The sequence below is a fragment of the Vitis vinifera genome, chromosome 16 (assembly GCF_030704535.1).
Source record: "Vitis vinifera cultivar Pinot Noir 40024 chromosome 16, ASM3070453v1".
Taxonomy (NCBI): Eukaryota; Viridiplantae; Streptophyta; class Magnoliopsida; order Vitales; family Vitaceae; genus Vitis; species Vitis vinifera.
Window position 1 is genome coordinate 24,970,768 of NC_081820.1, and position 144,179 is coordinate 25,114,946.

At 34.4% G+C, this 144,179-nt stretch overlaps 9 protein-coding genes, 1 long non-coding RNA gene and 1 pseudogene across 12 annotated transcripts; 4 read left to right on the plus strand and 7 right to left on the minus strand.

The window, feature by feature from the left end:
- Positions 1–13,824: 13,824 nt before the first annotated feature.
- LOC100855258 (pentatricopeptide repeat-containing protein At3g49170, chloroplastic) lies at positions 13,825–16,980 on the minus strand. Its single transcript, XM_003635589.3, has one exon. It carries the CDS (start codon positions 16,917–16,919, stop codon positions 14,343–14,345), a length of 2,577 nt encoding a protein of 858 aa, XP_003635637.2. The 5' UTR covers positions 16,920–16,980; the 3' UTR covers positions 13,825–14,342.
- An 11,377-nt stretch (positions 16,981–28,357) lies between these two features.
- LOC100264416 (rust resistance kinase Lr10-like) lies at positions 28,358–31,716 on the minus strand. Its single transcript, XM_019226099.2, has 3 exons — positions 31,199–31,716; positions 29,629–29,655; positions 28,358–29,456 (listed from the first exon to the last, which is right to left on the minus strand). Exons 1-3 carry the CDS (start codon positions 31,671–31,673, stop codon positions 28,639–28,641), a joined length of 1,320 nt encoding a protein of 439 aa, XP_019081644.1. The 5' UTR covers positions 31,674–31,716; the 3' UTR covers positions 28,358–28,638.
- A 5,972-nt stretch (positions 31,717–37,688) lies between these two features.
- On the plus strand, positions 37,689–41,458 carry LOC100854552 (LEAF RUST 10 DISEASE-RESISTANCE LOCUS RECEPTOR-LIKE PROTEIN KINASE-like 2.4). Its single transcript, XM_010664527.2, has 6 exons — positions 37,689–38,646; positions 38,929–38,958; positions 39,604–39,639; positions 39,794–39,856; positions 39,964–39,987; positions 40,131–41,458. Exons 1-6 carry the CDS (start codon positions 37,806–37,808, stop codon positions 41,252–41,254), a joined length of 2,118 nt encoding a protein of 705 aa, XP_010662829.1. The 5' UTR covers positions 37,689–37,805; the 3' UTR covers positions 41,255–41,458.
- On the minus strand, positions 40,837–47,867 carry LOC104882237 (pentatricopeptide repeat-containing protein At3g49170, chloroplastic-like; annotated as a pseudogene).
- A 7,610-nt stretch (positions 47,868–55,477) lies between these two features.
- LOC104878671 (LEAF RUST 10 DISEASE-RESISTANCE LOCUS RECEPTOR-LIKE PROTEIN KINASE-like 2.3) lies at positions 55,478–58,906 on the minus strand. The gene is made up of 6 exons (XM_059743459.1): positions 57,944–58,906; positions 57,702–57,758; positions 57,571–57,606; positions 57,338–57,397; positions 57,213–57,236; positions 55,478–56,724 (listed from the first exon to the last, which is right to left on the minus strand). Exons 1-6 carry the CDS (start codon positions 58,797–58,799, stop codon positions 55,598–55,600), a joined length of 2,160 nt encoding a protein of 719 aa, XP_059599442.1. The 5' UTR covers positions 58,800–58,906; the 3' UTR covers positions 55,478–55,597.
- A 415-nt stretch (positions 58,907–59,321) lies between these two features.
- LOC132252567 (rust resistance kinase Lr10-like) lies at positions 59,322–61,854 on the plus strand. The gene is made up of 3 exons (XM_059743460.1): positions 59,322–60,080; positions 60,459–60,488; positions 60,612–61,854. The coding sequence occupies exons 1-3, from the start codon at positions 59,387–59,389 to the stop codon at positions 61,724–61,726; spliced, it is 1,839 nt and encodes a 612-aa protein (XP_059599443.1). The 5' UTR covers positions 59,322–59,386; the 3' UTR covers positions 61,727–61,854.
- Positions 61,855–85,027: 23,173 nt separating this feature from the next.
- Positions 85,028–88,170, minus strand: LOC100250243 (rust resistance kinase Lr10-like). Of its 2 annotated transcripts, XM_010664523.3 has the most exons (6): positions 88,068–88,170; positions 87,906–87,953; positions 87,758–87,781; positions 87,344–87,397; positions 86,831–86,851; positions 85,028–86,328 (listed from the first exon to the last, which is right to left on the minus strand). In XM_010664523.3, exon 6 carries the CDS (start codon positions 86,324–86,326, stop codon positions 85,244–85,246), a length of 1,083 nt encoding a protein of 360 aa, XP_010662825.1. In that variant the 5' UTR covers positions 86,327–86,328; positions 86,831–86,851; positions 87,344–87,397; positions 87,758–87,781; positions 87,906–87,953; positions 88,068–88,170; the 3' UTR covers positions 85,028–85,243. The 2 variants fall into 2 exon arrangements, with proteins under 2 accessions (XP_010662825.1, XP_059599444.1); XM_059743461.1 differs by having other exon boundaries at positions 85,028–86,851.
- Positions 87,960–88,800, minus strand: LOC104882236 (uncharacterized). Its single transcript, XM_010664537.2, has one exon. The coding sequence runs from the start codon at positions 88,798–88,800 to the stop codon at positions 87,985–87,987; it is 816 nt and encodes a 271-aa protein (XP_010662839.2). The 3' UTR covers positions 87,960–87,984.
- A 2,076-nt stretch (positions 88,801–90,876) lies between these two features.
- On the plus strand, positions 90,877–93,879 carry LOC100267425 (rust resistance kinase Lr10-like). Its single transcript, XM_059743462.1, has 3 exons — positions 90,877–90,959; positions 92,402–92,428; positions 92,541–93,879. Exons 2-3 carry the CDS (start codon positions 92,419–92,421, stop codon positions 93,365–93,367), a joined length of 837 nt encoding a protein of 278 aa, XP_059599445.1. The 5' UTR covers positions 90,877–90,959; positions 92,402–92,418; the 3' UTR covers positions 93,368–93,879.
- A 6,381-nt stretch (positions 93,880–100,260) lies between these two features.
- LOC132252726 (uncharacterized) lies at positions 100,261–100,695 on the plus strand. 2 transcript variants are annotated; one of them, XR_009464503.1, is made up of 2 exons: positions 100,261–100,388; positions 100,535–100,695. It is a non-coding gene; the product is annotated as an uncharacterized LOC132252726 (long non-coding RNA). The 2 variants fall into 2 exon arrangements; XR_009464502.1 differs by having other exon boundaries at positions 100,261–100,352.
- A 5,998-nt stretch (positions 100,696–106,693) lies between these two features.
- Positions 106,694–108,539, minus strand: LOC104882235 (uncharacterized). The gene is made up of 2 exons (XM_010664536.1): positions 108,515–108,539; positions 106,694–107,322 (listed from the first exon to the last, which is right to left on the minus strand). Exons 1-2 carry the CDS (start codon positions 108,537–108,539, stop codon positions 106,694–106,696), a joined length of 654 nt encoding a protein of 217 aa, XP_010662838.1.
- Positions 108,540–144,179: the final 35,640 nt, after the last annotated feature.

Genomic DNA, 144,179 nt, shown 5'->3' on the forward strand with positions numbered 1-144,179 from the left:
AACCCAGCTAAGTTTCAATCCTATCCAACATTCAAGGATGAAGCATATCCAAATAGACATTCACTTTGTGCGAGATTTGGTTGAAAAAAAATTTCTTAATGTTTGGCATGTTCACACTAATGACTAGCTCGCTGATTTACTCACCAAGCCACTTTCCAAACAAAGGACAGACTATCTACGAGACAAGATCAGACTATCTGATGGTAGCCCGTTCTTGCGGGGCGTATCAAGGAAACTGATAATTTCAAACAAGTGCCAACTCAAGTCTAGCTGTCACCATGAACATTACCAAATTTTGTGCCTTCCTATCTTTGTAAATATTGCTTTTAATTGTGATTGTAAATTTACTTTTCCTTTACATATTTTTGAATGCCTAAAATTAGGCCTCTCGGGTTGTATAAAGATATAGAACATGAATAGAAAAAAATACAGTGAATTCTCTTTTAGAGAAAGACAGTAAGAGAAATAGGTTAATGGGTATAAAAAAAATGATTATATGCATGGGGGCATGAGGGGCGAATATGGAAATAAGTGTGAGAAGGTGGGCAGTGGGTATGATGGAATATGGGAGATGGAATAGATTCTCACAGCTACTACCAAGGACCTGATCACTTTTCTTCATGATTTCAGCAATTCTAACCTGTGCAAGGCTAACTGCAGCAGCCCGTACATCCTACAAATCAATATCGGCCTCAGTTTTGGTCCTTGAGAGAGTGGGAGGTAGAGATGGATTATTTTGCCTTGCTGAAAATGATGCAGAAGCCAATATCTGGCGAGAAATGAATGGCACAAACTATTTATCTTCCATAGCTTTGACTGAAATATCAGGCGAATTGTTTCGGTCAGCCAAATCCACCTCTTCAGCGTAAAGAGGACAGCACAAAGAAGGCAAGCTTCAATCTCTTCTTCCCTGTACGTGCATTTGTCACCCCTGTTTAACTCCACGCCCAACACACTGCCCGTTTTAGATGATAAATTTCTTGCATGTAAGTTTCTCTGTGTTGATCGCAGGCCTTGAAGGCTGAAATTTCTTTGTTGGTGAGGCATAGTTGCATAAAAGCTCCAAAATCCGACATGTGGAAACCAGTCAGTAGGAGCAAGATTGACAGCTTCGACACAATTTAAACCAAAATTGAAACAACCATGATGAGATCTAGGAAAGATGATGACTAAGTCTCTAGGTTCCTGAAGTACACTATAGACAGAGACTCCTTTTTCTTACAACATAGGTGGGTTCAGCATGGCCACAAGCTGAAAGAGCAGATCCGGTTAGGCATCAAATGGATCAGGAGGACAGTTCCATATAACCTTCAGGGAAAGCATGAAGTACTGCCCTGGCTTGAACGCGAACTCATTTTTAGACCTTGATGAATACTGTTTTCAAACAACTCTAATAAAATACCCTGATGAGGCTACTGCATTTATCGTAGTGTTTCTGGTGCACATAGTTCATCAAAACCCGATGAAGCTTTTGCCAAGTCTGAACACGTTTGCCAACAGAATCAAAGACAGTTTTACATTTCTCACCATATAGGACATCGAGAAGAGCATTCTTCCTATTTCTTTTACATGAAGGTCCAGGCAAAGAGTCCGTCATTTACTGTACAGAGTCCTTCTGTTATGAGTCTATTTCATTCTCACCCATGCTTATCCCAATCCCAAGTAAGGACCTCTTGAATCCCAAAAGCTGTTGATACCTCATACGGACGTTGTCAGATTCAGATTCTATAGTTGCCAATCTTCCTCTTCATATCACCATCATTCTCCATCAATCAACCTCTCCAGATTCCCAGTCTTAAAGCCTGACGGTCTCTTTCAGGGGAAAACAGAGGAGCAAGGGAATAGAAAGGGGAACAGAGCATGGAACATTTAACAAATATGCTAAACCCATTTCACTATTTCATCCATGAATCTAACAATCAGTGGGCTAAGATAGGAAGCGTTTGCCAGAATAGAGCATAAGATGCAACAAACTCTTCAAATATTGAATAAAAAATCACCAAACCACAGCAACTCAACAAACAAGATTAAAATCACAGAGACTGAGCAGGAGAAATATGAAGGATGAGAATATATGGGAAAACCATAAATGGCCATACCTGAAAGTCTCTTTCTCGCTCTGGTAGCTACTAGGCTCCTTTCACAAAGAAAATCCAATTGATTTCCCACACTTCTCTTGCCCACAACCTCATCAAGCTTCACTCTCTGGCTCTTTTTCAAGCTAAGCTCTCAAAATCTCTCTGTAACTTACTGAAAGATATCCCTACTCCCTCACTCAAAACGTCTCCTATCATTCCCTCTGTTTTTTTCTCTCTAGCAGCTTGCTTCCCCCAAGAGAAAATCCTCTCTAGCCCATATCTCTTGCCGGCTACCCCCCAAAAAACCCCCTTTCCCCAGACAACAGCCTGCTGCCTATAACGGAAAACACGCTCCCTCTCATTCTCCTTGACAGGTGTCACATTCTTATTGCATCCTAAAACCACTATTGTGATTCCCTGAAGACCAATCCCGAGGCAACACGTGGCTCTCAAGGAGCCCTCCACCCGGCAAAACAAGCTGCATGAAAATGAGCCCCCCAAATGGGGGTCTACAGGTATATACTGTTTAACCTAAACAACAAAAAGCCCAGTGGCTGAGGACCTTGATGCAAACAAGCTTGTCTTGGCCGAGAGGTTTGAGGGTTCCTCCATGTGTTTAAGATTAACTGCATTTAGGCCAAAACATCATATCAATGGAACAATCTACTCTGTTTCACTGGGCCAAGCCCAATGGTAGGTCCATAGGCAGAGCTTGGATCATGTGCTAGTCAGGCTGGGTTAGGCCTGATACAGACCTAATTTGATCATGGCAGCCCAATAAGATAATTATTTTCCTTATTTTGTGTTTTTCTAATTTTTTTTGTTTATAGTAATTGATTATATTATAATCATAGCAATCATTATAACTATTTTTGTTATTAAATTTTTTTATTCCATTATTTCATAATTTCTAATTTTATTTGATAAATTAATTCTTCTTTATCATCTATTAAATCTTTACTTAAACTTATTTTATTATAAGTTTATTTATCTATTTTTCTTCCATTTTGTTCTTACAACTTTCGTGTCCTTATTTATGTTTTCCATAAATATAACAATAATTTAAACAAAAATAATAATTACTTGGAGATATACCAAACAAAACATACACTTCTTCAATGAAAAAAGTGACACAAAATTAAAATATAAATTCTAAAGAATTAAGACTAAATTAAAACAAATTTAGAATTGTAGGATTTTTAAAAAAATTATTTGATAAATTTTAGCTTTTTAAGCTATTAAAGTAAAATGAGGGTTTATCCCTTATTCTTTAATAATATATGAAAAATTATTTATATAATAATGAAAAAAACTTTGGAACGTTTTCTTAGTTCTTTTAAAAAATTTCTAGTTGAAAATTATTAAGGTAGTAATGAAAACTATAAATTATCATTCTTTCTTCTTCTTCTTCTTCTTCTTCTTCTTCTTTACCCTACTGCAAATTCTTTATCTCCATATCCAGTAAGTCAATTCTTTTGAAGGTTTTTCCTTGCATTTGAAGGACATTAATTCTTTTACAATGAGCAATGTGGAATAGGCTAGACGAGGGAAAAGGTCATGACCTTCTCAACTCAGCTTCATCTTTATGGAAAAGTAGGTAGTGTATTTCTAGAAAGGGAGAAGGAAATTTTTTTTGCTTTTGTCTTGCTTAACTGACCATAAAGGCCACCAAATTGAAAAATGAAGCACTACGTTTGATGATGGATGTAATGCCGATAGTTTGCAGGAAAAGGATAGCAGAGAATTAAGCTAAATTTATCAAAAATGATATTCAAAGGTTAAATCTTGAATATCATGTCTTTATCTTCGTGTAGGAAAGGGAAAAAAAATGTGTAAAATGAGTTTAAAATAACATATAAATATAATTTATTAATTTTAAATTTATTATTTAATTTCTTTCTCTATTTTCTTTTCATCGTATTCTCTCAAATTTTCTAAGAACTAAATATAGCTTTAGTTTTAGGAGTTTCTAACTTCAGTTTTTATCCAAAAACCTCAGAAGAAATTGAGCACATGAAATAATGTTTTTCTTAAAAATTCCTCATATATACTAAGTGGTCATCATAGAAAATAAACTATGACTTGTAACTGAAGCATAAGCATTCCAACAATAGAAATGAGCAAAAGAAGGGGACGGAAATTCCCAACCCCATCCTCCCCACAAAAAAAGAAACAATAACAATTGTCCAATTGTTTCTTGTTTTCTTACTTTTAGGGTCTGCCTTTCCTAAAAGGGCTCCATTTGCAGACTAGATTTTCAGTTTTTAAAGACAGGGTCTCTAGAATTAATATGCAGTATTTGGTCCTTAAAGGCCCAGCAGACCCATGGGCTAGCTGGCAGGGCAGGGCTAGCTAGCTTGGATTTGGGCTAGCCTAGCACGTTTGAGGCTTAGCATCATCATAGCCCAATTTGGTCGAGGAGGCAACTTTATGGTCAACACAAACTATTTGGGCTAGAGCTTTTTGTTTATATGAATTGCTATTATTACTATGTCTATTTGTGCAATTAGAAATCTTGTACGTGAGATTGATGAAGACTTGACCATTGTTGATATTGGAATATTAATTGAATTTATAGATAAAATAGAAATTTAATGTTGGGGATAATCACGTAGACCACTTGTTCATTCTTTTCTAGGTAGTTCCATATATTAAGTAAGGATTAAAATATCTGAAATTAGATAAATATTGGTTGTTGAAATCTATGTACAAAAATAAAAAGTATTTGTAGTAATTTTGTTAAAATTTAGATAAATTTTGATAATTAATTTTTTTATATTTAAATGATATTTATATTAACTCAAGAAAAAAGAATTAAATACAATACCAATGGCTATGAATGTTAATTTCTTATTTTAAACTTAAAAATAATTAAAAAGACAACTTAACTCTACAACATTAAGTGATTGGAGAAATACTCAATTTAAAAAAATAGCTTTCAAACAAATCTTTCATTTTCTTGTTTTATAAAAAGCAAAATAGGGTAGTAGAGCATATCAATGGAACTTTGTCAGAAAAAGTTACATGTTGTCAAATGGTAAATTGAGCAAAAAAAAAAAACATTATAAATTCCCGCATCATTATGGCTGAAGGAGGAATGGATCGCTACTATAAAAGCTCATATAGCTGGGGAAGGAATGGGTTGTTGCTATAAAAGCTCTTATAGGAATATAAGGGCCAATAGGCACAACCACATGGGCTGGGTTGCTGCTATAAAAGCTCTAATAGCAATATATGGCCCAATAGGCACAACCACATGGACTTGTCCGCGACCATAGAGCCACGATATAAGCACTATCTCTCCTGCTCACTTTAGACTGCTGAACCCATTGAGAGCCATGTCTTTTATCATTCACTCTTCTTAGCCACCATTACAGACCATCGAACTCTTCTCCCATCCTCATCACTGTATGTTTCTCCGACTAGATTGTTGTCGTCACTGACATCCTCATCACTGAGGGGGCTTAGATCAATGACCAACTCGCTCAACGACCAATTTCTTTAGCCACTTCATCGCCCACATCTTCCAGGTATTCTTTCGATTCCTTCCACGGCTTCACACTCTGTTATTCCTTTCTTTCTTTCTTTGATTTCAAATTAGGTTTCTTTTCATCACTTCTATTTCCTCCCACCTCTCTTTTTCTGGTTAGGGTTAAGGTTAGGGTTTGTGTTTGGATTCCCTGGTATATATTTACTAATTATTATGAGCATCAATCCCTCACCATACTTTCACATACCTCATCTCTGCACTCTTATTCTTCTTTCCATTTTCATGTGCATCAAAGCTTAGCTTGGAAGCAATGATTGCTCGTGTTCCTTCTCTTTTGTGTTTTTTTTTGTCTTCCGTGCATAAGATGAAGTTGAAAATTTTAGTGACATGAAGAAATTCAATGCAGTCTACTATTATTATAGTGCCTTGTCTGTACCTAATAAAATCAAAGACTATGGAAGCTTCGGATAGAGCAAAGCTCTTCATTTTGCACCCTAATTAGGATGCTACACTTTTGACTCATCTTGATCTTGTTTCCTTTTTTTTTTTTTCATTTTATTTATCTATTTATTTATTTTTTATTTTGAATCCATCAAAGTAACCCCCTTAGACTATTTTTGTTCTTCATGTAAACACTAAGAAGAAGGGGGAAAATGAATATTAAGTTTATCGAAATTAATGGGTATGGACTAGAAGCATTTTGTCAAAAATCTAAAAATTCAGATGTTGAAATTCATGTCATTTAACTATATTTATCTCATGTATAATTGCTATTCAGGAGAAAATTTTGATAGGTTTTGGGGTTTATGCAATTTTGAAGGAGGGAAAAGGCTTCCTAATTTACCTCCCTCAATTTTCATTTCTTAGGATTCAAGTGGTAATCTTAAATGGACTTCAACATTTGTTTTTCACCAACCATTCTTTTACTTCTATACAAATCCTGTTATCTCATGTATGGGGCAAATGCAATTTTGTGATTTTCTAACTTCTCAAAATTAGGAATTGATTTTTTAGGCTCATTTTTTCATTTTTAATTCAGCTGATTGACATAAGCTTGATATTTTTTCTTTGAGTGGAAATTTTGATGCTTACAGGAGAGACATTTTACTAATTTGATCTACTAGGTTGAAGGCATTTGCTTTTTCTTCCCGACAATTTACTAATTATCAAATTCCTTTTCTTTCTGGTTGGTTTTTCCCTTTCCTTTCTTTTTTCATTTGAGGCCACCATATCTCAGGCAATTCACATCCTGAGAGAGTTAGCTACAAATCAAGGTATAATAGCCAAGATTGGCTTATAAATATCTGAGAATGATAATCTTACCATTCTTTCATTCTCTTTTATTGAGCACCTCTTTTCCTTAATGTAGAATATTTGAAACTCAATGGTATAAAGAGATACAAAATTCAAAAGCAATTTTATATTTCACATATGTCATAGAGGTCTAATTGAAAGACCAATTGAAAGAATCAAACTTTGAATCTTAGGTGTTCAGTTATATGTTATAACATGTCTGACAGGTCTAATCCGCCTAATTTGGCAAATCAGATGTTAGCAAGATGAGGGTTAGCTTAGGAGGTCCCACAGCAAAAGGCAAGCCACTTGTGAGATTAAGCAGTCTGATTTGGAATACATTGTTTGGCTTCACAAGTCAATACAAGGCAAAATTAAAACATTAATAATTTGATTTTAACCAAAATTGATGTCTTAACCACCATGTTTCCTTTCTAAATGAATTAAGATGGTTCAATTTGAATGGATCCTAATTAATTGGGAGATTCAAATAAGGTCACTTGTTGTTAGAAATCGTTGCGAAGAGGAACTAACACAAACTTTTGATCAAACTTTGCCCTGCATCATGTTTGGTCCTCGAACCCATATTTCACCTAATTGATTTGGTGGAAGAGGCTTCAATGTATCTATGCTAACTATTTGGGGTTCATCTTTTTTTCTTTTGGTAGATCATTCTCTTTTTTGCATTTTTTTTTTCTTTGTTCCTTTTTGGTTTTCAAGTTACAAATCATTTAATCAAAGAAATGATAGCCAAAAAATTTTCCCACAAGTGTAAGATTGTGCGATTATTCTCACAAGCCAGTTCATACTTCCTGTCTCCACACCTGGGTCGGTCATCTTTCAGTCGGAAAGGGTAGCTTATATCCGGAATATTCCCACAAGAAGAGTGACAGAGATGATGATTCAGCTTGGCTTTGCAAGTTGTTGGGAGTAACAGAAGTAGAAAAATGGCTGCAAAACCGGCAAATAAGAGCCTCCTCAACATAGCTGGAGATGGTCTCTTTCCTCTCCGTCTCGCTCTTTTATTAGACTATAGATTAAGAACAATCAGTTCTGCTTTTCGTTATAAATGTTCGGTTTGGGTCCAAAAAATGGTTTAGGTATAGTATCACCTCTTACCCACTGGGAGAAAGTGCTAAAAAACATTGACTGGACACATCAACCGCCCCACAATGTTGGCGTCTTTGCAGTCAACTAATAGAACGGGATTTCTCCACTTACATTATCTAGTTCTTCCATACAGGATTTCTCCACTTCCTCAGATAATTTGCTTGCATCCTTTGCCTCTAAAGCATGTAGCTTTACCTTAAAGAAAGGCCCCATAAAAGTGGATAAACTTTCTAAATGATTATTTATAAAATTTTAATTTTCTATAATGCTGACTTTTCAACTTTGTGACCTTTGTAGTCAGTCAGGCAAGATAGAACCAGAACAATTAAGTTGTGCTCTTCCAAAAATACGTACCTTGTCAACTTTTCTGCATAATTCATAGTTGAGAAATTCATGGTGTCATGCTCTATCACATCTAACTACTTCATTGCATTTTTGTAATTGCAAAATAATCAATTGTTGTCAAGAAAATTAACTCAGTGGTTCCTTATTTTAAAAGTCACATCTAGTCATTAAAAATTAAGTAAAAAGGAAGTGAAATATAACTTAGGGAGTTTATTGATCCTACAAATTTTCAAAGAATGTATGCAAGTGATTTTCAAAAAGTCTATGCAAGTGAATAACTTAGATGACTTTATAGATCCTACAAATTTTCAAAGAATGGTTGGCAGTTTACATTGTTTGACTAATATAAAACTAGATATTAAATATGAAGTTGGGCTTATAAGTAGATCTAGGGATTCTCAATGTTAGTCGCACTTACAATTAGGAAAATAGATCTTATGATACATTAAAGGTTATGTATTTAATCTTAGTTTAGAAGTTTTCTCTTGATCATCAAGGAAACAATAGATGATTAATATTTTGTCAATAGCAAAAACGAAATATATTGTAGCTACTAATGGTGCTAATTAAGTAGTATAGTTGCATTCAATGCTTTTTGATTTAAAGTATACTCAAGAAGTATCTATAAAGATTTCGTGGGATGATAAATCAACATTAATAACATTGACCAAAAAATCCAGTTTTTTATGAAAGAAGTAAACACATTGACATTACATCATGTACTAATTCATGAATTGATGAAAGACAAATTATGTTTGAGGTTTGTTCTTTTCAAAATTAAATTGCAGATGTCTTTACAAAATCAATCAAAGTGAAAGCAACATAAGAGTCCTAATGAAATCAAGATTTATTTTATTAATATTTGAGTTGTTTTTGTTGTTTAGGATTTGTAATCCTAGTTCTATTAGAAGTTGAGTTTCTATTAGAATTAGATTTTTTATGATTGTTCATATATATATGTATGAAATTAAGTGGTATAAGGTAATATTTTCATATAATCATTTGTTTTCTTTTTATATTTTTTATCCCTTGTGTGTGATAAATCGTTCATGTGCTAGAAGCTTTTTTTTTGCTTATAATTTATAGTGACTTAATCAATATGAATTTTCAAGTAAGGACCCTTTGTGTCAATGTTAACATTAAATGGAGGTTTGCCCTTGCATTTGGAGAACTTGATTCTTTTATCTTTAGAAATGTGCTATAAGCTAGATGTGAAAGAGGAATCAAGGTGTGAACTTAATGGTGGATTTTTGTGGAAAAGTTTTATATAAGAGGAAAGGAACAAACCGATTTCTTTTCTTTTTTATTTTCTTTTATGTTTTACTTGATTGACTATAAAGGTGGTCAATGTTGAAAAATGAAGCATTGTGGAGGAAAAATAGATCATGTATGAGAGGACGGACATGTCAAGTTTTTTTTTGTCTTGTTTGACTTACTACAAAGGTAACCAATTTTGAAAAATGAAGCATTGTGAGACAATATATGTATCTAGACAGGTCATGCCATAATTAATGGACATTTCAGGATGTTTGAAAGATCAATGAACATTGGAATCTACCAAGCAATGTAGAAAAAAATTTGACTAGGCCTTTTCCTCTTGTACATAATACACTTTTCCACAAAAATCCACAGTTGAGAAGTCCACACCTTCCCTTTATCACATCAAGCTCATTGCACATTTCTAAGGAGAGAGGAATGAAGTCCTCCAAAGGCAAAGAAAATCTTCCATTTAGTGCTAAGGAAATTAACTCAATGGGTTCTTATTTTAAAATTCAGTCAATAGAAATTAACATTGGACTACATATGAATTATTGAAGGAGTATGATCCTTGCAACATACCATTTGAAAATTCTGAATTTTTATGTACTTTTAAAAATTTTATACTAAGAATGAATTATTGAGAGATACTTGGGGGTGTATTATCCTAGGCTAAAAGAGCTCAATGATATATTTTGTAAATCTACTTACGGAGATTTAGAAGCCATACTAACGATTTGTACCTTGCATCTAGAATATCCCATCTGTCAATACAAGAGGAGCAAAATCTATTAAATTATCCAAAAGTCAAGGCAACATCTTCATATCTTCATAGTAATATGGTGTTGTTTATTATTTCTCTATTCCTTAGAAAAAATATTATGACATTTTTTATATTATATTTTCATTTACCAAAACTTCTTCATGTGGATAGATAAAGATCACAATAAATTTAAAATAAAATATATAAATTATACTCTAGGAGACCAGAAGAGACTAGGGATATAGATTAAAAGCAAGATTAACATAGCTTCAATTGAAATTGGAAGTTTTATATTTTTACATATGAAAAATAAACTTTATATATTGATCTCAACTTGGTAATTTTTTCTTTATTTTTCAAGATAATTTATTTTTTTTACAAGAAAATACCAATATGAGATATTTTGTGCAATATTTTTACCTAAACAAATAGAAATTAAATAAAATAAGAATCTTATTCTTTTCAAGAATATAAACTATAGATTGAATATCTTAATTAAATAATACTTGTCAAGTTATCGAGAGTTCATAGAACAAATTAACTAGTTAAGGATTTTCAGTTGGTTTTATTAGATGTAATTGAATAAATGTAATGGTCAGACTTAAGAGTTTCTTTCATACGTTGTTTTATCAACTTAATAAGGTGGTGTTTGTTTTTTGGCTGAATAGAAAATATTTGGCTTTTTCTATTCAGCTAAAAGCAACACTGCTCATCTCCAGAGTTTTTCCACTGTTTCTCAGCCACTTTATATACACTAGATTTGAAATTTTGAAAATTATCCAATAAATGATGAAATGCTATTGAATCTATAACGGAAAATCTTATTAAAAACAGATTTTTTCCCCCCCAAAGATAGACTGCTAGACTTCTTGCTGAAATTTGGTAAAATAAGCTGCCCTTTTGCTAGTCAAAGGTGATCCACAAAGCTTTGGGGAGCTGAACTGAACTAGGTTGAGACTAATCATATATTTTTGCTTATACCACAGAAAACATTATGAAGAAGAAATCAATTATGTGGGAGAGACCTTTTTAAACATATTGTAAGTTGAGCCTCAAAATGAATATTGTAGTAAAAATACTGGTACATGATAATAATAAAATTGTGAGCCTACATTGATGGAGGATTACTACATCATATTTAAATTACACACTTCTAAAAATTGAAAAAGACATGATAACATCTTTCATTCAATTTATGAGATAACTGTTAACTCTTGTTGAAGGTATCTTTTAGAATACACCAAAGTCCAATAATTGTCAATTTTTTTACTATTTGAGTATCTCTTTCTTCATCAATTCGAATTTGTAGCTCTTCACCTTGATCTAGATGATTATAAATCCATTCTGAGAAGTAAACTTGGCTAGTATTATCCACAGTAACATCAATATTCTTCCTTCCTCCTACCATTTCAAGTAATAACATTCCATAACTAAAAATATCTAACTTGTAAGACACATTCCCTAAATTCCTGGATAACATCTCTGGAGCGATATAGCCCATGGCTCCCCTAGCTGTAGTCATAGAAACTGCACTTTGTTCCTTGGAACATAATTTGGCTAGGCCAAAATCAGCTATTTTTGGATTAAAATTGTGATCAAGTAAAATATTATGAGGTTTGATATCAAAATGGAGGATTCTTTGATCACAACCTTGGTGAAGATATTCAATTCCTTTGGCAATACCTAAAGCAATATCTTGATGCTTTTTCCAACCAAGTGAATGGTTTTTAATTATAAATTCATGTTTGGTGTTTCATGAAAATGTTGTAGTAATAACCCGATTTCAATGTTTTTGAGAATGTCTATCTTATTAATAAATTGATAAAGAGAGTTGTATCTAATTGTATATAATTTCCAAAATACATTAACGTGTCAATTGCATTAAGATATGATATTTTTGGATTAATTATTTCTCCATTACTTTTTATAAGACTAGATGTAGTTCAAGGTTTTTTCGAAGGTAATCAATCCAATTTTTCTGAAGTTTATAAAAATAATTTATCAAGTTCAAATCTATTTTTTATTTTCCTTCATTTTTTCTTTTCATCTACTTTTTTTTTCTATTTTCTTTCCCTTACATTTTCCTTAAATTTTATATGAACCAAACATAGCCTTTCTGGATATCTTTTAATAAGATAAAACATAAAATAAAATTAATCATTTCTTCATAGTTTCTTTTCATAAAATGTTTAGAAATTATAAAATATTTCATTTCCTTTTATAAGGTTTTTACCTATGAGAAATTATAGAATAATTTTACTATTTTTCTTCGTAATTTCTACATATGAAAAATTATGATTTACGTTGTAAGGTCAGATAATAAAAAAAATTATAAAAATGGTAAGAGAATACAAATAAGAATTTTGTCATTCACCTTCCTTGAAATTATGGAAATGGTGACTAAGTAGTTAAGGTAACAAAAACGTTTAGTCCACGGCTAAAAGGATTCTCCACAAGTAAGAGCAGAACAACATGGAGTCTTCCACGAATTTTCCTTACTTTTTCACTTGGAATAAGGGAGAAGATTGAAGGAAGATTACGTCTCATTGACCTTAAATTTCAAGGTTTTGTATAGGCTTAGGGTAATTAAATTTTAGTAAATGTTTTTGTGGATAAACCAAAAGTAAATTATATATGTAGTCACCCACAATTTCCTGTATGTTCCCTTCCATTAGTTATAATTTTGAAGATTTAAAAACTGTTTTTAAGAAATATTGTATGAAAATATATATGCTATTTTGAAAAAAATAATCAAAATCCTTTCTTAATTTTTTGTGTTCTAAAAATTATGAGTGCTTTATTCATAGGAAAGAGTTACAAAATAATAAGGCTTTTATTTGGGAAGTGTTTTAAAAAATAGTTTTGAAAAATATTTTGATATTTTGTAACAAAAAAAAAAGTTATGTCTGAAACCGAAAATGTATTTAATTTATTTTATATGTTTTTAAAAAGAAGTTTTATATATAATACTTTATTTTTAATCATTATTTGTATTTGTATAATTATTTTTTAAAATAGTTTTTTAAAAAAAAGTGAAAATAATTAAAAGATATTATAAAAAAAAATCATATTCTCTAATTTTTAAGAACATAAATATGTTTTATATTTTTTGGTTGGTGAAACAATAGATCGTATTTGACAACTATTTTTTAAAATACTTTTTATTTTCTAAAACAAAAAAAAGAAAAAAAAATTAGATTCTATTTTAATAGCTATTTTTAAAAACTTCAATAAAAAAAAAGAAAGAAAGTAATAGACAACCAAGAAATAGAAAACAGTTTTCTATTATTAAAAATATTTAGTTATTTTAAGTTGTTTTGAAATACTATTTTAAAAAATAATTATATAAATATGAAAAATGATTAAAAATAAAATATTATATATAAAAATTATTTTAAAACATATTTAAAAATATAGAAAACAGATTAAGAATATTTTGATTCTCAAATAGATTTCAACGTAATTCCAAAACAAATCAATCACAAATGTTCCCAAATCAACCACAATGGTTCAATTTATTATACATAATAGGGTTTTGCAGATGAAGGCAAACATCCTACTTTTACAAGGATGCAGCAGATATCAACTATACAGATCACTTACATTCATATATAAGCACTTTTATTCTGTTTATATGATATCAAAACAATAAAAAATGTCTTAGGCTCTGGGCTGAAAGCAAGTTTGCCTAAATCCAACCAGAGAGGCTCCTTTTTGAAGAGAATTTTCATAGAATCTGAGAGAACCCTTTTGAGCTTTAAGCTTGAAAGAAATCAATCCATGCATTGCTTCTGAGTTTGTGAAAGAAGATTCCTTCATATTGAATCTACCGTACCCCAAGCAACCTCTTCAGATTCGTCAATGTTCAACTCAATCATTCCCAGTGCCAACAAGTTCGTGAGACTGGCGTTTAGGCAATGGCCCTGCCTTGAACATAGAACTTGTGTTCGGTAGATTTCATCGTCTGTACTCGGTTCCATGTAGATTATCATTTCCATGTAGGTTATCACCAGTAATCGTTACAAGAGCACACCCCATTCTTTATATGATGAAACCGATTAGAGTCCCTTACTACTATTTCTCTCCCTGTTGCCATTGAAATGTACTTTATTGCAGTATGGCAATCACCACAGACGCGAAGATTCTTAAATATCCTGATGGGTTTCGACTGGCTTGTGCTTATAAGCCCAAATGCCACTGCTATTTTCTCACTGTGTTGGAACAAGAATTGCTCCTTTTGTTCTTCTTCTATGTCGTGAAGAACAAAGTCTGTGTCAGGGATGTAACCCATCTCCTTTATTTTGGAAGCCAGTTGGTCCAGTTCTTGATAAATCTGCCAGGCTTGAGGGTGGGAAGTCTCCCCTACATGGAACCTGTGCACCCTATTTTCTACCTCAATCCAACTACAGCCAGCTTCTTTGATCAAATTACGCTCTTTCATACTTTTTCTGATCTTCACTACGTCTTTCCACTGACCTGCTGAAGCATGCAAGTTTGACAGTAAGATATATGCTGCTGGGTCATCTGGTTCCTGCTCAAGAATCATCTCTGCAGCATGTCTTCCAAGCTCTGTATTACCATGAACACGGCAGGCTCCAAGCAGTGTTCGCCAAACCAGAGCATCAGCCATGAGGGGCATTGAGTTAATGAACTCCATGGCTTCTACAAGAAGTCCAGACCGGCCTAGTAAATCAACCATACATGCATAATGCTCCATTCTTGGGACAATTCCATGTTCTTTGTACATTGAATTGAAGTGTTTCTGTCCCTCAGAGATCATACCAACATGGCTACAAGCTGATAATACGGCAACATAGGTGATCTCATTCGGCTTTGTCCCTGTCTCAAGCATTTTATGGAACATTTCCAAAGCTCTGGTTGCAAATCCATGTTTTGCAAAACCTGTGATCATTGAAGTCCAAGATATCACATTCCGATCTTCCATCTCATTAAAAACTTGAAAAGCAGCTTCAATGTTACCACACCTAGAATACATAGAGATCAAAGCATTACAAATGCATTGGTTTGACTTGTAGCCTCCCTTCAATAACCGACCATGAATCTGCTCACCTTTGCCCATTGCACCTATACTTGCAGCCCCACTCAACAAGCTAGCAAATGTAAAAGCACTGATACCAATACCAGTATCTGCGATCTCATTAAAGAGTAGAAAAGCTTCTTCAGACTTCAAGTTCTTGGCATACCCATCAACAATTGCATTGTAAGAAACCAAATTCTTCTCAAAGAGAATATCAAAAGCTTTTCGGGCATCTTCCATTCTTCCACTCCTAGCATACATGCTAATAAGAGAATTCCCCACACAATTCACTGATGCTATGCCCAGTTTCACTGCATAGCTGTACACCTGCTCACCTGTATATGGATCAGAAAGGTTTCCACATGCCTTGAGAACACTTGAAAATGAGAAATGATTAGGCCGTATATGACCGGATATCATCTTGCAGAAAAGTTCAATAGCTTCCTTATCACACTCTCCACTTTGCGCATACGCTGTGATAATTGCAGTCCAAGACATAACATTATGCTCAGGCATCTGCTCAAATACCTTCCTCGAATCATCCACTGACCCATCTGCTGCACACTTTGCATACATGTCCACCAAGCTACAACCAACACAAACATCCAATGCCAATCCTAAACGTATTACTCGTGAATGCAATTGCTTTCCTAGTGCTAACAATCCTAATTCTGTACAAGCAGAAAGGACACTACTATATGTAAAACGGTCCGGTACATAACCACTCAATTCCATATCTAAAAACAAATCAATTGCATCTCTTGCACAACCTAATTGCGCAAATCTAGTTATCATTAAAGTCCAAGTAACCAAATTTCTCTCAGGCATTTTGTCAAACACCTTATAAGCTGAGCCCAAATCACCACTACCCTTCACAAACATATCAATCAATTCGCACCCAACACAGACATCAGCCTCAAGGTACCCGGTTTTCACCACAAACCCATAAATTATCTCCCCAACCCAGGCGTGATTGGCGTTTGAACAAGCCCGAATCACGGCCGCAAAGCAATACTCATTCGGGTAAAACCCCAATTCAAGCATATCAAGAAATGTCCAAATTGCTTGCAACTCCATACTGTTATTCGCAAAACATGAGACCATCGCACTCCATGAAACCAAGTCTCTCTTATTTCCCATTCCCTCAAAAATCAACCTAGCGGTTTCGGTGTCGCCACATTTTGAGTACAAGCTGATCAGAGTGTTCAACACAACCGAGTCGAGCTCGAGTCCAGACTGCATTAGCTTCCGGTGGACGAGTTTCCCGAGTTGGAAGTTGCGGAATCGGATGCAGGACTTGAGGAGGATGGAGTAGGTGGTGAGATCTGGTGGGGCGTTTTGCTGGGTCATGAGATCAAGGGTGGAGAATGCATGGTGGAGGCGGCCCACGTCGAGTTGGCGGATCAGACGGTTCTTGAGGGGCTCGAAGTTGGGGTTTTTGAGAGAGAGGGAGGAGGGGATAATGTTTTGGCGGGAAGGGTTTAGGGTTTTGGAGGAAGGTGGGAGGAGGGGTTGGGCGGGAGAGGGAAGAGAGAGAGTTATCATGATCTTCCCCTAACGGCTAGTTTGAGAGAAATGAAGTTGTTCAACGCTTCAAGCTCATAAAGGAGGGAGTGTTTGGTTTTGTACGTGAAGTTTCATACAAAAAGGATTTTTGAGTAACTGTTGGATTAATTTTTGGGCAGGGGTGGAAAATTTTATTTCGATTATCTTCTATTAATTACTATATTAAACCTCGAGGTAACATATTTATTTGCTGTGGTATAAAAAAAGTTAAAAGGGTTTTTTTTTTAAATTTTTTTTTATCAAATATAAAATATAAAATTTCAAATTTATGGTAATTTATAAGAAATTAAGAGTGTATTTGAGAATATTTTTAAAATTAGTTTTTCAAATTCAAAAAGATGTTTCGTAATTATTATTATTATTTTTTGTTAAAAAATAGTTTTTGAGAAATAATAATAAAATTAAATTTATTTTTTGAAAGTTATGGACAACTTTTATTTTAATAATGAATTAAATTACCTATATTTTATACTATTTGAATGAGAAATGAATTTATGATAAATTAGCAAATATGTCATCAAGAAATAAATTTTTTTCATGTTTCTTAAGAAAATTTAAAATTTTTATTTTTATGAATTGTTACTTAAGAATCAAATGTAAAAATTATTTAATTTGAATAAGAAATTAATCTAAAATAAATCCAAAAACTTCAAAATTGAAACTATAATTTTGTCACATAAGGTTATTATTTTTGTCTCATAATTATCCAATTTTTAACAAAATTAAATTTCATAAATTGTAATTATTCATATTTAAAATTTTAGACAAAAAAAAACCTTAATATTATATTATAATGTGATTGCCTTCTAATGAATTTTCATTTTCTTGTTTATTGCTCACTTGCTTTCCCATGATAAACTACATTTCTTTTTGCCTTGTCTTAATAAATAAAGAAGTGTTCTAGTTATTTGTTTTAATCTTGAAATAAAATTATTTAGATTTTATGTATTAAGAATCAATGTTTCTGAAATTGATTGATTATACTATTGCTAAAGGACTTAATTTTAATTGTTTTCAAAAGAATTAATGAGAAAGACCTTTAAGAGGTGTCAATTTTCAAATTTAGAAATATATAACATTGTGAGTAGCAAATGTCGTCAACTAGGATTTGTTTTTGGATAAAAGGAGATTACGAAGCATAATGCTTACAAAGTCGATTGAAAGATGAATCATAATAATCTTTAAAATTAAATTTTGTAACATTTTTAAGTTACATTCCATGAAACACTAGGGAAGGAATAATATTTAAGGTGTCAATTAGAAACATTAGGCATTGTGGGACAATTTCTTCTAACAAGCCCTTCAGAAAAATCTTCAAATCCTTTGAATTTAATGATTCTTGTTTTCAATGGAAAATGGTGTTATTGTTTTCATAAGAATAAGGGGAAGGGCTCAGGAGGTGTCAACATAGAAAAATTAAAATGCTATGGGATCCTTGATGGAAATTAAATAAGGGTAGACAAGCTTGAGTAGTTTCTTTGGTTGTTTCCTACCATGGGAATCATAACCAATGATTTCTTGTTTTCCATGAGAAATGGAACTGGTTGGGAAGGTGTCAAAATAGAAACATTTGAGTATTTAATAAGGATAGAAACAAGGGTAGAAAATCTTGACTGATTCCTTTTGTGAGTTTTTTTTCCATGGAAAACTAGGCAGGAGAAAATTTTCGACAAAATTAATGGGGTAGGAATAATGTCTAGAATGTGCTGACTAGAAAAACTAAACACGATGGGGATAAGATAAGTGGTACTATTTTCAAAAGAATTATTTAGAATAACCTTTTAGGAAGGTATCAACAAAGAAACAATAAACATTGTGGGGTAGTTGATGTATGTAACTAAAATAGAAAAAGGGTAGAAAAGCTTGACTCATTCCTTTGGTAATTTCTTATTTTCCATGGAAAAACAAGCATCGAAAACCAATGTCTTTTGTTTTCCATGAGAAGATGAGTGCTATTATTTTCAAAAGAATTATTGAGAAGGACTTTTAGGAAGGTGTCAATATAGAAACATTAAGCATTGTGGGGTATTTGACTTATTGTGCAAGAATTGAAAGAAAGGAGGGTACATGGGAAAGCTTGATCGATGGTTACACGGTTTCTTATTTTCCTTGGAAAAATTGGCTTTGAAATTTCTCCACAAAATTTATGAGAAGGATATGTCTAGGAAGGTCTTAATTAGAAACATTAAACCTTGTAAGGTAATTTCTATTGACAAGCTCTTAATCAAATTCATATAAAACTTGACTAATTTTGTAATGGATGATTTCTTATTTTTCATGAAAAATGGGACTTATTGTTTTCAAAAGAATTAAGGGGAAGGCCCAAATTAATTAATGGGAAGACCATAAAACTATCAAACATATAGGGGACTGTTTTTTAACTATAGTTAATGAGGAAATCATAGAAAAGCTTTTAAAGCACTATCTCTCGTGTGGTTCACAACTATGCTTTTTACTCTAAAAATGGGTGTTTATCCCAAAGAACACAGGTTGTCTTTTAAAGGCCAACTCAAAGCAGGATTTTACTTTGAAGCTAACTAGCTAAAAAGAGACAATTCCTAATGGAGTTGGTTGAACATGTCGTTTGCATCCTATTGGTGAGATCAATCAAATAGGAAATGTTCAAAAAGTATCATTGTTTCCCTTTTACCTTATAGTGGTTTTTGGAAGTTCTTCATAGTCATGACTTGTTAGCTATTATTTATGAATTTGAAATATACCTATATAAGTTCGTCCAAGACTCTTAGGAAGAAGAAACAACAATCCACAATTTATAATCTAGAACAAATGGACTTAGTACATTAATTCTTTGTTATCGTAAGAGCACATGAGATTCACTTCTTCCTAAAGATATCCTATAGTTATCTATCTATTGGGATGGACTCTACTCTTCTTATATCTTCTCACTTGGGGCTGCAAAGTAACAATCCCTAGTTGGAGCTTACAGGCTAAGTATTGATTTATGGCAATACTCTATCTGAATTATATTGGATTGGAATGCTTCTGAACAATCTATATATTCTATCCTCTTAATTTCCTTTAATTATATGGTGAGACAATGTTGGTACCCTAGCTCAAGTGCAGCACATTCAGGTATTGATTACCTCTTTTTGATCATTACATTTTTCTTGGATTGGCTTCATCCACATCTTTCAACAAGGAAATCATTCACTTAGTCTCTTCAGCAATAATTAAGCTGAGAAAAGTAACCATGACTTGGGATATTTTGTGAGGAGAAGCTACTAGCTGTTCTCTTATCCTGTTTTTTCCTTGTCTGAATGCCAAGGCACCAATATGAAAAAAGAGAAAAGAGAAGCAGATGTATTCAGTGATTTCTCTTTGGCACCTTCTCCGAGCGGGCAAGAATTGATGTGTGACCTAACCCATGAATGTTAGACCCAGGGTGAGGAATTATGAAGTGTTATAGATTCCATCTTTTCTAGTTTATAGTCCACTAATGCTACGTTTGGTTTGGGAAAGTATTAAAGGAAGAAAAAATGGTAAAAAGAATAATTATCTCATGTTTGATTATATTATGAAAAATATAAAAAAAAATATAATTAAATTTAGTTAAAAGTTTATGCATTTTCAAATTATTTAATCTTTATTTAAAAAGTTAAAATAAATGAAATGAGTTTAAAAATATATATAAAAATAATTTATTAACTTTCAATCAAATAGAGATTGAATTTTTTTTGGAAGACTGCATGACTCTCAAGCCTTCAAGATATTCTTATGTTGATATTAAGAGGATTATGAATCAATTTAAGGACAAATTGGGTGAAGGATGTTATGGAACTGTATCTAAAGGAAAGTTTTTTGATGAAGTTCTTGTTGTCAAGATCCTTTAACAATTTCAAGGGAAATGGGGAAGAATTCATTAATGAAATGAGAGAAATGAACAAAGTTCACTATATTAATATTGTTTGCTTAGTTGGTTTTAGTGCTGATGGATTTTGCCGTGTCCTTGTTTATGAGTTCTTACCTAATGGATCTTTAGAGAATTTTATATTTTCAACAACTATTAAAAAATGCTCACTTGGTTGGGAGAAACTTTAAGATATTGCTCTAGGCATGACCAAAGGTATTGAGTATTTCCACCAAGGTTGTGATCAAAGAAGCATCCATTTTGATATCAAGTCTCATCATATTTTAGTGGATTATAACTTCAATCTAAAGATATCCAATTTTGGCCTAGCAAAATTATATTCTAAGGGGGAAATTGCAGTTTTTAGGAATGCAGCTAGAGGGATTGTGGGTTATATTGCACCGGAAGTATCATCTAGAAATTTGGAGAATGTTTCCTACAAGTTAGATGTTTATAGTTTTGGAATGTTGTTGCTTGAAATTGTAGGAGGAAAAAAAAAATGTTGATGTGACAATGAAAAACACTAGCCAAGTATACTTTCCAGAATGGATCTAAAATCGTTTGAATAAAGGAGAAGAGTTGTAGATTTGGGTTGAGGAAGATGAAGATGCTAAAATAGCAAAGAAATTAACAATTGTGGGACTTTGGTGTATTCAATGGTATCTAGTGAATCTTCCTACTATGAAACTTGTGGTTCAAATGTTAGAATAGGAAGGTAGGAGACAATTTAGCCATGTTGCCTAATCTTTTCACCTACATGAATCCAATGAGAACAAATGCAAGCTAGCCTAGAAAATCTCTTCGACAAGAACTAACAATGATCTTAGAACTAGAGTGAAAAAAACCTAGTATTTTTTATTTTGTATAGTGTAGGATACGATGGAACAACACAATCTTTTAAGTTTCTTCATTTCTTTTTTATATTTTCTAGCCCATTTCTCCATTTTGTGCTAATTTATATTCTCCTTGTTTCTTTTTTGGACTACTTCCTATTCTAAATTTTTTCCCCTTTCATTTTCTATTTCCCAAATTTGGATGGCAAAAACAATGTAATTTTGTATCTCAAATTTTCACCACTTTCTGGTTTTACCTTTGAGAAGGTCCCTTCATTAAAGACGAGTGCCAGATTGAAATACTTTGTGTCTTGTCTCTTTGAAAAAAATGATTAAGGAGTCTTGACATACATACAATATGAAATAACATTGAGACATGTGTTAGGACAAGGAGTCTACATTGTAAGTTAATAATTTTGTTTCATTTGGCTTATGAAATTTTTTTAGTAGTGACTTACTCTTTATTGAAGATTCAAGATTGTTATTCGCTTAATTGAAAAGTCACATGCAAGTTTAAAAAGATAGGTGTTTAAAGATTTAAATTTGATTGATATATTTTTTGTGAATTAAAATGCTTAATTTATTATTTTGGAAAAATAGGAGACACTCGAGTGTTGGAAACAACACTCAAGCATTGAAACTACTTAAGCGCTTATCCAACACTCAAGTGCCCGAGTCACTTGAGCGGTGGGTAAGTACACTAGCTCGATCGTCCCGAATTTGCCAGAATATGATAAAATATTTTTTTGGAAATTCACAAATATTGCATTTGAAAAACTTGGGATATTGATCTCCTAAGGCCTAGAGGCCTATATAAACCCTTTTAGGGTTGGACACTTACAAAAGAATTAAACCTAACTTGCCTAACCTGTAACGACCCACACCCAACCATGTAGATATTGTCCGTTTTGGGCCCAAGGGGGCCCTCACGGTTTTAAAACGCATCTACTTGGTTAAGAGGAGTCTCTACATATATAGCGCTAGGAACTTTCTCCCCTATCCGATGTGGGACATCACAAACACCCACCAATTACATGATTCCTTAGTTTTAAGTTAGTAAAAAGACTAAATATCTATGTAATAATTAGTTTTATATTATGTTCATATATATACCTCTCGGGAGCCTGTTCTCAGGGAGGAGTTCTTTCTGTAAACGTTTGGGTAAGCAAGTAAAGTCTATTTTCTTAATTTCTACTGCCTTACCTTCTCACTTTGTATTTTCATTTTATTTCTAAGTTATGAATTCTCTGAGGAGTTTTCCCCAGAGAATGAGTAACTAAACCTCTAATTCCTTGGAGCTAAGGTTGCCGGGGAAGGTTCCAAGTGCAAGAATGCAAAGCTTTGTGGTTTTAGCTAGTAATGAAGAGGAAGTGAAATCCTTTAGTGATTTCTATGTTTTTAGTTAACTTAAAACACCTTAGAGTCACCTAGGCCAACACTTGGTAAGGCAAGTGATTTCCAACCATGGAAATGCACTAGTTTACCCCTTGCGAGCCTCTGGTAGGTGACTTCAGGGTAGGATTTTCTAGAATAGCCAACACTTGATAAGCTTTTGGACTCCAAGGAGACATCCATTAGTTATCTCTTGCGAGCTTTTGACGGGTAATCCAAGGTTAAAGATCACCTTGAATGGTTAAGGCTTAGTGAGAGGCTTAAACCATTGCAAGTTGCATCAGTGAGAGAATTAAAGTGAAATCTAATTGAAGGAGTCTCTGTACAACACCGGTTAGAGAATTGACTATATGTTGAATCTCTAACGCGAGGAAATGAACCATCTGACCGGAGCTATGTCTTTTGCATGAGGAACCACCCCAGTGAACCTAAATCTCCAGGGAATGCTTTTCTTCCTAAATTATTCCAAACTTCTGTTATGTTAGTTAGTTTAAGTCTAAACCTTTACCAATCAAAGTTTGTGTTTTACTTCTTAAGCTAACCTTGAAATGAAACAAGACCAATTCACTTGGAATTGGTATCATTGATTGCTTGTTAATCATTCCCAGTGAACGATCCTAGAGCCACTATACTATAGTAGCTTTTTCTTTGCTACCCTAGTGTATGGTGTTATAGGTAATAAATTTTGTTGATTACTCCCTCAATCAAGGAGCACCAGCTGAACACAAATCAGCTGAGACACCAATTGGGCACGAATCAATACCATTTGTAACGACCCGCTCCCAACCGTGTAGATATTGTCCGCTTTGGACCTAAAGGGGCCCTCACGACTTTAAAACGCGTCTACTTGGTTAAGAGGAGCCTCTACATATATAGCGCCAGGAACACTCTCCCCTATCCGATGTGGGACATCACAAACACCCCTCCCCATGTAGACACAACGTCCTCGTTGTGTCCCATGGGATTGCGGGGCTAAACAAACAAACACCCCTTACGAGGCCAAACAAACCCCCACACCGAGGTCGGGGATCAACTCTGATACCATTTGTAACGACCCGCTCCTAACCGTGTAGATATTGTCCACTTTGGACCTAAAGGGGCCTTCACGGCTTTAAAACGCGTCTACTTGGTTAAGAGGAGCCTCTACATATATAGCGCTAGGAACACTCTCCCCTATCCGATGTGGGACATCACAAACACTCCCCCCCATGCAGACACAACGTTCTTGTTGTGTCCCATGGGATTGCGGGGCTAAACAAACAAACACCCCTTACGAGGCCAAACAAACCCCCACACTAGGGTCGGGGATCAGCTTTGATACCATTTGTAACGACCCGCTTCCAACCGTGTAGATATTGTCCGCTTTGGACCTAAAGGGGCCCTCACGGTTTTAAAACACGTCTACTTGGTTAAGAGGAGCCTCTACATATATAGCTCCAGGAACACTCTCCCCTATCCGATGTGGGACATCACAAACACCCCCCCTCCCCCATGTAGACACAACGTCCTCGTTGTGTCCCATGGGATTGCGGGGCCAAACAAACCCCCACACCGGGGTCGGGGATCAGCTCTGATACCATTTTTTAACGACCCACTCCCAACCGTGTAGATATTGTCCGCTTTGGACCTAAAGGGGCCCTTACGGCTTTAAAACACGTCTACTTGGTTAAGAGGAGCCTCTACATATATAGCGCCAGGAACACTCTCCCCTATCCGATGTGGGACATCACAAACACCCCCATGTAGACATAACGTCCTCGTTGTGTCTCATGGGATTACGGGGCCAAATAGACAAACACCCCTTATGGGGCCAAACAAATCCCCACACCGGGGTCGGGGATCGGCTTTGATAGTAACGACCCGGTCCCAACAGTGTAGATATTGTCTGCTTTTGACCTAAAGGGGCCCTCACGCCTTTAAAACGCGTCTACTTGGTTAAGAGGAGTCTCTACATATATAGCGCCAGGAACTTTCTCCCCTATCCGATGTGGGACATCACAAACACCCCCCCCCCCCATGCAGACACAACGTCCTCGTTGTGTCCCATGGGATTGCGGGGCCAAACAAACAAACACCCCTTACGAGGCCAAACAAACCCCCACACCGGGGTCGGGGATCAGCTCTGATACCATTTGTAACGACCCGCACCCAACCATGTAGATATTGTCCGCTTTGGGCCCAAGGGGGCCCTCACGGTTTTAAAACGCGTTTTCTTGGTTAAGAGGAGCCTCTACATATATAGCGCCAGGAACATTCTCCCCTATCCGATGTGGGATATCACATAACCATTTCCAATCACTCATGGAAGATTCAAAGTATTGAATTTAGAGTTGTTAGAAGACCTGCATCATTTCAATGAGGTTGAGAAGAATTCACAAGAGCAATTGGAGATTGTTGCGTCGCAGACGTGGATAAAGTTGTAGGTTTTGGAGAGTAAATCTTTAGAGTAAACTAGTTAGATAATTTCGTATGACTTGATCTCATATAGTGGATTTAGATTTAAGGTTTTAAACCCCGTGGTTTTTATTTTCATAGTTAGTGTGGGGGTTTTCCATGCAAAAAATTCATATGTCCCTTACATATTGATTTGATTTTGGATATTTTGTTTATATAAAAGTTTATACTTTTTTTTCCCCACAAAAATTTATTACTTTCCTGGATTACATCAACAACCATATCTAGCTAAATGTAGATCTTGACAACAAAGGAATTAAGTCATTAAGGAATTGTTTAGATATGCTTACTATTTTTTTTTTTTTGAAACAAAAAATGATAGTAGTTGATGATTTTAAAAAATTAAGATATTAAAAAAATTTTAGTATCTCAAATTTTAAAAATTCTAAAAATAATTTTTAAAGATATAAGGTAAGTTTATACTTTTTATATAAAAGTTACTACATTTATTCCTATTTTTAAAAGTAGATTATGGAAAATGTTTCCAAATAAGCACTAAGTTATTAATTTAATCCAACATGAACTCTCATCCTTCTAAAAAATAAGGCCTTATAAATTTTATTCAAAATCTTAAACTGCTAAGTAATGAATTAGTAATATAAATTATGTAGACTGAATTGAGTTTTCAACACATCCTCTAATTTGGATTCTTAACACAAATCCTTCAAATAGGACAACTTTGTTGAACCTTGTCCTGATATTTAGTCCTTGAAGAATGATAAGGTAACTAGTACTTTTCATGAACTTTGCCATTAGTCAAGAACCCATTTTCCTTCACAATGGTTACATTATTTTCATTGTTTTCTCTTGAAAATTTTATCTATTTATGAGCGCAAGTCATATCATGACAAATCCTCATTAGCTAAAGGAAATGGAAAAAGAAATAGAGGCATTGAACAAGAGTTAAACATATGAGGGATCTTTCCATGTTACCTTCTAGAAAATTTATAGTGGGTTGTAAATGAGATTACAAAGGACGAACTCAATTAGATGGGTCCATTGAGAGGTATAAGGCCAACCTAGTGATAAAGGGATTTACGTAGAAATATGGAGTGGATTACGATGAAACTGTTGGAATCTCTAGGTTGCTCCATACCAAACCCTAGACTATTGAAGTGCACGCAAAACTAATCCTTCGACTCAACTGATGTTTCTTTGATATGTCTCAAGAGGACCCCAAGACTATCCTTATTTATAAAAGTAGTTTTAAACATAAAAAAAACTAGAAGAAAAAGTGAGAAAGCCGAGCATATACAAGGTAGCATATAATTGACTAGTTGGGGAGCACTTTTAATGCTAATATCAAGTTTAAGATTTGTGATATTTACATTTATTATCATGCAATATATAACCAATGTTTTCAGAATCAGATTGGTCATTGAATCGGAAAAGTTACCGATTCACGGTTCATTGGTTGGACTGACGGTCGAGCCGAAGACGTCATAAATAATTAAATATATAATTTATAAATGATTAAAATTTAAAATAATTATAAAAATAAAAATAATAATTTATATATTATTTAAAAATAAAAATTTTATTTGAAAATCAGAAAATTGGTTTCAAATTAGAAATAAATCAAATTATAATAAAAAAACACATTAAATATAAAACATAAAAAATTTCACCTTCCAGCTATTGCCGCTGCTCAGAGTGGGTATTACACGGGGGAAATTTATGGTGGGTTGGGAGAAGGGGAGGATGGGTGTTTTTGATAGTTGGGGGAGGGTGGGTGAGGGGGCCTTACATAGGGGGTGGTCATGGTGGGAGGAAGGAGATTTACAGCTACCGACCAAAGGAGGAGCTTCCAACCGGTATTGCCGGGGGGAGCTAGTGTCACAGCGGGGGAGGCTCACAGTCGGTGTCGAGGCATGAGGGGCGTGACGATGGCTTCACACTGAAAGAGGGATGGATTGAAGGTTGAAGATGGGAGAAGCATCAAAAAGACGTCGTTTTAACATTGAAAAAAATAATAATTGAACAGTCCGATTTGTCTGGTTAGCTGGTTGGACCACCGGTTTAACTAGTCCTATTCTAGTTTAACATCTTTTCGAGCTAATTGACCAAATTGGATAGGAATCGTAACTGGCCGACGGTCGGACCGGCAGGCTCGGTCTGGTTTTTAAAACCATGTATATAACATTAATCATCAACTGAAACAGTAGATGAGTTTAATTATTACATATTTTACTTACAATGAAAGTATATATATTTTGTGATAAAAAATGACTTTCATCATTAAAAAAAGAAGATATTTTCCATGATAATAATTTCTTATCGCAGAAGATTAATGTTGTGATCAAATTATTTCATCATTAAATTATCACAAAAATATCATAATAGGAAAAAAAAAATTTGAACATCATGCCTAACAAGCAAAGCAATGAAGAAAAATCAAACATTATCAAGTAGTTGATGTATTTAGACATCCATATGTTTTAGTACAAATTATAGCAACATTGTTTGGATGTGTCAAGAAAACTCTCCAAAAAGTAATGAGTTGCATGCATAATACTTGGAATTAAATGATTTTGATTTTGATTTTTATTGGCTTCTCCATAAGGCATGATTGCTTTTTCTTGTTGAGTTTATTTAAGCACAAGGAATTAATAAGCTTCTTTCAGCAGCTTATTACTAACAATTAAGGAAAGTACTTGTGTAAGAATAAAGAAAGTTGGTGATGTGAACCTCAGCAACCCTTCAAACATAATTAATGTAAATTTAGCCTCAAAATACCTTATTGTACAAATATGAGAATGAAGGACAATAGTAAATAAAAGTATACATTAATGAAGTATTGATTATGACATGATTGACAACCAAAATACAATAATAGCAATAAAGGAAGTAGACAATTTTTTATTTTATTTTACTCTAACTCCGAAATAACTATCAACTCTTGTTGGAGAGATGTTCTTCGTCGTCTAACATTTGTTCTAGTTGGACCTGAAGAGGCAAAAGGATTGGGAGGCAAGGTTATATTGTCTTCTCTTTCCAACATTTTTAGCACAATTTTCATGGAAGGGCGATCTATTGGGTGCCATTGAATGCACCAAAGACCCACAATGCTTAGCCTTTTTGCTATTTTAGTGTCTTCCTCTTTCTCAATTCGGATATGTATCTCTCCATTCTGTTCTAAATGATTATAGAGTCATTCTGGAAAATACATTTGGCTAGTGTTCTCCATTATAGCATCACTATTCTTCCTTCCTCCTACCATTTCAAGTAACAACATTCCAAAACTATAAACATCTGATTTATAGGATACATTTCCAAAATTCCTAGACAACACTTCTGGTGCAATATAGCCCATGGTCCCCCTTGCTGCTGTCATAGAAACAACACTTTGTTCCTTAGAACATAATTTTGCTAAACCAAAATCAGAGATTTTGGGGTTAAAATTTTGGTCTAGCAAAATATTATGAGGTTTAATATCAAAATGAAGGATTCGTTGATCACAACCTTGGTGAAGATATTCAATTCCTTTAGCTATACCTAGAGCGATATCATGAAGCTTTTGCCAACCAAGTGATTGGTTCTTAAATATAAACTTCTCGAGAGACTCATTTGGTAAGAATTCATAAATCAAAGCTCGTTTATAACCATCAGCACAAAATCCAACTAAGCGAACCACATTAATGTGATGGATTCTACCCATTGTTCTTACTTCATTAATAAACTCTTCACCATTTTTTTTGGAATCGTTAAGGATTTTTACTGCAACAAAAACTTCATTTGAAAGTTTTCCTTTATAAATGGTTCCATAACCTCCTTCACCCAATTTGTCCTTGAACAGATTTGTTATCTTCTTAATATCGGCATAGGAGTACCTTGATGGGTTGAGAGCTCTATAATCTTCCAAAAACTTTTGAAGCTTTTTGCTGTGCTCTTTTTTTGATTTATCAGTGGTATAGACATTATAGCAAATAATGACTACTAGCAAGAGAAGAAAGAAACCAAGAATTACTCCTGCGTAGAGGGGAAAAAAAAGGGTTTTTGAGTAAATATATTAAAAAAATATAAAGGTAGAAATCCAGAAAAGGTTTTAGAGCAAATGAAGAAATTAAAAAAAGGAATTTGAGAATCCTCATGTCTTCCTCATAGTTGATTAAAAAAAAAGTATGCGTGAATAGAAAATTACCTGTAATCGTCCACTCTTTTGATACATCTGAAAGAGATATATAATAAATTTATCAGCTTCTTGTACTTTTGAAATTAATAAAATCATAATATGTTATAAGAAGATTTTGATGTTGGCTTAATTTTAGTCAGTGCTATTGGTTTTCAAATGAACTTAGGCCTATTGTTCCTTCAGTTTCCATAGGTTAATATTTTTTTAGCTAAACCTAAGTGTGTGGGTACGTCCACTTGTAGCCAGCTTTTAGTAAAGAAATAACATTGCCCTTCTCATTCCTATCATGTGGAAATACTATAGTAGTTTTGGTTAAGAGATAACTTATGAATTAAGTTACATTCACCATAGAGTCATCGTAATGATTCAATCCAATTTGGTGATAAAGAATACAAAAATATAAGTTTGAGTGGAAAAATATTCTTGCTAGCTTGATTTAATTTTTCCTCAATTTTGAACACTTTTGAAACATAAAAAAAAAAAAAAAGAATTTAAAGATGTATAATTTTCATTAGTTTCTAATTATATTTTGTTTCCATTTTCTTTTATTTGTTTTTTTTTCTCTTGCCTTGATATTTCTAATGTACAAAGAGAGGATGCCTCAATCTATTACTTGCATATGATATACTTATAAGAGACATATATATAAAACCCTAAAACAAATAATTTGATCAGGGTCTGGGTTATTAGAAAGGAATATCCTTTGCAGTATATCGAGTTATATATTCTTTTCAAAATAAAACAACCAGTTATAAAGATCATGTTTGGTTCCTAAAAAGTATTAAGGAAAGAAAAAATTGTTAAGAAAAATGATTTTTTTTTTTTTTTTTTGTGTTTGATTATACCATGGAATATATTAAAGAAAATCAAATATGATTAAAATGATTCAAAGTCATATATTTTTAAATTATTTAATTTTTTAAGAGTTAAAATAAGTGAAGTTTTGAGTAATATATATAAAACTAATTTATTAACTTTAAATTTATTTTTTATTTTCCTTTTATTTTTTTCCTAATATTTTCCCACAAATTTTTGGGCAATCAATTAAATATAGCCTAAAATTAAATAACCATAGTAGAAGTTATGTAAACCCCTAGAATAAATAATTTGATCAAGATCTAGGTTAGCAAAAAGGAATATCCCTAATAGTATACCAAGTTATATATTCTTTTCAAAATAAAATAACTAGTTATTGAGGTCATCTTTGGTTCATAAAAAGTATTAAAGAAAGAAAAAAAGTTAAAAAAAATGATTTTTTTTCATATTTGGTTATACCATAAAAAAATATTTTTTAAAAATCAAATATGATTAAAATTATTCAAAGTATTATGTGTTTTTGAATTATTTAATCTTTATATCTAAGAGATAGAATAAGTGAAATGAGTTTAAAAAATAACATATAAAAATAATTTATTAACTTTAAATTTAATTTTTATTTCTTTTATTTTGGGTGTCTTTATATTTTTTCTCATTTTTTTTTATATATATTTTCCCTCAATTTTTTTGATAACCAAACATAGCTTAAAATTAAGTAACCATAATAGAAGTTATGTAACGAGTGTTGCATAGAACTACGTACCTTTTGGTGGTTGATCCACACATTCGATTTCAGGTTCCTTGATATTACTCTCCTGCAATCTGCATCTCTTTCCTTTTGCTTCGCAGTCTCCACACGATGGTCTTGACCAATTCATGACAACATTATATTCACTATAGTCCCCAAGGTCTACAGACCAAGATGGGATTGAAAAATAGTAGATCATGGAGCACGAGGATAAGTCCAAGTGACTGAGACTAGCCTCGGGACTCACACCGTAAACTAGGTTATTGGGAAGAAAACCGCAATGGGTGGGATTAAGATTTTTATATGGATCTGCTTTGCTCTCTGAACAACTGAAGATTATGTAGTCAGATCGGTACGCACTCATGAACTGGAATGGAGAGGCAGATAAATTAAAGTTTTTGCAAAAATCCCGTCCAGAGACCCAAATTTCCTGAGAAGTGTAATTTATTTTCTGCACCGAGAGTTTTACTGAATAGGGCAGCTCTAGCATGGTCCGCTTCTCTTCTGAGCAAGATATCTCGAACCCAGGATATCCACACACTACAAGGAAAAAGATATATGGTGACATTTATAATAAGTCACTATAAACATAGGGTGTCATTACAACATAGCGTCACCTTATCCACTGACACCATAGAGGATATCAATTGGTGACGTATTTGGAAGTGACACCAAAGCAGATAAATGGTGACACATTTAGAAGAGACACCATATATTTTTAGTGATGCTTAATTTGATATAGAGTTGTATGAGATATATAAGGTGTCATATTAAATGCATCATCTTTGAGTTATGGTGTCACGTTAAATGTATCACCTTTAATTTATGGTGTCACATCATTGTAAATGATTATGGAAGATATGGTTGTTTTTTGTTGATTAGTTTGTAGATTTTTGTAATGCTTATTAATAAATAAGACTAACCTATGTAAATTGTCCATAAATATAATAATCATATTACATTTAACTTATATTTTCATAATGCTTATGAATTAATTTGTAACATATTACATCATCCAATAATATTTGTATATCAAATGTTCACAAAATGATAGTACATCAAACACATCAAACCCACCAAAACTAAAAAAGAAAAGTGAATACACATTAAAACATGATTTAGAAATGTTAAGCTTCCCAACATTCATGTATACTTGCATTTCATATGCATAAAACCGGCTAACCATAACATGACACAAGAGTTACATCCAAAAACCCAAAATTCTCAATTCCAAATAAAGTAACATTTATGTCCTATAATGTATGACATAAGAGTCATATCTAAAAACCTAAATCTTGTTGCCTCTTTCTCCTTTCTTTTTATTCTTCATATTGTCATCCCAAGAGTGTATACCTGCATTTCATAGTTTAATGAGTTTTAGAGTACTTATTGAAAATAAAAATGTGATGTTATAAACAATAAACAAATCTAAGTACTAATGTTTTCTTTTTCTTTTTTCTTTTTCTCATTTTGGTATAAAAATAATTCGTAAAGAATAAGTAATGTTATACAATATCAATGGAAAATTCAATCATATAACAACTAAGGGACTTACCATGAATGATCACGATACATCAATATGATTCATGATTAGTTATAACACAAAAGTAATCTATTTTTCTCTAATTTCATCAAATTCTACTTGAGAATATGTTTTATTTGTCATCAAACTGAAATCAAATGAGAATAACATTAATATCACTATAATTGAAAGTATGAAATTATGTACAATTCATTAAACGAGTAAAATCTTTGATGCAATAACTGTAAAATCAACAATTATTTCTTTAATGAATCTCATAACAAAGTAGTCATATTTGAACTCAGTATTATTTTTTTACTATTAAATTATTTTTAAACAAAATAACAATTATTAATATATTGGTTCATTTTTAAATACTTTCATAAGAATATATTTTAACTACAAGTTATTTTAATTTATCAAAAGATTTTTAGGAAATGAGCTATTATCCATTTATTATTTTCTTATTTTTCAAAAAATATTTTCAGTCATTTTATACACGTTTTCAACTACTAAAATTATTGTTTTTATAGAATAAACAAAGAAGCATACACTTCTCCACTCACTAAGTCAACTATTACAATCACCATAATATTTTATTCACCTACCAATATCTCATTCCATTTAGATAACTCTCTCAACAAAATCATTTCTACAATACTTTTTACTCTCCTATGATATTGAATATTTTATTCCATTTAGGTGACTCTCAACACAAAGAAAAGTAGGAATGTCTTTTTAGGTTAACTAAACAAAGACTTTTTTTTTTACTTTACAATATGTATAAAAAAAAACAATTATTTATTACAAGAAATGTGGTAGAAAGGTCATTTCATTTTTAAAGAATTTTTTAGAATTTCTTAAACATTTACAAAAAATAGAATCTAACAGTTTTATTTCTAAAAAAATTGATCATTTCAAAAAAGAAAGAAGAATGTTATTTTTTAAGAAAAGTTAATAAACCACTTTATTCTTGAATTATCTAAACAAAACTTACTAAAAAATATTTTATCCCAAATTTATTTTCAAAACTTTCTTATTGAAAACTATCTCATATATAAATTATTTTATTATATAGAGAAATTCTTATTTTATTCTTTTTTTAGAGAAAAATTCACTTGTTTATTAAATATCAAAGAAGTCTATTTTTATGTCTATTATATATATATAAATTCTCTTATTTTCATACAAGAAATTTCCATTTATGCCTAAAATACTTTTAGAAAAATCATTGCCAACAAAATTTTATTTTTAAAATTATTTTCAACATTCTTATTTAAAAAAATTATCATTGGATTATTTTCAAAAAGGACAGTCCTAAAAAAATTAACCATTTATAACCCAATTTAAACTCAAAAATTATCCCCAATATTATTTTATATTCCTAAATTATTTTCAAACAAAATAACAATTATTAATATTTTGATTCATTTTTAAATACTTTCACAAAAATATATTTTAACCACATATTATTTTAATTTATCAAAATATTTTTAGGAAATGAGTTATTTTCCATTTATTACTATCCTATTTTTCAAAACATATTTTCAGGCATTTCATTCACATTTTAAAATTTCAAATACTAAAATTATTGTTTTTATAAAACAACAAAGCATGTAAATTTCAACTACTAAAATTATTGTTTTTATAGAATAAACAAAGCAACATACACTTATCTTCCATTTACTAATTCAACTATTACAATCACCCCAATATTTTGTTCACCTACCAATAATTCATTCCATGTAGGTGACTCTAAAAAAAAAAAGTCATATTTATAATACCCTTTACGATTCTGATACTCAATATTCTATTCTATTTAGGTGACTCAATACAAAGAAGGTGGGAATGTTTTCTTAGGTTAACCGAAGAAAACCCTAAATAACTTAAGTGCTTTTGGATTAATTGAGTATCATCTTGTAGTAGATGTCAATCTCTATTGTTAGACTTCACCAAAAAGCTCCTAGCACGGTGGAAAAAAGTATCAAATATAGTCAAGTCTTCAATAAAATACTATTTTATGCGAAAAATTACTACAAACTAGTGTAGCTCTCATTCTCAATTAGACAAAATTTTTAAAAATAATTCATTTTTCTTGTTTTCATTTGTTTTGGGGCTTATTAGCAATGAAACAAAAAATATGTTAGAATGTTAAACCTAGTTTTTACTTCCCTGGAACTCGATAAAAAACACCATTTACAAAACCCACATCATAGATATACTAAATCAAGAGATATAAAACAATTATACTAACAAAGTTTTTTGCATTAATAAAAAAAATGAAGATGGTAGATAAGAGATTTTGACTTACCCGAGATTTTACGAAGCAAAGAATATCAATTATGGGTGTGCCGACCATGGGTGTGAGAAGAAGGAGAAGAAAACGATGGTTAGGGTTAAGTAATAAGATCTTTTATATTAGTTAATGTATATATGGAAACAATGAACTTTTCATAAATTGTTCCTACTCACTATTTTTAAAAAGGGCCCATTAAGTAATAAAATTTAAAACTTTTTATTTCATATGGTGTCACTTCCAAAAAATGACACCGTAAATCTGAAATTAGCATCATCTAACTATCCTAATTGAAGATTTTTTATATGATGTGTCACCTTTATAAATTTTAAGTTCAATGGTGTCATTATTTTAAATGCGACACCATAAATAGTGACATCATATATTATTTTTGTAGTAGTGACACTGGTTTGGCTGGTGTTTTAGCCGGAAAGGAAATCGGATGACTGGGCCATGGGCACTGCACCTCGACTCCTTGCACCCATCTTGCCTCCCTCCAATTTCTGCAAACAATCTCATAAAAAAGAAGAGGAATAAAGTCACGACCATTTTTAACCAACTGCTCGTGGATCGATCCCTATAGTTTTTGCAATCAAGTCAGAAACAATTTTGTTGGTTTCAAAGCAGCTGCGTTTGACAAAAAAAGATGGACTGGCTGCTATCAAAATCAAGTAGTAAGTTTCTTCTAAGGCGACTATGAGAAGGATTGACAAGAAAGCAAATCAAGCCTAAGAACCTCATCTTCAATGGAATAAGTACTAAAATTTTTCAACAACATTTATTGAAAGGATTATCTAGCTCTTTTTCCAAGAAAAAAGGTCAAGTAGTGGGTTTTTCCAAATTTGTGAGACGGAATCTAAAAAGAAGACTAGATTTTTCTATGCCTAAAAGTTGAAAATGGTTGCAATGTGACTAATGAAAACTCTATGAATGACTCCAAATATTTATATGCAATTCCTTAACCCTATCATCTATTAGATTAGATTAGCTAAATTTTCTAATAGGTGAATGACCAGCTGCTTTATTTGACTCTAATAAATTAAGGTACCATTGACCAGCCACTTTAATCAAGGGATCATGTTCCATGAAAAATATAATACTAAATTTTTCCAAGACTTTTATGGGAAGGATTATGGAGTAATTAATTAATTAATGTATTCAAGTATTAGTGTTCGACCTATATATCCATACAAGTTATAAAATAAAAATGATGATTTTTCATCGGAGGGAAGACTAGACTTTTCTAGCAACCCAAAAACATTCATACAAGTTATAAAATAAAAATGATGATTTTTCATCGAAGAAAGACTAGACTTTTCTAGCAACCCAAAAACATTCATACAAGTTATACAAGTTATAAAATAAAAATGATGATTTTTGGTCTGAAAGAAGACTAGACTTTTCTTGCAAACCAAAAACATCAATACAAGTTATAAAATAAAAATGATGATTTTTCATTGGAAGGAAGACTAGACTTTTCTAGCAACCTAAAAACATCCGTACAAGTTATAAAATAAAAATGATGATTTTTCATCAGAAGGAAGACTAGACTTTTCTAGCAACCCAAAAACATTCATATAAGTTATAAAATAAAAATGATGATTTTTGGTATGAAAGAAGACTAGACTTTTCTAGCAACCCAAAAACATCCATACAAGTTATAAAATAAAAATGACAATTTTTCATCGAAAGGAAGACTAGACTTTTCTAGTAACCCAAAAACATCCATACAAGTTATAAAATAAAAATGATGATTTTTTATCCGAAGGAAAACTAGACTTTTCTAGCAACCCAAAAACATCCATACAAGTTATAAAATAAAAATGATGATTTTTGGTATGAAAGAAGACTAGACTTTTCTAGCCCAAAAACATCCATACAAGTTATAAAATAAAAATGATAATTTTTCATCGAAAGGAAGACTAGACTTTTCTAGCAACCCAAAAACATTCATACAAGTTATAAAATAAAAATGATGATTTTTTATCCGAAGGAAGACTAGACTTTTCTAGCAACCCAAAAACATCCATACAAGTTATACAAGTTATAAAATAAAAATGATGATTTTTCATCAGAAGGAAGACTAGACTTTTCTAGAAACCCAAAAACATTCATACAAGTTATAAAATAAAAATGATGATTTTTCATCGGAAGGAAGACTAAACTTGTCTAGCAACCCAAAAACATTTATACAAGTTATAAAATAAAAATGATGATTTTTCATTGGAAGGAAGACTAGACTTTTCTAGCAACCCAAAAACATCCATACAAGTTATAAAATAAAAATGATGATTTTTGGTTTGAAAGAAGACTTGACTTTTCTAGCAACCCAAAAACATCCATACAAGTTATAAAATAAAAATGATGATTTTTCATCGGAAGGAAGACTAGGCTTTTCTAGCAACCCTAAAACATTCATACAAGTTATAAAATAAACATGATGATTTTTCATCGGAAGGAAGACTAGACTTTTCAAGAAACCCAAAAACATTCATACAAGTTATAAAATAAAAATGATGATTTTTCATCGAAAGAAAGACTAGACTTTTCTAGCAACCCAAAAACATCCATACAAGTTATAAAATAAAATGATGATTTTTGGTCTGAAAGAAGATTAGACTTTTCTTGCAACCCAACAACATCTGTAAATAAAAATGATGATTTTTGGTCAGAAAGAAGACTAGACTTTTCTTGCAACCCAAAAACATAGAAACTTACAACCCCAAACACAGAATCCCTCGTAACTTTAATAACTCTCAACGAAACTTACAACCCCAAAATACAGCATCTCTCTTTCAAAGTCGATGATGTTGAGGGAGGCGCAAGTTTTGGAAATAGGCCTGCTAACACTACTCTGCGCCTGCTTCCTTTCTATTTGTGTTGCTAATGATCAACAGCAGCACCAGACATGCAAGCCATCTTCATGCGGAGGTATTCGGAACATCACCTACCCTTTCCGATTGCAAGGTGACCCGTCAGGCTGTGGTGACCCAAAGTATGAATTGATTTGTGAGAACAATCTGACCGTGTTCAAGCAGGGCGGTAAGAAATACTTTGTGGCTGAGATCAACTACCACAACTATACCATTCGGATGCTGGATCCTGGCCAAAAGAAGGGAGACTGTTTCTCCACTCCTCTCTATTCCTCCTTCTCCATGCCGTCCTGTTGGTCCTTCTCGAATATGCTACATAATTTCGATCCATATCCAGATTATAAAGATCCATATTATTGCCCTGATGAATGGGAACACAATACAATAGTTTTGTTGAGCTGTGAAAGGCCAATCAGTGATCAAAACTACATTCCCATTATTCTTTGCAACAGATCCGAAGACAACATTTCCTCTTCCTCACGGACATATGCTTATGTGCTAGCAGGAAAGTCTCTGGAGGCGGGACTTATTCGGGAATCATGCACCATCGCCTTGACTTTTGTTGCTCAATCAGAACTCAGCAGTTATTCAATCTCAGATTTGCAAGAAAAGCTACTTATGGGGATGGAGCTTTCATTTTTGCATCGCCTCTGCATTACAGAATGCAGTGTGAAAGGGCTAGCCTGCGATGTAGACTTCAATAATAATTCCATACGATGCTACAGATCAGGGAAATGCCTCTACTGGGGCACTTGGTGCTCGGACACAAACTGTGAGTATGAATTTATACGATGAGAGCTTTAATTCCAATTTGAGTTCTCTATTAAGAGTCCTTTTAACAATTTTAGAAAGCCTCTTCAACTTTTCTAATACTTTGAAAATTTTATTTTCAAGTAAAAAACTTCTTAAAATCATTGTCAAATACACTTTAATTCTTTCTTTCATCATCAAATAGATATTTTTGGAAAAAATCACTTGAAAATCCAATTATGTTGTACTTCATTTCATAGGTCCTGAACTCAATTAATTTGACTCTTTTGGTTTATTCATGCAGGGTTTAAGAAGTATTTGTATCCTTTTTTTGGTAAGACTTTGGGAATTTCTGTTATCATATATATTTTTTTTATGTGGTGTTTGTTTTTTTGACTTAATTCAAAATAAAACTTAAGATTAAATAGTATTTAATAGTGTTAAGTATTAAATTATTTATTTTTTAATATTTTATTTTTATTAAGTATTAAAAAATAAAAAAATAAATGACATTTGTTTTATGAGTACATGTTATTTTTAACATTCATAAAATGTTAAATATTTTGATATTTTTTTATTTAGTAAAAAAATTTAAGAAATAAGTAATAAGTTAATATAAAATAAAAAAACAAATCGTCTGAAAGATGAAAACAAGTTGCAATTAAAACCACCATTTTGTTTAATTTTTTTAATATAAATTACAAAAACTACTACTTTCACTTTTAATTTATCACAATTTAGCACTTAAAACCAATTTTTTTTTTTTTTTGGGAGTGTGAACCCTATGCCATGCACAAATGTTTAATAACCTCTTCTACTAGGATTTTTCTTCAAAAATGGATGGGGAAGACCACATGAAGCTTTGTAAGATGATTTTTATTAGTTAATTTTCTAGAATACCTGCATGTAATGTCCAAGTGCTTGCTTATCATTTCATTTACTTTTAAGAAATACTATTCATGTCCTTTCCTGTTAACAGGTTTTCTACTCAATCCGACTACTCTTCCATTTAAAGGTAATTAAAATTACAAATTTCAACTGTTAATTTCTTTTAAGAATAACTACATCCTCCAATCCTAGTTCAGTTAATAACTAGGATAGAGTAAACTCTTCAAATTTTCTTCCTTCCAAGATTTATGATGACTAAAATTTCTTTAATACATGTACAGCATTGAAAGAAGAACTTGGCAATTATTGCGCTTACAACTATTATTGCAACATCAGCATGATTGGTAAGGCTCTCTTCACTCAAATCTGTCTGTTTTTTAATTGTGTTTATGTCGCTCACTTATGTCGGTCCACATTTTTTTTGATCCAATTTATATTCCTTTCTTATTAGGAGCATGGATATTGCGAATTATCGGTAAGACTTTCAAATTCCTACTATCAATTTTGTGGAAGAATAATATAATGAGAATTTCATATGAAAATTCATGAAAAGTATTTACAATGATCGTATTCCTTTTTCTAAAACCTTTATTCATTTCACTTTTGATTTATATTCAGTCATAGGAAGATTTGTGCCGGGGATATTGTGCCTATTTGCCTATTTAGTCTACAAGTTTCGACGAAGACATTTATCGTTCGATGATGATGTTGAAGAATTTTTACAGAGCCATAAAAATCTTCAGCTAGTCAAGTACTCATATTCAGATATAAAGAAGATGACTAACAAATTTAGTAATAAATTAGGACAAGGAGGCTTTGGCTTTGTATATAAAGGAAAACTTCAAAGCGGTCAAATTGTAGCGGTAAAAGTTTTGGTTATGCATAAAGCTAATGGACAAGATTTTATCAATGAAGTAGCCACCATTGGAAGGATTCACCATGTTAATATAGTGCGACTTGTTGGATTTTGTGCAGAAGGATTAAAATGGGCTCTGGTATATGAATATATGCCTAATGGGTCCCTTGATAAGTTTCTTTTTTCTAAACTTGAAAACAACATTCTTTTGAGTTGGGAAAGATTATATAAGATTGCACTTGGTGTGGGTCGTGGGATTGAATACTTACATCAAGGTTGTGACATGCAAATTCTGCATTTTGATATCAAGCCACACAACATTCTTCTTGATGCAAACTTTATCCCAAAAGTTTCTGATTTTGGCCTTGCAAAATTACATTCAATAGAAGAAAGCATTGTGTCTCTAACTGCTGCTCGAGGAACATTAGGATATATTGCTCCAGAATTATTCTACAAGAACATTGGAGGTGTTTCATATAAAGCTGATGTGTATAGTTTTGGAATGTTATTAATGGAAATGGTGGGAAAAAGGAAGCATGCAAATACATGTCTAGAGCAAAGCCAAACATACTTCCCGTCATGGATTTATGATCGAATAGATCAAGGAGAAGACATGGAAATTGGAGATGCCACTGAGGACGAACACAAGTATATAAGGAAGATAGTCATAGTTGCATTATGGTGTGTACAGATGAATCCCACGGATCGCCCTTCAATGAGCAAGGCATTGGAGATGCTAGAAGGTGAAGTTGAACTCCTGCAAATGCCCCCCAGGCCTACTCTATACTCCAGGGAGATGTCAGTTGAGGATCATATGAACAATCCAGTTGGGGTACCAATTTCTTCACGAAATGCGACAATGACGATCAGCTTGGAGGGAAGGTAGTGCCTCGCAATAGCTACTCTCATTCTCTGTCCTGTAATACTTTGTGGTTGATTGGTTTAGATGCAAGGGTTAGTGCTCCTGTAAGATCCATATATGTACCAAGGTAATGTTTTAGCCAGAGGCAGTTCCTTGGCACCCTTGGACCGAGGGTAGTCTTCTGTATTCACCTTGAATTATCTAATAAATTTCTCCATTTCCCTTAAAGCATGTTTATAAGGATCAGAAAGGTTTCCACATGCCTTGAGAACACTTGAAAATGAGAAATGATTAGGCTGTACACGGCCAGATATCATCTTGCAGAAAAGTTCAATAACTTCCTTATCACACTCTCCAATTTGCACATATGCTGTGATAATTGCGGTCCAAGACATAACATTATGCTCAGGCATCCGATCAAATACCTTCCTCAAATCATCCACGGACCCATCTGCTGTACGCTTTGCATACATGTCCACCAAGCTACAACCAACACAAACATCTGAAGCCAATCCCAAACGTATAACTTGGGAATGCAATTGCTTCCCTAGTGCTAACAATCCTGACTCTGTACTAGCAGAAAGGACACTACCATATGTAAACCGATCCAGTGCATGACCACTCAATTCCATATGCAAAAACAATTCAATTGCATCTCTGGCACAACCCAATTGCGCAAATCTAGTTGTCATCAAAGTCCAAGTACCCAAATTTCTCTCTGGCATTTTCTCGAACACCTTATAACCTGAGCCCAAGTCACCACTACCCTTCACGAACACATCAATCAATTCACACCCAACACACACATCAGCCTCAAAATACCCGGTTTTCACCACAAACCCATAAATTATCTCCCCAACTCATTGAACAAGCCCGAATCACGGCCACAAAGCAATACTCATTTGGGTAAAAACCCAATTCGAGAAAATAAAAAAATGTCCAAATTGCTTGCAACTCCATGCTGTTAATCGCAAAACATGAGACCATCGCACTCCATGAAACCAAGTCTCTCTTATTTTCCATTCCCTCAAAAATCAACCTAGCGATTGCGGTGTCGCCACATTTGGAGTACAAGCCGATCAGAGTGTTCAACACAACCGAGTCGAGCTCAAGTCCAGACTGAATTAGCTTCCGGTGGACGAGTTTCCGGAGTTGGAAGTTGCGGAATCGGATGCAGGACTTGAGGAGGATGGAGTAGGTGGTGAGGTCTGGTGGGGCGTTTTGCAGGGTCATGAGATCAAGGGAGGAGAGTGCATGGTTGAGGCGGCCCACGTCGAGTTGGCGGATCCGACGGTTCTTGAGGGGCTCGAAGTTGGGGTTTTTGTGAGAATGCGGGTTGGGGATAATGTTTTGGCGGGGAGGGCTTGGGGTTTTGAAAGAAGGTGGAAGGAGGGGTTGGGCGGGAGAGGGAAGAGAGAGAGTTACCACGGCCTTCCCCAACGGCTAGTTTGAGAGAAATGATGTTGTGGAAGGCTTCAAGCTCATAAAAGAGGGAGAGCTGACCAAAAATGATTTTTGAGTATTGTTGGATTAATATTTTAGGAGGGGTTTCAAATTTAATTTTGGTTGGCTTCTTCTACTTACCATGTCAAGCCCCAAAAATTCAAATTTATGGTAATTTATAAGAAAATAAGATTGACGAGTGATATTGTTTTTCTATTTTTAATTTTTAAAAATAAAGTGAAATAGATAGTAACTATATAATACAACTTAAAACTTAAATACTGATTCAATTAATATAAAAAATTTACGAATAAAATAAGTTTAAAATAACTATTATTTTTCTTTTATATAGAATTATTATTCTTGATTTTTTTCATTAGATAAATGAATTCCAAATTAAACAACACTTAATGTGTTAAATTCATTAATGAATTTAGAAAATTTTAAAAATAATTTAAAACTTAAATAGTGACCCAATTAATATTAGAATGTTATGAATAAAAATTAATTTATAACAACTCTAATATTTCTCTTCTATTATGAATAAAAATTAATTTAGAACAACTTTAATATTTCTCTATTATATAGAATCATTATGTTAAGTTTTTTTTTTTCACTAAGTAAATGAACTTCAAATTAAATAAAATTTAATAGGTTGGATTTATTAACAATACTTTAAAACTCAAACAATATTCTTATTAATACCATAATTTCATGGATAAAAATTGGTTTATAATGACTCTATTATTTCTTTTCTACACATAACTATATTTTTATAAATTTTTCCACTAGAAAAATAAACTTCAAATCAAGTGATAGTTTTTATTGAATTTATTAGTGAATTTCAAGTTTTTTTAAAATAATTTGGAACTCAAAAATAGATCATTTAGTCATCAAAGCAAAAAAAAAAAAAAAAAAAGAAGAAGAAGAAGAATAAAATTGATGTATAATGAGTCATGACTTTAATATTTCTTTTATACATACAACTATTTAAAAAAAAATTTTACTAGATAAATAAATTATAAATTAAGTAAAACATAATTAATAATTTAATTTTTTTAACAAATCCTTTAACTTTTAAGAATAATTTGCAATAAAAAAAATTGATCCAATTAATTGTAGAAATTGAGTACTAAATGTATGCAAGTAATAAAACTTGACTCATTTACATGTTAAAAAGTTAAACTTTATTCATTATTCATTTTTAAATAAAATACTATTGACAATTATTATTTTTAAATTATTATTATTTATTTTTACGGCAAATTTTTTTTTACAAAAATATGTTAATATTCTTATGTTTCTAACATATAATAAAATAGTATATTTTTTATTAAAAATATAATTGATGATTTTATTATAATATATACTATTCATGTTTTACTAAAAAATATTTCTTTTGAATTTCTTTGTGATACAAAATTATTTTCATTTTCAATAAGACTTCAATTAAATTTAATTAATGTTATATAAATTGAATTTATAATATTTTTATAAAATCAAAATAGAAAATTTATTTTTAAAAACAGCTTATCCAAACAAATTGGTTTTATTTTTATTTTTAAAGTATTTTTTTTATAAACAACTTGACAAATACCTTATTTTTATAAAACATTAAAAAATTGTTTTATGTTCTTTAACTTAAAAAACAATTTTTAAAAATCATGGCCAAATGGAAAAAAAATAAATTAAAGGACATATTTGATTTGTATTAAAAATAAATACTAAAATAGTAATTTTTGTTTCACTAGAATAAAAAAATTATTTCATAATTAAAAAAATTATTTATCTTTAACTTATATATAGTTGTAAATTTATTTTTTATTTTTTTAAATGAAACTTAACTTGAATTTGATTTTACATTAATATAAACTAAATTTATAAAATTCTTATACAACAAAAGTAAGACATTGTCTTTAAAAACAATACAAATTCTTTCATTCAAACAAGTTTTTTTATGAAATGCATTTGCCAAATGCTCTTGCTTTTTAAAATTTTTTAAAAAAACTGTTTTTGTTTGCTATTTTAAAAACAAGTTTTAAAAAACATAGCCAAATGGACCTAAGAATTTGCTTGAGGGTTGTTTTTGAAAACAAATTTTCACACTTAGAACCATATTTGGTAATTGTTTTTGACAAAAAGATAGTTGTTGATAACTTATAACAAAATTAAATCTATTTTTGAAAATTATGGATAACTTTATGTAATTTAGTAAATATGTTATTAAGAAAAAATAATATGAATCATATGATTCAAATAGGTTCTCTTTTCATCTTTTTTTTTTTTTTTTTTTCAATTTCTTAAGAAAATTTAGATATTTATTTATTTTTGATGGATTATTACTTAAGAATAAAACAAGACAATATACAAATAATTTAATTTGAATAAGAAATTAATCTAAAATCAATCCAAAAATTTTCAAAATTGAAACCATAATTCTTCTATTGCATACCTCATTATTTTTCCCTCATAATCTATCCAATTCTTAACAAACTAAAATTCCATAAATTATATTAATTCAATCCTTCATTGAAAATGGAAATAACAATATTTAAATCATCAAATTTGAATTAGAAATGTTTAAACTCTTGTCGTATAGTAAAGTTAAGATAAAAAATCATCAATTCTAATGATTTTTTTTAATTAATTAAAGAGAATTTTGGAAATTATTGCCTTACTGTAGACCCCCATTTTGGGGCCTCACTTTTTAGCGTTTCTGTAGGTCACTTTCTTACCAGATGGAGGCCCCTCAATGAGCCACTTGTCGACTCGTGGATGGCTGCTAGGGAATCAGGCTAGTAGCTTAGAGGACCAATAAGGATACGACATCTGTAAAGAAGATTCTGAAAAGGAAGCTACAAGCCGTCATGCTGGAAGGGGATTCTGCAGGCCGTTATGAGACGCGTATGAGAGAGAAAGGGGAGACTGCAGAGTAGTGGTGCTTGGAGGTAGCTGTTTCTTTCTGGAGATATTGTTAGAGGGGCAAATCTGGTAGAGAAAGAAAAGACGAGGTTGGCAGAGAGCAGATGGCTTTTTGGGGAGGCTGGGCTGTGATTAGGAGGGGGGAGTTTTCGGGAGCTAGGAGAGGGAGCTAGAGGAGGTGCTTTTGGGCGGCCATTCTGGAGAGTTATTGAGAGGAGAGTAAGATCTTTTCAAGAGGGCTTTTGGCTGGTTTTTGGAAGAACGGTGAGAAGGGGGGGGAGGACTCCAAGAGCTTTTGAGAGAGTTTTCTGAAGCATTGTATCTTTTCAGGGAGTGAGGAAAAGAATAGAGAGCGACTTGAGAGAGAGAGGGAGAGAGCTTGAGGGGCAAGTTTCGTTGAGGGGGAAGCGGATGTTGTACCTACGGAGGAGTAGATAAGGTTTTTTTCTGATAGTTTAGAGGATAGAACCTCGAAAGAGCATTTTCCAGGTATGCTACTCATTTATCTCCATTATTCTTCTGTTATTTGCTCCCCCCTGTTCCTAGCTGGGTGTTATTTAGCAGTTTGCGTGTGGATATCATGTGGTTGCTCTTGTTGATTTCTATGTTTTCATTGGATTCGCTATGACTACATGTTCATATTTTTTTTTCTGGGTTCATTTTGAGAGAAATGATGTGAATCTGGACCAGTTTTATCCGCGTGGTATCTCAAGGTCTTCTTCTTATCATTTCTCTTTAAATCCATTTCTTCCCCCACTAGTTGGTAAGCCTGTGGATGAATTATGAGACCAGGTCTTGCTTAACCAACTCCCATCTCACCCATCTTTGTTTGGTTCTATCAATTTTCCTCTATATTTTTTCTCTGTTTTGGTGTCTGTTCGCGACGTGTTTTGACTGGTGCATCTCCAATCTGAGAATGCAAATCCAAGGAGCGGGAACTGCGATTACAGGTGCTTAGTTTCTATGGAGTGCCCGAAGAGCATGTTGAGTAGATTGAGCCTGTTTTGAGTGTTCTATATCAGGATTGGAGGTCATAACTGAGTACCTATGCTTCAGAGTATCACAAAGCCCTTAAAATGTCATCCGCAGAGGACTTCTAAGGATACCTCTTGACTGCTTCATCTGTCTGTGCCACTCCTTCATCATCTATGGTATCATTTCCCTTTTGGCTGGCTATCCTTTGATGCGATGGAGAAGCTTAAACGGCACCGAACTCACCACGAAGAGCAACCAGTTATCCTCCTAGACAGGGAATGTGATTGCCAATGTTGCTGAAGGTAACGCAGAATATATTAATCAAGTTTTCTCGGATAATCGAAAGGTGTTTCGATGATGGGTCATGCTTAAGGACGATTCCATATATGAGATCTAGCGCAGTCGTGCACTTTATCCCGTTTCTTGGAAGCATAATGACAATGACGCAACGCTGGAAGTTTGAGATAGTGTGAAGCTTTATGAATAAGCTGCCAGGGTCGAAACGCCATGGATGACAGGCTCGACTTGATACCATAAGTATTGGGTGTATAAGATTCATGGTCTTACAGTCCCCGTTAATGAATCGCATTGAGTGCAAGTCCAGTATGACCCATGGACTTCGCTAGCCAGTTTATTCCCCCAGGATCTCCCACTTCTCTTGCATGTTGGAAGTTTGGGTCCGCATTGGCATGCTGTAACACGTCGTTCCAAGGATTGTAGAACGGGCGTCAGGATTTGTTTAATATATGCCGAAATCGTTGTATGAGAGTCAATTGGCATTGGGATATTATTGTTGCAGTGAGCTACCATTGAAAATATACGTATACAGTGTTTGCTACCCGGCTGGGTTTCGTGCACAATGGCAGCATTGAGGCAATTTGGAATCCTTGCTCTGGTATACAGCCAACCTCTAGCATCGTGAGCCAGTACCCCATTTCCATATCCAGATGCCCACCTGAAATGTCGAATCTAACACTTTCATTTCTTCCTCATACCCACTGCATCATTTCTTCACAACCATTTTCTAAACCCCATTGATCATACCCCCTACATATCTTTTCTCTCACTATCACCTTCCCATCCTCCATACCCATTGCCAGTAACTTGCTTCACCACCACATTTGCCCTTCTCATTCTTTCTAAACCCTCTCATCCTCCCTTTGCCGTCGGTCTCTACGCATCTCTCAACTTCCATATCCAGCGGTCCTAATCTAACCAGGCCGTCAAAGTCGCCGGTCAGATTCCCTTGGTTGCACCCTCCAATGAAACCGATCCAAGACCAACAAGGAAATCCCATATGACCCAAAGTCACGCCGGCTTTTGGACGAGCGTAGTCGTATTTTGTATTGGCGTTCCTTTGGCCAAGAGAGGGTGCACCTGCCACTTATCTGCTGAGCCATCAATGACACTCATAATAAATAATCAAGATAAGCATGTGGATGAGGAAGAGGTTGCCATGCCATGGCCCACAGGACAAGAAAGCTGTTGGAACGCCTGCTATGTTTGACTCATACATTTCTGAGGATCTCTACCTCTGCGTCTTGTTTCTGTTACATGTCGGGGTTTCTGTGGAAATCATAATGCAAAGATATAATGAATCAGATGTTGGGAGCATGGAAAGAGACTCCTGATGCTTCCAATGATATCTCGTCAGCCCTGAAATCGCTATCATCTCCCAAAGAGGATGCAAGCAATGAGCGCTACCTATCCGAGTCCAGAAACTCATGCACGGGATGGCTACTACCATCTCCAAATGCTGCAGCGACCCACTTCCCTCAGCCTTGGGCTCATCTACAACTTACCTTACCCATCCCAAACACCCTGCTCCCATCACCCATGCCACCTGTGAGCAAGAACACTAACCCGTGTCTCTCCCTCTCTCTCGCCACTCGTTCTCTATTTAACGTCTCCCGCGCATGGCCATCCGTCGCTCCTCTCACACTCTTCTTCATCCTATCCCGCCGTCATGCTCATCACCTTCATCCATCTATATCTCTCATACCTACCCAATTAAGTAACCATACCCATTTCTTATTCCATATACTCACCGAGCCCATAGTTATACCATAATCTCTTGCTCATTTCCACATGTACCCACCATAGGTAACCTAACTAACCTTCATACCCACGCCCTCCGCCCCAGACCTGGTCATTTGTCCCATTCCCAACAACGGGTTTATGAGGATTTCGTTTGGTTTCTCTGGCAAAATCAATCTGGACAGAGCTCAAATGCAGTTCCTGCTGGATCACATGCTGTATTTGGTGGTCTTGGCAGTTCTAGTTTGTCTCGCGCTTATGCTTCATCATCAAGACAGCTTAGCCTAGGCTTCTACTCTACTGGGACCGGGGCCACTGGATCGAGTGCTACTTAGCTCTTGGATCTAATTCTTGAGGATATGGATCCCAGTTCTGCCCAATTCCTCAGTGGCCCTTTTGTACGCATTGGAGTGATGGATGGTGTTTCTCCTCATGGCTCTAAACTTAACTCTATTTCATTTTCGTCAATGGCTCCTACCCCTGAAGTTCATCCAGTGGAGGCCTCTAATGTTGGAAAAGGATTGGGAGCTACTCCACTATCATTGCCTGCTGCTTCTACCACAAAACATTTGTGGAGTGCATCTCTAAACCCTTGTTGAATATTGGAGATGCATTAGATAAGTACCAAATTGCTGCACAGGAGTTGGAAGCTTTGCTAACCAAGGACTCAGGATGCTGAAATTTAGGGGTTTATCACTCAGATTCCCGAAATAATACTCAAATGTATGTGCCGAGACGAGGCTGCATTGACTGTAGCTCAAAAGGTGTTTAAGAGTTTATATGAGAATGCATCAAACAGTCTACAGTGGAGTCATCACGTGATTAGAAGGCCTATGGTTTGGTGACAGTGGTAGTGACATGGACAAATGAGAGAAGATGATAGATCAGATTCAAGAGATGGAGCCCACATCTCTGCCAGCATCATTCCTCCCTAAGCTCACCACTGCATGCTTCCAGTTGTATGGCCACCTTTGGCATGCAACTTTTTTCCTTTTCTTATGCCATGAGCTATCGACCCAGTTCATCATCCCTTGATTTTGAAAGCAGTTTCCCTATACCTCATTTTGGTAATACTTTCTCGATTTCAGGTTTTCAAATAATTCCAATTTCCCCATATTTCATCCTTAGAATTTTTAGGATCACCCAAGAGTCCCATTTTTAGTAAAACTTTGTTGCCATCTTTCCTTCTAGCAAACAATTTCTACATCCCCATTTGTTTTAAAACGTTTTAAAATAAGCAAGATTTTAATTTTGTAATTCCAATTAATGGAATTTACGAAATTAATTCATGCTAAAATAAATCGGGCATTGGTGGGGGCCCCACATAAATAATTTTATAATTGATTGACTGATTGATTGATTTGATTATCATACATGATTGATTTATCCTGCTCCCTGACATTGACATGCATGCTATCATTCCTTAATTGTGCACTAACTCTCTCTCTTGATAGCGCATGGTGGCTCGTTGCCCAGGTATGTATCCACTTTCACTTTGATAAGTGTCTATGCATGTTCTGATACCCACGTGTGCATGATTTATTCCAGGTATTCATTGATTTACTCATCCATTGTCATTATTGCTTCATCTCATTAGTAGAGACCCGACTTTAGGGACTTAGAGGGGTGCTACGGTTTTTACCGTACCTTCTCGAATAGTAACCTGACCCCCGAACCCAATCCGGTTTTTCACAGACCATCTTTTCCAAAATAAGGAGTCGCACTTAAGGTTTTTCTTTCTTATTTTGTATACCCTTCAAAATAAAACAAAAATAAGTGGTGACTCCAAGTCATTTTTCTAAAACAATAAAAATCATTTTTCAAATAATAAATCGAGTTCGCCATCGAGTGGGAAACGCATGAGCCAAAATGGAGGGTCCACACTTACATTCTCATTGATAATGTGGAATATTTATATATAAATACATTTCAATTTTACTATAATTCAAATTCTATCTTCTACTCTAATTCAAACTAATAGTACACTTCTACTCTAATTCAAACTTTATATTTTACTCTAATTCAAACTAATAATTAATAGATAAATATTAATAGTTAAATTAAGGATAAACTAATATTTAAATTATTTAGTTTCTGTATTATGCCTCCACAAGATGGGGCTCTAGGAGGAGCGTTGAATCTTGGCTTGAAGAGTGAGAAATCATGCATGTGGAAGAGGCTTGGTGAGCGCATCAACTAACTGATCTTTGGAGTAAACATGAGCCACACAGAGAGCATCACTTTGAACTTGTTCATGAATAAAGTGATAATCCAATTCAATATGTTTCATGCAGGAATGAAAGATCGTATTGGAGTTGAGATGAGTAGTATCAACATTATTGCAATAGATCATAGACACTTGTAGAACATAAGCACTAAGTTCAATAAGAAGTGAACATACCCAACGTAATTCTGTAGATGTATATGCAACAAAACGATATTCCGCTTTAATAGAAGAGTGTGCAACAATTCTTTACTTCTTAGAACTCCATGAGATAGGATTACGACCAATGTAAACGATGTAAGCACTTATAGAAGTAAAATTATCTTTAGCATGAAAAGAGAAGGAGAGTTGCGATAAAGAACCAAACCATGATCATATGTGCCACAAAGGTACCAAAAAAGGCGTTTGACAATAGTTTAATAAGCACTAGTAGGGTGATGCATAAATTGTGAGGGTTTACTCAGTGTAAAAGCTATTTAAGGTCGAGTGAGAAATATACTCAATATTGCCAATAATAGTCTGATACTCTATTGGATTAGAGAGGGCGGTACCAGTATAGAGTTCAAGTGTTGGAGATGTAGTAAGTGGTGTGGCGCTTGGTTTAGCATTTGACAAGTGAGTGTGAGCTAAGAGATCGCCAATATATTGGTGTTGAGAAAGAAATAATCCATGACGATGGTGTGTGACTTTAATGCTAAGAAAATAAGAAAGAGACTCGAGATCCTTAAGGGAGAATTGTTGGGCAAGATTAGGATGAACTTTTACACGACACCATCATTGTCACTTGTTATGTTAACATTATCAACATAAACAAGGAGATAAACCATGACACCACTAGTATTGAGGACAAATAGTCAAGTGTAAGTATGAGAGTTAGTGAAGCTAGAGGTGAGAAGAAACTAGTGGAGCTCATGATACTAAGCATGTAGTGCTTGCTTGAGACCATAGATAGCTTTTTAAAGTTTGCACACATAATTAGGATGATCACAGTTAATGAATCCCAATGGTTAAGCCATGAAAACATCTTCAAACAAGTGGCCTTGAAGAAAAGCATTATTAACATCAAGTTAGTAGAGAAACCAAGCATGGCTGATTGTAATACTAAGAACAAGATGTATAATGGTGGGTTTGACAACAGGATTGAAAACATCATGATAATCAATGCCCGGTCATTGCTGAAATCTTTTGGTGACAAGATGAGCTTTGTACTTGTCAACAGAACCATCAGGTAAATGCTTAATGTGAAAAATCCACTTACACCTAAGAAGATTGTGTTTTGGTTTTGGGGAAACAAGTTCTTGTGTACCATTTTGAACAAGGAAAGTAATAATACACTTGGAGACTTAGTTATCTTCTTATAAGGGCTACAAATGAACTAATTATCATTCTTAGTCTATTTCATACTTCATTTCAGATCTGAATTTTTCTTACTTGCTCTATTGTTGTCTAAATTTCTTAATCATTTTTCATTCTCTAATCATTCTGCCCAAGAATTTGAATAGAACCTCCAAATAATCATCCAAATTTTCAACTCTTGACAAGCAACCACACTTGGACACTCATAGTTCCACTCTCCTTACAGTATAAGATTCTAAACTTAAGGAATTTTGATTTATTGTTCAATCTTATTGTCTACTTTGCATGTTATTGGTAAGATAATGGTAGCTCCACACAAGAGGAATGACATGAGTAAGGTACATGTTGCTACAAGGATGAGATGGAGACCAAAAAATTTTGTCATGATTTGAATTGTTGCCCAAAACAGGTTCTCTCATTACCAGGGTATAACTCTCAAATTAAGCTCATTTGTAATGTATGGGAAAATTATATGCTAATAATGTCCGGAAGCTGATGGCTAGTGAGGTTTGTGTCTATATGAATGTGCTTTTGAGTTTTGAACCTTAATTTACAATCTAGAGATTAAATATGGAATCTTGTGTTTTCTACAAATGTTGGAGATGTTACAATATTAGAATTGTTGATTTTCTATGATGCCTTGATGTCTTTTGATAAACTTAGAATGAATTGTGGACTTGGGAAGGGAGGATTTCATCAATAAGCATGTAAGAAACACCATTAACACATGTCAGTATGAAAATGACTAAACTGGGGCATGAATACCAAAAAATGTTAACCTTGTACCTATAGTAAAATAATGGAAGTTCAAACTCTGGAAATCATGTGTTTTTCCTTTTTAAACTGATCCATGCATGGAAACATGAAAAAGATTGCTGAGGTTGTGGCCATTAACAATATATACCTAGAAGGATAAAGCAACATCATAAAGAGAAATTTTGGAAAAGGTACACCCTTGGGCTAACCTAGAACTACAAGCTAGGACAAGAATTGGTCATAGCCATGTACCTACAAAACCTACTTATAATTTCTAGGGAACTTCAGAGTGCATACACGTGTGTGTGTGTATACATGTTTGGATGTATATATATGTTTACAAGATAAAAACAGAACCTTGTACTAGATTTAGGCAAAGGTATTCACTAGATACAAAAATTTCCTTGTGTCACTTGTTGAGACCAGAGAAATACCTATTTGGATGTGGTGATTAGATTTCAACATAGCCTTCTTGATGGTTTGGTTCTTGAATTATGAGGCGGTGGTGTCTGTTGTACCCTTAAATTTTACTCCGTATGAAGTAATTACTAATTTATGGAGGCAAAAATTCCTTGTATCATGAAAGGAATAGTAGTTTATTGTTGATACTATTTTGTTTAGATGTTGGGTTCCTATATTGTTCAAAATGTGATTTTGATTGCCTGATTGTTGCAACTCACATTTCATTCGTTGTTTGTATTATGCCTGTAGGGTAATATGATACTATCAGATATTGGAGTTGCTGAGAAGTGAATATATCATTCTATTCTCAATGGTAATTATAGCCTGCCTAGTGTAACGTAATTGATAATATCATGGCCTCGCCCCCTAGTCCCAGTTGGTTTCTTTAGTTTTTGTCCATGAATGACACTTTATTCAAATAAGCATTGGTGTGCTGTTACTCATGTAATCTTTTTTATTATTCATAGAAAAATAACTATTTAAATATGTTGTTCTATGTCCTCATGGATCTCTATTAACAAAACATCAAATCTCAAAGCTTCTTAGCCTTTCTTTTTGAGTGTCAAGTCATTTTCTCAATTTGTTGATCTAAAAAATCTCTGTTGTGTTCCTACAGGTTTGTTTTGTAGATGCTAATTAGGATTCACCATCTGTATATATCCATTGTATGATTCTACTATTTTTTTGCCGGAAAAAAGGTTTATAATAGATATCATGTTTAGGAGAAGGATTTTTGTTGACCTATGAGTTTTGTATTTCTCCAAATTTTGGAATATTACCGTGAAGCTTTTGTGTCAATCTTGAAGGGGTTAGCCCTTTTTTTTTTTTTTTTATACCCAATCTACACTTGCTATTGGTGTTGAAAGAGATCCAGAAAAAATTGCCATTCCGTTATGAGGTGGTTGGGATAAGTCAAGCTGCTATTGCAGCATGAAATTGCATGTAATATAAAAAGAAAGATTATGCTTACTCAAATTCTTAGAAGAAAAATGTTTCTGATCCACACCATTTTTATAGTGTTTTGAAGGATTTAATGGGGAGCCTCACAAATGAGTGTCACAAAAAATTAATAATGATAACTTATAGCTGTGGCCAACTCCAAAATGCAACTATATGCCATTTAGCGGGGGCCAAAAACAAGATGCAGCTGTAAGAACCATTTGCTGCACTTTACTGTGGTTGCTACTATTACTTTAACTTGTGTTTACGGTCACTTTCACAACTGCAACTATAAGAAATTGTTGCACCACCTATGGCTACACCATGTAGCAGTCAGCTTGGTGTGCAACCATAATTTGCAAGCACACCATTTCTGACCTCTAGTGAGGGTCACTAGCCGCTGCTATAAGGCATTATTCCTGTAGTGCTCCCTCTTACTATTTGGGCTTGGTTAATATCATACTAGTTTGAAAATTTTGGGTATATGGTTTCTAGAGATGCATTTGAAGTTCATTTGTTAGAGAATATTTGAATTTTGGGAGTTGGTAGTGGAGTATTAATTTTCCAAGGTTGAGACTTGTTGGTTTTTGGTGTAATTAGTATTCATTAGTTTAGGGATTCCTTGTCCCACATGGATTATGAATTGGTTTGGTCAATGCTTGGAGGCTTATATATAAGCCCATGTCCTTTTAGCTATCTTAGTGGCTTTAACCAATATTAGTATAAAGAAAGCTCTTTGCCAAGTAAGAGCCTCCTAGTTCGATATTCTTCCAATTTTGTAATTTTCTAATTTAAAAGTTAATGAATTGATTACTATTTCCCAAGGACATAGGTAAGACACTCTTATGGTACATCATAAATATTATGTCCTTTCTTTTATCTTTATTAATCTTGTTGCTTTTCTTTCTATTTAGAGTTAGTTTACTTTGTTTTCTATTATATATATTTGGTGTTATTTAAGTCATGTGAGGCTATGCAATACAACAATAATCATTTGAGTACTATGGAACTAGGCCTTAAAACATTAATTGATATTCCTGTTTGGTGTTATTTGAATCATTTAGAACATAGGCAATAATTATTACATGTTTATAAGCTTGTTGCTAGGGTACCTTGCTAGGGTACCATGCCAATGCCTCAAGACAATATTACATTATATGGACCTTGCAAGAGGAGTTATAACCCATACATCTAATCCAAATTACAAACATATGATATCATAGGAGATAACATGTAAGTGGAAAAATGATAGGCTACCTTCCATCTAATGTAATTGTACCCATGGAATTACACAAGGAAATTGGTGCTTCTATTGGATTGCTCATATGATCCTCAACTGACATTTCCTCAGAGTATAGAGTAGGCTTCGGAGGCATTTCTAATAGCTCAACCTCTCCTTCCAACATCTCTAAAGCTTTGCTCATTGAAGGACGGTCTATGGGCTTCATCTGTATACACCATAGTGCAACTATCACCATTTTCTTAACAAGCTTCTTTTCATCTTCAGTGGCATCTCCCAAGTCTATGTTATCCCCTTGATCATATCTGTCATAAATCCATGATGGAAAATATATTTGACTCGAGTGCGCTGCATTTGCATTCACATTCTTTCTTCTCCCCACCATCTCCATTAACAACATTCCAAAACTATAAACATCAGCTTTGTATGAGACACCTCCAATATTTTTATAGAACAATTCTGGAGCAATATATCCCAATGTTCCTCGTGCAGCAGTGAGAGACACTATACTTTCATCCGTTGAATACAATTTTGCAAGGCCAAAATCTGAAACTTTTGGTGTAAAGTCTTCATCAAGAAGAATATTGTGTGGCTTGATATCAAAATGTAGAATTTGCATGTCACAACCTTGATGTAAGTATTCAATCCCACGCCCCACTCCAAGTGCAACCTTATACAACCTTTCCCAGCTTAAAAAAGTGTTATTTTCTTCTTTAAGAAAAATAAACTTATCAAGAGAACCATTAGGCATGAAGTCATATATAAGTGCCCATTTTGATCCTTGTACACAAAATCCTACAAGTCTCACCACATTAACATGGTGAATTCTTCCTATTGTTGCAACCTCATTGATGAAATCTTGTCCATTAGCTTTTGACATGACCAGCACTTTCACAGCTACAATGCGACCACTTCGAAGTTTTCCTTTATATACAGAGCCAAAACCTCCTTGACCTAATTTATTCGCAAAGTTATGAGTCATCTTCTTTATGTCTGAATACGAGTACTTGATGGGTTGGAGATTTTTTTGACTCCGTAAGAATTCTTCAATGCTATCATCTAATGATAGATGTCTCCGGTGGAACTTGTAAATCAAATAGGCGAATAGACACAACATCCCGAGCATAGTCCTTCCTATGACTAAACACAAATCAAATGTTAAAAAAAATGAATATTTTAAGAAAAACGAACAAGATATCAAAAACAAAGTTAAATCCAACAAATACATATGGTAGAAAAAACTATTCTACCTTCATATAAAGTAAAACACTAAGTTGTTGTGTTGTTAGAGAGCCATATAAAATAGCTACTTTAACAATCACTTTACAGAGTACTGTTGCTTGGGGAGCAATTTGATGGAAGTACTGGGGCCTTGGATAAGAAGACCCCAATTTCAATTTCATTGTTTTGACTTCTTTATATGTTAGTGGAGTTGAATTACATTTAAATTTGGGAGAAAATTTTGAATTACATCTAAATTGATTTTGCTTTGTACAGTCAAACAAAGCAAAATCAATTTGAAGTTCACTGCACAACCTTCAAAATGCAAGAATTCCAAGAATTTTCATATCAACTCTTTACAATATTGTTTTTACAAAAAATTAGTAGTTGGAATTTAGGAGGCTTACCAATAATACGCAGTATCCAGCCGCCTAGTAAGGAAGAGATGTAACAAATTAAAAATATGGACCAATATAAGTGAGAGACATAAATAACATTAGAAGAGGAGACATGTAAGTGAAGAAAGTCTTACCAATCATCGAGGTGTTGCAGGGATAGTAAAATTCGCATTTACCAAGTTCTTCTTGAAGTCCTATATTAAACCATTCGTGCCATGTTAGTCACAAGGAAGAATGCCCTTGATTGCCTAAATTTTAAATTTATTGAGAAGCAAGAAATGGAGAGATTAATTAAGATGAAAGAACTCTAAATAAATCTTTTGTCTTATTCTCATGAGAAAATAATAATTGCAAGAAGCATCCTTACCTCCAAATTTTAAGGTGTAGGGAGAAAGTAACCCCCCTGTTAACAATGAATTAGGAAATTTTGTAAAAAAAATAGGAAAAATGAATAAAATAAAGATTTGATTTCAAAGAAAATTTTAGTTGAAGCCTTACTAAAGAAGGGTAGCAATAAATAAATTCTTATAAACTTCCAAAGCCCTGTCCAAAGCCCTGCAAGATTAAACCAAACAAGTGAAATTAGGGATGGAAATATTGAAGACTAATGCAAGGAAGATAAGATGGTTAGGCATAATCAGATTTTCAGGGAATTAATTTCCTATAAAATCGCGTTTCCTTGATTGCAGGCACTGTAACCCCAACTCCAAAGATCAAGTATGAGGGCATCTTATACTCACCATTTTTCTCTGGAGTGTTGCCAGTAAGGTCGGCCCATGACTTGCATTCAAAGCCGACATTCCCAGTGAAATTTATATCGTAGCAATCTTGCCCTATCATTTCGCATTGGCGGTGGCAGAAGAGAGGCAAAAATGAAAGCTGAAGCCCCAGAAGCATATAATTTTGCAAATCTGACATCGAAAGATTGCTGGGCTCTGGAAGTGACTTCAACGGTTGAATAATAATAGATGTGCCGATGGTGCATGAATACGGAATATCTCCCACCGACACATAGTCTCCGACAACTGCATAAGCGTATGTTGGTGAGGAAGAGGAAGAGCCTCTAGTGTTGCATGGAATTATATGAAGGTAGTTGTCGTCCCTGATTGACTGCTCACAGTTCATCAAAACTATTGTATAGAATATTGGTTCAGAAGGATAAGGAGAAGCAGGATTCCATTTATAAGGCAGAGTATAACCAGCACTCCATGCAGAAGACGAATCATATGGATTTTCTTTGTAATATGCACCAATGGAATTAAGAGGACTGGAGATCCAACAGTTGTCCTTCTTTCGCCGAGGATCCACTACCCGAATTGTATAATTCTGGTAGTTGATCTGGGTAACTAAGTATGTCCCACCATGAAGGTTTATCATAGTACGATTGTTTTCACAAATCAATTCATACTCAGGGTAACCGCAGCTGCGGGGATCGTCTTGTAATCGAAAAGGGTAGGAAATGTTCCTCATATCTCCGCAGGAAGAGGGGCTGCATATCTGGTACTTGTGATGCTTAGCAACACAAACTGAAAGGAAGCAGGCATGGATGACTACTGTCATGAGGCCTACTCCCACGAGTTGTGCCTCCCTTAACATTATCAAATTTTAGAGAGAGAGAGAGAGAGAGAGAGAGATGCTCTGTTTTTGGGTTGTGAGTTCCACAGAGAGAGAGATACTCTGTTTTAATTGCAGCTTTCTTCAACATGTTATTCTTCCCCAAACTGTTTGATTTTTCAACTGGGACCACACTTTCATCCCATCACATCCAGCCAACTGTGAGCTTCCCATTATTTAGAATCACTATGTTAAAAATGATGCTTGAAGTTATTATGGTTTATATTGGAATTGTTTATGTTTTAAATATTACCTAATTTTTAGGTCTCAACAATGGGAAAAGGATAAAGAAGGATCATCTTTATCATCTTTCTTTACTCATACGGCATGTTAGTAAATACTGATAGACCAATTTTCTACAATTTTTTCAAGTAAATTTTATATTCTGAGATAAAACTAAATTTTTATTGTAGCAGTCCTCCATCTTTTTTGTATTCCCTAAAAGCACCTGCTTCCTAAACAAACAAAGTTCTTCTCCCTTTGTACAAAATTTTCAAATCTAATTATATATATAAAGTAGGGGAGAAGCAGTGCAAATTAAAACTATAGAGATAAGCAGTTGCTTAAAAATGGGCATCTCTTTATTCTTCTTCTTCTTGTTTATGAGATTGTTTGCAGAGATTAATGGAGGAAGCCGAGATGATGAGTGCAAGGCGTCAAGGTGCAGTCACCATGGTCCAGTCATCCGGTTTCCGTTCCGGCTAAAACACCAGCCAGAACACTGTGGATATCCGGAGTTTGAGCTATCATGCTCAGAAGAGAAGCGGACCATACTAGAGCTGCCCTCTTCAGGAAAGCTCTGGGTGAAGGAAATAAATTACACTTCTCAGGAGATTGTTCTCTGGTACCCGCGTGATTACCTTCAATGGCAGATTCTAAACTTTAATTTATCTGCCTTTCCCTTCCAGTTCAAAGATGAGTACACATACATCAACTTCTCCTTCTTCAATTGTTCTGAAGATATAACAAATCAGCTATCATATGCTGATAATCAACTTTGGTCCATCCCTTACAGTATTCTCTCAAGTAACCCAGTTTATGTCGCTCCTTCCTCTTACTCTCTCGCTGAAGTGAACTTATCCTCTTGCCAGAAGATTTTCAATGCTACACTCCCAGATTATTATATATATGGAGGGGAATACGGTATTATGAATTGGTCAAAACCTATGTGCGGAAACTGTGAAGCAAAAGGAAACAAGTGCCAACGGAAGAAGAATAATAGCACGGAACCTGAAATCGAATGCATTGATAAACCAGCAAAAGGTACTAAATCCCGCTTCTTCATCATTTTCACCTTGCAAGCCCTTTCTTATCTCCTACTATGATGTTAATATGCACATGAAATTTTCTATAGTATTCTCTGTTTGTACCATAAAATTGGATTGAACCCTTATGGATGTGAACCAAATTAACTACTATAGTAATGGATCTGAACATGCAATATTATTTATTCATTACAAGCTAGCTACAACAATTAGGCTTAGCTAAAACAATCGAACCTGTAGAAAGGACTGCAAAGGCCAAGGTTGAAATCCAAATACACCAAAAATAACTATACTCATGTTACAACGTCATGTAATCTATTATGATTTTACTAATTAAAAGAATACAAAAAGCTAATAAGTTTACTATCTTTTACAGGTGCTCCAATGGATAAAATGGTGCTTACAGGTGATTTCCTATTCATATTCTTTTCAATAATGAGGGTGACATCATGATGATGATTCTTAGTTTGTCTTTTTTTTTTTTTCTTGTTTCATTTACTTATAGAAACTTTTTTTCCCCTATGTGCAGAAGCAATCCTTGGTTTCCTTCATTTCACTTTTGGAATCTTTATAATATTTATTGTCTATCGCTCTAATAAGTTGAAAAGAGAGCATAGAATAAATATTCAAAAGTTTTTGGAAGATTATAGAGCTCTGAAGCCCTCAAGGTACTCCTATGCTGATATTAAAAAGATCACAAATAATTTCAAGGACAAACTAGGTCAAGGAGGCTATGGGACCGTTTATAAAGGAAAGCTCTCAAATGAAGTTTTTGTTGCTGTAAAGATCCTTGATGATTTCAAAGGAAATGGAGAAGAGTTCATTAATGAAGTAGGAACAATGAGTACCATACATCATGTTAACGTGGTTCGGTTGCTCGGGTTTTGTGCAGATGGATATAAGCGAGCTTTGATTTATGAATTTTTACCAAATGAGTCACTAGACAAGTTTATATTTTCAGCATTTGGTAATAATTATTCTCTGGGTTGGCATAAGCTTCAAGATATTGCTATTGGCATAGCTAAAGGTATTGAGTATCTTCACCAAGGTTGTGATCAAAGAATCCTTCATTTGGATATCAAACCTCATAATATTTTGCTTGATCATAACTCTAATCCGAAGATTTCTGATTTTGGTTTAGCCAAATTATGCTCTAAGGAGCAAAGTGCAGTATCTATGACAGCAGCAAGGGGAACCATGGGTTATATTGCACCAGAAATGTTATCAAGAAATTTTGGGAATGTGTCTTCTAAGTCAGATGTTTATAGTTTTGGTATGTTGTTGATTGAAATGGTAGGGGGAAGGAAGAATATTGATGCTACAGTAGAAAATACTAGTCAAGCATACTTCCCAGAATGGCTCTATAATCATTTGGATCAAGAGCAAGAGGTACACATCCGAATTGAGGACGAAAGTGATATTAAAATAGCAAAGAAAATAAGCATCATAGGGCTTTGGTGTATCCAATGGTATCCAATAGATCGCCCTTCCATGAAAATTGTGGTTGGAATGTTGGAAGGAGAAGAAGGCAATTTAGTTATGCCTCCTAATCCTTTTACCTCTATGGGACAAACAAGGACAAGTGTTAGAAGACGCAAAACATCTATCCAACCAGAGTTGACAGTCATATCAGAAATAGAATAAAAAGTTGTCTATTATGAGTGTTTAATTTGGGTAATAATCATGTTGTAATAAATGGTGTTAATGTAATCTCGTTATTTATTGCTACAGTTTAATAAAATAGGCTGCTTTTGAGGCTCCACCTTCATTAATTGTTTCTTTCCTTGCACTAATTGAGATCTCCGAATAAAGTTTGCAGATGGATTTCAAAAATAAAAAATGTGGAAGACTCTTAATCTCGAAAGAGAGTAGGCTTTGAGGTTACGTAAGCAACTATAAGGAAGCTTATTAAAAAACTAGCCTCAAACAAATAATCTCAATCATTATGTCTTGCTTTATTAGGAGAAGCTTCAATACTATTAAGGTAGCTAGGAGGAGTTAAGAAAAAAAGGAAAATTTTATTTGGACAAGTTTTCATCTTGGAAACTAGAGCTTTGCATCATAGAAAGAATAAAATGAAACATTGAGAGATTTTCAAACTTGTTCTTATGTGATTTGTTGCCTTGTTACTTGCGGAGATCTTGCAACATTATTTTGCATCTTGCAAATTAGATCTGAGAAATTGCAAGGTTAGGTTCTCACAAGAAAATTTTGAGGCATGGTGGATAATATTTTCAAAAATAATTTTAAAAAATAAGTTTTTCAGAACAATTCATAAAAACAACTTTATATCATTTTTAGGAATAAAATTCTATTTTAAATTCTAAAAAATGGTTTTCTTTATTAGTTCTTGGTGAATGTAATTTACCATGCAAAATGCAATAAAAAAAACACCAATCACTCTGTTTTCATGATATTTTTATTCTAAAATTTGTTAGATGTATTTTTGAGGTTGGAAAATTATTTTTGTTTTAAAAAATAAAAACTAATTTTAAAAATATTTGCAAAAAAACCTTTAGTGTGTTAGTTGAAAGTATGTCTTTCCTTATCGGAAACCACTTAGATTAGTTCTTTGGGGGTTAGGGTTTGTTATTAAAAAGTTTCCTAACTTGATGGTGGATATAACTACATTGTTGAATCATGTGAACCCTATCTATTGCTATGTGTCTATTTTCTTTTTATTTTTATTTTTTTTTAAAAAAACTTTAAAATTTTTAAGTCATCCCCACAAGAATCATCATTTCAAGAAGTCTATGAATTTTTATAATCGACTATTTCTCACTAATGGTCGTGGACCATATAGTCCATTGTATGTATGTGACCAATTTCTCACTATGTTTCATTCTTTGTGTGGTCCATTATATATAGGGTCTATTTTCAATTTGTGTGGTTTGTATGACTATATCGTCCATTATATATGTGTGACCATTGTCCCACTATGATTCATTCTTTGTGTGGTCCATTGTATATGGGGTCTATTTTCAATTTGTGTGGCCCATTGTATATAGGGGTACTCGTCGAGTTCATTTTCTTAGCACTAAGTGGAGATTTATCCTTGCACTTGGAGGGACTTGATTCCTTTGCCTTTTGAAATATCCAATCAGCTGGATGAAATAAAAGGAAGTACCCATGAACCTCTCAATTATGAATTTGTATGAAGACATAGGAAATGAATTTCAAGAAGAGGATAAATTAATTGATTTTTTAGTTTTGTCTTTCTTGATTGACATTAAAGCCACCAAGCTAGTTCATAATATAACTAATTTTTATGAATTTAAGCTCAAATCTGAAATTTCAAAAGGGGAGAAAAAATAACAAAGAAAAAAAAACTCATATTCGTATAAGCACATAATATAATTGATTTTTATGAATTTCTAAACCTCCAATCTAGTTTAATAGGTTGTATCTTATCTATACACCTTTCTCCATGGAATATTAGGTATCAGTCAATTCTATTGGCATCATGTTTCCATATCTACTTCAAGTAATATTTTTGCCTGGACATCTATGGATAGACCTTATACCAATGCAAAGTAAGTGGAGTAGCAAAATTTCTTAGCCATTGCATTACGAATCTTATCATCTTTTTGGGATTCTAGTTATGACAATGAATAGCATTTTAGACTCAGCCTCTCAAACTTGACAAGTCCTTGTGGGACCAATGAGGAAAGAAATTGATTCATGCATCATTTTATCGTAGGGGACTACAACTTGGAACCATGAGAGATCATTTTTTCTTTGTAGTTGTATATCTTTCTCTATGCACTCACCTTCAAACTTTCAAATAATTCTCCTTTTGTGAGTTTAGATCGTTATTTTACCTTTGTGGAATTTGCTAGTACATTTCTAGTGAAACCTAACTTGGTATCCCCTGCATTTTTCTAATTTGATTAAAGTATGCCTTTATTGACTATTGTAAGGCTCTCTAGAATCTGATTTGGATTTTGTTTATTTCTTCATGAATCATATCATCAATTTTTGTTATGAATTTTCTCTTAAGAATATGGAAATTAGTAACTCTCTAAAAGTACCTCATTTCTTAATAAGAAAATGAATGGTAAAAAAGGACATCAACTTGCGCACAGTGTTTGATTTTTCTATAGCATTGACTATCTTAGTCAGTATTGAAGTATGGGGGTGACTGGGTACATCAACTTGCCCATAATGTTTGATTTTTCCATATAGAATGTTTTGTAGCTATCCAAGCATGGTGAGCTATTTAATTACAAGACATACCCACATGCTTGTGAAAGAAAGAAGGTTCTTGCAAGTTTTTATCCTATTTAATAGGTGAAGTATTAGAATTATTGAAAATAATTGTCTTAATTATGCGTCTATGTAACTTTTTATTATATTAAATACATGTTTTAGACATTGTTAGTAAATATTGGATTAAAACATGAATTTCCTAAGTAGTTAAAATGACTACTCTTGAACTTGAATTCCATTCTTTCTCAATTTAGCAAAATAAAGAAATAAAATCCCTTTTATAGATTATAATTGCTGCAAATTGTTAAATTGTTGGAAGATGCATATTATAGGGTTTTTCTTTGATATTTTGTGCTACTAAATAGATTAAACCAATTTAGTAGGTTTTTACAGTATCCACATATGACATTTATATGTTATTTAATGGGGATTGAGGATGGATATTTCACTTCAAGGCATGATGAAAGTTTTTTTTTTCTTGAGAGAACTGACATAACTAAAGTTGATCTCAAAAGCAAATCCATAAATGTATTAAGATCAAATCTGAAATTTCCAAAGGAGGGAAAAAAAATAACAAAGAAAAAAAAACTCATATTTGGTATAAGTATATAATATAATTTATTTTTATGAATTCTGAAAACCTCCAATTTAGTTTAATAGGTTATATCTTATCTATACACCTTTCTCCATGGAATATTATGTACCAATCAATTCTATTGGCTTAATGTTTCCATCTCTACTTCAAGTCATATTTATGCTTGGACATCTGTTGATAGACCTTATACCTATGCAAAGCAAGTGGAGTAGCAAAATTTCTTAGCCATTGCATTACAAATTTTATCATCTTTTTTAGATTCTAGTTATGACAATGAATAGCATTTGACACTCAGCCTCTCAAACTTGACAAGTCCTTATGGGACCAATGAGGAAAGAAATTGATTCATGCATCATTTTATCGTAGAGGACTACAACTTGGAACCATGAGAGATCTTTTTTTCTTTGTAGTTGAATATCTTTCTCTATGCACTCACCTTCAAACTTTCAAATAATTCTCCTTTTGTGAGTTTAGATTGTTATTTTGCCTTTGTTGAATTTGCTAGTACATTTCTAGTGAAACCTAACTTGGTATCCCTTGCATTTTTCTAATTTGATAAAAGTATGCCTTTATTGACTATTGTAAGGCTCTCTAGAATCTAATTTTGATTTTGTTTATTTCTTCATGAATCATATCATCAATTTTTGTTAAGAATTTTCTCTTAAGAATATGGAAATTAGTAACTCTCTAAAAGTACCTCATTTCTTAATAAGAAAATGAATGGTAAAAAAGGACATCAACTTGCCCACAGTGTTTGATTTTTCTATAGCATTGACTATCTTTGTCAATATTGAAGTATGGGGATGACTGGGTACATCAACTTGCCCATAATGTTTGATTTTTCCATATAGAATGTTTTGTAGCTATCCAAGCATGGTGAGCTATTTAATTACAAGACATACCCACATGCTTGAGAAAGAAAGGAGGTCATTGCAAGTTGTTATCCTATTTAATAGGTGAAGTATTAGAATTATTGAAAATAATTGTCTTAATTATGTGTCTATGTAACTTTTTATTATCTAAATACATGTTTTAGACATTGTTAGTAAATATTGGATTAAAACATGAATTTCCTAAGTAATTAAAATGATGACTCTTGAACTTGAATTCCATTCTTTCTCATTTTAGCAAAATAAATAAATAAAATCCCTTTCATAGATGATGATTGATGCAAATTGTTAAATTGTTGGAAGAAGAATATTATAAGGTTTTGTTTTGATATTTTGGTGCTATTAAATAGATTGAACCGATTTAGTAGGCTTTCAAAAGAATTATAAAGAGCGACCTTGTAGGAAGGTGTCAATATGGAAACATTAAACATTGTGGGATAGTTGATGCATCTTACAAGGATTTAAAGTATGGTGGAAAAGTTTGACTGATGGTTAGATGATGTCTTATTTTTCGTGGAAAAACTGGCTTTCAAATGTCCCTATAAAATTTATGAGGGTGGAATAATGTCCAAAATATGCTAATCAAATAGACTAAACATTGTGGAGTTAACCAATATATATATATATATATATATATATATATATATATATATATACACACACATATATATTGTTTTCCACAAGAAGATGAGTGTCATCATTTTCAAAAGAATTATTGAGAAGGACAATGTAGGAAGGTGTCAATATGGAAACATTAAACATTGTGGGATAGTTGATGCATCTTACAAGGATTGAAAGGAGGGTGGAAAAGCTTGTTTAATGGTTAGATGATTTCTTATTTTTCATTGAAAAACTGACTTTGAAATTTTCCCATAAAATTTATGAGGGAGGAATAATGTCCAAAATATGCCAATCAAATAGACTAAACATTGTGGAATTAACCAATATATTTATACACACTCACATATATATTGTTTTCCACAAGAAGATGAGTGTCATCATTTTCAAAAGAATTATTGAGAAGGACCCTATGGGAAGGTGTCAATATAGAAATATTAAACATTGTAGGGTAGTTAATGTATTTTACCAGGATTGAAAGGATGGTGGAAAAGCTTTATTTTATGTTTGATTAAAAAATAGATAAGAGAAATGATTATTCATTTTATTTATCATATCCCTTTACATGAGATTTAATAATCTCATGAAAAACATGGAATATACATGCCTTTTAGATAATAAATTTATTTCTCATATTCATTGGATTTCTTAAATATTTTTTTCGAAATTTTTTTCATTTTAATCACTTTGAACAAAAAAAAATAAGTTCTTAAACATTCTTTTGCATCTTGCAAATTAGATCTAAGAAATTGCAAGGTTAGGTTCTCGTAAGAAAATTTGAGGCATGGTGGATAATATTTTCAAAAATAATTTAAAAAAATAAGTTTTTGAGAACAATTTGTAAAAACAATTTTATATCATTTTTAGGAATAAAATTCTATTTGAAATTCTAAAAAATGGTTTTCTTTATTAGTTATAGGTGAATGTAATTTACCATGCAAAATGAAAAAAAAAAAAAAAACACCATTCACTCTGTTTTCATGATATTTTTATTCTAAAATCTGTTAGATGTATTTTTGAGGTTGGAAAATTATTTTTGTTTTAAAAAATAAAAACTAATTTTAAAAATATTTGCAAACAAACCTTCAGTGTGTTAGTTGAAAGTACATCTTTCCTTATCGAAAACCACTTAGATTAGTTCTTTAGGGGTTGGGGTTTGTTATTAAAAAATTTCCTAACTCAACGATGGATATAACTACATTGTTGAATCATGTGAACCCTATTGCTATGTGTCTATTTTTTTTATTTAAAAAAAAGACTTTAAAATTTTTAAATCATCCCTATAAGCATCATCATTTCAAGAAGTCTATGAATTTTCATAATCTACTATTTCTCACTAATGGTCATGGACCATATAGTCCATTGTATGTATGCGACCAATTTCTCACTATGTTTCTTTCTTTATGTGGTCCATTATATATAGGGTCTATTTTCAATTTGTGTGGTTCATACAACTATATAGTCCATTATATATGTGGGACCATTGTATCACTATGATTTATTCTTTGTGTGGTCTATTGTATATGGGGTCTATTTTCAATTTGTGTGGCCCATTGTATATAGGGGTACTCATCGAGTTAATTTTCTTGGTACTAAATGGAGATTTGTCCTTGCACTTGGAGGGACTTGATTCCTTTGCCTTCCTGGAATATCCAATGAACTGGATGAGATAAAAGGAAGAACCCATGAACCTCTCAATTATGAATTTTAGGAAGAGGTAAATTAATTGAATTTTTAGTTTTGTCTTGCTTGATTGAAATTAAAGCCACCAAGCTAGTTCATAATATAACTAATTTTTATGAATTTCTAAACCTCCAAGCTAGTTTAACGGGTTCTATCTTATTTATACAACTTTTTCCATGAAATATTAGGTACCAATCAATTCTTTTAGCAACATGTTGTCATCTCCATGGAATATCTCAGTCATTGTGTTATAAATCTTATCATATTTTTTGGATACTGATTATGACAATGACTGTCAATTGGCATTTAGCCTCTCAAACTTGACTAGTTTAGTCTCCTATGTCCCTATGGGCCCCATGAGGAAAGAAATTGATGCATGTATCATTTTTTAGGCAAGGGATTGCAACTTGGACTCATGAGAGATCACTTTTTTGTTTGTAATTGTATATCTTTCTCTACATGCCTACATTTAGAGTAATTTAGATAAAGTGACTTTAAATTATTCTATTTTTGTGAGTTTCAATTAGCATTCTAGTTACCTTCATGGAATTTGCTTTTAATAGTGAACCAATCTTGGTATTCCTTGCACTTCCCAATTTGGAAAAGGATGCCTTTAGTTAATTAATGTAAGGTTGTCCAAATTCTAATTTTAATTTTTATTAATTTCCTCATAAATTGTATGATTAGTTTTTTTTAATGATTTTTCTCTTAATAATAAGAAAACAATAAGCTCTTTAGAGCATCTCATTACGGAATAGGAAAATTAGTGGAAAAAAAAGGAAAATTGATGTTGTAAGCCTTAAATTTTTGAATGAGATTTGTTTAATTTATTTTAAAACTAAATAAATTATAATTTGACTTAAGCCTAAATAGAACGTAATTTTATTAAATATTTTATTACATTTTAAGACTTATGTTAAAAGATAAGCATGGCCTTAATTCAAAAGTGAGCCTTAAAAATAGTTTATTGTACAAAAATCTCATTCATCATGAACCATTCATTACAACATTTGCTAACTACACATTCATAAATAACAATAGAAAAGAAAAATATTTTTTTCACTCTAATTATGAAATTGACTTGTAAACAAGTGAATATTAGCCTAACTTGTTCTTAGCAAGTGAAACATTAATGATTCTTGTACATGGGTTATTAGTTTTAAGATTTCATTGAAACCATTTGCTTACAAAGGGGGCAACACCATGACTAAACAAAACAAAGGGAAGAAGGGAAAATTTTATGGAGAGAAAATCAATATAGAAAACCAGAGGATCAAGAGGTTTGGGTTTAGATTTGCTTTAACAATTGTCTTAACCTGTTAGGGAGTTTCAATGAAGGATCATACTCTCATCAGGTAATATAATTTCATCTAGATTGATTTGAAGTAGGATATAGGATAACCATAAAATCCTAACAAAATTTATTTTACCAAAAAATATTTTTAGTAATTTCAATCATAACCTTAATCAACTTGCACGACTTATGCTTTTTATGGAATAACAAGTTTCTAGGCAAATACTTCATGTTTTAATTGAATAATAACTTGTTCAAGACTTCATAGAATAAGACATTTGTTGGAACCAAAAGTATCAACGAGTTGATTTTTACTAGTTGAAATAAAAAATTATAGGAAATCGTGTGGGGAACATGAAGAAACAGTAGAGGCGTGCAATGTGGATGAGTTCATTTAATCTGCTTATCCAATCTTAATCCAACCTATCTTTGAGTGAGTTGGCACAATTGTTTTTAATATTTAAGTTGAATTTTGATTAAATTTTTTTAATTTGAACTCAATTTTAGCTAAATTTTGACGAAGATTTGGATAATTTGAAACTAATTCAAACTTGACCTAATATTTTTATAATATTTACTATATGATCTTATATAATAATATTTTTTTAAAATATCAAATTAATATATATATATATATATATATATATATATATATATATATTATAATTTGATATTTTAGAGATACATAAATTTATTTTTATTTTTTTTATTATTACAAAATGTTATCATAATTACTGTTCAAAATTTAATAAAAAAATATATATAAAAAGCAATTATCATATTTCTTAATATTTTGTCCTACTCTAGACCATAAATTAAATATGACCTTAATTTACATAATTTCATCATTTACATTTACATGTGTTTAACATTCATAAGAAGATTATAGATAACATTTTGTGTTTTTTGACAATGATAGTGCAAACCAAGCAAATTTAAATATTGATTTTTCCTAGCTACTTAAAGAAGCTGCCAAGGAACCTTTGCAATCAAGATTAATTAATATCTTATTTGGTTAGTCAAGCAAGACAAAACCAAAAAAAAATATTTATCACCTTCTTGAAATATACCACCCACTTTTCCACTAAAATCCATATTTGAAAAGTTCATAGATCATTCCCTCTATCATATTTCTTAATGCAAAGGAGTTAAAGTCTTCCAAGTCAAGGTTCATAGATCCATTTATTGCTAAGAAAATCCATTAGTATTTTTTGAAATTGAGACATGTATAATGGACCATATGATTTAGGACAATATAGTGGTCAATGTTAACAAAACCAGTCTTGTTGGAATTGTTGAAGGAATATGATGTTGTCCATTTATTGCTAAGAAAATTCATTGGTAGGCCATTGTTTGAAATTGACACATGCATAATACACTGTATGATTTATTAGAATTATTGAAGGAATATGGTGCTTGAAAGGGACCAACTAAGAATTTTGATCCACATGCAAGGGTTGTTGATGTAGTAATTGACATTCATATTCTTCAAAATAATTGATTTATATTTTAGTTTTATTTGCAAATCATAATAACCTTTTTATTTTTTATTTTATTTTTGTTTATTTTATCTAAGATACATGCTATGCTCTTAAGATCATATCAACTTTATTTTATGTTTGGTTGAAAAATAGACAAGATAAATGATTATTCATTTTATTTATCATATCCCTTTATATGAGATTTAATAATCTCATGAAAAACATGGAATATACATGCCTTTTAGATAATAGATTTATTTCTCATATTCATTGGATTTCTTAAATATTCATTTTGATTTTTTTTTTTCATTTTAATCACTTTGAACAAAATAAAATAAAATAAAATAAAAATCTAATTTAAAAAAAAATAAAATTTTTATTCCAAAAAGAAAAAAAAAGAGCATATTTATATTATAATACAAATTAAAATTATATATATTTATATATAAAAAACAAATTAATATTTTATCCTAGTTGAAACCCTCTATTAAATATGACCTTAAATTATATAATTTTATCCCTTTCCATTTGTTTAACATTCATAAGATGATGATACATAATATTTGGCTTTGTTTGACTACTTGAGGAAGGTGCCTTGCCACCTTCGTAATAAAGATCAATCAATATCTTATTTGGTTAGTCAAGCAAGACAAAACCAAAAAGATTATTTGTCGCCTTGTTGAAATATATCACCCACTTTTACACAAAAATCCATATTTGAAAATTTCATAGATTCTTCCTCTGTCACATATCTTATTGCAAAGAGTCAAAGTCTTCCAAGGCAAAGACATCCATTTATTGCTAAGAAAATTCACTCGATAGGCCATTGTTTGAAGACGACACATGTATAATGGACCATATGATATATGATTTATGATAATATAGTAGTCAAAGTCTTATTGGAGGGCTATGATTTATGATATTATTGAATTTAACAATCTCATGAAGAAAAATGGAATATACTTATATTTTGGATAGTAAATTTATATCTCATATTCATTGGATCTCTAAAATATTTCTTTTCAAAATATTTCATCTTAATAACTTTGAATAACAAAAAAAAAATCTAATTTTAAAAGATAAAATTTTGGTTTCAAAAAAAAAAAAAAAAAAGTATATTCATATCATAATATAAATTAAAATATTACACACACACACATATAGATTTCATTGATATTTTATCCTAGTCTAGACCATCAATTAAATATGACCTTATTTTACGTAATTTCATAATTTACATTTGTTTAATATTTATAAGAAGATGATAAATAACATTTACCTTTTTCTTGCAATGATAGTACAAACTAAGCAATTTTAAAGACCGAACTTTCCTAGCTACTTGAAGGAGTTGCCAAGGCACCTTCATGATAAAGATCAATCAATATTTTATTTGGTTAGTCAAGCAAGAAAAAATAAAAAAGATTATATGTCGCCTTCTTAAAGTATATTACCCACTTTTCCACAAAAACTTATTGTTGAAAAGTTCATAGATTCTTCCTCTATCACATGTCTTACCGCAAAGGTGTTAAAGTCTTCCAAGGTTAGGAAAAATGTCCATTTATTGCTAAGAAAATTCATTGGTAGGCTATTGTTTGAAATTGACACATGTATAATGGACTGTATGATTGATGACAATATAATAGTCAATGTCAACATAGCTAGTCTCATTGGAATTATTGAAGGACTATGATTCTTGAAAGGGACCAGGTAAGAATTTTGAGGGAATTTCTATTTACTCCATCAATTTTACACTAAAAATGAATACTAATGATAGACATATACTATAAGATACCTTGAACTCTTAAACTATCATTTGAAAGGCATTCACTAGACAAGCATGTTTTTGTTTAAGTATATATATATATATATATATAGTATGTTATACTCGGTCATACCGTCTATATTCCATTCATAGATAGTACCACTAGTGTATGAGGCTTGAGTATACTGATTTCTTTCCTCAAACTGCATGTCAGGAAAAGTAGGTCTAGGATAGTAATTCCTAGTCTTAAAGGCTTCCAAGTTGTTAATAATTATCCTAGTCTAGACCATCAATTAAATTTGACCTTAGTTTACGTAATTTCATAATTTTCATTTGTTTAACATTGATAAGAAGATGATAAATAACATTTGGCATTTACTTGCAATGATAGTACAAACTAAGTAATTTTAAGGATTGAATTTTCTTGGTTACTTGAAGGAGCTTCCAAGGCACCTTGACAATAAAGATTAATCAATATCTTATCTAGTTAGTCAAGCTAGACAAAACAAAAAAGATTATTTGTCATTTTCTTGAAGTATATTACCCACTTTTCCACAAAAACCTATAGTTGAAAAGTTCATAGATTCTTCTTCTATCACATGTCTTACTTCAAAGGTGTTAAAATCTTCCAAGGCGAGGAAAAATGTCCATTTATTACTAAGAAAGTTCATTGGTAGGCTATTGTTTGAAATTGACACATGCATAATGGACTATATGATTGATGACAATATAATAGTCAATGTCAACATAGCTAGTCTTATTGGAATTACTGAAGGACTATGATGCTTGAAAGGGATCGGCTAAGAATTTTGATGGAATTTCTATTTACTCCTTCAATTTTACACTAAAAATGAATAATAATGATAGAAATATACTATAAGGTGGCTTGAACTCTTAAACTATCACTTGAAAGGCATTCACTAGAAAATCATGTTTTGGTTTAGGTGCTAGCCTATGCAATCGGCTGAGGGTCAGAGATGAAAAGACAATAATCAAATAAAATCAGTAGAGTAGGTCATCTCTTCATAAAAGTAATTTATTTAATTATTTGTATGATTTGAGTTGTGAAGATGGAAAATTTAATAATGTGATGTTGTTTTAAACATTACTCCATTTCAGCCAGAACATTAACATAAAAGGCTTATAAACGAGTTTATCAACTCTTGGCTAATTTCATTTAGTTCCAAAATGCCTTCCAGAGGAGCAAGCCCAACAATAGGCTCTTGGGGTAGTCCTAGTGATCAGCCCATACACAACTAGGCTATTTCATTCTATTCCAAAATGCCTCTCAAAGGATCAACCCCAACAAAAGGCTCATGGGTCAAGCCTAGTGGTAAGCCACAACTTAGGTCGGTCCATATCCATACACAAACTTAGGCCGAGTTAGGATCATGGACTAGTTTTTGGGCTTGTCCCCCTAGAAGGCATTTTGGAACCCAATGAAATAGCCTGGAATATTGTTTATGAACTCATTTAGCATCTAATAGTAACATAAATTATTATTGAAACTCACTTTATTTGATGACTATTTTCTATCTATTTCTAATCCATGGCATATTCCACAGGCAATCTAGCATCTAACAATTACCAACTTAATATTGTAATATTGAATGCATAGCCACTGGAAAATATTTTAATATTGTAGTGATTTTTATATACTATTTGGTTGTGCATGTGATTCTTCTTAAAGCACATGAAATAATGTTTTTCTTAAAAATTTGTCATATATACTATGTGGTCATCATAGAAAATAAACCATGACTTGTAATTGAAGCATAAGAATTCCAACAATAGAAATTTCATCCAAACAGCCCCCCAACAACAAAAAAAAAAAAAAAAAACAATAACAATTGTTCAATTGCTTCTTGCTTTCTTACTTTTAGGTTCTGCCTTTCCTGAAAGGACTCCATTTGTAGACCAGACTTTCAATTTTTAAAGACGGGGTCTCTAGAATTAATATGCAGTATTTGGTCCTTAAAGGCCCAGCAGACCCATGGGCTAGTTGGCAGGGCAGGGCTAGCTAGCTTGGATTTGGGCTAGCCCAGCACGTTTGAGGCCTAGCATCATCAGAGCCCAATTTGGCCGAGGAGGTAACTTTAGGGTCAACACAAACCTATCTGGGCTACCCCTAAACTAAGATTAAATGGCTAGGACCTAAAGGGAGAGCTCAAATAGGTCTATATTTGCCATAAGACGAGGAATATATCAGTCATTGGTAGATTCTAGCATGCTATATTTTAAAGATTATCTCCAAGTCTTTTTATCTTTTTTGCTTTTTTCTTTGTTCTCACATCTCCCTAACGTGAAGTGTTTGAGACATGCTTTTTCACCTTAGCTCATGTGGTAAAGTGGTGAAGTGGGGTTGTTGCTTTAGTTAATCTTAGGATACGTTGAACTTTGATGATAAACTTTAAATTAAATAAAATTTAATGTGTTGGAATCATGGATAAATCTAATATTTTTAAAAAATAATTTAAAATTCAAATAATAAATTCATTAATACTAAAAATTTATGGATTAAAATTGTTTTACAATTACTTTATTAATTCTTTTCTATATATAATTATATTTTTATAAATTTTTCTAATTTTCTATTAGAAAAATGAACTTCAAAAGTGATTGTAGACCCCCAGTTGGGGCCTTTCATGCAGCCGCTCATTTTGCCACGTGGAAGAGCCTTGCTCAACCACATGTCTTCTTTTGAGAGGATAGTGCAGAATCATATGTTGCTTTTGAAGTGCCAATGGAAGGTTGACAGGTGGCATGAGGATCTGCAGGCCGTTGTCTTGAGGAGCGTCTTCTGTTATTAGCAGGGTAGTGGAGGCTGGCAGAGGGGTGGAGGTAGGTCTGCAGGTTGGTTACGGGGCAGAGAGAACAGGGTGAGTTTCTAGCTTAGAGGGGGGACGACCGGAGGAGATTTTTGGAAGGAAGCAGAGGAGAGAGAACAGGGTAAGTTTTGGGGAGAGTTTGGAGAGACGATTCTTGGGGGGGAGCAAGCTAGATATTCAAAGCTGGGGAGAGAACCAGGGTCCCCGAGGCTGGTTAGAGAAGGGGAGAGAGACAGCTGTGTGAGGTGTTGATTGTGCTGCAGTTAGGATATTTTTGGAGATAGGGTAAGTTTTGGAGAGCTTAGAGAGATATTCTGGAGGAGCAAGCTGGATAGCAGAGAGCTTTGAGAAAAACAGAGGAAGGGAAAAACACTAGAGAGAAAACAGAGAGGATCGAGAGGAGAAAAAGGGAGAGCAGTGAGCTACAGCTAAAACACCGAGTTGGGGAGGAGACTTTCAGGTTGAACATCAATTTTCACGTATGTTTTTATTCCTTCATACTTTTCCTATCTTATTTCTCTATGATCTTTTATTCCGTTTGTTTGGTTGACTTGATTTGGTTTGGATGTATTTGGTGCCCTGTTCTTGTGAATATTTTATGTTTTCTTTTTTTTTTTACCCATTTATTGTTGGACTCATGGATAAAATGAGGAAATGGGTCTAACATGGTTTTTTTGAAAGCTTCCTGTTCTGTTCTTGCTACTTTTCCTTGGTCTTTTCATTTCTCTCTGGATATATACTTAAAGCTGTAAGATGGGGAGTGACGGGGTTTAAGCTGCATGTGACAATCTGTAACGAGATGGTTGTTAAGCATGATTCTTTGTATCGATTCAAAATTGGAAGAGTATTTCTGCAAGAGATGGCTCGTTTATCCATCTTGCAGACCAAAACTAAATCCACTTGAAACAGCCAGATTCATGGCAGAACTTCATGAAGGGCGAGATCCGTGAAGAGATTGTCAAAGCCACTGGGTTCTGTTACAATTTATTGGGCATTTGGGTTGATTGTGAGGGTTGAATGCCATTTGATATCGAAATCTAAGTTTCCAAGACCAAGAGGAGCCATGATTGAAATATCCGATGCGTGTGCGGTGCCTCAAATTGCTGGGAGTATTCTTTAGTGAAACTGTTATGTATCATTGGGCAACTATGCAATCAAACCTCTCTTACAGAGATCCAGGCATCAATTATAGTTCCCATCCTACCCATTGTTTGATACCCACGAGACCTTTCATACCCATTTCTATTACCACCACTCTCTCTCTACACCACCATGCACCATGTCATTCCTCATCTACTCATCATATCCATCATACCCTTCATAACCGATTTCTAGACCCATTAATACCCTCACATGCCAACCACTGCCCTTATCTCTCTATACCACATGCCGTTCATGCATACAGCCCCCCCATTGGCCTCCATCATCTCATGCTATCATAACTCCATACCCATGTCTCATCACCTTCATATTCTCCCCGCCACCTTTTCTCTCTCATCATCACTCAGCATATATACCCATCTTCTATCACATTTCAAACCCATTCTTTCTCCTTGTTGTATGAGCTTTCCGAATCTGAAACTTTGTGTGAAAAGCTTGGCTCACTCGATGGAGCAATTCTTATATTAGTTGGAATGACAAGCAGCAAATCAGAAAATTTATTGACTATTGAGAAGGCTGATAAATATGGAGAAGCTGTGGAGTCCTTGAACAGCCATAGGCTTAGTAGAGATGTTAAAGCAACCGGGATCAGGTGGGATGACCTGTTGGTTGAACTCAGGGAGATGGCAACGAAGGTTTTTGTGAAGTTGGCTGTGACTTAGAGAGATATGTTGTCTGAGTTCAAATCTTCTCGTCTGAAGATATTTGATGCTCGAAGATTCCACGCGATAAAAGCTGGGAGAGCCACTATGAATCAGATGTTGGGAGTTCGGAAGAAGATCCCATCTGTTTCCAATAATGTCTCGTCACCGCCGCAACCACAATCATCTCCCAAAGAGAATGCAAGTGATGAGCGCTACCCACGTGAGTCCAGAAATTCTCGCAGGGGTGGCACCTCTACCGTAGTGGTGTTTTCACCATAAGGGATTTAGTGCAGCACCATTGGTTCCTAGTGGGTTCTATGGTTACCTTTTGGCATGCTACCGAGGAGTCACGTGTCATCTTCTCTCATTCCCCCTTCTCTGTTTTTGAAAATGAATTCCTTGAACTTCACTTTGTGAATAGTTTGATAAATTCTGATTTTCAAATAATTTCAAATCACCCAAGCTTTTCATCCCGAAAGCCTCTTTAGGTTCCAAGGTTCCATTTTTAATAAAATTTTGGTTGCCATTTTCCTCTTCGGCAAGCCTTTTCATTTTTTTTATATGTATACTTCTCTTGATTTTAAAATGTTTTGAAATAAGTGTGGATCCAATCCCGTAATTCCAAATAATAGATATTCATGAGATTAATTCATACAAAATAAAACAGGGCTTTGGTGGGGGCCCAACATATGAGATTTTATGATTGATGGATTGTTTGGTTGATTCGGTTGCCATACATGATTTATTCTGCTCTATGATATGCATGTGACTATTCCTTAATTGTGCACTAACCTCACTTCTTGATAGCGCATTGAAGATCGTTGCCCAGGTACACATCTGTTCTTATTCTCATTCTTTATACATGCTTTGCTTCTCATATTGTGCATGATCGATTTGAGTATTCATTGATTTTCTTGTTGACTGCCACGTCAGCTTCATTTTATTAGTAGAGACCCGACTTTAGGGACTTAGAGGGGTGCTACGGTCTTTACCGTACCTTCCCGATAAGTAACCTGACCCCCGAACTCGATCCGGTTTTTCGTAGATCGCTTTTTCCAAAATAAGGAGTCACACTTAGGGTTTTTCTTTCTTATTTTGTTTACCCTTTAAAAATAAAACAAAAATAAGTGGCGACTCCAAGTCATTTTCTAATAATCAATAAAAATCAATTTTTCAAAATAAAAATCGAGCTCGCCATCGAGTGGGAAACGCATTGAGCGAGTCGGAAATGCGGGGTCCACAGTGATATATTTTTTCTCACTAAGTAAATAGATTATAAATTAAGTAAGATATAATTAATAATTTAAATATTTTAACGAATCTTTTGATTTTTAAGAATAACTTGAAATTTAAAAGCCAAACTAATTAATTGCAAATTCAATCAAAACCTTATAGAATATTATATTCATAATCGAGTATTAAATGTGTACATATAATAAAAAAACTTGGTTTATTTACATGTTTAAAAAAAGTTAAAACTTTATTTTTTATTCATTTTAAATGAAATATTATTAGTAATAATTATTTTTAAATTACATTTATTTTTTTAATAATAAAAAAATTTACAAAGATGTTAATATCCTTATGTTTCTAACATAAATAAAAATAGTGTATTTCTTAATAAAAAAAATATAACTTATGATTTTATGATAATTTTACTATTTATGTTATAATAAAATCTATTCATTTTTAATTTATTTGTAATTACAAAGCTATTTTCATTTTTAATAAGATTTGAATTAAATTTAATTAACATTATATAAATTAAATTTACAATTTTTTTATAAAATCAAAACAAAAAAATTATTTTGAAAAACAACTTATCCAAACAAGTATTTTGTTTTTTAAAATTTATGAACATATTAATTCGGTTATGTTTCTAACATATATTGAAATAATGTATTTTTTCATAAAAATATATAACCTATGATTTTATTATAATATTACTATTTATTTTCTACCAAAAACTATTCATTTATTTATTTATTTGTAATTACAAAACTATTTTCATTTTTAATAAGATTTGAATTAAATTTTATTATTATTATATAAATTGAATTTATAATGTTTTTTTATAAAATTAAACAAAAAAATTATTTTTAAAAACAACTTATTTGAAACAAGTTTTTTGGTGTCTCCACAACTAGTTTGAAAACAAGCTCTTAAGTTCACCTTATCAATCAAAGCTTTCACTAACACAATACAATCTTCTCTTCCTATTTCTTGTTCATTTAAAACATTCAAAGGAATGAAGCAAGCATAAAGAGAATAGGGTTTTTACTAGAAAATTCAAAACTACTCTTATAATGAGAGACACCTAACCACAAAGATGATACAAACAATGCCAACAATATTAAATTATGATATAATATAAAATAAATTATGATAAATGTATAATTTTTTAATATTTAATTAATATATTAAAAACACTATAAAGAATATTATAGTGATCACTTTTATATTTTTTCTAATTAATTAAATAATAATTTTTTTTTTATGTTTGATGCATGTTATTTAACAAATTAAGAGTAAACTTGCTCTAGTGGTGCTTGTGATATTAGCGAGCGATCATGATATTTTAATAACTTATTAAAATTAAAAATAAAAATATCGATAATTATATATATATATATATATATATATATATATATTTTTGATTTTATTTAAGTTTTAAGTCCACCAGGTCATTTGCACAAGGAAGATGATTACATATAGTGTATTTGGGACGCGTGTACTATTCCCATCCTAGCGGTGAATGATATTTTGTTAATTGTGACTTGCAATCACCAGAGCAAGTAATATAATATTTTATCTCCTAAAGTATGAATACAATTTTGTAAGATGACCTATTTTCCTATGCAATTATTTTCTTGCTAGAAACAAACTACTTTTCGTAGTTTTCCCTTTGGAATTCACTTCAGAAAATAAAAATAATAATAATAAGAATTTACTTCACAAATCAGAAGATGTATGATGCCTTATTAGCATTAAGCAAATTCCTCCCTACATTTTGTTCCAATGCATCTTGCTTTCTTACTTTTAGGTTCTCCCTTTCGACTCCATTTGCCCTACTCCTCCCTGTTGAACAGACTCAATTTTCAGTTTCTTAAGATGACGTCTTTAGAATTGGAATGCAGTATCATGTTGACCCATAGGCTAGCTCGGATTTAGCCTAACCCAGCATGTTTGAGACCCAACATCAAGCCCAATTGGGTTGAGGAAGCAATTCTAGGCCCAACGCAAAGCTATTTGGGCCATAGCATGAGGAATTATGCCATGGCTAGTGGTGAATATCACTTTTAAAGAGAGGCACAAATGTGTCTCACCTTAATATAAACTAAGTGTACATGGTTACCACAATAAGCCTAACTAATTCTTGAGTACACTAATCCATGTTTTTCCCCTCTTACTTTCTCTAGATTGCTTACACATCATTGGATCATCAAACATCATTTTTCCAGATTTGGACCCGGTTTGTGAAAAACTGGTTGAAGTTGTAGCTCGACCAGTCCACCTTTTGCTTCTCCTTGCACTTGGATGATGGTTAAACATGGGAAAAATACAAGTTTGAATCACAAGTTCAAAATCAATTAAGCTAAATGTTCTATTAGCTAGGTTGTGTTCAGGGCATTGGGGCTCATTAGTGGAAGTTAAGATTCAAAACACCACTCTATAGTTCTTAATTGGTTGTTAAATGCTTTGATCGAATTTTTCCTAGTGTTTGATTTTTCTATAGCATTGAATATCATAGTCAGTATTAAATTGTGAGGGTGAATGGGTACATCAACTCAACTTGCCCACAATGTTTGATTTTTCTATAGCATTAACTATTATAGTTAGCATTGAAGTATGAGGGTGACTAGGTGCATCAACTTGTCCACAATGTTTATTTTTCTATATATAATGTTCTGTAGCTAGTCAAGCACGAGGAGCTATCTAATTACTAGACATACCCAAATGCTTATGAAAGGAGGAGGTTTTGCAAGTTGTTATCCTATTTAATAGGTGAAGGATTAGAATTACTGAAAATAATTGTCTTTAGTATGTGTGTATGTATTTTTTTATTATATTAAATACATGTTTTAGATATTGTTACTAAATATTGGATTAAAACAGGAATTTCCTAAGTAATTAAAATGACTTCTCTTGAACTTGAATTCCCTTCTTTCCCATTTTAGCAAAAAAAAAAAAAAAACTCCCTCTTATAGACGATAATTACTGCAAATTGTTAAATTGTTGGAAGATGCATGTTTTAGGGTTTTGCTTTGATATTTTGTTGCTACTAAATAGATTGAACCAATTTAATAGTCTTTTACGCTCTCCACCTAAGACAATATATGTTATTTAATGGGGATTTAGGGTGGAAATTTCATTTCAAAGCATGATGGAAGGTTTTTGTATTTTTTTTTTCAAAGAACTGACATAACTAAAGTTGATCTCAAAAGCAAATCCAGAAATTTATTAAAGTCAAATCTGAAATTTAAAGGAGGAAAAAAAATAACAAAGAAAAAAAAACTCATATTTGGTAAAAGTATATAATATAACCGTTACTTATGAATTTGTGAACCTCCAAGCTAGTTTAATAGGTTCTATCTTATCTATACACCTTTCTCCACCGATTATTAGGTATCAATCAATTCTGTTAGTAGCATGTTACCATCTCTACTTCAAGTCATATTTATGTCTGGACATCTATGGATAGACCTTCTACCAATGCAAAGCAAGTGGAGTAGCAAAATTTCTTAGTCATTGTATGACGAATCTTATCATCTTTTTTCAACTCTAATTATGACAATGAATGACATCTGACACTCAGTCTCTCACCCCCTTACGGAGCCAAACAAACCCTCACACCGGGGTCAGGGATCGACTTTGATACCATTTGTAACGACCCGCATCCAGCCATGTAGATATTGTCTGCTTTGGGCCTAAGGGGGCCCTCACGGCTTTAAAACGCGTCTACTTGGTTAAGAGAAGTCTCTACATATATAGTGTCAGGAACATTCTCTCCTATCTGATGTGGGACATCACAAACACCCCCCTCCCCCCCATGCAGACACAACGTCCTCGTTGTGTCTCATGGGATTGCGGGGCCAAACAGACAAACACCCTTTACGAGGTCAAACAAACCCCCACACCTGGGTCGGGGATCGACTCTGATACCATTTGTAATGACCCACACCCAACCATGTAGATATTGTCAGCTTTGGACCCAAAGGAGCCCTCACGGCTTTAAAACGCGTCTACTTGGTTAAGAGGAGCTTCTACATGGGTGTTTGTGATGTCCCACATCGGATAGGGGAGAATGTTCCTAGCGCTATATATGTAGAGGCTCCTTTTAACCAAGTAGATGCGTTTTAAAGCCGTGAGGGCCCCCTTGGGCCCAAAGCGGACAATATCTACATGGTTGGATGCGGGTCGTTACAAATGGTATCAGAGCCAATCCCTGACCCCGGTGTGAGGGTTTGTTTGGCTCCGTAAGGGGGTGTTTGTTTGTTTGGCCCAACAATCCCCTGAGACACAATGAGAACGTTGTGTCTACATGGGGGGGTATTTGTGATGTCTCACATCAAATAGGGGAGAAAGATCCTGACGTTATATATGTAGAGCCTCCTCTTAACCAAGTAGACGCGTTTTAAAGCCATGAGGGCCCCTTTGGGTCCAAAGCAGATAATATCTACATGGTTGGGTACGGGTCGTTACAAATGGTATCGAAGCTGATCCCCGACCCCGGTGTGGGGGTTTGTTTGGCTCCGTAAGGGGTGTTTGTTTGTTTAATCCCACAATCCCCTAAGACACAACGAGAACGTTATGTCTGCATGGGGGGGTATTTGTGATGTCCCACATCAAATAGGGGATAAAGATCCTGACGTTATATATGTAGAGCCTCCTCTTAACCAAGTAGACGCGTTTTAAAGCCATGAGGGCCCCTTTGGGTCCAAAGCGGACAATCTCTACATGATTGGGTATGGGTCGTTACAAATGGTATCGGAGCCGATCCCCGACCCCGGTGTGGGGGTTTGTTTGGCTCCGTAAGGGGTGTTTGTTTGTTTGACCCCACAATCCCCTGAGACACAACGAGAACGTTGTGTCTGCATAAGGGGGTGTTTATGATGTCCCACATTGGATAAAGGAGAAAGTTCCTGGCTCTATATATGTAGAAGCTCCTCTTAACCAAGTGACGCGTTTTAAAGCTGTAAGGGCTCTTTTGGGTCTAAAGCGGACAATATCTACATGGTTGGGTGCAGGTCGTTACAAATGGTATCAGAGTCGATCCCCGACCCCGTTGTGGGGGTTTGTTTAGCCTCGTAAGGAGTGTTTGTCTATTTGGCCCCGCAATCCCATGAGACACAACGAGGACGTTGTGTCTGCATTGGGAGGGGGGGGGGGGGGTGTTTGTGATGTCCCACATCGGATAGGGGAGAATGTTCCTGGCGCTATATATGTAGAGACTCCTCTTAACCAAGTAGACGCTTTTTAAAGCCGTGAGGGCCCCCTTGGGCCCAAAACGGACAATATCTACATGGTTGGGTGCAGGTTGTTACAACTATGGCCTTATCATATTTAGGGCATTGCACATTTATGAAGATGAAAGAAATGAAGTCTTCTAAATGTAAGGACCTACTTTTTTTTAGTGTCAAGAAAAATTAGAAAAGTTGTCTTGGTAGTTTTATTTGAAAAGTCATATTCAATAAATAAAGCATCAAAATCGACCAACATTTGTGTTGCTAAGAGGATTTTGAACTTGGGACAAAAGGCTCAAATGAGTAGCCACTAGAGCAAGGTGCCCCTTATTAGGAAATATGCACCAATATATATATAGGAATACTAAAGATTATTTTATTAAATTAATTAATTTTAATTATTTTATTTTTGCATTTGATATAATTTATTGCCAAAAATATAAAAACATAATTTTCTATCTATTTTATATAATCTATATATTTATTAAATATAAAAACTATAAATATTAAAAAAAATTATACATATTTTAGTATTAATTTGATATCATTGAATACATTTAAATTAAAATAAATCAAATTTTTAATATTAAATATATTTTAAAATTAAACATGCTATCATAATATTGATGTAAAATGATAGATATTGAAAGTTAATAATAAATGTACACTTACAATTGAAGTACCAATATACCCATAATTATTGATATTTTTATCTTTGTGTACAATGAATTACATAAATTATTGGAGTGTGATAGTTATAGGAGACCATTTTAAAATTTTGAATATTTATTTGCTCCTACAATTTTATGCTCATAATTAATTATAATAATAGACATATCATGGAAAGGTTTAAGCTCTCAAATTGTTACTTCTTTGTTAATTTTGTCTATTAAAATGCAACTTTTAATTTGAGAGACTAATTTAAAGTGTGAAGAGTGAGATTAGAGTCCTAATTAAATTTCAACGAGTAGAAATCTAAGAATGGAGAAACCAAAGCGTCTATTAATATGAAGAACCATACATGGAATGGTGCAATCCAATGTCCAAGAATGTTATTGAATTGTAACCTTTGGAGGAGGCCAAGGATACTTCTCTAACAAAAACTATATGTAATTACTTACAAAAGAAATGTTGTAATTGGCACTATTGATCCTTGAAAGCCCATATTACTACTGGCAACAAATTCATAAAAAAAATAGCTTACCTGAACATCTACAACCCCTTGTAGAATACTTGGAAAAAAAAAAAATAGAACTTAAAAGGAAATGGAGGATTTTCTTTGATAATTTTAAGGGCAAGCAAGAAGACTTTTCAAATTACATCTAAAATGATATTTTATTACTCGTACATAGCCTCACTTACAAGGAACCAAACTATTGTTTGAAGAAGAAACTTTATCTTATTACATAGACGGATCTCATAGAAACCTTACACATAAGACACAATCACACATTATTATTGGATCACAAAATAAGCAACTAGATGGTGTAGTACTACCTTTCCTTTAAGGTAATTGTACCCATGGAATTGGATTATGAAGTTGATGCCTCTACCATGAATTGCTCATGATTATCAATAGACCATAGAGTTGGCTTAGGAGGCATTTTCGAGAGTTCAACCTCTCCTTCAAGCATCTCCAATGCTTGGCTCATTGAAGGACGATCTATAGGCTTCATTTGTATACACCATAGTGCAACTATCACCATTTTCCTTACATACCTTTTTTCATCCTCAGTGGCATCTCCCATTTTCATGTCCTCTTCTTGATCATATCTATTATAAATCCATGATGTGAAATACATTTGACTTGAATGTTCTGCAAATGTGTTAACATTCTTCCTTTTCCCTACCATTTCCAATAACAACATTCCAAAACTATAAACATCAGCCTTAAATGATACACCTCCAATGTTTTTGTAGAACAATTTAGGAGCAATGTAGCCCAAGGTTCCTCTAGCAGCAGTGATGGATACAATACTATCATTTGTTGAATATAATTTGGCAAGACCAAAATTTGAAACTTTTGGTGTGAAGTCTTCATCAAGAAGAATGTTGTGTGGCTTGATATCAAAATGGAGAATTTGCATGTCACATCCCTGATGTAAGTATTCAATCCCACGTCCCACTCCAAGTGCAATCTTGTATAATCTTTCCCAAATCAAGGGAATGTTGTTTCCTTGGTCAAGAAAAACAAACTTATCAAGAGACCCATTCGGCATGAAGTCATATACAAGAGCCCATTTTGATCTCTGTATACAAAATCCAACAAGTCTCACAACATTAACATGATGAATCCTTCCGATTGTAGCAACTTCATTGATGAAATCTTGCCCATTAGCTTTTGACATAACTAACATTTTTACAGCTACAATGCGACCACTTTGGAGTTTTCCTTTGTACACAGAGTCAAAACCTCCTTGACCTAATTTATTCTTAAAATTATGAGTCATCTTTTTTAGCTCCGAATATGAGTATTTGATTCGCTGAAGATTTTTATGGCTATGTAGAAATTCTTCAATACCATCATCCAATGATAAGTGTCTTCGTCGAAACTTGTAGATTAAATAGACAAGCAAACACAAAATACCAGGTATGGCCCTCCCGATGATGATCATGCCTATAAATCACATGTTAAAAATATTCGAAAAAAAAAACATTAGAGGAAGGTGTATCATCATCTACATTCAATTATCAAATCCAAATAAGATTGTTTAAAAAGTCATTTCACCCATATAATTGCTTATTGGTTGACTCAATAGAAAGATGTTTTTAGATTTCCATTCAATGTACGAAATGAAAGAGAAATTTTGTTTAGTTGCTTAAAATTGGGAAATGGAATTGGATGCCCAATTTTCAATTTGGTTGTACTCTAAATAAATTTAAAATTCAATATATAACAAATCTAGAAAAATATATAATTTCATTTGAAATGAAAATTCTGAATTTCATAAAAATGGAATTCCAATTTATATTTGTATAACCAAATGTAGAATAATAAAACTAGGCACCTTTATACAATCTTCATTGAAAAAACTTCTAAAAGACTAAGGCAAAATGAGCTCTAAAAAAAACATAGTATCCTTTGCAGCAATCTATTTATTGATATTTGAAAGACTTACCTATGTATCTTATTACCCAACCTGCAAAAATAAGATTAAAAAAATGATTAAATTAAAAAACAAAAGATTTGCATATATTACATATTAAAGATGAGCAATAGACCAGTATAAGAGAGTTATTTTTATTATATTTATGGATTGAAAAGCAAAAGAGATGGATATACAAGAAAAATTATTACTATTATTATAGCTATTTAAAAATCATCTATACTATTATCAAGTGCGCATATAAATTATGTGTATTATTAATTATCAAGTTGACAGGGAGATTTTCTCCTTTCATCTAAACATTTATTATACTAACAGTTAATGATAAAAATAAAGTAGTAGTTTACTTGGATTATCATCAATAAATAAAATAAATTATTCAATCACTACATAAATGAGAATCTCAATTATATATATATATATAGCACATGGGATTAAATATGTAATTGAACATAACAAGTCTTTAATATTATTATTATCCAATTTATGAAAATCATATGATAATAGAAACTCTAGAAGCCTTACCAAGGTAAAGTGCAGTTTCATAGTGGTAGCAGTAGTTGTATCTTTCTCTCACACCTGCATGATGAAATCAAGCAATTAAATTATGTTAGTGGTAAAAGTTGAAGATTAATCTTATGCATTTTGTCTCCACATCCTGCATGTTGACCAATTAGATAATGATAATTTATCTCGAAAAAGGAAGAAAATAAAATGGAGAACCACAATGGTAATCATCAACTAACTAAACCGCATAATTTCACCCACTTGGCTCTCCTTTTTTTTTTTTTTTTTTTAACTAAAAAGTGATTAATCCTCTGTCTTTTTGGAAAAAAATGTCATGACAACAATTCTACTTTTAATGGCATGCTTTATTCAAATTCAATTTTACACTATCAAAGCAATGCTTCATTCAAACAATTGTTAAGTAGGCCTTACCGTTGCTTGAAAAGGTGCTTCGATCTGTTAATTAATAAACAAAAAAAACACAAATTAAATTTAACATGAAAAAGATATAGGACAATAAAAGATAAATTTATCAAGAAATAAAACATAAAAGATAAAAACTTGACTCCCGGAGTCTCACCCCTTAAAGATTCCAAATATTCAGAGAACCAATACCCAAAAGAGTATCCTGCAATATTAAGCCAATTAAGCAAGTAACATTAGTTGCCAAATTGAAGAGCCTTTTTGTAGGAAGCAAAACAATTAAATAAAATAAAATAAAAAACATTTTTCATAATCATACATTTTACAGTATTTTTGGTCCAATCTAGATCGCAGTATGGCCCTTTCATATGGCATTCGCTTTTGCAACGGAAGAGCAAGAATGAAATATCGAGCCCCTGAAGAAGTATTTCTTGCAAATCTGACATTGAAAGATTGCCGGGCTTCAAGAATTGAGTAATAATAGTCCTGCTAATGGTGCATGAATACTTAATATCATTCACCAGTAGGGAGTCTCCTCCGCCGACTAGTGCATAAACATATGCTTGTGAGGAAGATGAAGTCACATTGCTTCTGTTGCAAGGAGTGATAGGAATATAGTTGCCATCACTTATTGGCTGCTCGCAGTTCATCAAAACCGTGGTATTGGTCGCTTCATGCGGATTCAAAAAATATGCTCTCTTATCCGAACGGAATATTTCTCTTGTCAAGGAATACAGAGGAGCGGAGAAACAGTTGCCCTTTTCCACCCCTGGATCCACTACCCGAATGGTGTAGTTATCGTAGTTGATATCGGCAACATAGTATTTCCCATGCTCCAGGTTTACCATAGTACGATTGTTTTCGCAGACCAATTCATAGTCAGGATCACCACACCCAGACGGATCACCTTTCAATCGGAAAGGGTTGCTAATTTTTTGAATATCTCCACAAGAAGAAGGCCTGCATGTCTGGTTTCCATTAGCAGCACAAATTGCAAGCAAGAAAGTGTGGAAGACTGTTAATGCCACAACTTTTGTTTCTCTGAGCATCATGACATTTGAGAGAGATACTGAGTTGGAATTCTTCTGCTTTTATGTTGAATTTAAGAGAAAGGAGACCTATTGACCGTCATAATCAAGTGCTTTGATTTTTCTGTATGTGAATAACTGCACATTGAAGTAACGGATGGCCACCCCTTGTTCATGATAAGGTTCACTCTACTGCTTTGCAAGTTGCATTTTGACACCTTCAAGCATTGCCTGTTCAACAGGGAAAGACCTCTAAATATGTCCACATAATGAAAACCAAGAATCACTATATTTGATATAGTAATATTTGAAGTTAATTTCAAAAAGTAAAAAATAAAAAGGATCTTATAGCTGAATTAGCAACTTTCCTCGAAGCTTAAACGGACCATAATGTATACCAAATTAACTTTATATAAATATATGAATAATGAATTATGCATTGTATCATGTTAAGTTACCACTTCTCTAAAAATTTGAACCTTCTATAAGTTTTAGATACACAATATATACCAAGTTAGATAAAATTTTCTTTATAGAAATGACTTCGCATTTGATATTAATCATAATTATTAGAATAATCTTTTGTAGTTTTTTATTATTTGTATTTTAAGTTGTATTTCTCATCAAATTCCTACATCATATCTAAATTTGATTTTTTTGAAAACATGCAAAAAGAAATTAAGCAAGACAGTACGTTTAGATTGAAATTATAATAAATGAAATATTATTAAACTTTAGAGTAGGTAGTATGCTTAGGTAAAAATGTTTTTATATTTTTTTGTTGGTCTTGACCATTATGACATTTGAGAGAGATACTAATTTGGAATTCTTCCATTTTAATTTATGATGAATTTAAGAGAAATGAGTTGCAATTATTCAGCCAACTGGCTGAACCACCTTTTGGTCCCCATTTTGGTGCAATTTGAAATAAGGGTAAAGCATACCAACCTTTGGTTCATGATCAGATTCACTGAATTCCTTTGCAAGTCATGTCTGACAACTTCAATCATTAAAGACTTTTGGCTGAGAACAACAAGAGACCTCTAAATATGTCGACATAATGAAAATTAAAGATAGTGATGTATAACCAAAATTAATTAGAAGTTTTAATCAATGTCATCCAACAATCTTTAGTTATTACAGGTTTGTTATTTGAAAATTCAAAATCTTGACTCTAAATGTGTGGATACAAGTGAAGATGGCAAGTAGGAATTAATGGAGTTTCCAGATCTTCTATCAATTGAAAAGTTCAAATCTTGATTCTAAATGCATGAATAAAAAAGACTAGGTGATGGCAAAGTTATTATCTTCCTAGATCCTCTATCCATTGAGAAGTAAAAATCAATTACATATCATATAGAAAATTATATGTACAAATTAAATGGAATACTTAAATTTGAAAGAGAGAAGATAACCATATACATGTGTGTATAGACAGGGTGAAAGGACATTCTTACAGAGCGAAAATCTATTAGTAAAAGAGCATAAATAATTGACTGAAAATGTAACACCACAGTAATCCTCCTTCCTAGAATTCTTCTCTATAAATTTTCAGGCTAATCTCCTCTCAATATTTGTATCGCCCTTTCCACTTTCTTTCCTATCCCTGAGATTTCTGTTCTTGGCAAAAGTCACAACTTCCTTCCATAAAAATGGATCGATCTCTCTCTTTATTTTTGTTCTCGTTTCTGACCGAGATGAGAGGGGGCCGAGGTGAGTGCCCGACATCAAATCGTTGTGGCGACCAGGGTCCACTCATCCAGTTCCCTTTCCGTCTAAAAGGCCAGCCACACCACTGTGGATACCCGAGATTTGTTTTATCTTGCACTGAGAATAATCAGATCATGCTGGAGCTGCCAGATTCGGTAAAGCTCTTGGTGAAGAATATAATCTACAAATCCAGGGAAATCATTGTCCAGAACCCTGATAATTGCCTTGAGAGACAGCTTCGAAACCTTAGTTTAGCTTCGTCCCCCTTCCAGTTCAAATTTGAGGGGGACGTCACCTTCTTCAATTGTTCCTCACTTAAAACGGCAGAATCATTTGCTGCTCACTTCAGTTCAAATCTAAAACGGCAGAATCATTTGTTCCGAAATCAATATGTGGAAGCTGCCTACGAGGAGGACACATATGCAGACTGAAGAAGAGTAATAGCAAGGAACCAGAAACTGAATGTATTAAAGGTACTATATGTATCTCAATTCCCTATTCATCTTCTTTTCATCTTTCATTCTCGCCTCATATCCTCTACAATGATCTAATAAACAAATACTCCATTTTGGAATTAAAAAGCCATTGCAAAGGATATGAGCTGATAAATTCTACTGATCGAGTTTCTAAGCTATGGAAAGTAGAACTAAAATCTTGGACGGAATTTACTTTTTATTGGGATTCTGAAAGTCTGAAAGATAAAAAATAAAAAATAAAAAAAGAAAAAAAGATCAATTTGATTACAACCAATCAAAGTACTATATGTTTACTTACTATTTACATGAGGATTTTTTTTTAAGTTCTAATCATTTTGCCTCTTTCACCGAAATATTTTTGTCTATATTAGGTCATAAATTGAAATAATAATTAATTAATGAAAATAATTTTATACATTTTTAAATTATTGTCTTTATGCAAAAATGGTAACAAGAGTAAAGAAATTATCTATCATGAATTTTTGGGCTAAAGTTTTATATTGTTTCTTTTCTTTCTTCAAATTTTTAGAGCCCTGAAAAGTTATAAGGAAATAATTGGACAAAGAGCTAAATGTTTATTTTGGAGTTAATTTTTTGAAAAATTAAAGAAATATAACAACAATGTTAAAAGTTCTTTTGTAGTGGATTCTTTTCTAACTACTTATGATAAGTACTTTTTTTCTTTTTTTTCGTTTCTCCATACTTTTCCAACGATGTGAATGTAAAAATGCAAAGTAATATAATTGATATTCAAGTATTCATTTTGGATTTTGGAGATGTTTAAGGAACTAAAAGAAAATTACTAAAGATTGTTTAAAATAGATGATTTTCTCATTTATTGTTTCATATCCAAGTAGAGAATACTAACCTCCCAGGTAATCCATCTTTGTTGCAACTCCCAATAATCACAGTTGTGTAAAAATTTTCATAAATATCATTTTCCTAATTTTAATGGGTATCCACATGCATGGATACCTTTGCCCTCTTATCTAACATGAGAAGTTATATGTTAATGGTCAATCAAATTGCCAAGTGTCAATTCACCCATTGGAATCTCACTATATATAATGTCATAGGATAAGGATAGAGATTTGTTTGAGATAGAGTTTTATTTTTATTTTAGTTTTTGTTAGAAAATAGGGTGAATTAGTGTTGAGGGCTTCATTATGACAGTAAGTTATTATGAAACATGATAGTCTAACTAAGATACATAATAGATATTAGAAGGGTAAGTTTTAATCTCCACTACAAGTTAGAATGGAGTTACCAGTAGAATTGGTACTCAACATGTAGAGTATAAGAAAGAGACCCAAAAAGATAGGGTTGAAGCCTAGAATAAAATTAAATTAAAATCATGTCATAAGCATGTAATTTAGCATGATTTTGTTAATTCCAAGAGCACAACAAGATAATTATTATTATTTTTTAATATTTTACAGGTGTATCAAAGCAAGCAATGGTAACAGGTAATATTTTATTTATGCATTTTTATTATAGAAATAAGGATTCTTAACTTGGTTATTCTATCTATTTATTTAAATAAAAAAAGTTTAAGTTTTCTTCTTTTTATGTTTGCAGGCACAATCTTTGGTTTCTTTCTACTTGTGTTAGTAATTGCTATGTTTTATCGTCTCTATAGCTCAGATAAATTAGAAAGAGAGAATGGAATAAAGGTTAAAAGGTTTCTGGAAGACTATGAAGCTCTCAAGCCCTCAAGATACTCCTATGCTGATATTAAAAGGATTACAAATCAATTCAAAGATAAATTAGGCCAAGGAGGTTATGGAACCGTGTACAAGGGAAAGCTTTCACATGAAGTTTTTGTTGCAGTAAAAATCCTTAATAATTCTCAAGGAAATGGAGAAGAGTTCATTAATGAAGTGGCAACGATGGGTACAATCCACCATGTTAATATAGTTCGCTTAGTCGGATTTTGTGCTGATGGATTTAAACGAGCTCTAATTTATGAGTACTTACCAAATGAGTCATTAGAGAAGTTCATATTTTCAAGAGATGTTAAGAACTATTCACTCAGTTGGAAGAAACTTCAAGAAATTGCTATAGGTATAGCGAAAGGAATTGAGTATCTTCATCAAGGTTGTGATAAAAGAATCCTCCATTTTGATATCAAACCTCATAATATTTTACTTGATCACAACTTTAATCCAAAGGTTTCTGACTTTGGTTTAGCCAAATTGTGCTCCAAGGAACAAAGTGCGGTCTCTATGACCATTGCAAGGGGAACAATAGGCTACATTGCTCCAGAAGTGTTGTCTAGGAATCTTGGGAATGTGTCTTATAAGTCAGATGTTTATAGTTTTGGAATGTTGTTACTTGAAATGGTTGGAGGGAGGAAGAATATTGATGTTAATGTGGAGAGTACTAGCCAAGTATACTTCTCATAATGGATTTATAATCATTTGGATATAGGGGAAGAATTGTATATTCGGATTGAAGAAAAAGGAGATGTTGAGATTGCAAAGAAATTAGCAATTGTGGGACTCTCATGTATTCAATGGTTTCCAATGGATCGTCCTTCCATGAAAATTGTGGTTCAAATGTTGGAAGGAGGAGGCAAGTTAACCATGCCTCCTAATCCTTTTGCTTCAACAACTCCAACAAAGACAAACTTGAGCAAACCAGGAAGTGTTTTTCAACAAGAGTTAGCAATCATTTCAGAAATAGAGTAAAATAATTGCCTCAAATTATTATAAATGTGTAATTTTATAAAAATTCATATTGTAGTTGTTCATCATCGTAGCATTTCTATTTATATTTCTGTTAATTGAACAAATGATTGTACACAATGATTATACCAGTGGCTCAATTGATGTTAGATTCTAGAAGTTCTTATTCCCATGTAATGTATTTATCATGTATGATATTTTAATGAATATGTCCAAGAATATTCTCACAATCCAATTTATAGTTTAGCTACACACAACTCTAGAGATCACCTTTCAATCAAGAATAACTAATGTCCATCACATTCAAGATAGAGAGTATTGTACGAAATAGCAATAGAATAGATCTAGGAAACTTGAAAATAAGTCTCATCCACTATGTCTATATGGAGTTTCTTTTGCTTTTTTTTTTTTTTCCTTTTTGCCTTTATCACTTTTTTATTGGATTGAGAAGTAAGACGAATAAGTTATGTAATGACTAAATAAAGTTGCTCCTTGAGCTAGATTATATTACCCAATAACTTGATAAAGTATATAATCTTTTGCTTTGCACTAAGAAGCAAAAGTTTTCAAACAAAAATTTGGCCTTTAATTTATGACTACAATTTTAAAAAATTAAGCTTAATTCTCTACCATCATTTCCGTACAAAGCAAGTGGCTTTACCTTTAGAAAGGTCTCATATGGATGCATTATCAAAGACAAAGTTCATTAATATTGAAATTTGGGGATGGTTGATCATCTCCTTACCTCTATCACAATTCTAATGCTAATGGAATATCCTCAAAGGGCAAAGGATCAACCCCTTTTTAATGCTAAGAAAATTTATTTAGTGGTTATTTAAAATGAGATATTTAACCAATACAAATTACCAATGGATCATATGTACGGTAGACCGTGAAAAATATTAAATTATGGGAGAAATTAACCAATGAGAAAAAAAAAAAAAAGGACTCAATAGATTATGTAATAATAATAATAATAATAATAATAATAATAATAATAATAATAATGGACTCAAACTCTCTCAATATATGGTATATATTGTTTAACCTAAACAATAAAAAGTCCAGTGGCTTAGGACGTTGATGCAAACAAGCTTGTCTTAGCCGAGGGGTCTGAGGGTTCCTCCATGTGTTTAAGATCAACTGCATTTAGGCCAGAACATCGAATCACTGGAACAATCTACTATATTTGACTGGGCCAAGCCCAATGGAAGGTCCATAGGCGGAGCTTGGATCATGTGCTACTCAGGCTGGGTTGGGCTTGATACGGAGTTTGATACCAACTTTCTATTAGTATACGGGACATAATTTGATCATGGCAGCCCAATAAGATATTTATTTTCCTTGTTTTGTGCTTTTATAATTTTTTTTTTATGTTTATAGTAATTAATTATACTATAATCATATCAATCATTACAACTATTTTTGTAATTAAATTTTTTGTCCCACTATTTCAGTATTTCTAATTTTATTTGATAAATTAATTCTTCTTTATCATCTATAAAATATTTACTTAAACTTATTTATTATAAGTTTATTTATCTATTTTTCTTCCTATTTATTCTTAAAACTTTGGAGTCCTTATTTATATTTTTCATAAATATAATTGTAATTTAAACAAAAAAAAATTACTTAGAGATATACCAAACAAAACATACACTTCTTCAATGAAAAAGTGACACAAAATTAAAATATAAATTCTAAAGAATTAGACTAAATTAAAATAAATTTAGAAAAAATTAATTGATACCAATGACTAATAGTTAAACCACTTAGATAATTTTTTGATAAATTTTATTTTTATTATATAAAAATTATTTATATAGTAATGAAAAAAACTTTGGGACGTTTTCTTAGTTCTTTTAGAAAAATTTATATTGAAAATTATTAAGGTAATAATGAAAACTATAAATTATCATTCTTTCTTCTTCTTCTTTACCCTGCTGCAAGTTGCTATCTCCATATCCAGTTAGTCAATTCTTTTGAAGGTTTTTCCTTGCATTTGACAGACTTTAAATTCTTTTGCAACGAGCAATGTGGAATGGGATAGATGTAGGAAGAGGTCATAACCTTCTCAACTAAGCTTATCTTTATGGAAGAGTAGGTAATGTATTTCTAGAAAGGGAGAAGGAAATTTTTTTGGTTTTGTCTTTCTTGACGGACCATAAAGGCCACCAAATTGAAAAATGAAGCACTATCTTTGATGATGGTCATATTGAGGCCTTTTTAAAATGTAAAGCTTTTGTAGGAAAAGGATAGTGGGGAATTAAGTTAAATTTATCAAAAATTATATTCAAAGCTTAATGAAGAAAATCAAATATAATTAAAATTAATTTAAAATTTATTATGTAATTTTAAGTTATTTAATTATACATAAAAAAGGAAGAATGTGTAAAATTAATTTGAAGTGACACATAAATAAAATTCATTAATTTCAAATCTATTTTTTTCTTACTTTTTATTTTTCTTCTTCAATTTCTTTTCATCGTATTCTCTCAATTTTTCTAAGAACTAAATATAGCTTTAGTTTTCAAAGTTTCTAACTCCATTTTTTATCCAAAAATCTCTAAAGAAATTAATTTCCCCATCATTTATTTTCTAAAACAAATCAGCTGAAAAAGGTTTTCATTTTCATCAATGAAAAACTCCTAACCATTTCCATACACTCTCCACCCCCTCCTACCCTTTTCGTATCTCTCCATGAGGTACGATATACACGAGCAGGAAATATAGCTCAATATTTAGACGTTTTCCCTTAAAAAAAATGCACTAAACCATAGTGTGGAGATTGAGACACTCTTGCCAGTATTGAAAAATGGTTAATATTTCTATATTGGAACCTTTGTGGGCCTGAGGTCTCTATAGTTACGCCAGCAAAAAGTAGAATAATATATTCACACCAATTTATTAACGAAACTTTCAAATAAAATATTTTATATAAAAAAATTATTTAAAATCTTGAGTGACTTAATTTTTTATTTATCAAAATGCAATAAAAATACTTTAATAAAATTAATAATTTTATGGTGTATTTTAAAATTTTTTTAATAAATGAATATAAATATATTAAAGGAATCTATGATAATTTTAAATCATTTGAATTTGATAAAAAAAAACCTTATATTTTCCGATAATTTGATCGCATAAGGTTTTACTATTTCATGCTTTTTATATAAGGGGATCCTTTAAGTTGTCTTATTTCCATGAAAAGACTATCAATTAAGCTAACTCATCTAAGACTACCTACAAGTGCTATCGGCTTGAGAATTTTCAACACAAATTCAATTTAATTAAACCTAAGCTCTGTACTTATTAATTGAACCTTCTTGTGAAATACCTTAAACTCACTCCCCATTTGCTTGCCAAATTATAGAATTGAGGGCTTAATAATGGTTGTCTCAAGTCAAAATAGTTTTAATTAAAAATGAAAAAGTCCAACTTACAAAATGATTAATGAGGGGATCATTTTTAGGGTAAAGAAGAGGTCCAAAGGGCCCCCATTTCCTTAGCCTAATCCACTACTCAAAAGGCATAAAGATAGAATCACAATTAAGAGTATAAGAAAATGAGTATCAAAACCTAAGATTCCAATTCAATATCGCTTAAACCAAAGCTTAAAAACAAGTATGTTCAAACACAATCTAAGAAAAGGAGTTTAGGACATTAAAAAACAATTACAAAGTCCCAAAAAAGTAGGCAAATGAGTGTGGCAACCCAAGCTCCAGCTGCAACAAGGTTTTCTTCCCTAAAACTCTCCCAAAGAAGGAGCAACCCATGAACAATTGCAAAACAGCTTTTTATAGTTTCTCCAATGATGACCTAGGTAGTGTACCACACGGAGACATAAAAACAAAACGAGAGATCCAATGGAGGGGCTTGGGAAAAATATTACATGTTAGTGCCTCAAGACAATAGTACATTATATATTGGACCTTGCAAGAGGAGTTACAGCCCATGCGTACATCTATGCCAAATTACAAACACAGGAGAGAATGCAAGTAGGTAAAATGCTACTTATCCATGGAATTGTGCCAGGAAATTGATGCTCCTATTGGATTGTTGATATGATCCTCAATTGACATTTCTTCATAGTATAGAGTAGACTTAGGAGACATTTCTAACAATTCAACCTTTCCTTCCAACATCTCTAAGGCTTTGCTCATTGAAGGGCGGTCTATCGGCTTCATCTGTATACACCATAATGCAACTATAACCATTTTCTTTACAAACCTCTTTTCATCTTCAATGGCATCTTCCAAGTCTATATTCTCTCCTTGATCATATCTGAGGTAAATCCATGATGGGAAATATATTTGACTCGAGTGCTTTGCATTTGCATTCACATTCTTTCTTCTCCCTACCATTTCCAACAATAACATTCCAAAACTATAAACATCATCTTTGTATGAGACACCTCTAATGTTTTATAGAACAATTCTAGAGCAATATATCCCAATGTTCCTTGTGCAACAGTGAGGGATACTATACTTTCATTTGTCGAATACAATTTGGCAATGCCAAAATCTGAAAATTTTGGTGTAAAGTCTTCATCAAGAAGAATATTGTATGACTTCACTACTACAAAAATAGTTTATGGTGTCACTATTTACGGTGTCACTTTTAAAATAATGACACCATAGGATTTATAATTAATAAAGGTGACACATCATATAAAAAATCTTCAATTGAGGTAGTTAGATGATATTAATTTTATATTTATAGTGTCATTTTTTGGGAAGTGACATCATATAAAATAATTTTTTTTAAGTATTATAACCCATTTTTAGAATTAATAATGATGGATACTATATAAAAATCCCATTGTTTCCATATCTCACCCACAATCCAAAAAATTTCAATATATAAATCCTATATATAAAATCGTGATCTTCTTCAACCTTTTCTCTCACCCATAGTCAACACGCTCACAACCGACATTCTTCACTTTGTGGACTCCCAGGTAACCCAAAATCTCTTGGATCTATCATTTTTTTTCTTCTTTTATTAATGTCATTATATTAATTGTTTCAACATCTTTGTATTATGGTTTTTGTGAATTGTGTATTCTTGAGTTGTAGGGAAGAAAAATTTAGGTTTAATCTTCTAGCATAGAAGAAAAAACTATAGATTAATTGATTTTTTAATCTAAACCAAACACATGATCAAATCCTTAAAAAAAGTGAAAAACAGGAAAAAAAAATGAATGATTTTTAATATCTATTTGTATGAGAATGACAGGTACATAATTTTTTTGAGATATACTATCACATAATCTTCATCCTTTCTAAAAAACGAGAGAGGAAAAAAAATGATTTTTCTGTTTGTATCTAAGTGGGAATGAGATATAGAATTTCGTTGAGAGTATCCAACCCCAAAAGGACCAATTCGGGAAGGCATGTGTGGTATTGACGGGAGATGATAAGATGGAAATCATAACCATAGCCATGTTCGATCTCTCTATGTCTTTCTATCCTCTTCAATTAATTCATGGGCATAGATATTTTATTTAGTTTTTATATTTAGTTTATTTAGTTTCTAAAATCCAATTAGCTAGATATTTTATTTGATTTTATTTTTATATTTAAGTAGTTGAGTTTTGGAAAGTTTTTATATTTTGTTAATAGAAATAGAAATTTTTATATTTTTTATTATTAGGAATTTCTATTTTGTTAAATTGTAAGTATCTATCTCAATAAGAGATTATTAATATTCAAATGAAAGTGATGAAAAAGAGTAAATATTTTAATGCTCAATCATATTTTAATGTTTTTTTTTTTTTTACATAAGGGTTTATTTATGTTTTCAATTTTGAAGTTCCTTTTCCAAGTCCATCAACAAAAGTAGTGTCCAACCTTAAAATGGGCATGTGTGGTATTGACGGGAGATGATAAGATGGTAATCATAACCATAGCCATGTTCTCTCTGTGTCTTTCTATCCCCTTCAATTAATTCATGGGCATAGATATTTTATTTAGTTTTTATATTTAGTTTATTTATAGTTTATTTAGTTTCTAAAATCCAATTAGCTAGATATTTTATTTGATTTTGTTTTTATATTTAAGTAGTTGAGTTTTGGAAAGTTTTTATATTTTGTTAACAAAAATAGATATGAGGACTTAAAGGGTTTATATTTAGGTAGTGCTTGAGCCAAGGAAAATGATAGTCCACTCTCTTGACCCTATGCATCACAAACCATGTGAGGACTTAAAGGATATCGTAAACATGTAAGTTCTTCCTATTATTTTTCATAGTATTATTTTTAAATAAAAAAAATACATTCACCTCAAACACATTTTTTTATTATTTATATATATTAAAACATATAACATTTACCTATTTTTAAAATGTACCCATTGAACTTATTTACATAGGACTCTTCGAATATCTGCAAAGAAAACATCTAAGAGGGAGTCATCTTAGCAACTAGTGCAAGTGACATCCAAAAATTTTCTTTACACATTAGCTTATGCATTTGCACCATTTATATATGTGAGTACTAATGTTATTTTATAATTGATAGATTAGTGTCCAAGACAAGAAGGAGGGTTCGAATGTGACTACTTTGTTATGAGATTCATTAAATAGATTAGTGTCCATTTATTCATCAGAAGAAGCACCCTTCGATGAAATTAGAGGAGAATGGGCTACTTTTGTGCTACAACTAATCATGAATCATGTTAATGCATCATGATCACCATGCATGGTGAGTCCCTTAGCTACTACATGAATTTTTCCATAGGTATTGTATAGTAATGCTTATTCTTTGAATAATGTTTCTATTTGAAAAAATAAATAGTTCTTAGATTTGTTCATTTATGATAACATCGATCCATGTTTATTTTCTTCAATAAAAATCTCTAAAACTCATTAAATTTTGAAATGCAGGTATACACTCTTGGGATGGTGAAATGGAGAATAAAAAGAAAGAAGAAGGCAACAAGATTTTGGGTTTTTAAATGCAACTCTTATGTTATACGTTGTAGGACATAAACGTTACTTTAATTGCAACTGAGAAATTTAGATTTTTAGATGGGACTTTTATGTCATTTCATGGTTAGCCGGTTTTATGCTTAGGAAATGGAGGTATACATGAATCTTGGGATCTTTAACATTTCTAAATCATGTTTTGGTATGTATTCACTATTCTTTTTTAGTTTTGATGGGTTTGATATGTTGGACGTACTATCCTTTTGTGAACATTTGATATACAAATATTATTAGATGATCAATGTATTATGAGTTATTCTAGAAACATTACAGAAAAATGAGTTAAATATAATATGATTGTTATATTTATGGACAAAATATAAATAGGTTAATCTTATTAATTCATAAGCATTACAAAAATCAACAACTAAAACCAATCATATCTTCCACAATAATTTACAATGATGTGATACCATAACCTAAAGGTGATGCATTTAATGTGACATCATAACTCAAAGATGATGTATTTAATGTGACACCCTATCATCACTAGAAATATATGGTGTCACTTCCGAATGGGTCACCATTTATCTACTTTGGTGTCACTTCCAAATACGTCACCAATTGGTACCCTCTATGGTGTCAGTGGAGAAGGTGACGCTATGTTGTAGTGACACCCTATGTTTATGGTGACTTGTTATAAATGTCACCATATACCTTTTTCCTTGTAGTGCTTGATATCAAAATGTAGAATTTGCATGTCACAATCTTGATGTAAGTATTTAATCCCACACCCCACTCCAATTGCAATCTTATACAACCTTTCCTAGCTCAAAAGAGTGTTGTTTTCTTCTTTAAGAAAAATAAACTTATCAAGAGAGCCATTGGGCATGTAATCATATATAAGTGCCCATTTTGATCCTTGTACACAAAATCCAACAAGTCTCACCACATTAACATGATGAATCCTTCCTATTGTAGCAACTTCATTGATGAAATCTTGTCTATTAGCTTTTGACATGATCAACACTTTTACAAATACAATGCGACCACTTCGAAGTTTTCCTTTATATACAGAGCCAAAGCCTCCTTGACCTAATTTATTCGCAAAGTTATGAGTCATCTTCTTTGTATTTGAATATGAGTACTTGATAGGTTGGAGATTTTTGTGACTCCGTAAGAATTCTTCAATGCTATCATCTAATGATATATGTCTCCTATGGAACTTGTAAACCAAATAGGCAAAATAGGCACAATATCCCGAGTAGAGTTCTTCCTGTGACTAAACACAAATCAATTGTCAAAGCAATGAATATTTTCAAAAAAAAAAACAAGATATCACAAATAAAGTTAAATCCATCTGATACAAATGGCAGGAAAAACCATTCTACCTTCATACTAAGTAAAACATGTGGTAGTGTTGTTAGAGAGCCAAGTGAAGTAGCTACTTTAACAATCACTTAATTCACCTAAAATGAATTTTTTCACTAAGCTTTTACAGTGTATTGTTGCTTGGGGAGCAATTTGATGGAACTACTAATGGGTTGAATAGCAGAAAGAAAAAATAATATGTTGTTGGATGCATAGGACTGGGGCCTGGGATAAGAAGACCCCAATTTCAATTCAATTATTTTGACTTCTTTAGATGTTGGTGGAGTTGAATTACACTTAAATTAAGTTCACCCTAGTCAATATATAAAAACAATTTGGAAGTAGAATTTGAATTTACAAATTTAAAAATTGAATTCACATTCAATTTAATTTGTACTGTTAAACAAAGCAAATTCAATTTAGAGATCACTGAACATCCTTTGAATGTAAGAATTCCAAAAAATTTCATATCAACTCTTTATAATATTACTTCACAAAAAATTAGTAGTGGAATTTGGTAGCCTTACCAATAATGCGTAGTAACCAACCTCCTAGCAAGGAAGAAATGCACAGTATGATGAAAATTTAAACAACATAAGATCACATGTAGACATTAAAGCATGCATTAAACAAGAATAAACGAAACGCTCACCTTGATTAATGTTGTGGAAAGCCATTTTCGTGCTCCACTGCCTCCAAGACGAAGCTTAGTCTGTGATGGTATGTGAATCCGGGTTCAATGAGCTCTTCCATTTTCTACACCCAAGATTCAGTCCAAATGTGATGTACGTGCCCTCTCCAGCCCAAAGAAGAAGAAGTTGAGAAATGGAGCAAAAGAGCTTTCTCTTTTCACTTATATATATATATATATGCACACACACACACACACATTATTTGGACCACTTGACTTAATGGGTTAGTCAAATGAATTAGGGTGAGCCCATAAAAAAAAAAAAAAAAAACAAGCAACAATATGTGTCTAGTCCCATTATGGACCACAATGCAAAAATAAAATAACATTGATTTATGGCATTATCACATAGATTATGTAAGTCCACACATAAAAATTCCAACAATTCTCCCACTTGGACTACATAATCAAACATCACCACATATACATAATCATAAATCAATGTCCCATAGAATCTCATCAAAACAAATAATCAAAAGCAATCATACATGCTTCATTGCTTGATTCACAGGAAAATATACAATAATAGCAATCCTTCCAACAATAGCATAATATTACAATACCAAAAATGGCTTCCACTAACTTAATGCAACTTAGGCTCCCAACAACCCCATTTGAGATACATGTTCATGAAACACAACTATGGGTAAGCCTTTTGTTAGTGGATCTGCCAACATACCTTTTGTGGACATGTGTTCAATATCAATAAGAGACTCTACCATTTTCTTCTTAACAAAATAAAACTTTACATCAATATGCTTAGAGCAAGAAATACTCCTAGTGTTCTTAGAGAAAGCAATAGCTGTGGAATTATCACAAAATAATTTCAATGATCTAGAAATGGAGTCAACTACTCCCAAACCTAAAATAAAATTCTGCATCCATATAGCATGACAACAAGCCTCATAACATGCCACATACTCTGCCTCCATAGTTGAGGATGTTGTAAGTGTCTACTTGACACTTTTCCAAGGTACAGTCCCTCCTGGCATCATAAAAATATAGCCTGTAGTGGATTTCTTATCATCTATGCAACCAGCAAAATCAGCATCACAAAACCCAACTACATCAAGTATGTTGGTGCGCTAATATGTCAACATTAAGTCCTTAGTTCCTTGAAAATACCTAAGGACCTTCTTAGCAGCTTTCCAATGTTGACTCCCAGGGTTGCTCAAGTACCTTCCCAACATGCCCACAACAAAAGCAATATCAGGGTGTGTACATACTTGAGCATACATAAGGCTGCCAACTAAAGATGAATAAGGAATGGTTCTCATTTCCTCTCTCTCATGATAATTTTGAGGACACTAAGCCTTTGAAAACTTATCACCCTTCACAATTGGTGCTCTAGTAGAACTACAGTTATGCGTATTGAACCTCTTTAATATCTTCTCAATATAGGTTCTTTGAGACAATTTAAGCACCTCATTAGCCCTATCACGAAGAATCTTTATGCCCAAAACATAAGAAGTCTCACCAAGATCCTTCATGTTAAAATAGGTTGACAACATGTGCTTTGTCTCAATCAACAAGTTAGAATCATTTGATGCGAGTAGTATATCATCAACATATAAAACAAGAAATATGTAACTACTCCTACTAACCCTTAAATATATGCATTCATCAATTGTATTCTCTTTAAAACCATTTTGGGTGATAATTCTATCAAACTTTAGATACCACTGCCTCGAAGCTTGTTTAAGACCATAAATTGATTTATTGAGCTTGCAAACTAAATCTTCCTTTCCAACTTCTGCAAAACCAGTAGGCTACTCCATATACACGTTCTCATCCAAATCACCATTCAAGAAAGTTGTCTTGACATCCATCTGATGTAGCTCCAAATCAAAATGAGCTACTATGGTCATAATTACTCTAAAAGAGTTCTTGGTCGATACAGGTGAGAATGTTTCTTTAAAATCAATTCATTCTCTTTGACTATAACCTTTAACCAGAAGTCTAGCTTTATATCTCTCTATTTGCCCGCTAGAATCATGTTTGGTCTTAAAGACCCACTTGCATCCAACTGGTTTACAACCATGTGGCAATTCAACCAAATCCCAAACACCATTCATATACATAGTTCATTTCATCATCCATGGCTTTTTTCCAAGAAGTGAATTAAGGACAATGAATTGCTTCTTGATAAGTGACTGGATCAGAAGCATCATAACCATCATACTCATGCTCCTGCAAATAAATCATATAATCATCTGAAATAGCCGGCCTACGAACCCTTTGTGATATTCTTAAAAGAATCCCATCAACAACAGTACCATCAACAGGAATATTAAGTTCCACTTGATCACAATACTCTCCTTGATTAGTGGTCGGTTGTTGGACAATAGGAACATCCACATCTGGAACATGAGATGTAGGAAAAGGAATTATAACATGCTCTTCTCCAAAAGGTATCTCATGAGGCACAAAATTAGGATCAACATTAACTTCATCTTCAAACTATACAACTCTATCTGACTCAATGATCTTAGTGGTATGAAATAGACAATAAAATCTGGAACCCCTTGATCCAATGCAATAACCAACGAAGAAACCACTATGGTTTTAGGATCAAGTTTCTTTGATTGTGGGTTATATGGTATAACCTCAGCCTTACATCCCCAAACATGAAAATGGTGAAAGCTCGGTTTCTTCCCTGACCATAGCTCATTAGGTGTCTTAGGCACAGACTTAGTGGGCACTTGATTCAAAATATATGTCGCAGTCCTTAAGGCTTCACCCCATAGAAATTCTGGTAAGGAGGAATTAGACAACTTGCAGCTCACCATATCCAATAATGTGTGATTCCTCATTTCTACAACCCCATTATGTTAAGGAGTGTCTGGCATTGTATATATATCATCAATGCCGCATTCCAACAAAAACTTAGCGAATGGTCCGAGATTTCATCCAATCTCATCATATCTCCCATAATACTGACCACCTCTATCAGACTTTACAACTTTAATGGGCTTTCTCAACTACAACTCCACCTTAGCCTTAAAGGCCTTAAACACATTTAGGGAGTCAGATTTCTCATGGATTAGTTCAATATAACCATATCTAGAGAAATCATCAATAAAAGTGATGAAATATTTATAACCTCCTAAAGCAGTTGGTGTCATGGGACCACATATATCTATGTGGATCAAGTCTAAAGTACTTTCACACCAATCAATCTTTTCCTTTCTGGTCTTAGCTGTCATCTTCTCCTTTAAACAAACAACACAAGTCTCGAAGTTTGAAAAATCAAGATTAGAAAGCACACCATCTCTAACCAATCTCTCTACTCTTTGCCTAGAAATATGACCTAGGCGTTTGTGTCACAACATGGAAGAACTTATATTCATTCTAGCACGCTTGCAACCAATAACAGAATTAACAGAAGATGAATCACATAAAGGACCATGATGCAAATTGAGACTATAAAGATTGCCAAACAAAACAGCATTGCCAATTAGAACTGAGTTGCTAAATATATCCACTTTTCCTCATCCAAAGTGGAAAATGTAACCTTGTCTATCCAAAATAGATACAGAAATCAGATTCCTCCTAAGTGAGGGTATGTAGGCAACATTGTGTAACAACAAAAAAACTTTATGTGATCAACCTTAGCTTTATCATGCCAAAAAATTCTACTTTCACTTTGTTTCCATCACCCATATACACACATTCTTCATGTTTTGACGACCTCCTTTTGTTTGTCATCTCTTGCAAAGAATTAGTGACATGAATAGTGGCACCTATATCTAACCACCAAGAATTGGCATGAACATCAACAATATTAGTCTCAATCATGTTTGCATTCAAATTAACCACAACCACAATTTCACCTTTCTTTTTTATTTTTTTTTCTAGCCAATTTTTAAACTTGAAGTAATCAGCCTGCTTGTGGCCAATCTTGTGGCAAAAGTTGCACTTCCCCTTGAATCTCTCACTATTTGTAGCATTAGAAGAAGCAGATGCATCGGAGGTTCCTTGACTCAAATTCCCTTTCCTCTTGAATTGCTTAGAGCCTCCAAAATTCTTGTGTGAAGGTTTTTTCTTCATATTACTCACTTAGTCAGTAACAAGAGCAAGAGAGTGAGTCTCATTTTCTTCAGTGAGACTTCATGTTGCACCACAATGGACATCAACTCCTCTAGAGTCCATTCTTCCTTCAAGGCATTAAAAGTCAACTTCACCACATCAAAGGAAGTAGGAAGTGACTCAAGTATCAACCAGTTCAAGAATTTCTCACTCAACTCTACTTTCATCTCATTTGCCTTGTTGAAGTGGTGCTTTAGCTTGATGATGTGATCTCTAACCCCACCTACTCCATCATACATAGTGGTTGTGAGAAGCTTCAAATAAGTTGTCATTTCTGCCTTATCAATCTTGGTATAATTGGCTTTCACATATTCCAAAAAGTTTTTGGCCATTTCCATTTTTGGGACACATTCTTTAATAGATTTATCCATAGTATACTTCATCACCATCAAAAACCTCCTATTGGAGTGCTCCCATCTCTCATAAAAGGATCTTTCATCAGCAGAGCTCGCATCAGTGGGCTTACTTGGCACATCAACTCTTAAAGCCAAGTCCAAATTGTGTAAAGTTATATGCACATTGAAAGACTCATACCATTCCTCAATTACCAGTAAGGGACTTGATGGCAGATAATTGCAGAGTAATTCCAGGATTGCTAGTAATTGGAAAATAGAAAAATTAAACAATATGCATGTTACTACAATATCATGTTCTTTGTTAGTTTCCATAATTTTTCAATTTAGCAATAGCTTGGAATTTTGAAATTCCACAGCGGTAAGGACAACTAATTAAATATCACAACTAAGATGCACTAATTTTATTACCGAAAGGGCAAAAGAAAATTAATATGGTTCATAATATATAATTAATTTCCTTCACCGATCTAAACATCCTATCAAGTATTATAATCATCGATAGGACAATTACAATACCCGTATGGACCTTAATAATCACAATAATAAAGCAACCAAAAGTGGGAGATAAAATATCTCAACAAAGACAATTTGACACATATTGGATCACGATAAGCAACCACATATATGTTCACTATTGTTATGATAAACTCAAATATTTAATTTGCACAACTTGACACACTTGGAATTGCGATAGGCAATCACACAAGTGTTCTTCATTGCCATAATAAATTTAAATATTTAACAAAAATGGCCTAGGACAACATTATTGGTATAAGATAAAAAATTATACCATAAAAAACAATAATAATAATAATTGTCCCAATAAAACCAAATTTAACAAATGCATAATCATTCCAAGAATACCAAGACAACCAAAACCAAAAAAAAAAAAAAAGTTTTTTTAATGATGTCATGATGACGTCATCTCATCTTCTCCACCAGAACAGGACTTGGTTTTGGTTCTTCTAGAAAAAAAAAAAAAAAAATCGGCCAAAATTTTGTGCATTTTCCAATGAAAACACTTAGGTTTCCACCCTCAAACATCAATCCTTCAATCTAAACCCAAAAATTGCACAAAAAAACGCATAAAATGAAGAACCAAAATAAGCCCTAATTTCCGAAATTCCATCAAATGAGCTCCAAAAACCATTAAAAGAAAAAAAGAAAAAAAGATGGGTTTTAATTTGCTTTAAACAATATTATTTACAAGTCTCCAACATCAATCGGGCTTGAAAACCGAGAAACAACACCAAACGAAAAAAAAAAAAAATGGCTTCCAAAACCAAAAAAGGGGAAACCTAAAATAACCCAAATATGCAGCTCAAATGTCATCCATGTTGGCTCTGATACCAATTGATGAAAATTTAAACAACATAGGATCACATGTAGACATTAAAGCATGCATTAAATGAGAATAAACGAAACGCTCACCTTGATTAATGTCGTGGAAAGCCATTTTCGTGCTCCATAGCCTCCAAGATGAAGCTCAATCTGTGATGGTATGTGAATCCGGGTTCAATGAACTCTTCCCTTTCTTACACCCAAAATTCAGTCCAAATGTGTTGTGCGTGCCCTCTCCAGCCCAAAGAAGAATAAGCAGAGAGATGGAGCAAGAGAGCTCTCTCTTTTCACTTATATATATAATTATCACGCATTAAACACATTATTTGGAGTCAAGTGAATTAGGGTGAGCTCATAAAAAAAAAAACAAGCAACAATATGTGTCCAGCCCCATTATGGACCACAATGTAAAAATAAAATAACATTGATTTATGACATTATCACATTGATTATGTAAGTTCACACAAAAAAATTCTAACACAGTAAAGTAGGAGACACTTGAGTGAAGAAAGCCTTACCAATCACCAAGCATTTGCAGCAATAGTAGCATTCCGGACAATTATAATATTCTTTTTGAAGTCCTATATGAAACCATCCAAGCCATGTTAGTCACAAGGAATAATGCCCTTGACAGCCCAAATAATATTTTTATGAGAAGCAAGAATGGGAGGGATTAATTAAGATGAAAGAACTCCAAATAAATCATTTATCTTGTTCTTTTGAGAAATTGATGATTGCAAGTAGCATTACCTCAGAATGTTAAGGTGTAGGGAGAAAGTAACCCCTCTGTTAACAATGGAAGTCCAATTTGTAAAAATTAGGAATGAATAAAATAAAATTTTAATTTTAAAGAAAATTGGAGTTGAAGCCTTACTCATAAAGGGTAGCAATAGATTAATTGTTATGAACTTCCAAAGCGCTGCAAGATTAAACCAAACCAGTGAAATTAGGGATAGAAATATTGAAGACTCATTCAAGGAAGATAAAAGCAGGTCATCATGTATCCTACTCACATTTTTTGTACAAGTTGCTTGAGTTGTAGCATTGAAAGGTATTCTCATCCATAGCTGTACAGTTGCAAATTTGCCCTTTCATTTTGCGTTGGCTGCTGCAGAAGAGAGGCAAAAATGAAAGCTGAAGCCCCAGAAGCAGGTAATCTTGCAAATCTGACATGGAAAGATTGCTGGACTCTGGAAGTGCCTTCAACGGTTGAATAACCATGTATGTGCTGATGGTGCAGGAATACGGCATATCTACCACGGACACGTATTCTCCGACTATTGCATAAGAGTATGTTGGTGATGAGGAAGAGGAATAGCCTGTCGTGTTGCATGGAATAATAGGAATGTAGTTGTGGTCGCTGATTGACTGCTCACAGTTCATCGAAAGTATTGTATAGAATATCGGTCCAGACCCCGAACCATGAAAAAGTTTTCCATGCAGAAGGCAAATAAGATCGAAATCCATTCATCCTGTAATATGCACCAATGGAATGAAGAGGACTGGAGATCAAACAGTTGCCCTTCTTTAGCCCAGGATCCACCACCCGAATGCTATAATTCTGGTAGTTGATATCCGCAACATAGTATTTCCCACCGTACAGGTTTATCATAGTACGATTGTTTTCGCAAATAAATTCATACTCAGGTTAACCGCAAATGGGGGGATCGCCTTGTAATCCAAAAGGGTAGTAAATATCTCCGCAGGAAGAGGGGCTGCATATCTGGGACTTGTGATCCTTAGCAACACAAACTGAAAGGAAGCAGGCATGGAGAACTACAGTAATGAGGCCTACTCCCACAAGTTTTGCGTCCTTCAACATCATCAACTTAGAGAGAGAGAGAGAGAGAGAGAGAGGGAGAGCGAGAGAGAGAGAGATGCTCTGTTCTTGGGTTAGTTCAGATCAAATTAGTCACTCACATGGCTTGGTAGGATATCGATCATAATTCTACCAATTTAAATAATATATATTATATATATAAGTAATTTTTTCTAAAAAAATTCAAGTAAATTTTCATTTATAAATTATAATTTTTAAAAATTTAAAATTTTTTTATTTTGAAATTCCCAAGAAGCGCACCTACTTCATAACTTCCTTGTTTTCACTATTTTGTTCAAATCTAATTATAAATATAAAGTAGGTGAGAAACGGTGCAAATTAAAAAATTAAAATAATAATAATAATAATGCTTTAATTATTAGAATTTAGTTCCTAATAAATCAACACATTTTAAAGTATTACAACGGTGAAGAGCAAACCATCCTTTTCCTAAAAGCGACATTTTCAAGAAGCGGGAGATAATCCACGTGTCAGTATAAGTCTATCCTGAAATTAAATATTTTTGGCTTAATTCTTTCTTAAACAGCAAGCAAAGGCAAATAGGTTCCCCCTTTCGTGAAAGGAGTCCATTTGCATATTGGGCCTAGAATCATAGCCAATTGGGCCAAGGAAGCAATTCTAGCCATCAACACAAACCTATCTGGCCTTGCTCTCAAGTAATATTAAATGGCTATATTCTAGCAAGTTATCGGGACCCAATCAATGGGAGAGCCCAAATGGGTCTTTATTTGGACCGGCAGTGAATATCAGTCAGTGGCTACATTCTAGCAAATGCCTCTCACCTTAATATAGATTCGGTGTACATGGTACCATAATTCCTGAGTACTCTATTGCATGTCGTACTTACTCTTGAGAAGTTGCTTAAGAACCACCATCAGATCTTCAGACATCATTTTTCCAGGTTGTTTGATGGTTTGATAAGGAGTGACATGCTATTTTATTTTCTAAACCATTTTTTATTCTTTAATTTACCTTTAGAATGACTCCATAATATTGATGAAAGCATGTTCAACTTTGTAGAACTCCTGAATGCATGTTAGCTAGACCGAACGATTAACCGCCCTATAATGCTTGATCTGTGTAAGCCAACAACTTTCTATTAGTTAAGCTTATCTTTAATTACCACTAACAATTACTAATTCAATAAGTCGATGTGCCTTCATCTAACTTGTTCAAATTAGCGCCTCTTATTCCATTGAAAAAGAAAAAACTTTAGAGAGAGAAACAATCTTAAATTTAATTAATTAATGGGTTGTTCAACTCTACATGATAGATTTCATATCTTTATCACTAAGAACGTGTTTCACACATTTTCTCCTTTTTCAAAAATATTACGGATCGATGAGCTTTATTAAAAACTAAGTATTATAAATAGTGTTTTAATAAAGTTACCAAAATTTTTGGTCAACAAAGAATTATACTAGCTTATTGGTCAACATAAGAAATATAAGAAGGTAATAAGTTTAAATATAAAAGTTGTTTTTCTTAAACAATAACTTTAAAATTCAATTAAAATTATCTTTTCAAAAGACAATTTTCAATTGATTTATTAAAAAGTGCAATAGATTTGGAAATAGTTTTAAAAATGACATATTTTAATAATTATTTTTTTTAAATTGTTATATTTTTTTCAAAAACCATTTATATGTTTTATTTCTTTTGTCATTTTGAGCAGGCATTCTGGTATCGGGACTCTTCTTCATTTCTAAGACATTGAATTTCCTCGTTGCAGTGATGATGAAGAAAAGGAAACAACTTAAGGTGGAAAGTGTAAAAGACAAGCCTTTCAAGATCATCTGGTCGGTTAATAAATAAAAAGGAAAGCAAAAAACAAGAGAAAACTGTAGAACTCAGCAAAATGGTACCACAGATGGAGCAATTGAAGTTCTCCTACTGATTTTTCTGTAATTGTCCTTTACAGTGGCTATTGTTGCAGCAGTGAAGACTTTGTTCGGGATTCCATGGGTTGCGATATTCTTGATCTACAAATGGAGAAGAGGAACTTATCCATGAACCATGCGATTGAGGAGTTCATTCAAGCTCAAAATAATCCAACACCGATAAGTAACTCTTACTCAAAACAACAACAAAATTGTTCCATTGCTTCTAGCTTTCTTACTTTTAGGTTCCCCTTTCCTGAATTATGCCATAGATTCGGTGTGCAGTGTACCATAATAATTCCTGAGTACTCTACTGCATGTCCTACTTAGTCTGGAGAAGTTTCTTAGGAACCGCCGTCAGATCTTCAGACATCATTTTTTCCAGGTTTGGACCGATTCGTACAGAAATTATCGATGAAGTTACAGTGGGAATTGTTCGAACTCAGTTATGCTAAATGTTGTATTAGCTATGTTCTGTTGAGAACAGTTTGGGGCCTCATTAAGGGAAGTTGATATTCAAAACTCCAATCTACTTTCTTTTCCTCCCTAATTTGTCCTCCATAACATCTCCCATGTCCATGTTTTCTCCTCTATCATATCTGTAATAAATCCACAATTAATGAAAAGTATATTTGAGTTGAGGATGGTACAAATGCAATCACATTCTTCTTTCTCTCTTATAATTCCATCAACAACATTCCAAAAACTATAAACATTAAACTTATAAAAGATGCCGCCAGTGTTTTTGTAAGATACTAATGGATTGATATATACCAGTATTCCTTGTGATACAGTGGGACACAATAATTTTGTCTATCAAACTTAATTTCATTTGGTAAAAGTTTAAAACTTTTGGTGTAAAGTCTTCATGAGGAAGAATATTGTAGGCCTTGATATTAAACCATATAATTTGCTCGTCATAACCATGATGCAAATATTCGATTCCTCTGGCCACTCCTAATGCAATCTTATACAACATTTGCAAGCCCAAAGAAATAGAATTTTCTCTTCCAAGAAAAATGTACTTATTAAGAGATCCAATAGACACCAAATCATATGTGAGAGGGCATTTTGATCCCTTCACGCAAATCCAATTAGGCGAACTACAATAAGATGAAACCATCTAATAGTAGTGATTTCATATTGATGAAATCTAGCTCATTAACTATAGAAGTGACCAACACTTTTATAGCTCACAATGCTACTACCTCGAAATTTCCTTTGTATGTCGTGCCAAAACCTTCTAGTTATAATTTGTTCTTCAAATTGTTAGTCATCTTCTTTATATCCTAATCATATGAACTTAATCATAATATGCACTAATGAGATTTCAAATTTTTTCTACCGCCTCGCTTTCCTCTTTTTTTAAAAAAAAAAGGTTTAGATGAGCCCAAAAAGGTATCATAAATTGTGTTTTGGTACTAGTGCCTTTTTTTCATCAATTATTCAAAGAAAAGAATGATAATGACTTTCACGAACAAAAAAAAAAAAAAAAAAAGTTTCTTTTGGTGGGAAATACGAAAAAGAACAAAGTTGCTTTTTGCGTTTGTCATATCTTTTAATCAATTATTTGAACATAAGAAATATGTCAAATAATGATAAAACCAAATCAATTTGGAGGGGATATGATATCCAACTTTAGCACCATTAAATTGGACTAAAATCTTAAATTATATCTTTGTGCCAAAACCTTCCATTGCCAGCCTTCTTCAGATACGGCTCCCTCTGCTCAGCATAGCTCTCGCTCACCTTCTCGGCATGTCTCCTCTTCAATGTGTTAACCCCTTTCTCTATCTCCAAGTACTTGCTGGTGATGTTGTCGAGCGTTCCCACTATTTCTTCCCAATACCCTTCGAAGTAGTACTTTTATGAAAGGTATGTTGTATATAGTTAGCTTGTTGTGAAAACAAATATGGAGATGCAATTGGCACAAAAGAGAGCCAAGTGACCATATTTTTTCCACGCTCTACTCAAATACTAGTACTAACTACTACTCATCCCTGTAACCGTGCCATGACATTTTTTTTTTATCTTTTCACTTTACTTGTGTTCCTAAACATGGGTAAACTACCTACAAATATTGTTGCTTGATATAGCATGTGATTTTGCAAAAGCTAAAAGGGAAATAGGGGTGGAAATGGCAAGTCTAAGCACGTTGGGTAACCGTTTTCAAAAACAATTTTTTTTTGAAAAAAAGAAAAAGAAAATAGTAGAATACATTTGATAGTTGAAAAATAAAAAATACTTTTCTATTCGTAAAAATGGTGTTTTCAAAACATATTCTTTAATTGTTTGAAAGCATCCTTTAATTGTTTTCAATTTTTTTAAAGGTCTATTTTAAAAAATAATTATACAAATATGGAAAATTATAAAAAAAAAAAAACAATACACTAAATATAAAAATTATTTTTAAACATATTTTAAAATATAAAAAAATAGGTTAATCTTATACCTATTTTGAGAGCCTCAAGTTGCATGATTAAACCCAATGAATTAACAAGTAATATTAGTTATACATGTTAAAGAAGCTTATGCTAGCAAGCAAAATAAATTTATAAATCAATTAAAATAGGCATTGATCATTTGTATGTTTGGAATATAATATATGGTATTATCATCATAGTTCATTTGGTATTATGGCCCTATCACATCTAGCTCATTGCACATTTCTAAAGATAAAGAAATAGTCCTCTAAATGTAAGGACCTAATTCCTTTTAGTGCTAAGAAAATTGACTTGGTCAGTTCGTATTTGAAAATTCATATTCAATCAATAAAGTATCACAATTGACCATATGTATAATGGACCGTAGAAATTATTGAAAGAGTACAATACTTGTAGGAGACCATTTTAAAATTTTAAATATTCATCTACTCCTACAATTTTACACTCATAATGAATTATGATAGTAGACATATACCAAAGGAAGGTTTGAACTCTCAAATTGTTCTTTGTTAATTTTCTCTTTATCAAAATACAACTTTTAATTTGCAAGCATGTTTTAAAGTGAGAAGAGTAAGATCAGAGTCTTCGACAAGGAGTAGAAATCTAAGAATAGAGAAACCAAAGCATCCATTAATCTAAATAACCGTACATGGAATGACGCAATTCAATGTCGAAGAATGTTATTGTAACCTTTGTAGAGGCCCAAAGATACTTTTCTAATAGAAACTATTTGGAATTAGTTATAAAAGAAATGTTGTAATTGACATTATTGATCTTTGAAAGCCTAGATTATTGTAGATAACAAATGCATAACAAAATAGGGAAATCTATTTGATAATTTTAAGAGCTTCAAAGAAGACAACTCAAACATTCGAAATGATATTTTATTACCTATACACATACTCACTCATAAGGAGCCAAGCTATGGTTCAAGGATGAAACTTTGTCTTATTACATAGACCAATCTTATAAAAACCTTATACCTAAGACTATCACACATTATTATTGGATTACATAATATGTAACTAGATGGTGTAGCAGTACCTTCCATTTAAGGCGATTGTACCCATGGAATTAGATGATGAAATTGGTACCACTACCATGGATTGCTCGTGATTCTCAATAGACCATAGAGTTGGCTTAGGAGGCATTTTCAAGAGTTCAACCTCTCCTTCAAGCATCTCCAATGCTTTGCTCATTGAAGGACAATCTACAGGCTTCATTTGTATACACCATATGTAGGGACCCCTCCCCTTGGGAAACACGTGGCACGCAGCTCATGGTGACGCGTGGCACGTATTATCAGCCGGACCATCATCATCCGGATTCCCCTAAGGATATGCATGGTGCAGTTATCCTATCCGGACCGCCTCAAAGAAAGGCAAACGATGTTTCAGCTTCTCCTATCCAAGGAAGAGCAAACGACGCTGGCGGAGCGTAGACATCCGGATAGTCTCCACAACACATCCGGATAATCAGCATGAGCCATCCGGATATAAATCGACTGGATGGTCAATTAAAGTAAAGCGAGTCTTACACGCAATCACAGCAAGCAACCATGACCCACATCTTGTCACCTGTAGAGTGAGAGGACAAGAGGAAGTGACAGCAAGTCACTTCCCACGATCATTCTACATAATCACTTCCCACGATCTCTGACAGCCGCATCACCTACCATGGTCTCTGACAGCCATTCGTAGGATGATAGTGCTCCTACTGACACCTATTATCATCATCACAACATAAAATATCTTCTCACCATTAATGAAAGGAGCAGTACCCCTGAAGCTGTATATATATGCCTTCACACGAAGAAGAAGAAGAGCCCCCCTGGTAACCTCTTGATACCTAGTAAAAGGCCAACTGATTTATATATCTCTCTTTCACCATGGCTAACAAGACCATCGGAGGGTGCGTCCGGACACCCTGTCCGGATGCCTTTTGCAGGTGCAACCGCTGAATCAAGAACCCCTTGTGTGTTGAGAATCACGTGTCCATCCATCTGGCAGCAACGTGGACCACTGGATACGCGAGGTGACAACATTGGCGCCGTCTGTGGGAAAATTTTTACTTTTTATTTTGATTCAGTCACTAGCAAAGATGGCCACACCTTCCCAAAGTCGATCATCTGGTAGAGAAGAGGAAGATAATCACGAATGGCGTCAAGCCATCGAAAAAAGACAGTTGGCGAGCGAAAAACAGCTAAGAGCTCTCCTCCAGGAGACGGAGAGGTTAAGGGAAGAAAACGCTGTGTTACGCATTCAAGCCTCAACGTCAAGTCCTCCTCGTCGTCAGCATTCAAGAGGCCAGGTGGCAAACTCAAGGCCAGAGCCAGAATCAATATATCCTGGGTCAACAGGAGCTGTCCCAGGAGCATACAACGCAAGGCCCCATGAGCCACGCACACCCATGCCTCGAGCTCCCCGTGAGGAAAGCTCAGATTCCACTCACTTTTCAGCAAAAAGACAACGTGATAAAAAATCCCAGTTGTCAAGTTCTATGGGCGCAAGACTAGGCCCACAAGAGCCTGGGAGATCAAGGCCACCAGTAGCCACAACCCGGGCGCCACGCCCCGATCCTATGATCGCTCCCATGGTGCAGAACGTACCTCCACATCGTGACCCCATGGTCACCCCAGCGATGCGGAACGTTCACTCACACCTAGCGGAACGACCAGCTGGGAGAAACCTCCCAAACGAGCCACCCATTGGCTCCATCAGCAAAATGCTGGATGACATGCTCTCCACGCCCTTTTGCTCTCATATCACTCATTACGAGCCCCCAAGGGGATTCCTCGTACCAAAGTTTTCCACATACGATGGGACCAACGATCCCTTCGATCACATCATGCACTATCGACAGCTTATGACGCTCGATATTGACAACGATGCATTGCTATGCAAAGTATTCCCCGCCAGCCTTCAAGGGCAGGCCCTCTCATGGTTTCATCGCCTACCTCCTAACTCTGTTGACAATTTCAGGGACCTCTCTGAAGCATTCGTGGGACAGTACTTGTGCTCTGCTCGACACAAGCAGAATATCAGCACCCTCCAGAACATAAAAATGAGAGACAACGAATCCTTGAGGGAATTTGTGAAACGATTTGGCCAAGCTGTACTCCAAATAGAGGTTTGCAGCATGGATGCTGTCCTACAAATCTTCAAGAGAAGCATTTGTCCAGGCACTCCATTTTTCGAATCGCTGGCCAAAAAGCCTCCTACAACGATGGACGATTTGTTCAGACGTGCTAATAAATAATCAATGCTCGAAGATGACGTGCGTGCAGCCACTCAGCAAGTTTTGGTTGCCGGACGGGCTTCTAGAGATAACGCGGACAGACATGCCAAACCTCCGGACCGGCCAAAACCAGTTGACCGGAGGCAGGACGGGCCGAGTCGTCCGGATAGGCCGCCCATCACACCCCTATCCGTATCACACGAAAAACTTCTCCCAATGATCCAAGGGTTGTCCGACTTCAGGTGGCCTAGACCCCTCGAAACGGACCCATCCATAAGAGACCGCAGCAAGAAATGCGCCTTCCACAAAGACCATGGTCATACGACAGAGACATGTCGGTCCCTCCAGTATCTAGTTGAAAGGCTCATCAAAGCAGGACAGTTAAAACAGTACATCCGCTCAGATACTGGAGGAAGGGACGTATCTCAACATCATAACTCTGGGGCCTCGAGGGCCCCAGTCGCCCCCAAGGCTGTCATAAACTATATCAATGGGGGCCCATCTGACGAGGAATACAATTCCAGGCGGAAAAGGCAGAAATTGCTGCGAGCCGCGTCAATACGCGAACGCATTAATTCCATCCGACCGGGTCTTACTGGAGAGGGCCCTCGCCCCATAGATGGGACAATCATTTTCCCACCAGTAGATCCCACCCGGACGCTACAGCCACATCGCGACGCCCTCATCCTCTCCCTAGAAATAGGAGATTTCGATGTAAGACGTATCTTGGTTGACCCAGGCAGTTCAGCCGATCTGGTGCAAGCATCAGTCATTGGCCATATGGAACATAGTCTCGCGGGTCTCGAAAACCCCGGACGAATCTTATCCGGATTCAACGGGTCATCAACCACATCCTTAGGAGATATTATACTGCCGGTCCAAGCTGGCCCAGTCACTCTCAACGTGCAATTCTCAGTGGTACAAGAGTTATCACCCTTCAATGTCATCTTGGGACGCACATGGCTTCACTACATGAAAGCCATCCCTTCCACATATCATCAATTGGTGAGTTTCCTCACCAACGAAGGGCAAACTGACTTGTATGGCAGCCAATTAGCCGCTCGCCAGTGTTATCAAATAGCACGTGATGCAGTCGCTAACCAGGAGGATGCATCTCCCCCTGAACCTAGCATTGCACACGACCAATAGCAATTATTGGGTCCGACGGACAGAGATCCCCCGGTAGCAGATCCCTTACAGACAATCCAAATTTCGGAGGAAAGCGATCACCTCACAAACATCAGTTCCCTCATGACACAAGAAGAAACTCAGGGCATGCAAAAAATCCTCAGACAGAACCATGACATCTTCGCATGGGCACATTCTGACATGAAAGGAATACATCCCTCCATTGCCTCTCACAAGCTTAACGTCTTTCCAGCAGCCAGACCCGTTCGACAGAAGATTAGACGCTTTCATCCGGATAGGCAAAAAGTTATCCGAAATGAAATTGACAAATTAATGGAAGCCGGATTCATCAGAGAAGTATCTTATCCAGATTGGTTGGCAAATGTAGTGGTGGTACCAAAGAAAGAGGACAAGTGGCGAGTCTGTGTTGATTATACCAATCTCAATAACGCATGTCCAAAAGACAGTTTTCCCTTACCACGAATAGATCAAATTGTGGATTCCACTTCCGGGCAAGGAATGCTCTCTTTCTTGGATGCCTTCTCCGGATATCACCAGATTCCCATGTCTCCGGATGACGAAGAAAAGACAGCATTCATAACACCACATGGCCTCTACTGCTACAAAGTCATGCCATTCGGACTCAAGAATGCTGGCGCCACTTATCAGAGATTAATGACTAAAATCTTCAAACCCCTAATAGGCCACACGGTAGAAGTGTATATTGATGACATTGTGGTTAAAAGCAAAACCCGAGAGCAGCATGATCTTCACTTACAAGAAGTTTTTCACCTCTTGCGAAGGTATGGCATGAAGCTAAATCCTTCTAAATGCGCCTTTGGAGTAAGTGCTGGCAAGTTCCTGGGATTTATGGTCAGCCAGAGAGGCATAGAAGTCAGCCCGGATCAAGTCAAGGCAGTCATGGAAACACCCCCTCCTAGGAACAAAAAAGAGTTGCAGCGCCTCACAGGCAAACTCGTTGCATTAGGGCGTTTCATAGCCCGTTTCACTGATGAGTTGCGACCCTTCTTCTTGGCGATACGAAAAGCTGGAACGCATGGGTGGACGGACAGTTGCCAAAACGCGTTGGAAAAAATTAAACATTGTCTTATGCATCCACCCATCTTGAGCAGCCCCATCCCAAAGGAGAAGCTATACATGTATCTAGCTGTCTCAGAATGGGCAATCAGCGCCGTTCTATTCCGCTGCCCTTCACCAAAGGAGCAGAAACCTGTCTACTATGTCAGCAGGGCATTGGCAGATGTAGAAACCAGGTATTCAAAAATGGAGCTAACAGCCTTAGCTCTTCGAAGTGCTGCCCAAAAGCTCCGCCCCTATTTTCAAGCCCACCCAGTGATTGTACTGACTGACCAACCCCTTCGTAGCATTCTGCACAAACCAGATTTAACTGGGCGAATGCTACAATGGGCCATCGAATTAAGCGAATTTGGAATCGAATTCCAACCCAGATTATCCAAAAAAGGCCAAGTAATGGCCGACTTTGTGCTCGAATATTCACGAAGACCCAACCAGCACCACGAATCAAGTGAACAGGAGTGGTGGACACTACGAGTTGACGGAGCCTCACGCTCATCAGGCTCTGGAGTTGGGCTCTTACTACAGTCCCCAACTGGGGAACATCTGGAGCAAGCCATCCGGCTGGGATTCTCCGCGTCTAACAATGAAGCAGAATACGAGGCCATCCTGTCCGGATTGGGCCTCGCCCTTGCTCTATCCGTCTCCAAACTCCGGATCTACAGCGACTCGCAACTAGTGGTAAGGCACGTCCAGAAAGAATATGAGGCTAAGAACGCACGCATGGCGCGATACTTGGCCAAAGTAAGAAGCACCTTACAGCAATTCACCGAGTGGACAATCGAAAAAATTAGGCGAGCTGACAATAGGCACGCTGACGCTTTGGCCGGCATAGCTGCCTCCCTCCCTATCAAAGAAGCCATTCTACTGCCCATACATGTGCAAGCCAATCCCTCTGTCACAGAAGATTCCACTTGCAACACCATTGAGGCAAACCAAACGGATGATCAAGAATGGACGCATAATATTGCAGAATATCTCCGGGCAGGCACTTTACCCGAAGATCCTAAACAAGCACACAAAATCCGGGTGCAAGCTGCCCGTTTCACCCTGATCGGGGGACATCTGTAGAAACGATCTTTCACAGGGCCTTATCTTCGCTGTCTTGGGCATTCAGAAGCCTAGTATGTGCTAGCTGAATTACATGAGGGAATATGCGGAAATCATACGGGAGGACGATCCCTGGCACATAGAGCTCATTCACAAGGATACTATTGGCCAACAATGAAGAAAGACGCAGCAGCATATGTCCAAAAGTGTGATAAATGTCAAAGATACGCTCCCATTCCACATGTGCCATCAGCAGCATTGAAATCGGTCTCAAGCCCATGGCCTTTCGCGCAGTGGGGCATGGACATAGTGGGACCCCTCCCAGCAGCACCTGCCCAAAAGAAATTCCTTCTTGTCACCACTGATTACTTCAGTAAATGGGTAGAAGCTGAAGCATATGCAAGCATCAAAGATAAAGATGTCACCAAATTCGTATGGAAGAACATTGTTTGCCGCTTTGGAATTCCCCAAATCATCATAGCTGACAATGGTCCACAATTTGACAGCATTGCATTCAGGAATTTCTGTTCGGAATTGAATATCCGGAATTCATACTCCACGCCACGTTATCCTCAAAGCAATGGGCAAGCGGAAGCCACAAACAAAACTCTAATCAATGCCTTAAAGAAAAGGCTTGAGCAAGCCAAAGGGAAGTGGGTGGAGAAGCTACCCGGCGTCCTGTGGGCCTATCAAACCACACCCGGACGACCGACAGGAAACACTCCTTTCGCCCTCACATATGGAATGGATGCAGTCATTCCCACTGAAATAGGTCTTCCTACTACCCGGACCGATGCAGCAAAACAAAAAGATGCCAACACGGAACTAGGAAGAAATTTGGACTGGGCAGACGAAGTCAGAGAAAGCGCGGCCATCCGGATGGCAGAATCATCAACAAAGGGCATCAGCGCATTACAATCGAAAAGTCAGACCCAGAAACTTCAAAAATGGTACGCTAGTACTTAGAAAAGTTTTTGAAAATACTACTGAAGTAGGCGCTGGAAAGTTCCAAGCCAATTGGGAAGGACCCTACATAGTGTCTAAGGCAAACAAAAATGGAGCCTATCATTTACAAAAGCTAGATGGCACTTCATTACTTAGACCATGGAATGTGTCCAATTTAAAGCAGTACTATCAATAAAAAGTGTACACAAGTGCAAAATGAGAAAGAAGTATGTTTTTATTGATATGAATAAGTATAATTACAAAGAGATCTCCGGACCACAAAAAGACAGAAGGAAAAATTACAGCAGAAAAATTGCAAAAAGAGATAACTATCAGGGAGCGGGCTTCTCATAGAGCTTCTTTTCTTCACCCGGAGGAATTGAAGGGGTATCTCGCTTGATGCCGTTCTTCTTCATGCAGCAGCGATACCCAAAGATAAACGTATCATCCACTTGCTGCTGGTAGTCCGCTGCAAGTTCCTCCCTTTCCACAGCAAACTCCCGTTCAAGTTCTTCTTTTTGCACATCCAGGCGCAGTTGCAAGTCTTCCTTCTGTTTCTTTTCATTCGAAACTTCGGTCCGGAGTTGACTCACTTCATCCCTCAGCCGGGCTGCCTCACCTTCCGCCTCATGTAGGCGACCCGCAGTTGATTCTTCGCGACTCTTCGCCTCAGCCAACTCCGCTCGGAGGGCTTCATTTTCCTCTCGCATGGTGGATAAATTGGCCTCAGCCTCCTCCATTCTCAGACGCAGCTGATTTTCAATCTCTTGGCGCCGAGAGGAGAAGGTCCTCATATAGTCTGCAGTCTGCAGCAACTGAGTAAAAAGATCGTGTTGTTGAGACATGCTGCGGAGGCCCCTCACCAGCTGACACGCAAACAAGAAAAGCAAAGACATAAATTATACTACAACAAAAAAAACACATTAGTGCAACAAAGAGTCAAAAAGCAAAAACACAAGACAACGGTATACCGTTTCTATCATATCAAACATCTTAGCAGAAGGCTTGATGGCTTTCCAGTCAGGTGTAATCTGCTTTAGCTTAACTTCCAACTCCGCGTAGCTGAAAGGGCTAGCAGGAGCTGCATCGTCAGCAGGTTCCTCCTCAGATGAGGAAACAGAAGGTGACTCTTGTCCCGGATTCGGGGCCTCCACATCTTCGTCCGGACGCATCTGGCCGGATACATCTTTAGCCGGAATTATTACCGGGGCGGCCGAGGTCTCAGTTGCCATTTCCACCTCGCCTCCATCCGGATGAGCGTCATGAGCAGAAGCGCAGCTAACTTCAATCTCTTGCTGCCGCTCCTGAAGCCGCCCGAGGAGTCCGGACCGTAGATCGCGCGTCGAACGCGGCTTCTTTGGAGGAGGCCCTTTCACCAGGACTATGGCTAAGCGATCCGGGTCGTCGGAAGGCTGACTTTGGCTTTCTGCCCCCGCTTCCTCCAACGGGGCCGTTTCAGCTGCATCAGCATCCGGATTAAGGTTGCCCGGATGGTTGATAGATGCAGCTTCCTCAGCCACGTTAGCCAGACGCGCAGCCGCGGCTAAGGAAGGGCCCGAATGATTCAACCCCGACATGCGTCCGGGGCCGCTCGAGATAGAGTGCGGAGCAGCGTTTACTGGCTCCTCTATCATTACTTCCCCCTCATAAGTAATTTGTGGAGGGGGAAACTCCTTGGGAGGAGTGGGTTCCTTCACATCCTTCCCATGCTTCTTCACCAGCTTCCTCCTCTTTCCTGGAGTTTTCTTTGAAGGAGAGTCCGGACCCTGCTTCTGTCCGGGAGCCTTCCGGATAGTGCCTTCAGTTTTTTTCTGATCTCTATCCTCCAGGAGCTTTCGCCGTCTTTCAGCATCAGCCTCTTTAGCTTCCTGATAGAGGGGGAGCTCCTTCACAGTATAATGCTCCCCAGGCACTATCTCATCTTTTGCCAGTTTCCTGGGGAGAATATTGATAACATATTCCTGGGGCTCCCGGACGACCGCTATCAAATTCCGCGCGGAAAGCAATGTCTTGTAGGCCCTCTCCTTGGGATCTTGATTACTACTCAAAAAGTGCTATTTGATAGCCTTTAATTAATCCTTTTTAACACTTTTGAGTAGTAGTTTAGGCCTTTTAACTCAATTGACATGTTAAGGATCCTTTAAAGCAATTTTGATCACTTTGTGTAAGTTTTGGTGTTTTTGTTAGTATTTTGATCACCAAAGCAAGTCAAGAATGAGGAGAGCTATGAGGAATCTTGGGCAAAGTTGAGAATTCAATTGCCAAGAGTGAATCCGGATTGCAAGGAGAAAAAGCAAAGAGGATCAGTCATGGAGCATATTCTTGATGACAGTCGTAGCAGCCACTTTTGGAGCACTTTCTGAAGTCCAAATGATGCAAGCTATATACCATTTCAAAGCTCAGGAAGTCAACAATCCAATGCTTCAAACGGTGCGCGATTTGGAGTTGAAACGAAGAAGTTGCAGCCATTACAAGCCAGTCACTCTGAAGTGCTGCGGAATCAACCTTTTGTTGCGAGAATTTCGCAACACTTTTGTACAGTAAGGTGTTTCTCCTTCTGACGATGCACGAACCATGCCGCGAGAGGGAAGCTAGAAACTTCAAGATGGAAGCCAACTTTGCAGCCTGGTGAAGATAGCTCGGTCTTGCGAAATAATTTCGCAGCCCTCTTGGGTGTCTGCGAAATTTCGCAGACACCACTTTTCTCCTGCGAAATGGCTCCTGAAGCCTCCCGAAGCTTGCTACCGACATTGGGAGATATTTTCCATTAGATTTTTGTTGTCTAAATCCCAAAATACTCCTTGTAAACCACCAATTACATGATTCCTTAGTTTTTAAGTTAGTAAAAAGACCAAATATCTTTGTAAGAATTAGTTTTATATTAGTTTGATATAAATACCTCTCGGGAGCCTGTTCTCAGAAAGGAGTTCCTTCTGTAACCTTTTGGTAAGCAAGTAAAGTATTTTCTTTCTACTGCCTTACCTTCTCACTTTGTATTTTCATTTTATTTCTAAGTTATGAATTCTCTGAGGAGTTTTCCCCAGAGAATGAGTAACTAAACCTCCAATTCCTTGGAGCTAAGGTTGCCGGGGAAGGTTCCAAGTGCAAAAATGCAAAACTCTGTGGTTTTAGCTAATAATGAAGAGGAAGTGAAATCCTTTAGTGATTTCAATGTTTTTAGTTAACTTAAAACACTTTGGAGTCACCTAGGCCAACACTTGGTAAGGCAAGTGATTTCCAACCGTGGAAATGCACTAGTTTACCCCTTGCGAGCCTCTGGTAGGTGACTTCAAGGTAGGATTTTCTGGAATTACCAACACTTGGTAAGCTTTTGGACTCCTAGGAGACATCCATTAGTTATCTCTTGCGAGTTTGTGAAGGGAAGTCCAAGGTTAAAGATCACCTTGAATGGTAAGTGCTCGTGAGAGGCATGAACCATTGCAAGTTGTATCAGTGAGAGAATTAAAGTGAAATCTAATTGAAGGAGTCTCTGTACATCACCGGTTAGAGAATTGACTATAAGTTGAATCTCTAATGCGAGGAAATGAACCATCTGACCGGAGCTATGTCTTTTGCATGAGGAACCACCCCAGTGAACCTAAATCTCCAAGGAATGCTTTTCTTCCTAAATTATTCCAAACTTCTGTTAAGTTAGTTAGTTTAAGTCTCAACCTTTACCAATCAAAGTTTGTGTTTTATTTCTTAAACTAACCGTGAAATGAAACAAAACCAATTCACTTGGAATTGGTATCCTTGATTGCTTGCAAATCATTCCCAGGGAACGATCCTTAGAGCCACTATACTATAGTAGCTTTGTATTTGCTACCCTAGTGTATGGTGTTATAGGTATAAATTTTGTTGATCACTTCCTCAATCAAGGAGCACCAGCTGAACACAAATCAGCTGAGACACCAATTGGGCATGAGTCAAATGGCGCCGTTGCCGGGGAGTGAGTGTCAAGTTCATTGTGATACCATTTTTGAGCACTTGTGATTTTCATCACAAGTTGGTAAAGTTTCTTTCACTTTACTAATTTTCATTCTTTCTTAGTTAATTTATAATCTAAGTTTATCTTTTTAAATTTAGTCTAGTTTAATTTTGCTGTTGTAGTCCTCTGTTTTTGTGTCCTCTGTTTTTCATTTTTTTAGTTGCAGCTGAATACTAGTTGTGTATGCCAAAGTGGATACGAGACATTGGAGGTAGGCTTGTTAAGTGTGATACACCTCAGAAAGGAGAATTTGAAGTAATCTTGAATATCATGGAGGCTGCACCTGAAGATCAGCATAGTCACCAAGGTCGTCAAGACAATCTCAATGAATTCAGATCAATGAGAGACCGTATGCATCCACCTCGTATGAGTGCACCATCATGTATAGTGCCCCCTACAGAGCAGCTAGTGATCAGACCATATCTTGTTCCACTTCTACCAACTTTCCATGGGATGGAAAGTGAGAATCCGTATGCACATATCAAGGAATTTGAAGATGTTTGTAATACATTCCAAGAGGGAGGAGCTTCAATTGACTTGATGAGGCTTAAGTTATTTCCTTTTACTTTAAAGGATAAGGCCAAAATTTGGCTTAATTCTTTAAGGCCAAGGAGTATCCGCTCTTGGACTGATTTACAAGCTGAGTTCCTCAAGAAATTTTTTCCTACTCATAGAACAAATGGCTTGAAAAGGCAAATTTCAAACTTCTCAGCTAAAGAGAATGAGAAATTCTATGAGTGTTGGGAGAGATACATGGAAGCTATAAATGCTTGTCCTCACCATGGCTTTGATACTTGGCTATTGGTGAGCTATTTCTATGATGGTATGTCATCCTCAATGAAGCAGCTCCTCGAGACAATGTGTGGAGGAGATTTCATGAGCAAAAATCCAGAGGAAGCTATGGATTTCTTGAGCTATGTAGCTGATGTTTCAAGGGGATGGGATGAACCAACCAAAGGAGAAGTGGGAAAAATGAAGTCTCAGTTGAATGCTTATAATGCAAAAGCTGGGATGTATAATTTGAAAGAAGATGATGACATGAAAGCAAAGTTGGCAGCTATGACAAGAAGATTGGAGGAGCTGGAGCTGAAAAGAATGCATGAAGTGCAAGCTGTTGCTGAAGCACCAGTGCAAGTGAAGTTGTGTCCCAATTGTCAATCGTTTGAACATTTGGTGGAGGAGTGCCCTGCAATTTCAGCTGAAAGGGAAATGTATAGAGATCAAGCAAATGTTGTTGGACAATTCAGGCCCAATAACAATGCTCCATATGGAAATACCTACAATTCAAGTTGGAGGAATCATCCAAATTTCTCATGGAAGGCCAGAGCAACTCAATACCAACAGCCGGATCCACCATCTCAGCAATCTTCAAGTATTGAACAAATAATAGCTAATCTCAGCAAGGTAGTGGGAGATTTTGTGGGAAAGCAAGAAGCCACCAATGCTCGAGTGGATCAAAGAATGGATAGAATGGAGAGTGTGTTGAACAAAAGAATGGATGGAATGCAAAATGACATGAACCAAAAGTTTGATAACATCCAATATTCAATTTCAAGGCTTACAAATTTGAATACACTGCAAGAAAAAGGAAGATTTCCTTCTCAACCTAACCAAAATCCCAAAGGTGTCCATGAAGTGGAAAGCCATGAGGGAGAATCATCACAGGTGAAAGATGTGAAGGCCTTGATCACTCTAAGGAGTGGTAAAAAAATTGAGCATCCAACACCCAAGCCACATGTTGAGAAAGAAGAAGAGATGAAGAAAGGGAAGGAAATGGAAGATAAAGGCAGTGAGATCAGTGAAGAAAAGAAGGACTCTGATGCAACAATCAAAGCAATTCCAGAGAAAGAGCTTCTGAAGGAAGAAATGCTGAAGAAATCAACTTCTCCACCTTTTCCTCAAGCATTACATGGGAAAAAGGGGGTTAGAAATGCAGCTGAAATCCTGGAAGTATTGAGGCAAGTGAAAGTTAATATTCCACTGCTGGATATGATCAAACAAGTTCCAACGTATGCAAAATTCCTAAAGGACTTGTGTACTATCAAAAGAGGGTTGACTGTAAACAAGAAAGCCTTCTTGACTGAGCAAGTAAGTGCAATCTTACAGTGTAAGTCTCCTTTGAAGTATAAAGACCCTGGAAGTCCTACCATTTCAGTCATGATTGGAGGAAAGGTAGTGGAGAAAGCCTTGCTAGACTTGGGAGCAAGTGTGAATTTGCTTCCATACTCTGTCTACAAGCAACTGGGCCTTGGAGAGTTGAAGCCAACAGCAATCACTTTATCTTTGGCAGATAGATCAGTGAAAATTCCAAGAGGAGTAATTGAGGATGTATTGGTTCAAGTGGATAATTTCTACTATCCTGTAGATTTTGTTGTTCTTGATACTGATCCAACTGTGAAGGAAGCTAATTTAGTTCCTATCATCCTTGGAAGGCCATTTCTTGCAACTTCAAATGCAATCATCAACTGTAGAAATGGGCTTATGCAACTCACTTTTGGTAATATGACCCTGGATCTCAATATTTTCTATATGTCTAAAAAGCAAATCACTCCAGAGGAAGAAGAAGGTCCAGAAGAGCTATGTATAATTGATACTTTGGTGGAGGAGCACTGCAATCAACATATGCAAGACAAGTTGAATGAAAGTCTTGAGAATATTGAGGAAGGTTTTTCTGAATCTCCTATTGGGCTTGCTACTCTACAAAGTTGGAGAAAGATAGAAGGAATTCTACCTTTGTTCAATGAGGAAGAGGAGGCAGCTGTTGAAAAAGAAATTCCAAAACTCAATCTGAAGCCTTTACTTGTGGAGCTGAAATATACATATCTTGAAGAAAATAATCAATGTCCTGTCGTAATATCTTCATCTCAAACCAAGTCTCAAGTGAAGGATGCAAGCTTCAAATGGGATCCAGGCAAACTAAATCAGGAAGGGCAAAAAGTTCTGATGTATGACACAAGACTCCATATCTTTCCTGGGAAGCTCAAGTCAAGGTGGATTGGTCCATTTGTTATTCACCGAGTATATTCCAATGGAGTGGTGGACTTATTGAATTCCAATGGCAAGGACAGCTTTAGAGTCAATGGCTATCGTCTTAAGCCGTTCATGGAGTCATTCAAATCAGAAAAGGAGGCAATCAACCTCCTTAAACCTCAAAAAGCCTAAGGGAAATGGGTTTGCTGGACGTGGTTTTACCACAGTCCAAAATTTTTGTAAATTTTGTAAATTTTCAAGTTGTTTCCATGCTTTTGATTTTAGTTTTTGATCTTAAATCATGTTTTTAGGTGTGTTTTAATCGTTTTAAATGATCCCAGGTGGAAGAAATTTCAAGGAAATTGAAAAGAAAAAAATCGGGCCGAAATTGGAGCCGAAACAGAGCAAAAACAGGGGAAAAACAGAGCTCTGCGAAATTTCGCAGAGTGAAGGAAACCTCTGCGAAATGAGCATTTTGTTGCCAAACCATTCCGCAGCACTGTAGAAGCCTCTGCGAGTGTGTTTCGCAATTGCGAAAGTGGATTTGGCACACGAGTGCCACTTCGCAGAACAGTGGCATCAATTTCGCAGCTGCGAAACGCGTTGCGAAATGAAAAAGCGTGATTTCGCACCAAAAGTCCTATTCCGCAGAGTATTTCGCAATTGCGAAAGTGGTTTTGGCACACGAGTGCCACTTCGCAGCACAGTGACATCAATTTCGCAGCTGCGAAACTCACTGCGAAGTTGCTGCGAAAATGGCAAGTTGCTGCGAAATTGCCGTTTTGTTGCGGAACTTAAACTGACCCCTGGGCTTCCGTTTTTCCTATTTATACCGGTCAAAAATGCTGCGAAAAGGGTTTCAAAAATCAGAGAGCCATTTTCGCAGCCCCTTCGTCTTCTTCACCAAGCCACGCCGTTCGCTTTTCCGGTCGTCTTCTCCGTTTAGCAGCGCCGGCCAAAGATCGATAGCCCGAAATGGCACGAACGCGAGGAGCAAAATCTTCATCTCCTTCGAACCGCAAAAGGAGTCTGCGAAAGGAGCCAAGTCCAGGCTCTGTTCCAGAACCTGCTCCCCAGCCTTCGCCGTCGAGACCACAACCTTCTCCAGTGAAGCCGGCGCCACCAAAGCCGCCGGCAAGGCGATATTTAACAAGATCAGGCGGTCAGCCATTGAAGAAGAAGCCCAGGGTTGAGAGCTCTGAGCCAATTGATTTGACTGAGCAATCCCCTGAGAAATCCCCAAAGCTAACACCGGTTCAATCTCCGGTATCTTCACCAAATCCTTCACCGGTTCAAACTCCAGTGCCGTCACCGGTTCCCTCGCCAATTCCCTCACCTGAAGCAACTCCAATTTCATCGCCGGTACCATCTCCGGCACCCCAAGAAAAAGCTCAGGAGCCTCCAGCGCCAATTCCAGAGCCCCAAATTGCAGCTGAAGCACCTCTGGAAGAAGTGATCCGAAGGCCAATGCTGCCCCAGCCCCCAATCGAAGGAAACTTGGATTGCCGAACTCGGGCATTCCATTCTGAATTGTGCTTCGATTTAGCAGCATTCAGAGTGAGGCCAGAGCTTGCCCAATCCTTCCAGCTGCTGAGGAGATATCATATGGAGCATCTGCTAGCTCCAAGGGATTTTTTCTATCCCCGGGTAGTCACGGACTTCTACCAGACCATGACAACCAAAGAAGTAAGAAATCCAACTCTGATCCATTTCATAATTGATGGAAGGCATGGTATTTTGGGAACAAGACACATTGCTGAAGCTCTGCAAATTCCTTTTGAGCCAACCCAATTCGACAATTTTAAAGCTTGGACAAATCCAACTGAGTTAGAGATGGTTAGCACCCTGTCCAGAGGAGCTGCAAATCGGTCACACCTGTTGAGGGGGGAGCTACCTCCAGTGATGTTTTTGATTGATGCCTTTTTGAGGCATAATATCTATCCCCTGCAGCATTGGACCCAAAGAAGGGGAGTTCTCTTGGAAGCTCTATACAAGATGTCTGAAGGATTCTTCTTTGGGCCTCATCATCTGATCATGGCAGCTCTTCTATACTTTGAGGAGAAGGTTCACAAGAAGAAGCTTCAAAGAGCAGATTGCATTCCACTCCTCTTCCCAAGGCTGCTATGCCAAGTTTTGGAGCATCTCGGATACCCCTCTGAGCCTCAGCAGGAAAGAAAGAGAATATGCCGTGAGCCATTTACCCTTGATAAATGGAATAATATGACGGCCTACAAAATTGATCAGCCTGGGCAGCCTCAACCAGCAGCAAGGAGAGCCTCCCCAAGACATCCACCTGAAGGTATTACACTTGCTACTCCTGCCATCCCTCGAGCTTCACCAGCTGCACCTGCTCCATCACAGCCATCCACATCAGCTGAGCCGAGGATGGCCATCCCTATATCCGAATATCGAGAGCTGTGCCGAGCATTAGAGACTCTTACAGCTTCCCAGAGCAATCTTGCTCAGGAATTGGCAGCCATCAAAGCATGCCAGGAGCAGATGTTAGCCTCTCAGGCTCAACAAGCTGCCATCCTAAGGCAGCTTCAAGTCCATTTCGATCTGCCACAAGCTGTAGAGCCCTCCATTCCTACTCCACCAGAGCCACACTCTCAGCCTTCAGAGTCTCAAGCTCCAGAGCCTGAAGCCCCAGCTGATCCACCTACAGAGGAGGCAGATCCTTCTGCTTAGCACCATCACCCCACTCATCAGACATTATATATATTTGCTATTTATGTTTTTATGCATGTTTGTTTTGTTTTAGTTAAAATGAAATCCCAGTATTTTGGTACTATATATGGGATTCCTTGTGTTACTTGTTTTTAGCATTGTAATTAAATGAACTCAAAGTAATACAAGTTGAATTTTTCTTGTTAAAAGTTAGCATTAAGTTCTCCTTATTTCCTTTTCTCACATATTCTATTCTTTTTGAAACATGTGGTTTTCCCCAATCAATATTCGAATTTGATATCAGCATGGAGGTACCACTTCCTCCCTTTTATTACAGTCACTCAAATCACATTGAGGACAATGCTCAGTTCGGTTGGGGGGTATGAGGAAGGAAGTATTCTAAACCCTTTTGGTATTGCAATTATTGGTTAATTAGTTGTAGATTTTACTTTTTACTCTTGTTACTCTATTCTCCATGAATTTTGAGGAAAATTTTATTTTCAAATTAAACCAAGAGAAATTGAACTGTTGTTTTTCACTTAACTTAGAGTATGGATTATGCTTACTAAAGTGGTTCAATTGTTGAAACTTCTACTGAAATTGAATTGAGTTCTTCTACTTTAAGCTATCCACACACTGTGCACATTAGTTTCCGATTATAAGATGAAAAGCTATTTCCCTCTTGACTTAGGATAATTTTGAGACTTGGTATATTTGACCTCATTTGATAAAAATTGAAACACCCTGCAAAAGGCCAATGAGCCTTTGAAATAAAGAAAGTTGTTTGCTTGCCTTGAAACCCGAGCAAGGTCTGAGGGGCATATGGTGAAAGCCTTTAAAGCCTGGTGCCCTAAGCCTTAATTGGTTGGGAGTCACCGACCTCAATGCTCGTTACAAGGGTGAATAGGTAGAGTTAGCATATGGTAGATGCTTGGGTATTAGAAACTCATTCTTAAAAGTCCGGGGAAAAATCCGAGGAGTTAGTGGTTGAAAGATCCTTAAAACTTGGTGCCCTAAACCTTAATTGGTTGGGAGTCATCGATGGACCCCCATTACATGGACAAGTCAGAAAGAGTACCCCATAAAGCTGCCTTAAAAAAAAAAAAAAAAAAAAAAAAAAAAAAAAAAAAAAAAAAAAAAAAAAAAAAAAAAAAAAAAAAAAAAAAAAAAAAAAAAGATGAAAGTGTGTTCTTTTCTTATTGATTTTGGTCAGTTTGCTAAAGTGTTGAAAAGAGATAGGTTGGGGGGTGAGATTAGTAGCATTTTATTCTCGGAAGCTAAAGAACCAATACACATAGATTTTTGTGGAAGATTGAAGTTTAGTTCTTAGAAAGTGAAATGATTTTAAAACTTCAGTTTGCATAATGCACTCCCTTGATTGACAGTGTTTAGCATAGTTTGTTATGACTCTTGTTGAGATTTGGGTTTGTATTTCTTCAATGATTCATGTGAGAATTAGATCATCATGCCACTTGAGAATTATTTCCTTTCAGCATGATGTTGTAAATTGTAGATTAGTTTGCTATTTATTTTTAATTTTCTCTCCTATATTGCTAAGGGACTAGCAATATGTCGGTTGGGGGGAGTGATTACTACTCAAAAAGTGCTATTTGATAGCCTTTAATTAATCCTTTTTAACACTTTTGAGTAGTAGTTTAGGCCTTTTAACTCAATTGACATGTTAAGGATCCTTTAAAGCAATTTTGATCACTTTGTGTAAGTTTTGGTGTTTTTGTTAGTATTTTGATCACCAAAGCAAGTCAAGAATGAGGAGAGCTATGAGGAATCTTGGGCAAAGTTGAGAATTCAATTGCCAAGAGTGAATCCGGATTGCAAGGAGAAAAAGCAAAGAGGATCAGTCATGGAGCATATTCTTGATGACAGTCGTAGCAGCCACTTTTGGAGCACTTTCTGAAGTCCAAATGATGCAAGCTATATACCATTTCAAAGCTCAGGAAGTCAACAATCCAATGCTTCAAACGGTGCGCGATTTGGAGTTGAAACGAAGAAGTTGCAGCCATTACAAGCCAGTCACTCTGAAGTGCTGCGGAATCAACCTTTTGTTGCGAGAATTTCGCAACACTTTTGTACAGTAAGGTGTTTCTCCTTCTGACGATGCACGAACCATGCCGCGAGAGGGAAGCTAGAAACTTCAAGATGGAAGCCAACTTTGCAGCCTGGTGAAGATAGCTCGGTCTTGCGAAATAATTTCGCAGCCCTCTTGGGTGTCTGCGAAATTTCGCAGACACCACTTTTCTCCTGCGAAATGGCTCCTGAAGCCTCCCGAAGCTTGCTACCGACATTGGGAGATATTTTCCATTAGATTTTTGTTGTCTAAATCCCAAAATACTCCTTGTAAACCACCAATTACATGATTCCTTAGTTTTTAAGTTAGTAAAAAGACCAAATATCTTTGTAAGAATTAGTTTTATATTAGTTTGATATAAATACCTCTCGGGAGCCTGTTCTCAGAAAGGAGTTCCTTCTGTAACCTTTTGGTAAGCAAGTAAAGTATTTTCTTTCTACTGCCTTACCTTCTCACTTTGTATTTTCATTTTATTTCTAAGTTATGAATTCTCTGAGGAGTTTTCCCCAGAGAATGAGTAACTAAACCTCCAATTCCTTGGAGCTAAGGTTGCCGGGGAAGGTTCCAAGTGCAAAAATGCAAAACTCTGTGGTTTTAGCTAATAATGAAGAGGAAGTGAAATCCTTTAGTGATTTCAATGTTTTTAGTTAACTTAAAACACTTTGGAGTCACCTAGGCCAACACTTGGTAAGGCAAGTGATTTCCAACCGTGGAAATGCACTAGTTTACCCCTTGCGAGCCTCTGGTAGGTGACTTCAAGGTAGGATTTTCTGGAATTACCAACACTTGGTAAGCTTTTGGACTCCTAGGAGACATCCATTAGTTATCTCTTGCGAGTTTGTGAAGGGAAGTCCAAGGTTAAAGATCACCTTGAATGGTAAGTGCTCGTGAGAGGCATGAACCATTGCAAGTTGTATCAGTGAGAGAATTAAAGTGAAATCTAATTGAAGGAGTCTCTGTACATCACCGGTTAGAGAATTGACTATAAGTTGAATCTCTAATGCGAGGAAATGAACCATCTGACCGGAGCTATGTCTTTTGCATGAGGAACCACCCCAGTGAACCTAAATCTCCAAGGAATGCTTTTCTTCCTAAATTATTCCAAACTTCTGTTAAGTTAGTTAGTTTAAGTCTCAACCTTTACCAATCAAAGTTTGTGTTTTATTTCTTAAACTAACCGTGAAATGAAACAAAACCAATTCACTTGGAATTGGTATCCTTGATTGCTTGCAAATCATTCCCAGTGAACGATCCTTAGAGCCACTATACTATAGTAGCTTTGTATTTGCTACCCTAGTGTATGGTGTTATAGGTATAAATTTTGTTGATCACTTCCTCAATCAAGGAGCACCAGCTGAACACAAATCAGCTGAGACACCAATTGGGCATGAGTCAGATCTATCTCGAATAATTTGCAGACACAGGCGAAGGACGCCTTTTCCAGCCAATCCACAAGGTGGCCCCTCAATTCCAAACCTGCATTGTCAGCAACAAAAGGTGAGAATTCCGTCCGGAAAAATCAACAAAAAATCAGCAAAGTAAAAACCGGACAGAGAATCGCAAAACAAGATTACCCGGAATTTTTAAAGTATAATTTGGAGAAAAAGGCCTCGACGCATGCTGCGATAGCCCCGCCCATACACCCCCGATCGCCACCAGCCCCTTCGCCCCTCCCTTTGTCAAATCTGGCAGCTCTGTCACCATTTGAAGGGAGGGCAGGTGCGCGGACACACTGAAGATATCAGTCTTTGCTTTCTTCAGGGAATAGACAAAAAACACTTCCAGTAGCGTCAGGTCGAGGCTGTACAGCATGTTGATGATGCTGCATCCCATCAGCACCCGGACAAGGTTGGGATGAATGAAGATGGGTGGAATCTGAGAGAAGTGGAGGAATTCCTTGAACAACGCCGGCAGAGGGAACCGGAGCCCCGCGTTGAATTGTTCCTTTGTGAAGAGGATAACGTTTTCCTCACCTTTCTCAGTAGGCATAGCCGCCTCCTCGTTCACCAAGTCTATAAATACGCCATTTGGGATGCAGAACCGCTCCCGGAACTCCTTCACATCTAATTTGTCTATTGCCTTTTCGCCAGCCTCGCTGACCCGGGCAGATGAAACAGTCTTTTTTGGAGCCATTTCTTACCACAAAGCCAAAGCAAAATCTACATACAAAAGCAATGCAAACGGTTCAAACCAAGCAGTCAATAAATACACAAACCCTAACCCAAAGCAGTCAGAAAGTACACAAACCCTAACCCAAAGCAGTCAGAAAAACCCCTCAAAAACCCCCCCCGAACACCAACAAAGTACCAACATTCAACAAACAATTGCAAGCGACTTGTCCAAAACAATGCCCAAGCAAGCCAGGAACCAAGTTTAAAGAACCAGCAAACGCAACCAAAGGAATGACAGTAGCAAAGAGGTACGTACCAAATAAACCTCTGAAGAAGAAGAACGGTTACTGTCTCGGTACAAAATAACCAGCAGCAAACAAATGAAGTCGCGATACAAAAACACCGGTACAAAAGAGCTTTCGAAGTTTTTCTCAGAGAAGCAAAGGGCGCAGAAAAAGCAGTAAGAGGAAAGGCTCTCAAGAGAATGCAGTAGAAAAAATGCAAAAAGAGGTACAGTGCCCTATTTATAGCAGGACAGCCCCTCGGAAAGCCAAACCAACAGCCATGTTATCATTGAAACGACATATTGCCTGGGGATACACAGGGTCGGCGGCTCGTCATAAATGCCTTTTTTGGCTTCCGCACCCCCACTCGCCACGTGGCCCAGTCAAACGAAGGGACCTCTTCAATTTTCAAAAGCCAGTTATTTTTAACCCGCCCATTCTTTCGGGCAAAATAGGCAAGTTAAAAAGGGGGGCAATGTAGGGACCCCTCCCCTTGGGAAACACGTGGCACGCAGCTCATGGTGACGCATGGCACGTATTATCAGCCGGACCATCATCATCCGGATTCCCCTAAGGATATGCATGGTGCAGTTATCCTATCCGGACCGCCTCAAAGAAAGGCAAACGATGTTTCAGCTTCTCCTATCCAAGGAAGAGCAAACGACGCTGGCGGAGCGTAGACATCCGGATAGTCTCCACAACACATCCGGATAATCAGCATGAGTCATCCGGATATAAATCGACTGGATGGTCAATTAAAGTAAAGCGAGTCTTACACGCAATCACAGCAAGCAGCCATGGCCCACATCTTGTCACCTGCAGAGTGAGAGGACAAGAGGAAGTGACAGCAAGTCACTTCCCACGATCATTCTACATAATCACTTCCCACGATCTCTGACAGCCGCATCACCTACCATGGTCTCTGACAGCCATTCGTAGGATGATAGTGCTCCTACTGACACCTATTATCATCATCACAACATAAAATATCTTCTCACCATTAATGAAATGAGCAGTACACCTGAAGCTGTATATATATGCCTTCACACGAAGAAGAAGAAGAGCCCCCCTGGTAACCTCTTGATACCTAGTAAAAGGCCAACTGATTTATATATCTCTCTTTCACCATGGCTAACAAGACCATCGGAGGGTGCGTCCGGACACCCTGTCCAGATGCCTTTTGCAGGTGCAACCGCTGAATCAAGAACCCCTTGTGTGTTGAGAATCACGTGTCCATCCATCTGGCAGCAACGTGGACCACTGGATACGCGAGGTGACAACACCATAGTGCAACTATCACCATTTTCCTCACATACTTTTTTTCATCCTTAGTGGCCTGTCCTATTTCTATGTCCTCTCCTTGATCATATCGATCATAAATCCATGATGGAAAGTATATTTGACTTGAATGCTCTGCAAATGCATTCACATTCTTCCTTCTCCCCACAATTTCTAACAATAGCATTCCAAAACTATAAATATTAGCTTTATATGAAACTCCTCCAATATTTTTATAGAACAACTCTGGAGCTATATATCCCAATGTTCCTCTAGCAGCAGTGAGAGACACAATACTTTCATCTGTTGAATGTAATTTTGCAAGGCCAAAATCTGAAACTTTTGGTGTAAAATCTTCATTAAGAAGAATGTCGTGTGGCTTGATATCAAAATGGAGAATTTGCATATCACATCCTTGATGTAAGTGTTCAATCCCACTCGCCACTCCAAGTGCAATTTTGTATAATCTTTCCCAATTCAAAGGAATGTTATTTCCTTGGTCAAGAAAAACAAACTTATCAAGAGACTCATTCGGCATGAAGTCATATACGAGAGCCCATTTTGATCCTTGTATACAAAATCCAACAAGTCCCACCACATTAACATGATGGATTCTTCCAATTGTAGCAACTTCATTGATGAAATCTTGCCCATTAGCTTTTGACATAACTAACATTTTTACAGCTACAATGTGACCACTTCGGAGTTTTCCTTTGTACACAAAGCCAAAACCTCCTTCACCTAATTTATTCTTAAAATTATGAGTCATCTTTTTTATCTCTGAATACGAGTATTTGATTGGCTGAAGATTTTTATGGCTATGTAAGAATTCTTCAATACTATCATCCAATGATAAGTGTCTTCATCGAAACTTGTAGATTAAATAGACAAGCAGACACAACATACCAGGTACGACCCTCGCAATGATGATCATGCCTATAAATCATGTTAAAATTATGAAAAACATCATAGGAAGATTTATAATCATCTATCTACATTCAATCATCAAATCCAACAAATAGAATTAGTTTTAAAAAGGCCATTTCACTTATATAATCACTTGTGTTTTGGATTTCCACTCAAACATGGTCATGTGACTCTTTTTCTTTTGGGTGACAACATGGTATATATAAAGGATGGAATGATCAATGGAGAAAATTTGTTTGGTTGCACAAAATTAAGGAAAGGAATGAGATGCCTCATTCCAGCTCTATTTTTCAATTTCCTTGTAACAAATTTGGGAATAATTTAAAATTAAATGCATCACAAATTTAAAAAAAAAAAAAACCAATTTTACTTGAAAGAAAATTTTGAATTTCACAAATTTGGAATTTCAATTTATTATTCATTTTGTACAACCAAATGCTTTACAAAACTTGATTGTAGTGTCTAATCTTGAATGAAAGGATTCCAAAAGTGCAAGGCGAAAAGAGCTATATGATCTACTTATTGAGATTTGGAAGCCTTACCCATGAGTTGTAATATCAAGATTGACCCAGCTGCAAATATGAGAGGAACAAAAATTATTAAGTTAAAGAAAAGAAAGATTCACACATATGATAGATTTAAAATGAGCAAAAAACAAATATAAGAGATATTATTACTACTATTCTTTTGATTAAAAATTAGGAAAAAAATGGATAGAAGCGAAAAGGTAATAATAATAATAATCATCATCATCGTTATTGTTATCATCATCATTATATTTATTATTAATTAAGTGGATGAAAAATCCAATCATTTATTATACTATTGATTAATTTAAATATATTTTCTTTATTTAATTATGACCTCAATCTCAAATGCCTTATAATATTTTTAAAAGTTTTAGATATTTATTATATAAATTTAATTAAAAATAAAATTAAGCAAATATAACATATTGACTATTATGGGATTGAATGTGTAATTTAAAATATCAGTTCTTTATTTTATTTATTTATAGTGAACTTCAAAAATAAATTATCATTTCATTTTATCATCAAATTAATAATTTTAAGGGACATGGAGTCTCCATCTATTATTATTATTATTATTATTATTATTATTATAAAGAACTTCTCAAAGCCTTACCGAATAAAGAAAGTTGTTTTGCCTCCATATAGAAGAAATCCGAAGTCTGCATGTTTAAATTCAGTAAATATGGTCAATGGTAAAAGTAGAAGACTCTTTTGCATTTTGCTCTATGTGACTGCCAACTAGACAATGATATTAAGCAGCCCACAGGTACCATCTTGAAATTAATGGAATGAAAATAAAAAATAAATGATTGTGACATTTTGCTCTATGTGACTGCCAACTAAATAAAGGAATGAAAAAAAAAAAAAAAAGTAAAGGAAAATAAAAATAATAAATTATTTTTATATACTATTTTAAATTTATTTCATTTATTTTTCTTTTTCTATATAAAGATTAAATAACTTAAATATATATATATATATATATATATATATATATATATATATATATATATATATAGATATAATTAATTTTTATTATATTTAATTTTCTTTCTTATTTTTTATAATGAAAGTAAATATAAGAAAATTATTTTCTTTACCATTTTTTTTTTCTTTTTTTAGTAATTTCTGGAACCAAACATGGCCTTAATGTTTGGAACATTAATTGCGCATTCCATCAATGGCCTTCCATTATTTCTTTGGGTCATTTTTCTCCTTACCAAGTCTCACTGTGGGTGGACCTTGTAATGAGATTTAATAAACCCAAAACCCAGGCCCAAGGTCGGCCCAAACAACTCCGGCCTTTAACAAAAAAAATATAAAGCCCAGTGGCTGCCATTTGGACCACCCTCATCCTATATAGCCCATCACAATCGTCTTCATTGTTTTTCCGTCTATATTAGAGTTCTGATACAAATTATGGAAATTGATAGCATGAATTTTGACAAGAAAAAGCTCCATGTTCACTGCTCAGGATTACAATGGCGATCGGGTTCCCTACTAGACAACTAGACAAAATGACAATAATTTCAGAATTAGAGTAAAAATAATTGTCTACATGTTCAAATTATTATGAATGTATAATTTGATAAAAATTCATCATCATAGCATTTCTATTTATATTTATGTTAATTGAACAAATGATTGTGCAAAATGATTATACCAGAATCGATGTTAGATTCCAAAAGTTCTTGTTCTCATGTATGATATTTTAATATGTCCAAGAATATTCTCACAACCCAAGTTATAGTTCAACTACACACGACTCTATAGATCCACCTTTCAATCAAGAGTAACTAATGTCCATCACATTTATGATAGAGGGAATTGCATGAAATAGTAATAGAATCAAATCCATGAAGCTTGAAAATAAGAGTCTCATCCATTATAAACATATAGAGTTTCTTTTGTTTCTTTTCTTTTCTTTTTTCTTTACCACTTTTTATTCGAATGAGAAGTAAGATTAATTAGTTATGTAATAACTAAATTAAGTTGATCCTTGAGTTAGACCATAGTGGTGAGGGATTGCAACTTGGACTTATGAGAGATCATTTTTTGTTTGTAATTGTATATCTTTCTCTAGATACCCACCTTTGGAGTAACTAAAATAATTCATATCAAGTGACTTTTAAACAAGTTTCTTTTTCTAAGAATTTCAATTGGGATTCTATCCTTGTGGAATTTGCTTTTACATTTATGGTGAAACCTAAAATGGTATCTCTTGCATTTTCCAATTTAGAAAAAAAAATATCTTTAATTAACTAATGTAAAGTTGTCTAAAATCTTATTTTGATTTTTATTAATTTTTTTCATGAATCATATGATAAGTTTTTCTTATGAATTTACTCTTAATAATAAGGAAACAATGAGCTCTCTAGAGCATTTCATTACTTAATAGGAAAATTAATGGTAAAAAAGGAAAACTGTTGTAAGCCTCAATTTCTCAAATGAGATTTGTTTAATTTATCTTAAAACTAAATAAACTGTAGTTTGACTAAAGTTTAAATAGAACTTAATTTTATTAAATATTTTATAAGACTTAAGTTAAAAGATAATTAACACGACTTTAATTCAAAATTGAGCCTAAAAGTAGTCTATTGTAAAAATATCTCATTGATCATGAACCATTAATTACAACATTTGCTAACCATACATTCATAAATAATAACAAAAAAGAATTTTATTTTTTCACTCTAATTATAAGATGATTGTAAAATTAACTTGTAAATAGGTGAATGTTAGTCTAACTTGTTTTTGACAGTTGAAACATTAATGATTATTGTGCATAAGTTATTAGTTTTAAGATTTCATTGAAATTATTTGCTTACAAGGGGGTGACACCATGACTAAATAGAACAAAGGAAAGGAGGGTAAGCTTTTTGGAGAGAAAATCGATATAGAAAAATAGTGGATTAAGAGGTTTGGGTTTAAATTTTGCTTTAAATATTGTCTTAATTGGTTAGAGGTTTCAATGAAGGACCATACACTCATTAATTACATACTATAATTTCATGTAGGTTGATTTGAAGTAGGATATAGGATAACCATAAAATTATGACAAAAATTATTTTACCAAAAAATATTTTTAGTAATTTCAATCCTCACCTTAATCAACTTCCATGACCTATACTTTTTATGGAATAACAAGTTTCCAGGCAAGATGTGGAAATGTGTACTTCATGTTTCAATTGAATCATAACTTATTCATGACTTCATAGAATAAGGCTTTTGATAGAACCTTGACACTAGTTTAATGTATTTTCCCTTTTATAGACTTTTTTTTAATAGATTTTTCCTTCTTTCTGTGTTTGTTTGTTTGGTTTTTTTTTTTTTTTTTTGAATAACGAGTATGAATGTGGCATGTCTACTTTTAATAACATTTTTCATAAATGAATTTTGAGAATAGTCATAATAATAGTTCTTTATTATTTTTAAGAAAAAAAAAATTATTTGCAATCTTAATTTGACCTATACTTTGTGTATTTTCTTTCTATATCTTGCATTTTCTAATCCAAGACCACACTTTTGTATGTTAACCTTTCATCCAACTTACAAGGCTTTGGAAATACTCATGGGCACCATATTTTTCAAATAATTGATTCAAACTTTAGTTTTACAAGCAAATCATGATAGCCTTCTTATTTTCATGTTTACTTTATCTAAGGGTGCATGCTATGCTCTTAAGGTCATATTAGCTTTATTAATTCTCTTTATCATATCGGAATTTAACAATCTCATGAAAAAAATGGAATCTACATATATTTTGGACAATAAAATTATTTCTTGTATTTATTAGATCTCTTAGATATTTCTTTCAAAAAAAATTCATGTTAATCACTTTGAATAACCAAAATAAAAAATAAAAAATAAAAGCATATCTATATATATATATTAATTATCATATTTCATTAATATTTTGTCATAGTCCAGACCGTAAATTAAATATGGCCTTAATTTACATAATTTCATCATTTACATTTACATGTGTTTAACATTCATAAGAAGATTATAGATAACATTTTGTGTTTTTTGACAATGATAGTGCAAACCAAGCAAATTTAAATATTGAATTCTCCTAGCTACTTAAAGAAGTTGCCAAGGAACCTTTGCAATCAAGATTAATTAATGTCTTATTTGGTTATTCAAGCAAGACAAAACCAAAAAAATTATTCATCACCTTCTTGAAATATACTACCCACTTTTCCACTAAAATCCATATTTGAAAAGTTCATAGATCCTTCCCTCGGTCATATTTCTTAAGGCAAAGGAGTCAAAGTCTTCCAAGTCAAGGTTCATAGATCCATTTATTGCTAAGAAAATTCATTGGTAGACATTTTTTTTTTGTTGAAATTGAGACATGTATAATGGACCATATGACTTATGACAATATAGTGGTCATTGTTAACAAAACCAGTCTTGTTGGAGTAGTTGAAGGAATATGCTGCTATCCATTTATTGCTAAGAAAATTCATTGGTAGGCCATTGTTTGAAATTGACACATGCATAATGGACTATATGATTTATGACAGTGTGGTGGCCAATATTAACAAAGCTGCCCTTATTTGAATTATTGAAGGAATATGATGCTTGAAAGGGACCAGCTAAGAATTTTGATCCATGTACAAGGGTTGTTGATGTAGTAATGGGCATTTATATTCTTCAAAATAATTGATTTATATTTTAGTTTTATTTGCAAATCATAATAACCTTTTTATTTTTTATTTTTTTGTTTGCTTTATCTAAGATAGATGCTATACTCTTAAGATCATATCAACTTTATTTTATGTTTGGTTGAAAAATAGATAAGAAAAATGATTATTCATTTTATTTATCATATCCCTTTATATGAGATTTAATAATCTCACAAAAAACATGCAATATAGATGTCTTTTATAAAAAGAAGAAAAATCTCAAATAAAGAAAAATAAAAGCATCTTTATATTATAATACAAATTTAAATTATATATATATATATATATATATATATATATATATATATATATATATATATGAAATACAAATTAATATTTTATCCTAGTTTAAACCCTCAATTGAATATAATCTTAATTTATATAATTTCACCACTTTGTATTTGGTTAACATTCATAAGATAGTGGTACATGATATTTGGCTTTTTCTTACTACTTGAGGAAGTTGCCAAGACACCTTCATGGTAAAGATCAATCAATATCTTATTTGGTTAGTCAAGCAAGACAAAACTCAAAAAATTATTTGGTTAGTCAAGCAAGACAAAACCCAAAAACTTAATTGTCGACTTTTTGAAATATATCA

What these genes read in the sequence shown, in the direction of transcription:
- LOC100855258 (XM_003635589.3), bottom strand. Translation starts at nt 16,919, where the DNA reads ATGATAACTCTCTCTCTTCCCTCTCCCGCCCAACCCCTCCTCCCACCT.
- LOC100264416 (XM_019226099.2), bottom strand. Translation starts at nt 31,673, where the DNA reads ATGCTAGAGCTGCCCTATTCAGTAAAACTCTCGGTGCAGAAAATAAAT. An exon ending in TGTGGATCAACCACCAAAAG is followed by an intron (nt 29,656 to 31,198) that starts GTACGTAGTTCT and finishes TATCTCTTTCAG; the next exon opens with ATGTATCAAAAGAGTGGACG. An exon ending in AAAAGAGTGGACGATTACAG is followed by an intron (nt 29,457 to 29,628) that starts GTAATTTTCTAT and finishes CCCTCTACGCAG; the next exon opens with GAGTAATTCTTGGTTTCTTT.
- LOC100854552 (XM_010664527.2), top strand. Translation starts at nt 37,806, where the DNA reads ATGATGTTGAGGGAGGCGCAAGTTTTGGAAATAGGCCTGCTAACACTA. An exon ending in TTGCAACATCAGCATGATTG is followed by an intron (nt 39,857 to 39,963) that starts GTAAGGCTCTCT and finishes CTTTCTTATTAG; the next exon opens with GAGCATGGATATTGCGAATT. An exon ending in ATGGATATTGCGAATTATCG is followed by an intron (nt 39,988 to 40,130) that starts GTAAGACTTTCA and finishes ATTTATATTCAG; the next exon opens with TCATAGGAAGATTTGTGCCG.
- LOC104878671 (XM_059743459.1), bottom strand. Translation starts at nt 58,799, where the DNA reads ATGTTAAGGGAGGCACAACTCGTGGGAGTAGGCCTCATGACAGTAGTC. An exon ending in CTACACCTTAAAATTTGGAG is followed by an intron (nt 57,398 to 57,570) that starts GTAAGGATGCTT and finishes GGTTTAATATAG; the next exon opens with GACTTCAAGAAGAACTTGGT. An exon ending in CTGGATACTGCGTATTATTG is followed by an intron (nt 56,725 to 57,212) that starts GTAAGCCTCCTA and finishes ATTTGTGTTTAG; the next exon opens with TCATAGGAAGGACTATGCTC.
- LOC132252567 (XM_059743460.1), top strand. Translation starts at nt 59,387, where the DNA reads ATGGGCATCTCTTTATTCTTCTTCTTCTTGTTTATGAGATTGTTTGCA. An exon ending in CATTGATAAACCAGCAAAAG is followed by an intron (nt 60,081 to 60,458) that starts GTACTAAATCCC and finishes TATCTTTTACAG; the next exon opens with GTGCTCCAATGGATAAAATG. An exon ending in GGATAAAATGGTGCTTACAG is followed by an intron (nt 60,489 to 60,611) that starts GTGATTTCCTAT and finishes CCCTATGTGCAG; the next exon opens with AAGCAATCCTTGGTTTCCTT.
- LOC100250243 (XM_010664523.3), bottom strand. Translation starts at nt 86,326, where the DNA reads ATGATCATCATCGGGAGGGCCATACCTGGTATTTTGTGTTTGCTTGTC.
- LOC104882236 (XM_010664537.2), bottom strand. Translation starts at nt 88,800, where the DNA reads ATGATGCTCAGAGAAACAAAAGTTGTGGCATTAACAGTCTTCCACACT.
- LOC104882235 (XM_010664536.1), bottom strand. Translation starts at nt 108,539, where the DNA reads ATGGCTTTCCACGACATTAATCAAG. An exon ending in TTTCCACGACATTAATCAAG is followed by an intron (nt 107,323 to 108,514) that starts GTGAGCGTTTCG and finishes TCCAATTACTAG; the next exon opens with CAATCCTGGAATTACTCTGC.